Source organism: Adiantum capillus-veneris, chromosome 16 (genome assembly GCF_014529385.1).
Source record: "Adiantum capillus-veneris isolate H3 chromosome 16, ASM1452938v2, whole genome shotgun sequence".
Classification (NCBI taxonomy): Eukaryota; Viridiplantae; Streptophyta; class Polypodiopsida; order Polypodiales; family Pteridaceae; genus Adiantum; species Adiantum capillus-veneris.
In genome coordinates, this window is record NC_140946.1 from 116,308,677 (window position 1) to 116,452,855 (window position 144,179).

The 144,179-nt window shown below is 42.2% G+C and overlaps 1 protein-coding gene across 1 annotated transcript; it reads right to left on the bottom strand.

Moving 5' to 3' along the window:
* Positions 1 to 119,654: 119,654 nt before the first annotated feature.
* On the bottom strand, positions 119,655 to 122,217 carry LOC147439708 (28 kDa ribonucleoprotein, chloroplastic-like). The gene is made up of 4 exons (XM_086485514.1): positions 121,679 to 122,217; positions 120,490 to 120,591; positions 120,099 to 120,389; positions 119,655 to 120,023 (listed from the first exon to the last, which is right to left on the bottom strand). The coding sequence occupies exons 1-4, from the start codon at positions 122,102 to 122,104 to the stop codon at positions 119,952 to 119,954; spliced, it is 891 nt and encodes a 296-aa protein (XP_086341640.1). The 5' UTR covers positions 122,105 to 122,217; the 3' UTR covers positions 119,655 to 119,951.
* Between the last annotated feature and the right edge of the window lie 21,962 nt (positions 122,218 to 144,179).

Sequence of the window (144,179 nt, forward strand, 5' to 3'; positions counted from 1 at the left end):
TGCTTCGCCCACAGACACTTCATAGTCGTCCGGGAGGACTCAGACTAGGAGGGGGGGAGGTATACAGGTATACAGGAGCTACAAAGCAGCTACAAGCGACAAACACAAAGAAAAACAAAAATTATATTACAAGGGCAGTGTCTTACATGATTTTGCAATTTTTATGTTTGATTGCGGATATTGATAATATTTATGCCCTTATATACCTTGTTTTGCAACAAGAAGAGATCAAATGATGAATTTGGGTCTCTATACGTGTAAATATCACTAAATAAGAGTGTTTTTGGAGCTAAAAAGTGGAAAAAAGTGTAATCCAAGTCCAGAAATCACAAATAAGTGTATATTCATATACACAGGGTTACCAGCTATTTATCATGTATGTTTGGAATTTTTTGGCTTCAATTTGCTATTTTTCTTTATTTTTTATGATTTTCTTAATAAAAGTAAAAGAAAAATAAAAAAAAGCAGGTGAAATGAGATCGGAAAAAAGAAAAGAATAGACGGTGATGGTCCTAATGACAAGGGCAACCCATGGTAAAAATTGGGTACAATTCTGAAAAAGTTGCGGAAAGCCCGAAATGACAGAATTTTGGCAAAGTGGACAGATTTCTCAGAAACAGGTCAAATGGAGTCCAAATTGAGAAATTTCAAATCCTAAAGTGCATTTCACGACGAGATAGGAGCACATGTCAAATTTGGTAACAAGTGATCCGGGAAGTCCGAAGTTAAGTATTTTTCACTTCACTTTCAAGCTCATTCCCACTATTACCTTCTTGGAGAGAGCAAAGAGCACACAGGAGCATCCGACCTTCTACAGCCTTCTACGACTGCTACGAGAGCTCAGAGGACACCAGACATGAGAGGTAGACTCGTTGCCATAAGCTTTTGATGCTTATCATTAACTTTTGTCGCGAAAACTGACCAAAACCAAGAAACAAGAGCAGACGGGGAATGGGAAAGAACGCTAGGTAGGGGCACAACCGCCTAACCAAACCTTGCAAGAACTTAGAGGTGGGTTACCCTAGCATAGAAGATGGTTTTCTAACACTCAAAGCTCGAGAAAGAACGACTTGAAAAACCCTAGGTCAACAGAGCCTGCAAGAGGCAAACAGGAAAAAGTTGTCGAAACGACACAAAACTTCTCAGGAAGCTTAACAACATCGAGGGCAATGCAACCATGGAGTATCTCCGGGTTTGGATCACCAAAAGTAGGTCGGAACAACCGATTCGGCTGCGGACACACAAAGCGTCATTTTGGCATAACGGCTAAAATTGACGACCAAATGACATGAAACTTCACAAGCAGCTTCAAATATACATGGATGACTTATGTTTGCAAGCAAAACCCAAAAGAAAGCTGATTCACTTACCGATGGTGAAAAAGACGCTTTCGGGCAACCAAATGGAGAAAGATGGAGAACGGGGAGCCAAAGTCAAGTTCAACCAAATAGGTGGCTTCACAACATATCCAATGAGCTGGAAATGCAACTCTCGAGAAGAAAAGTTGAAGAAATTCAACTCCAAGCAAAAAGACGACTTCGGAGACTGAAATGCCTATAAGGGGGCTTTTTAGCTAAACTGATGACTTTTTAAGTTGAAAACTAGTTAGCAGGGCTTAGGGCACTAGCACAAAGCATTCTTTGCACAAAAAGACCAACATTTCAAGAAAAGACATCATACGCGTATGATGTCTCACAGCATGATTTTCACATCCATTTCAACATTTGAGTGCATAGCCTCATTCCACATGTTAATCACATCCTATGAACCAAGTATCATGAGAATTGGAGTTAGAAAACCCAAGGAAACCAAAAAGACGCAAAGTAGGCCATAAAATTGATTTTTGGTCCTAATTTTGTCAAAATAACTCCAAACTCATTGAAACTTTGTAGGATTGTTGATTAACACATCTATAAGCTATCTAGAACCAAAAAGCACCATTTTGACACAAAAGACATCATACGCGTATGATGTCTATTTGCACTTACATAGCCAAAACTGCTCATTTGTCATCATACATCCATTATATATATCTAATACATGCTACATATGAAGTTTGGAACCATTTGGTCAAGTGGATCACCCCATTAGCCCAATTGAGGGAAAATCCTTCATCCAAAGCCTATTTTAGCCCAAATTCAACATACTCAAGTCCAAACCAAGATTTGAGTAGGGACAGTCCTTCACTAGTACATGGGGAGTCCACAGAACCAATCCCATGAAAAATTGATGAAAAAGACATCATACGCGTATGATGTCTCCAGAGCCATTTTTAGCCCAAAATCTATCCAAACTTCATAAATCCACTGAATAAGCCTATCTAAAGCCAAATCCAAGCTTATAGAGAAATTTGGTCCAAAAATACACTAAAAGACATCATACGCGTATGATGTCTCACTATGTGATTTTGGCACCTCAGGGCTTCAACCACCAAACAGAAGTGATCTACATGCCATTTAAAGGTGAACCACCAAGTTTTATCCAATTTGGATCATAAAATCCAATTCCCTTTCAAAATTTTTCCAAGAGCCTGAACTGAACTAAACTGGCCAAAACTTGACCAAATGGGATCCAAACTCAAATCCAAGCATATGATACTCATGTATACACTATCAGCTACAAGCACAACCAATATGAAGTCATTTTGACACAAAAGACATCATACGCGTATGATGTCTCCAAATGATTTTGAGCCCAGTTTGCATATTTTTTCACCTACCCTGCATCCTTAGGCCCTGAATAGCTCATGTTTCAATTTTCAAGTCATTTGAATAGTTAAAAGCTTCATTTCGGCTTTCAGTACTAAAAAGACGCTAACTTCTGAAATTGGAGTTACAGGATCCATGGATTCCGCCAAGTCATCGGCAACAAAGAGAAAAAGACCGACAATCAAAGATGCTCTTGCAGAAGCAGAACCCTTTGACATTCCAGCAGAAACCCTCAAGCCAACCAAAACTTGGGTGGAGGAAGCAGTACTGGAACAAGAGGGAATAAAGATCTACCAGGGGACTTTCAGAGATCCTCAAGGGCAAGCGGTGGATATACCGATGATCCCACAAGAATTGGTGGATTATAGCAGGTCAGAGAACATCAGCAGGTACCTAGAAAGGGCAGACTTGCACAGATTCTTCACCTCGAGACCATCAGGTGTAGATACAAGAAGAGTGTATGAGTTGGCAACCTCCATTCAGAAGGATGGGAAAGCCACATTGACAGAATAGATGGAGAGAAAGTAGAGGTACAGATCACTCCACAGCTCATTGCAGATGCATTGAAGCTGCACAACAAAGGGAGCTCTGTCAGGGAAAGAAGGGAGGCTATAGAGGTTTATGGGTCCAAGAAACAGAATGCAACCTATGGAGATATGGCAAACCAAAGAGCGGCAACCTTTGCCGACTGTACAACCAGTTTCTCCATATTTGCAGTAAAAGACCGCAAAAGTATACGACACCACCCCATGCCATTGCAACTACCATCACATGGGCATTGAAGAGCAATATGCCAAAAGAGGTGAATTACGCTCAACACATCCACGAGCAAGTAATTGCCATGCACAACGAGAAGCCAAAGTATATAGGAGGAGCTGAAGTTCTGACAAGAATAGCTTATGAAGCTATTGGAGCCAGAAGATCAATGGCCAAAGGTTCCCTCCCAGAATGAGTGGCTTAGAGAAGCCGATGAGGAGGAAGAACAGCCTGAAGTATCCAAGAGGGCGGTCCACAAGAGCACGCAGCAAACTAGAAATAGTTTCAGAACCTGCAGAGGATGTGGATGAGCCAGAAAACATGAAGTTTTGACCCAAGAAAAGCTTATGAAGCTATTGGAGCCAGAGATCAATGGCCAAAGGTTCCCTCCCAGAATGAGTGGCTTAGAGAAGCCGATGAGGAGGAAGAACAGCCTGAAGTATCCAAGAGGGCGTCCACAAGAGCACGCAGAGCAAACTAGAAATAGTTTCAGACCTGCAGAGGATGTGGATGAGCCGCTTATGAAGAAAGCAAAGAAGAAGGTTGCTCCCAAGAAACCAAAAGCAGAAAGCGGCAAGAAAGAATGGAAAAGACTGGTGGATGGAGCAGTTTAGAGCGAAAAGAGCTCTAAAGGGGGACTTTGAAGAAAAGTGGGGTTCCAGACCCCACTAAAGTCGGAACTAGCTCAGCCAGGCCACATGTTGATCAATATGATCAATATTATTAGAGATTATGAGGAGTCAGAGGTTATACTGGAGCAGCAACCTGTCGAGCCATACACTGAAGAGGAAGTACAGCTTTTAAAAGCTGCAGCTGAAAAAGGACGACAAGGGGAAGGAGAAAGTAGAAGAGTCTACTGAAACCTCAAAAGAAATACGAGCAAGCAAACAAAGGGAAAGCAAAGATGACTGAGGACATCAGCCCTCCTTTACTATGTACCAAGCCCGAAGAAGACGGAAAATCATTTGTGGAGAGACCACAATAGAGATGACACGCTAGTAATGGAAAAAGGGAAAAGCCGGGGGCTGGGACCAAGGAAAAGGAGATAGATACCAATTCAGAATAAGAAAAAAGACGATTATGAGGACTGGGTACAATAGGGTACACTGAAGAAGAGGCCCTTGAGGCAGTTAATATGGGATCACCCTACAAAAAAAACAAGATGATCGGAGGGGACAGAGGAAAAAATAAAGAGTAAAAAAGAGAGTGAAGAGAAAGGTCGAGCAGAACGTACTAAGAAGAGCCTAAGCCAAGTGGAGTGGTGGCAGAAAAAGCTTTAGAGTAGAAGCAAGGGAGCGGATGGAAGACGACTTGGAGGCAGCTAAAGATGAGCTCATTGAGCTAAGGGAAAGAGTCGAGCTCCAAGAAAGAACAATCACTAGACTCAGAACTACCCCTAGAGCTAGCAGAGCAGGAACTGAACAAGAGGGAGCTCTTGTACCAGCTCTGGAAGACCAGGTCCGAAGCTTACAAAGAGAGCTAAGATTAGAGCAAGTGCAAAGGTTGCACATTGCGGAGGGATCATTGGCAGCAGAGGAGAGGCTCACTTTAGAAAATCAAACACTAAGAACAGAGAATGAGACCCTCCGCAAACAGCTCCAAGATCTACAAGAGCAACAAAGAAGAGAGACAGAGACACCCCAAGAAGAATCAGGTGGAGCCGCCATAGAGCTACCAGAAACTGCAGAGGCAACCACAATTGAAGATCCAGTCCCAGTTCACGAGGTGGCCTTGACTTCAGGAATCTCTGAAGAAGAAGAACAAAGGCTCCATGACCAAATAGAAAAGTCAGCAGAGGAGAGTGCCAAGGCGGAAATGGAATGGGAGAGGAGACTCCTCATCTCCATTAGACTTCAGGGATTAGACACAAAAGTGCTCCATGAAGAGTGGATGCAACCCAGCCTGCCTTTCCCTTCGATGAAGTTTGAAGTGATAAAAACGAAAAAGAGAATAGAGGAGGAGCAGTATGTCGCTCTTTACGAAGGCAACATCACAAAGGAGGAACAGTCAAAGAAGATAGTAGATTCACAACCTAGATGGAGGAAAGGTTGGCTGAACAAATACCCAGCCTACCTCATCTACTTGGTGGAGGCACCAAAGGAGATTCGGGAGAATGCAACCTTCTGCCCGGTGCCAAGAGTCAGAAGCTGGAAAGAGCATGGCAGGATTGCAGAAAAGAAGCCAAATTGGCTTAATTACCCCAGGATGCCAGGACCAAAGGCAGGAGAGAGAATAGGTAAAGCCTACATGGTGAAAACCCTAACGGGCACCATCAAGCTCTTTACTGGCTCTCCTGACCTTTCGTGTCAGATGCTCAAGAAAATTTGCAGGACTCTCTTAGCTTGCATTGAAGTGTTCGCGCCAGATAAAGCCACGACCTCGAGTCTACTATCGATGGCCGACACAGTGACTGATATGATGTATGATCTTTCATTGCAGCCTTCTCCAAAAGTGTTGCACCTCCTATACCAAAGGATTATGTTTTTGCCTAGCTTCCACATGCAAACATTTGAAGAAGCTTTCTACACCGGCTTTTTCACCCACGAAAGAAAAATATTCGGCCCAACCTTGACCATCGGCAACCTACGATACGAATCACATTTGCAGATGCTCAAGACGACAGGACTTTATTGACCAAGCATAAAAGTCATGTCAGGGACGACATGAACGCGGAGGGGAGGAGTGTTGAGCCAGCAGAGGATCACACCCACAATTTTGCTCACACTCATCATTTTGTAACCATTGATTGTAATAAATGTCTTTCCGACATTGATTTTGATTGGAGCCATTCATTAAGTAACGGGACTCAATTGAGTTTCCAGCTTGTAATCCCGAAGTAATTTCACTTGCTGATGTAATTAGTTAGAGATGTTCTCACCTCCAAGGCTGAGGTATATAAGCCAAAGTTTTGTAACCTAAGGGAGATTCAGTTATTAATCAAAGGTGAGTTTTTGAGCGCCGTGACTGTGTCTGAGAGAGAGAGTCTTATCTACTTGCTACGCGAGCTACGAAGCCGCCATTGGAGAAGCGACGCCGCCATTGTGTTCTCAACGGCAAGAGCTACGCACAGATACCAAGAGTGCGCGCTATCGGCTTCTATGTGTGGTAAGTTTCTACGAGCTTCGATGTGAGTTTTCTTCCAACTCGTGTGTCAGAATAGAGCGTACAGCATATCTATAGAACCACAACGAGTAGAGCTACACATTAGTACCATCGGGGTCAAGTTTCGATCACCTGTATTTTTTGGCATGTCTTCATACGCGTTTACCGCACGGAGTGATTATAGGTTGATTTTGCAGTTCAATTCTTTAGGGTGTTGTTCTTACCTAGTGTATAGACTTCCCCTTGAGTTTGAGATCGATCCAATGATTCTAGATCCTGTTTCGTATAGCATTCGTTCGTAGTAAGGATTTCAGTCACTTGCGTATTTTAGAACTTAGATTTGATTTCCTTAGTAGTGATTGTCATTAGAAGGTTGAGTAGGTGATTTGACACCCACCTAGTTGTTTCCATGCGCCTGTGGGTCAAGCTCCATCCTCGTCTGACAAATTCTGTTGTTGGTTGAGTTCTCGCTATTTAGCTTCCGCTAGCGGCGTAACCGCCTTGACAGAGGCATTCATGCTTCTAGCCCTACCTCTGATTCTTTAGTCGCAGAGTTGGAGGGTTCCCCCTCTTTTGGAATATCTAGCATGAACTTTGGATCAAACCTAAGGAAATACCTTTTTAGCCTCCATCCATTGATTGTAGTCTTGTGAATTCTCCCATCTGCTTCCATCAGCTTATAGCTGCCGTTGTCATAGCGTCTTTTGACAATGAATGGTCCTTCCCATCGGGGTTGAAATTTCTTGTCCTTCGTGGTGTCAAATCTGTTGTCGTATCTCAATACTAACATGCCTTTTTCCAGGCCCTTTTCCTTAAGCCCTTGATTGAAGGTGAGGCGGCATCGCTCTGCCTGCAGCGATTGATTGCATCTTCCCTATCTAGTTGGAGTCTTTCCAGATCCAGGATGTGGTTATGGAGATTTACAAGTGGGCACTGTAATTGGCTAGCCATGACTCGTAAGCTGGCTATCTGTACCTCAATGGGCAGAATTGCCTCTTTTTCGTAAACTAGATGGAACGGGGTGAAACCTAATGATGTTCGGAATGTCGTTCGGTAGGCCCATAGAGCGGCCATGAGATGTTTATCCCAGTCACCTGTGTGGTTATTCACCTGTTTTGTGATGATTTTGCAGATCATTCCGTTTACCTTTTCTACTAGGCCATTACACTGTGGATAGTATGGTGTGGAATGTCAACGTGTAATGCCTAATTTTTTCATCAGTTCTCCCACTAGATCGCCTCTGAAACCTAGTCCCCTATCTTATATTATCTCAAGAGGAGTGCCAAAACAGCAAAAGATGTACTCAAATATGAACTTTGCTACCTCTTGGGTTGTAATGCGGGTGGTGGCTGCTGCTTCCGCCCATCGGGTCATGTAGTCTACACCAACTAGAATGTATAGTTTACCTCATTGGGCCCTTGGTAGAGGACCGATTGCATCTATTCCCCATTTCTCAAATGGACCGTATGCGACGATAGGAGTCTATGGTTCATAGATTAGTATGCGATCACTGGTCACTTGACAGGCCTTGCATGTTTTACACCAATGATGCACATCCCTGTTCAGACTAGGCCAAGAGTATCCTGCCTGTAGAATCTTCCTACTGGTGATATCTAAAGCAAAATGACCGCCGCAGACACCATCATGGCAACTTGAAATTACCTATGTGATCTCATTGGAGGTTGGTACTCGCCTGAGAATCTGATCCTTGCCCTTACAATACAAGTGGTCGTTTACAAGGCGGTATCTTGTAGCCTTCCTTACCAGCCACTGTTTCTGGCCCCTAGTGTACCCTTCCAGACATTCTCTTGTACGTAGAAAGCTGATGATATCAGGCAGAGCATCACTACCTTGGAAGAGGGGTAGTTTCAGTTCGCCCCTATGGGAAGGTCTTGTATTATTTCCTTGGCTGGAGCATCTGCCTCCTGATTTTCTGTCCTGGGGACATGAAATAATTGCACTGCTTCAAACTTTCTCAAAAGATCCTTAACTTGGCGTAGTTGACCAAGTAAAACCTGATTTTTACAAACCCAAGTGCCATTTATCTGCTTTATCAAAAGCAAAGCATCGCCAAACACATTTAGGCGTTGAATCCCTTGAAAAATACATTGTTCTAACCCAAGAATTAAAGCTGCATAATCTGCTTTGTTGTTGGAGTGGGAGTGTAACAACTGCCCGATGGAGAATACCCTTTCATGTTGCTTGTTGAAAATGATGATGACAGCTGCAGACTGGTCCACTGTTCTCTTGTATGCTCCGTCAAAGAAAAGAGAGTGAGCTCTTTCTAGTTTAGGACTCTCTACCATTGGTCTCTCTTCTTTTGCTTCCGTGTTGACCTTCAGCTTCTTCTCATAGTGGCGATGAGTAAGAATACCCGCTAAACTAGCCATGGTGGAGTTTTCTACTTGCATGGTGTAGTCAAACTCTTGTAACCTAACTAGCCATTTAGAGATCCTAGATGAGACATCCATGTGTCGCATCACATACGGAAAAACCTCCTCCTATGTCAGAATTACAAAAGGTCTAGGCAGTAGTAGATAGGAGCAGAACTTTGTGGTAGCAAACGTTAGTGCGAGCACCATGTGTTCTACTGTGGTGAATCCCTTTTCTGATGGGGTCATGACACTACTAGAGAAGTAGATAGGACGCATGAAAGAAGTTTGGGGGTCCTTTTGCATTAGTACGGCTCCAAGTGTATCACTTCCTGCACTGGGGTTCACATAAAATGGCTCGTCCCATCTGGGGTTTGAAATGGTGGGAAGTGTGGCTAGGATTTTCTTCACCTCAGTAAATTGTTGCTCATTTTCTTCACTCCATGAGAAGACATCCCTCTGGGTGACTTGTTGTAGAGGGAGAACCACTTGAGATAGCAAGTGAATGAACCTGCTTAAGTATCTTACCTTCTGAAGGAAAGAAACCAACTGCTTAGTTGTGGGGGGTGATGACAAAGATACCAAAGCTTGGATCTTGCTAGGGTCAGCCTCAATCCCTTTTGTTGAAATTACATGGCCAAGGAGAGTGACTTTGCTTTCACCAATGTGACACTTATCCACGTTGAGCTGGCCACCCAAGGTTTGCAGCCTGGTCAGGCCATCATAGACTTTGCTCAAATGGAGGGAGCGTGAACTATAGATGCAAAAATCATCTATGAAGACCCGTGTTGACGTTCCAAAGTATGGTTGGAAGACAAAAGTCACATGACGCTGGAATGTGGCCGGAGAATTGGTGAGGCCAAAAGGCATCACTCTGTAAGCAAAGCATCCCCACGGTGTTATGAAAGTTGTCTTTTTCTGGTCTTCTTTCGCAATGCTAATCTAAAAGTATCCTGAGTAGCCATCACATACTGTATAGCGCTCATGACCCGCCACTTCATTGAGAATTTCATCTTGGAATGGGAGGGGAAAGTGATCCCTCTTTGTGGCTGCATTGAGAGGTTTATTAGTCCACACAGACTCTCCACTTGCCATTCTTCTTTGGTGTGACTACTACTGGAGAGACCCATTCTGAGCCTTCGACGGGGTAGATAAAACCTGCATGTAGCAAATTCCTCACTTCTTTGAGTAGTACCTCTTGTTGGATTACCCCAAGTCTTCTGAGCTTCTACACTACGGGTTTACTTCCTTCTTTGAGTTTTATGCGGTGTTGTACTACTATGATTCCTGTGATCTTATCATAACCATCAATGAATAATGTAGTGAAGTTATCTAGCATGGAGACATATTCCTTCCTCTCTTCATCGGTTGACTCATTGGAGAGCATCCGATGTAACTTACTTGTATCCTCAAAGGATTGCGTACCTGATGGTCCTTCTTGGTTTATCGGTGGTGCTTCAGATTGTGTCAATCTTTTTGGGTCTTTAAGGATGACCCCCATCACTTCGATGCTACTCTCACTTTCTTTAGTTGTTGTTGTCTCTTCTCCTGAGGTGGACAAATAGTCACTGGTGGACTCATCTTCTGAAGCCTCCAAGATCATGTTGTGTTGCTTCCTAGTCCTCATGTCGTACAATATGGACTTCCCTTTAGCGTCCTTCATCTGAATCATTACGGTACTCCAGTCTTGCTTAACCTCCATAGCCATGAGCCAGGGTCTCCCAAGAATGATAGGGTAGCCCTCCCCTTTGTGTGGCATGACAAAGATGTCTACCTCCACTTCTGTATTGAATTCCTTTACTTTGACCAAATTCACAATGCCTACGCATTTCACTCTTACGTTATTTTCCATTTTGGCTCGGTAGGGTGCCATCCTACTCACCTCTAGGCCTAGATGGTGCATCATTTTTTCACTCATGACACATATTTGCACGCCACCATCTATGTACACATTTGAGATTCATTGCCCCTTGATGTGGGCATACATAGTTGGTAGGATGTCGTCGAGATCCCTCCCAGAGATAGCCCCAGCTATTCTTGGTCTTGATTTCCTTGTACTTACCATCTTCATCCATTGCCTCCTCATCCTTGGTGTAAGGTGAAGTAATTGGGGCCAAGTTATCTTCGGGCCCTGCATCAACACATCCTGAACTAAGTCGTATGGTTTATCATACTCAACTAGTGAAAAATCCACGATGTCTATCTTCCGTCGTGGCTTAGATGCCTGCTTGCTAGACTCTCCTTTTCCTTTCATTTTCTCCTCTTTTTGAGAGGCTTCTTCGTGCCTGGCACACTTCACCCCATGGCATCCACCTCTTCTACTTTTTCTTTCCCTTTGTTCTTCTCTCGAATTGGTTCTTCTACCTTTGCCTTCCCTTAGCAAATAACACTTACTGCTTGGTTTACAGCAGGTGGTGGGGGTAGCGGTGGAATAAGAGGTTGTGGTGGTGGTTGTTGTACAGGTGGTCGAAGGATTTAGACCGGTGGAATCAGCCATGGTTGCCTGAGTGGTGGTGGTCTTGCCCTTGGCAGAGAGATTTGATTCTGTCTCCCTCCTCTATTGAAATTCTTCCTTCTTGGATGTGGACAGTAGTACATGCCATGGCCGTCTTCCCCGCAATTATAGTAGTGGTACTCTTGGTTTTGCCTTCGTTGTCCTCTTCCTTGTTTTGGATTTCTGACAGGTGCATGCCCTTGCTACACCAAATGCACGGATAAACTCTCGAGTTGGGTAGTGATTGTTACCATATACATGTGGTAGTGATGTGTGTGAACACACTAGGACCGTCGGGGCATTTTTTCCCTCTTTAGGAGGTTTTTTCCCCCGTGCATTGTATATACGCCCATCACTCTAGGGCTATCAATCTTTCCATTGCACACTAAGTAACACACTCTCTATTGTGTGCCTTGAGCTTCCTTCGTCTTCTCCAAGCTGTGTGTGTTTCTCTACAACCCTAATTCCAACAATTGGTATCAGAGCAGGTCACGTCCTCCCGAGCTTAGTCGCCAGCTGCTCCAGCACACGCCTGCTCACTTTCTCCGATTTCAGTGAGCTTTGGCAAGCGTTCACAGGTCGACAAAGATTTTGGGCGAACTCGTAGAGCTCGGTCTGCTCAAAATTTTGATTTGGGCTCATTTCGGCCTCCCTTTCCACTACAGGCAGTACTGCACAGGCTATTTCGTCATTTTGTGCAGAATTTCTGTCAGTGCCGTTTTCTGCATAACAGGTGCCTTATAGTCTTCTACGGTTTGTTCTATATAGCACAGGTTGTTCCCGCTCCATTTGTCCTATTTTCGGGCAGTTTTCACATCAGGTGCAGCATTTACCATGGATGACAACAACAACACAGATGTGTTCAAGATGTTTGCTGCTGAGGACAGGTTGGATGGGGACAACTACCCTATGTGGGCTTATATGATGCAACATGTTCTTGTGTCAAAGGGTGTCTGGAACATTGTGCAGGGCATTGATGTACGTCCTGGTTCTGAGGATGTAGGCGATGTTGAGGATGTTGCAGGTCTTGCTGCAAGGATTGCAGCTGTTAGAGTTGTTTTGCCTACGGCAGAACAAGCTCGTTGGGATGTTAAGGATGCGCAGGCTCATGCATTGATTGCGTTGTCTGTGAAGCGCACCATTGTTCCTCACATCCGTTCAGCAAAATCTGCAAAACAGGCTTGGGATATTCTAGCAGGTCTTTATGCAAGCCGCAATGAGGCTAAAATTGCTTTGCTGCGTAAAGAGCTGGAGTCGAAGATTATGCATGAGGAAGATGATATGGACACTTTCCTTGCTAGTGTCAAGGATATCAATGAGCAACTTATTTCTGCAGGTGAAGTTATTTCAGACAGTTCCCTTGTGCAGACTGTTCTTGATGCCTTACCAGATTCCTACCAGACTTTTGCTAGTACTTGGAGACTGATGACCCAAGGAAATCCTGAAGTTGTCAAGTTTGATGCATTATGCACATTGCTGTTGCAAGAGTCACTGTCCAGAAAAAACAGGACTAGACAGCGTGCAGTTGAACATGCTTTTATTGCTTCTCAAAGAAAGGGTGGTAACAGCAATGCAGCCACTTCTTATGGTTCTGCTGCAAGTGGCAAAAATTATGTTCCTAATGCTTCTGCTGGCAGTACTTCGTCTGGCAATTCTGGTGATAAGGGCAAAAAGAAGATGCGTTGCCATTATTGTAAAGCAATGATCACTTGATCAAGTCGTGTCCTAAGTTGAAGGCCAAAGAGGCTAAGAAGAAAGAGGGTGGTTCCACTACAAATGCAGCCATTGTTGAGTCTTCTGTGAAAGGAGACTGTGATGCTGATGTTGATGCAGAATGGGCTTTTAGCGCAGAGTGCACTTACAATCCTGTTGTCCATGATGCATGCTTGTCAGTTGCTGCAGATTCACATGTGTGGTATTTCGACAGTGGTGCTACAAAGCAAAGCACATTACCTCACATCGTGAATTGTTTACCTCTCTCGAGTCTGTCCCTCATGGGAATTCAGTCACTTGTGCCAACAACGCCTCTTATCCAGTTCAGGGAGTTGGAAAGATTGTGCTCACTGCTGCTAATGGCAGTTCCTTCACACTTGTTGATGCACTTTATGTACCTGGGATCAAGAAGAATCTCTTGTCTGTATCCGCACTTGCTAGACTTGGACTTGTAGTCAAATTTGTGGATGACAGATGTACAGTTCATGATCTCAGTTTTGGTGATGAAATTGTTGCATCTGGCCTTTTGTGCCGTGGGCTGTATAAGCTCACTTTGTATGACAAGTGTGGACAAAATTTTGCAAATGCTGTTGCAGATTCAAGGGCTATTTCAGATGCAAAACTTTGGCATGCACGTTTTGGTCATCTGAATTTTGCCAGTTTGCTGCGTTTGCAGAAATCTGATATGGTTGCTTCTTTGCCGCCTCTTGAAGCACCTGTCAAACATGTTTGTGAAGGCTGTATTTTGGGTAAGATGCAGCGTTCTAAGTTTCCAAAGGATGGTTCAGTTCGGGCCACATGCAGGTTGCAGCTTGTGCATAGTGATGTTTGTGGGCCCATGCAAACTCCGTCCTTGGGCAATTACCTGTACTTCGTGACTTTCATTGATGATTACTCCAGGCATGCATGGGTATTTCCGCTTAAAGCGAAGTCCGAAGTTTTTATGTGCTTCAAACAATTTCTGGCTATGGCTGAAAATGTCTCGAAATGTACTATGGGCACCCTCCGTTCCGATCGAGGGGGGGAGTATATGTCTCATGAATTTAATGCATTTCTGGCTAGTCGTGGGATAAAACACCAATGTACAGTGCCTTATACACCTCAGCAAAATGGTGTTGCTGAGAGGAAAAACAGGTCACTGACGGAAATGGCACGATGTATGGTCAAAAGTCAAGCTTTGCCGCATTCTTTTTGGCTTGAGGCCATCATGTGTGCCACTTATGTACTTAACAGGTGTCCTACGAAAGCTTTGCAGTCTATTACTCCATATGAAGCATGGCATGATAGAAAGCCTTCTATTGAGCACATGCGTGTTTTTGGCTGTTTGGCATATGCTTTGGTGCCACAAGTGCAGCGCAGAAAATTGGATGATAAGGCTGTCAAATGTATTTTTGTTGGTTATAGTGCTGAAAGCAAAGGTTACAGGTTGTATCATCCGCAAACAAAACGTATTCTGGTTTCTCGGGATGTAGTGTTTGTGGAAGATTCTGTTCAGCCCTTGCTGTCATGTACTAGAGACAGTAATGTAAGCTCACAGGACATTTATGACACTTTGTTGCCTCTTTTCAGTGGTGGAAATACGAATGTAAGTTCCAATGAGGCAAATGTACAGCCTATGGGGGTTTCTGAAAATGTTTTAGATCAGCCTATTACTGATGCAGATGTACATGATGTACTTGATGAGGAAAGGGCTGAAAATGAGCAGGCTAGAGGTATGCCAAAATGGCTGGTGCACACTTTGCGTGACAGTAAATTGGATGCACCTTTGTCTAGTCGTACTCGTTCAGGCTCTCGCCATGCATCTTATGCATCAGATTGTTATGCTTTGGCTGTGTCTAGTTTACATGATGTTGAGGAGCCTCTGTCTTTTGATGAAGCACAGAATTCAGAAAATTGGATGGCTACCATGCAATCAGAATATGATGCACTTATACAAAATGACACATGGACTTTATGTGATTTGCCTCCTGGCAAAAAGGACATTGGTACGAAGTGGGTTTACAAGTTGAAATACAAGCCGGATGGTGAGATCGATCGCCATAAGGCTCGACTTGTTGCAAAGGGTTATGCACAGCACAAAGGCATAGATTATGAAGAGACTTTTCTCCCACTTGTCCTATGACTACTGTGCGTTTTCTATGTGCATTGGCAGCTCATTTTGGTTGGGATGTACATCAATCAGATATTGTTACTGCTTTCTTGAATGGTGACATATTTGAGGAAGTTTATGAAACGCAGCCTCGCGGTTTTGTCATAAAAGGACAAGGGGACAAAGTGTGCAAATGTAAGAAGGCTTTGTATGGGTTGCAGAAATCTCCTCGTGCTCGGTATGAGAAAGCTGACACTCATTTGGTCAAACAATGCTTTCGTAACAGTCCAACAGAAAGCACATTGTATGTAAAGTGTGAGGGTGATGTACTTCTCATTGTAGTTCTTTATGTAGATGATTTGCTGATCACTAGACCAAATGAGAGACATATTGCTGAATTTAAAGCTGATTTGAATGCTACTTTCAAGATGAAAGATTTGTGGTTGTTGCATCATTACTTGGGTATACAATTTAAGCAGTGTGATGGTGGTATTGCCTTGTGTCAGAAAAGTTACATAGAGACATTGCTATGTAAGTTTGGACTTGAGGATTGCAAACCTATTGCCACTCCCATGGAAACAGGTTTGAAGTTGAGTCTACATGATGCTGGCGATCCTGCTGATGTCACTCTTTACCAAACTGTTGTTGGCTGCCTCATTTATGTATGCAACACGAGGCCGGATATTCAGTTTGCAGTCTCACAGGTCAGCAGATTTATGCATAGCCCAGGGTCTAAGCATTGGCAGGCTGTCAAGAGGATTTTCCGCTACCTTAGTGGCACTTTACATCTTGGCTTGTTTTATCCCAAGGGGGGATCATTGCCGCCAGACTTACATGCTTTTTCGGACTCAGATTGGGCTGGTTGTTTTGACAGCGAGTGTCCACAAGTGGTTTTTGTTTCATGCTTGGCAGTTCATGTATATCATGGTTGAGCAAGAAGCAACCTACTGTGGCCACTTCGAGTTGTGAGGCTGAGTACAGGGCAGTCTTCACAGCTACGGTTGAGTGTGTATGGCTCAGACGCCTTATGGCTGATTTGGGTGTTGGACAGGACACTGCCAACACTATCTACACTGACAGTCAGAGCGCATTGGCAGTTGCGAGGAACCCAGTTTTTCATGCTCGCACAAAGCACATTGAGGTGCATTACCACTATGTCAGGGAGAGGCTCTCAGCAGGAGAGATCGGCTTGGCTTATGTGCCAACACAGGACAACCTTGCAGATCTTTTCACAAAGGCATTGTCTCGTGAGAAGCTTGAAGCTTTCCGCAAAGCTTTGGGCTTACTCCCCTTTGTGGACTAATCATGTCCTCAGGGCACGGCACTTCCCTTTACTCATGTGCCAGCTCTCGTTCACCGCATCACTCCAGGGGGGATTTGTTACCATATACATGTGGTAGTGATGTGTGTGAACACACTAGGACCGCCGGGGCATTTTTTCCCTCTTTAGGAGGTTTTTTCCCCCGTGCATTGTATATACGCCCATCACTCTAGGGCTATCAATCTTTCCATTGCACACTAAGTAACACACTCTCTATTGTGTGCCTTGAGCTTCCTTTGTCTTCTCCAAGCTGTGTGTGTTTCTCTGCAACCCTAATTCGAACAGTGATGAGACTCAGCAGGTCTTGCTGCTCTTCTCATGCCTCTTGTGGTTGGGCTCTATGAACGGCTGTTGCAGTCACTGGGGTTAGTCGGACTGAGCTTGACTCCTTTGACTCGTTGACTCTTGCTTGCATGCACAACTTCTTGTCTTTAAGGTGGGCTACTTCTACTGCCAACTCATATGTTGCAAGAAACCTTCCCTTCACCTTCTCCTTAAGCGGGGGCCACAGGCCAGCAATGAAACGGTCCTTCTTTAGGAAATTAGGCGCTCCTTCACCTTCCTCCAGTGAGGCAACCCATCTCTCCCACAAATCCACAAACTTGGACTTGTAGGTGGCATACTCTAGCAGACATCCCTGCTTCAATTCCGTCAATAGGCTACCATAGCTTCTCCGAGGTTGTGCCTCCACCAAACCTCTTCACAAAGGCAGAACGTAATACATCCCATGCATTTTTGGTAGCTTGGGGCAAAGCATTGTACCAAGACTTGGCCTTTACTTTCATCACTAGAGGAAAAATTCGTAGCCGTGAGGCATCGTCATCCTTGTTGGAAACCACACAAGCGATGTCGAAATCATCCAGAAAGTCGGTGGTGACGTCTTCTCCCTTCTTTCCACTGAACGTGGGGAAACAAACACTTGCCATGATAGTGACTCGGGAAATTACAAACTTTTTTTTTTTTAATGACAGTAGCGGCTCATAGTGGCTTTTTACAGGGTTGGGTGGATAGATTAAAACAAGATAAAGATGGAAACATTGAAGGAGTGGTGGTAATCCAATATGGGAGAATGATAGTGTTTGGGGAGCTAAGGATTTCTCCTAGGACCGCAGCACCAAACAAATACACAATCTTCTGTTGGTAGAAGATTTTCCTATCTACATAAATATTCACATGCATATGCCGCAAAAATCTAAACGGGAACATTTTTGGCCTGTTTTCCATCATGCACAGAGGGTGGAGCACTTACTTATACTCTTACCGTGCCGATGTTGATGAGTAGGCACATCTACAAGAGGTCATCGCCTTTCATAGGCTCCACTTTTTCTTCATTGCTCAGCACGTACGAGGTGATGGCAACGCATATGACTACTCCTAGCCTTTTGGCTAGCAGCAACTACAGATAATTATCGTAGTCGGTGCGTTGCATGAACTCCACTCCATTCAGTTGTAACTCGTCTCTAGCCCACTGGGTTTCACCCGTGGTGGAGAGATTCTTCAGGATGAGTTGTACGGGGAGAGGAGGAAGACCCTCTACCCGTCTTCCAAAACAGTGAGAGCAGTAGCCAAACCACTCTTCCTTAGAGCATGGGAACCCTCTTACCACTTCTGCTTTAGGATTGTCAAAATGGACTGGCAGTACTTGCATGCGTCGTGCAAATCGATAGGCGACCTTTTGCCACTTAGCCTCGGATGACCTTCTCTTTGGCAAATTGGGTACGACCCGGCTTTCCGAACTTGAAGCACTCCTTGGCCCAATGCTTCTTCCTTTGGGGTCATGTGTTTTCAGACTGGCTTAGCCTTTCCTTACCTTTGGCTCGAGCAGCCCCTTTAGGCCATTTTGGAGTAGAGGTTATACCTTTGATTGCAGTTTCCTTAGAAAAGAGAGGCCTTACCATTTTCTTTCCTCCTTTGATATGGATGACCTCCTCGCGGTGAATGTCGATGTAGACAATTTCAGCCCCTTCGCTGCCTTCGTTGCTGGCACTCATAGACAGTGTGTTTTGGTTGACAGCGGTGATGGCACTTCATAGACCTCCCACCTGATGCTCTCAATTTGTGGTTAGAACAAGCAACATGAGATGGGGATCTTACCTCTTGAATACTGACGACACTACAAACTGGTAGTAGTACTTCAATGAAGGCGGCTAGTGTCTCTTTAGTCTCCTCCTCTTCCATCCTCCAATTAGAGAACTCCTTCAGCCATTTGTCCATGATTGATGAGGTGCGTTGCTTTCAGCATTGTAAACTGAAGTTCTGGAGTTTGATCCTCCGTGGGGGCACCAAATGATGAGCGCAAAGCGCGACACGGACCCCGACGGCCTCTAAAATTCCGGGAGTCGATGCACTCCGCAAGCCGATCACGGTGAAGTGAACAGGGGGCACCACCTACCTTTGAGCGGCTAGGACGCAGACAACGGTGATTTGAAATATCACGGACTCTACACACACACACACACACACACAGAGAATAGACAGGTGATGAGAATCCTCAGGGGTGTGAGGGAGAATTATTCTCTTGCAATATTTACAGCAACCTTATTTCCAGTGAGGTGGAAATTCATGGTGATAGAGAGATAGAGGGAGAGATAGTGAGCCTACTTGGTGCGTTCTCTAGAGATGACTCACTGACACGACAACTTGCTAACATGAGTGTGTGTGCATCGACCGTTGGAGTCGAGATATAGACATATCTCCTTTTACATAGTACATATTTCCAAAGAAAGTTGCTACACTAAGTCCCTCTCTTGTGATGCAAGTGTTGCCAATTCCTCCCACCAAAATACTACCAAGTGCTGACCTCTGATGAACTTGCCCCCCCCCCCCCCCCCCCCCCATAGTGACCTCTCGGTGCCTTTTTATAGGTGTTGGCTGCTTTAGATGAGGGTAATCTGGTTTGATTAGGGTAATCTAATCAGGGGAGACAAAGCAAGGCGGTGGTCTCTGGGTGGTTGACCCTTGCTTTGTCTTGGGAAATATTATAAGGAAAACCTCTAGGTGGGCCTTTGTGACCATCACCTAGAGAGATGAGAATTTACAAATTTGGGATTTTTTACAAGGTTTGGTTTGAAACTGGAAAAAAAATGACGACAACCTACGGGTTTTACTGAAGAGGGCATCGTGGATGTGATGCCGATGAATGGCAGCCTATCTAGTGCGTCGGTGTAGCGCATTTGTCACTTTCGTGGTCGACCGGGGCATGCCTTCCGCACCTTTGCTTGTTTCGGTCTCGATGGCGCGCAACTTTGGCCGTCTCTTTTCGTTTTGATGACGTAGAGTTTTTTTTATCTTCTTTGATGGGTGCGTATGGCGTGTGTGCTATATATGTGAGAGTGCTCGTGGGTGCGTATATGTATGGGTGTATGTATGTGGGGTTACGTGAGTGTGTATTAGCGTGCGTGGGAATGAGGGAGTATATGGTTATTATATGTATATATATTTTTTTACTTTTTTTTTCTTCTTTTTTCTGTTGGTTGCCTGCTCTAGGGAAGGCGGTGTGTGAGTGAGGGGGGGGGGGGGGGGGGGGGGGGAGGGGGGGGGGGAGGGGGGAAATGGGAATGGTGTGTGTGTGTGTGTGTGTGTTGTGTGTGTGTGTGTGTGTGTGGTGTGTGTGTGTGTGTGTGTGTGTGTGTGTGTGTGTGTGTGTTGTGTGTGTGTGTGTGTGTGTGTGTGTGTGTGTGTGTGTGCACGCGCGCATACAGCAAGGGTGTGTGTGTGATAGAGAGAGAGAGTGTACGATTCGGTGCCATGCTGCACCTTCAGGCTGACTCAGAGAGAGAGAGAGAGAGAGAGGAGAGAGAGAGAAGAGAGAGAGAGAGAGAGAGACAGATAGCGCTACTTGCGTGCGCCGAGGAGAGATGGAAGGGGGGGAGTGTGTGTGTGTGTGTGTGTGTGTGTGTGTGTGTGTGTGTGTGGTGTGTGTGTGTGTGTGTGTGTGTGGTGTGTGTGTGTGTGTGTGTGTGTGTGTGTGTGTTGTGGTGAGTGAGAAAGAGAGAGAGAGAGAGAGAGAGTGGTATACGGTTTCACTGTGCTTGCCTGGGCTACTCGACACAGGGCAAGAGAGCGTGAGAGGGCGGGGATGAGGGAGCGGTTGCAGTGGAGGTGAGGGTGGATAAGGGAGCAAGAGAGTGCGGGCCCTGGTGCCATACTTATTTCTTCGGGCTGGGGTAGAGAGAGTGGGAGAGAGTCTGAGGGAGCGGTAGCCCATGGCCGACACAGAGCAAGAAGGGGGGGGGGGGGGGAATGGGAGGAGTCAACGGAATGGGAAAAAGGGGGAGTATAGTGGTTGTAGAGAGAGAGAGAAGAGAGAGAGAGAGAGAGAGAGAGAATGTTATTGTGGCCGGTTCCCACTGTGGGGAAGAGAGTGAGAGAGAGAGTGTGTGAGTGTTAGGGGGGGGGGATTTGGATAAGAGGTTATGTGGAGGGAATGCATTGAGAGAGAGAGAGAGAGAGAGAGAGAGAGAGAGAGAGAGAGAGAGAGAGAGAGAGAGAGAGAGATTCTCTTCTATGCCCGCGAGGCCGCTCACTCAAAGGGAGAGAGAGTGAGAGCTAATTAAGGGAGGGGAAGATAGGCGGGAGGATAGGGCGGTGGTACGCCAGTGGGAAGAAAACAGGGGGGGTTGGGAGGAGAGTGAAGCTGAGGGGGTGTGGATGAGAGGGAAGAGGGAGGGGTATAGTATGGCGGCCCGCTGGACGAGCGAGAGAGAGAGAGAGAGAGAGAGAGAGGAGAGAGAGAGAGAGAGAGGAGAGAGGAGAGAGAGAGAGAGAGAGAGAGAGGAGAGAGAGAAGAGAGAGAGAGAGAGAGAGGAGAGAGAGAGAGAGAGAGAGAGCTTGTGAGCTTGTGAATAATGAAAGAGCGAGAGAGAAAATTGCTACACTAAGTCCCTCTCTTGTGATGCAAGTGTTGCCAATTCCTCCCACCAAAATACTACCAAGTGCTGACCTCTGATGAACTTGCCCCCCCCCCCCCCCCATAGTGACCTCTCGGTGCCTTTTTATAGGTGTTGGCTGCTTTAGATGAGGGTAATCTGGTTTGATTAGGGTAATCTAATCAGGGGAGACAAAGCAAGGCGGTGGTCTCTGGGTGGTTGACCCTTGCTTTGTCTTGGGAAATATTATAAGGAAAACCTCTAGGTGGGCCTTTGTGACCATCACCTAGAGAGATGAGAATTTACAAATTTGGGATTTTTTACAAGGTTTGGTTTGAAACTGGAAAAAAAATGACGACAACCTACGGGTTTTACTGAAGAGGGCATCGTGGATGTGATGCCGATGAATGGCGGCCTATCTGGTGCGTCGGTGTAGCGCATTCGTCACTTTCGTGGTCAACCGGGGCATGCCTTCCGCACCTTTGCTTGTTTCGGTGTCGACGGCGCGCGACTTTGGCCGTCTTATTTTCTTTTTGTTTTGATGACGTAGATTTTTTTTTATCTTCTTTGATGGGTGCGTATGGCATGTGTGCTATATATGTGAGAGCGCTCGTGGGTGTGTATATGTATGGGTGTATGTATGTATGGGTGTGTATATGTATGGGTGTATGTATGTGGGGTTACGTGAGTGTGTATTAGCGTGCGTGGGAACGAGGGAGTATATGGTTATTATATGTATATATATATATATATTATATTCTTCTTTTTTTTGTTGGTTTCCTGTTGTAGGGAAGGCGGTGTGTGAGTGAGGGGGGGGGGGGGGGAATGGTGTGTGTGTGTGTGTGTGTGTGTGTGTGTGTGTGTGTGTGTGTGTGTGTGTGTGTGTGTGTGTGTGTGTGTGTGTGTGTGTGTGTGTGTGTGTGTGTGTGTGTGTGTGTGTGTGTGTGTGTGTGTGTGTGTGTGTGCACGCGCGCATACAGAAAGGGGGTGTCTGTGATAGAGAGAGAGTGTACGATTCAGTGCCATGCTGCACCTTCGGGCTGACTCAGAGAGAGAGAGAGAGAGAGAGGAGAGGATGAGAGAGAGAGAGAGAGGAGAGAGAGAGGATGAGAGAGAGAGAGAGAGAGGAAGGAGAGAGAGGAGAGAGAGAGAGAGAGACAGCGCTGCTTGCGTGCGCCGAGGAGAGATGGAAGGGGGGGAGTGTGTGTGTGTGTGTGTGTGTCTGTGTGTGGGTGTGGTGAGTGAGTGAGAGAGAGAGAGAGAGAGAGAGAGAGAGAGAGAGAGAGAGTGGTATACGGTTTCACTATGCTTGCCTGGGCTGCTCGACACAGGGCAAGAGAGCGTGAGAGGGCGGCATGAGGGACCGTTTGTCGGGTGGGGGTGAGGGTGGATAAGGGACCAAGAGAGGGCGGGCCCTGGTGCCATGCTTACGCCTTTGGGCTGGGGTAGAGAGAGCGAGAGAGAGTCTGAGGGAGTTGTAGCCCGTGGCCGACAGAGAGAAAGAAGGGGGGGGGGGGGGAAGGGAGGAGTCAACGGAATGGGAAAAAGGGGAGAGAGAGTGTGAGATTCTCTTCTATGCCCACGGGGCCGCTCACTCAAAGCGAGAGAGAGTGAGAGCTAATTAAGGGAGGGGAAGATAGGCGGGAGGATAGGGTGGTGGTCCGCCGGTGGGAAGAAAACAGGGGGGGTTGGGAGGAGAGTGAAGTTGAGGGGGTGTGGAGGAGAGGGAAGAGGGAGGGGTATAGTATGGCAGCCTGCTGGGTTGGGATATGGACGAGCAAAGAGAGAGAGAGAGAGAGAGAGAGAGAGAGCTTGTGAGCTTGTGAATAATGAAAGAGCGAGAGAGAATATTACAAAACTGACGGCCCACCAAGGGATAGTGGAAATGTTTTTTTTTATGCGCCCATTGGTCCGGGTGGTTCAGCGGCAGGGTAAGTGAGAGAGTGTGGGTTGGCGGAGCCGAGCAGTAGGAGAGAGAGAGAGAGAGAGAGAGAGAGAGAGAGAGAGAGAGAGAGAGAGAGAAAGAGAGAGAGAGAGAGGGCCCTGTGTTAATGGGGAGATGTGGCCAAATTGGTGGCGCCCCGCCAGTGGTTAAGCCTAGGCGTGATGAATGTTAAATAAACTTTCTCTTTTTTTTTCTTTTGGTAATATGCTCTCCCCTTCTTGGGGTTTGGTTCTCGTGGTCGCGGTTTCGAAAACCAGCCATCATTGGTACTAGTCTCAGATTGTCAGCACTTGTACTGGTTCTAGTAGTACTGGTGTTGGTGCTGCTTTACTACTATACTAGTCTATCGATTTAATAGTAAGCTGGTTCCCAGACATATTGTCATGCCGCAAATACCAGAAAAAATATAAAACCAAGAGTTATATACTCGAAGAAAGGAAATAGGTAATTCTACAAGATTCTTGCTGATGACAGTCGTTGTACTGGTATAGATACATGTTTGATATCCTGGTACGGGTACTAGTACTAGTCTTCAGATTTTCAATGCTAGTACTGGTACTGGTAGTTTTTGTATTGAAACTGCTCTACTGCCATGGTGGCATAGTAGTAATGGTACTAGTTTCATACTATCAATCCTAGTATTGGTGCTGGTAGTACTAGTAGTGATACTTCTATATTGCTTATACTAATATATCCGTTAACTGGTATATTGGTCAACTAACAAGTAAAGGTCTTCAACTCTCGTAGTGTTAACACCATCAAGTATTTTCCTTCCCTATGTGTTAATGACATTACTTCGTCATATCTAACTTAAACAGAGGCCAAAGTTAACAATTTCCAGTGTTTGCAAGAGGAAACCTTAAAAAATCAAGCCTCTGGTTGGTGCTAAATTATGCCAGGTTGAAGCTACACCCAAATGAGTAGGTCCACAATACCAAATGGTTTTAATCACCAAGTGTTATGAAGAACATCATCCTTATGACTAAGCTTTATAAGGTCGCCAAACAACCTTCTTCACAAGCTGCAATTCCCTCATTAATGTTGAAACTACCCAAGCCAAGGATAGGACTGAACATGTATAACGACAGGAAATCCTTCATTTAAGAAAGGGACATACAACCAATGCCGTTGATACAGCTTTGAAACTCAATGTTTTAACGAATAATTGAAAGCTTTCTTACAAGAGCACACACCATCCAAGCCACAGCATAAGTGACATTACAAACTGAGTATGAGGAATAGCATCATAATCTCAATCTAATCAAACTTTACCATTCAGACGTCAGTACATACTGGGAAAAAATTTTACAAAACCATGAGTTTCCATACATGTCCTCTATGTGCATGAGAAACCAATCCAAGAAAAACACCATCATACTGCCGGTCACGAATCCATTTTAATGCCAATATTCACCTAAGATTGAGACGGAGCGGCCAACTCCACAATGGCCAGCTTCTCCTTGCCTTTAGCCATAGATTATTACTTAATAGTACCAACCAGTAGGCCAGGTCATAGAAAGTGCTACTGTGTAGATAAATACATCAAGAACACATGCACACACTACCAATGCTAAGTGAGCTAAAAAAGCTCACCTTTTATAGGGTTTAGGAGCAGGTAACATCTTCTTCATGGTAGTAAAGCGGGCCCATCCACAGTAGGTTATTGGAGCAGTAGTGCGCCGCTAGGTACAGAGGCAAATGTAGGGAGGGAGAAAAAAGTGGTGTTATGGAGCAAGTGGCAGCCAACCATCAACACAGAACAATAGGCCCCTACACTAGATGTGGAGTTTAACCACGCCACAATTACACAGGATGATGGAGAGAGCGCGAGAGGAGGGAGCCACATGGTTTTGCAAAAAATGCCACAGAATGAAGAGCCATGAAACCCGCATACCCTCATGACCTCAATTAACTACAAGGTTAAGTATCGGTACAGTCCCACCTTAGTCAATACAAGCCCCCATCCCTGCAGGGCAAAATGCCCCTATCCCTGCAAGGCAAATTGTCCCCTTTATTTTACAAGGTAAAGATATATAAGGTCCTCAAAAAATTCTTTACCTGAGCTAGTAGTACACTCTAGGAATCTGCGGCTAGTAGTCCTAGAAAAATAAAATTACAATCAAGCTAGAACTAGCCATAAGTGAGTGTGTGTGTGTGTGTGTGTGTGTGTGTGTGTGTGTGTGTGTGTGTGTGTGTGTGTGTGTGTGTGTGTGTGTGTGTGTGTGTGTGTGTGTGTGTGTGTGTGTGTGTGTGTGCGCGCGTGCGCATGCGTGTGCGTGTGCATGTGCGTGTGTAGCTGTTTTTAATTTAAATAATAAGACAAAAATGAACTTTAAATTCAAAAGTCAGCTAGCTTTAGAGAAAGGGCAAAGATTAGTACAAAAACAACTCAGTCTTAGAATTATCTTTGTACATGGTATATAAGAATGAGGCCTCATTCTAGTATACAATGATAGTAACTCATTAAAGAAGTACTTCCCAAGTAGTATGAACAAGTGTAATCATGGACAAACATTTTTTTCAAGCTAAAAATTTACAAGAAAGTATAGAGTCTTCACCTGCATCCATTCAATCAAGACAACATGTATGTTAGTTTTGAATGCGTTTTATAGGTGTCAATGGACTATATCAGTTGTAATCCATGTTCAACTTACAACTTTTTAACCTTAAACAAATGTTCAAAGTGTAAATGTTCTTTAATTTTGTACAAATTTCAGTAGAACTTGTAAAGAAACCATAAACCCAATGAATTATGGTATCTATTAATTGTATGGTTTTTATATATCCCATTTTTTAATATTCCTTAAATAGTATTTACCTATGTATCATTTTGATCAAAAGGCCACCACCCCTTCTGATCAAGTGACTTAGTACCACTTTTAGTTCAAAGTTTATTTTCCTTTAAGATTTACATAGGTTTTCTTTTATTTAGCCAGAAAACTATCCTAAAACTAATCATGTAAATGTGGTATATCTCTTTTTTACTTCCATCTTTAGAACCATAAGTCAAAACATATTAGCTTTAGTTAAATCCCTCAAAAACACCTCTTTCTATGCTTTTAAACAATTAGTCAGTTGCTTGGCTTAGACAAAAAAGCACTCAGCCAAACACATCAACTCCTCTATATAGATTTTGAGTTAAAAATTCAAAAATTTTCTCCAATTAGTGTAGGTAAGCCATGCCTTAACCCATGATATCCATACTTGTATTTGTCACAGCATTTCCATTCTAGATTTCAATGTAGTTCATAATATATATCACATTTTACCAACAATGTGACACCATGACTATGCTAGTAGCTCTTTTTTTTTTTAACAAAAAACCATCATTAGAATGCAATCTCAAGCTCGTTGGGCTCAGCCCCTTAACCAGTTATCATATCATTCTCAGTAAATGCATAGCTACACCTTATATGTACATTGCCTTATATTGGCATTAGCGGCCTAACCCTGCAACAAAAAATTCTAGTCATTTTGAGTCAATACACGGGAAACCAAGCACAAAACCACAGCCATATGTATAATGCCAAGCTTGTATGTGATGTAGACATCTAATGCCAGTCACCCCAAACCAAAAGAGATGGAAGAAATTTCAAAAAATGCTAGTTCATGCCTCGCACTCACTCAAACTAGCTCAAGCTTTTCTATGCCCCAAAGTGATGGTGTATAGAAAGCTTACTCTCTCTTTACAACCAAGATAGAACTGGCGTGTGCTACGCTCAATCTAGTGTGCAATGGTATAGTGATGTCTTTTACAAGAAGGAATGGGTTCTATTTATAGGTTTTAGAAGCTTTGATTAGGATTAAGCCTAATCAATTTTATTAGGAAAGATCAAGGATTATGAATTTTTATGAATTTTAAATGAGAATGGGGTCTCTCTTATCTCTTGACTCACATGGATGTGGGCTCAAGTAACAGAATTATTGATGTGGTGAAAGGAGAGAAACTTCCATGGGAGTGAGTGAATTTGGTTTACTTGTGCGGTTGCCTACTCCATATGTTGATAGTGTGGGTGCATTTTTACAAGAGAAGTTAGTTGTTAGTGGTAATAATCACTAGAATTGTTAGTGATACATTTACAATGGGTAGGATGAGTTGATTTGATGAAGGAAGAGGGGTGAATTAAAAGAGAATCATTGAGATGGTGAAGCTTTGAAGAAGCTTAAACTCACCCTTGTGTAGATTGTGGAAAAAATGACCGCTGGTCTTCTTCTTCTTCTTCGCTTCTTTACACCGCCGCCACGGTTGACCACCACGATGAAAAGAGGATTTGTTGATGAAAAATCCTCACTTTGCAGAAGTTATCATGGTTAATATGCTGAATTTTAGATATTTTTAGGAGAGGTAAATGAAATTGTAACATAGAAGCAATAGAGAGAGACATGGAGAGGGTGTATGTATGTAGAGGTTCATAAAAGAACTATAGGGATGAGAGAGAAGGGTAATGGTGAAGAGGGTGGGAGAAGCCATGGAAATTGCATGTTTGAGTGAGGGAAGGAGAGGGAGGGATGTGTAAGAGTGAGTAGGTGTGTGGAAGGGTGAGAGAAGACTAAGGGCTACTTGTGAGAAAAGTGGGCAGATTGGGGTCCACTCAAAAAATCATAGCTCACCGCTAGTAGCTCCAAAAATCATGAAAACATTTGAGGTGATTATTCAGAGCGTGGGCTACATTTTCTCTTTTGACCACCGCTCCAAATTCGGAGTGGAGATAGGTACCAAAATTCTCACCAAAACGCCTGTTTTTATGCCTGCAAAAGTCTTTTAGTGGCCCCCTCCTTTGTTGAATTTGTACAATACATCCAAGAGTGAGCCCCTCCTTTGTCATATTATAATACAAAGCATCCAAGTTGCCCTTGACCCATGCATGGAGGAGGATTATTGGTGAATAAAGAAATATATACATGGTGGGACTAGTGTATGGACTATTCATGGACTTTAGCTCAATGAGCACATGGTGTTAGAATAATGAGTAAAAATAATACTAAAAATATGGAGGAGTTATGGATATGGAAAGATATTGGAATCATATGATATGGTCACTCCTTGAATTATTTTGGGTGAAAGAGGAAAAGGTATGCAAGTAAATAATATAATAAACGTAACCAATGAGTAGAAATCAATTTTTTGTTTTCACGAGGGTGAGGGTGAAAATGTGGGAGTGATTTGTATAAAGGAAAAATATGAGGTTAGAGTATGTACATATTGGAAAAAAATATACTTATGGTGTAAGAGGATGAAAGAAGGTGTACATAGGTTTATAATAAACACACACCTAAGTAGAAATATTTAATAAAATACCAAAATAATAATAAAAAATCCCTATATTTAGGCCATATATACAATGAAATATTTACACACAAAGAGGCCATAATATACTTTTTTTTTTTTTTTTTTTTTTTGGCTCAACTAGCCCAATGACTAGCTAGCTGAGGGTTTTTAAGAATATATGGGAAAAGCCCCCTAACTCACACACGCCTATGTACAGTGAAATGGTAGGGATAGCCATAGCGTTTGGGTGAATTTGGTAGGGTGGAGTAACTTACTATGGCAATTATGGAGAGCCGAAAAACGGCTATCACTACTAATATGTTTGCTAAGACAAACTATTTATATCATATGAAAACCATAGTGCCTGGTAAAAAAACCAATAAAAGATACAGAGTGCGGACCTTAGATGCGCCTTCTTTGTTCACAATCTCCATGGTTAGGCAGTAGGAAAGCTTCCAAAACAAACTCTCAGTCTCTCTTTATACGAACACAATCGCCACGCAGAAAAGAATAAGTGAGGGACTCAGGGCCAATCCTCACCTTTATATAGGTTTGATGTTGATGCAGACCAGCAGTCGCCTCCTTTCCCAAGGTGTAAGGCTTTAATCATTATTTAGTATGTGGGTACACTGGGCAACTATGTGTGATCTATATTGTATGCGACAGGCGTGATCAGCATAGTAAGGCCACTAGTGGCATCCATCTAGGCTCCATAGTGAGACTAAGTGGGAGAGAGGAGGTGAAGAGCATCATGCATCATGTGTGTGCATAGAGCTACAAGTGTGGTATACACCATAAGTGACAAGCATGAACACCTTCATCGACTCAAGATTATTTACTACAATACTCAGTGTTGTCCGCTAGTGCATTATGGGTAGTATTTTTACTTTCAATGCACCATTGAAAGGCATTTGTCCAAGTTTATGCTTTAAGGGGCCATTCCCATAAATTCAAAAGCCCCCCCCCCCCCGGTTGAAAACCATCTTTTGCTATATATTTTTTTCCATGTTTGTTGTTAAAGAATTCCTACACTTGTCAAAAAAAGTCAGGGGTTTTCTTTAATGTAATAGAAGTAAATACTAGCTGTAAGATTACTTAAAAGTGTGTGTGTGTGTGTGTGTGTGTGTGTGTGTGTGTGTGTGTGTGTGTGTGTGTGTGTGTGTGTGTGTGTGTGTGTGTGTGTGTGTGTGTGTGTGTGTGTGTTGTGTGTGTGTGTGTGTGTGATAGAGAGAGAGAGGGAGGGAGGGAGGGAGAGAGAGAGAGGGAGGGGAGGGAGAGAGGGAATGCTCCAATATAGCCAGCTAGAGCAACATACACATCCCCCTAGAGCCAATGAGACATGATATCACACAAAGAGGAGGCTCCCACATAGCCAATGAGATTGAAAGATATATGTGTGTGTTTACATACATACATATATAGCCTCCTCTCTCTGTGATATCATGTCTCATTGGCTCTAGGGGGGATGTGTATGTTTCTCTAGCTGGCTATATGAGACATTCCCTCTTTCACTTTCTATATATATATATATATATCTATATATATATATATATATTTATATATTATGTATGTATGTATGTATGTGTGTGTACCTATGTATGTAAACACACACATATATCTTTCGATTTCGTTGGCTATGTGGGACCCCTCCTCTTTGTGTGATATCATGTCTCATTGGCTCTAGGGGGGATGTGTATGTTGCTCTAGCTGGCTATATGGGAGCATTCCCTCTCTCCCTCTCTCTCTCTCTCTCTCTCTCTCTCTCTCTCTCTCTCTCTCTCTCTCTCTTATTTATTTATTTATATAAGAGAGAGAGAGGCCATTATTGTCCTTAAAGGTTATCATATGACCTATGGGACCAAATCAAACATGTCAAATGATTTATGCTAAGTTGATTAATGACTCTTAATACTTGAGGATTATGGAGATGAGGGTGGCAATTGAGTACCCATGAAGGATTTGGGACGATAGAAATGTGAGGAAAGCAACTTGGAATGTCATAAAAGCCAAGCACTCAAGTAGGGTATGTAAGCTTATTGAACATGCAAGGGGTATAGTGTGCAACAATGGAGATTACTTCCCAAATGCCCCAATACTGGAGCTAAGTTGGATCACTGCTTAGGTGAAAATTGCTTATGAGAAGATGGGCTCAAGCATTTGAAGGTGAGTTCAATAGATCATCTTTTTAGGAACTGGATCGTGCTAGCTAGGGTGGATGAAAGAGAAACATAGTGTCAATGCGTGAGTGTGTGTGTGTAAGCAAGGTTATCACTCAAGTGAATTAGGTTCCAAGATAGAATTAGCTTGGACTCATAAACACAATCTTGAGTATTGACTTAGCTTAGCACAAGCTCACCATAGACAAGCATGTAGTGCAAAATGGAGTTGTTGTTTATTCATTCATGAAATGAGCTTTAAGTAGCTCTACAACCTTGCTCCACAGCATGTTGGATAAATCCACTCTCCTCTCCTTGACTCACACTTTAGGACAAAGCTAACACTTTACAATCCTGCCCTTGAGGTTTGGACTATGACAAGATACTGAAGCTGCGTGATCCACATAGGATGATAAGTTGCTATCCACACAGGATGGTAATATCCACACAGGCTAAAAAAATCCACATAGGATGTGATATCCACACATGATGATAAAATCCACACAAGAAAAATCCACAAAGGATGGTGATATCCACACAGGATGATAAAATCCACATAGGAAAAAGTCCTCCCCTACAAGTAGAGAGTCTGCATCTTCAAAATGGGTCTTCATAAAGACAATGTTGCTCTCATCTTCATCCTTTTGGTCTTCTACTCTGTGAGTTGATCCTCTGTCAGGTCTCTGGCCTTCATTGCTTCTACTATTGCTTTCAACTGCTTCATGGTCTAACTTCGTATCCTCCCCTCGAATGAGTGCTTCTGTCCCCCTTTTTGTTGTGCAATCAAGATTTATTCCATGCGTCATAATGACATGCAACAATATGCTAAAATATCCTATGAAAAGGTTTATGCAAAAATTAATGCTCTCTTCCATCTTGGTCATACTCCGAGAGCCCAAGCATGTCGTGTTTCTCATACACTTTGTCACAAAATCTTCACACATAGAGAGATTTTAGCAATTTGGAGACTCTCCAATGCCAATTTCTATCCCATTACAAAAGCACATAATGTCATCCATGTAGACAAATACAATTACATACATTGCAAGAAATTGTTGTACTTGGCTGAAAGATCAATGTGTACTTTGAAATTTCCCTTCAATGTGAAGCTCCTCTTCACTATCGGTGAAGCCCCTCTTCACAAAAGTCACCTTTGGTTGATTTATTGGATGTCAGCGCATGGATGCTAGTGCAATGGGTGCAATTGGGGGTCTTTCCAGTTGAAGAGACTCTCTTCAAGGCAGTGTCTACCCAATCTTTGATGCAAGAAGTGAAAAATGGCAATTACAATGGACTAATTGCTTGTAGTCTTTGAGATGCTTGGTAGCCTCTGGTCGGGTTCTTTGATGCCTTTGAGGCTTTGAAAGCTTTCGGGTGCCTTGCTACAGTTTTGTGGGAGCAAGCCCTTAAAGGGGTCTCCGAGGCTTGAGGTAGCAAGCTTGTGAGACTGTTCCCTTGAGGGAGTTGGGAGTTGGCCGCGGGATGGTGAGCTCTTGAGGCTCTTGAGGCAGTGCAGGAAGGGGGGCCCAAGAAGGGCGGACCCAAAAATGATGTTAAAAAGAGTTTGGCGCTTTCGTTGAATCCCGTGACCGGACGGTGAGGGCAGGTACTTGCGGCCGATCGGGCAGGCGCGGGTGCATGCAGGAACGAACGGAGCAGGAACGGGCGCGGGCAGTCGGCCGAGGTCCGTTCGGACCCCCAACAGCTGAGCGTTGGGCTTAGGTCCACCAGTAGGCCTTCATGCACGTGCTCACGCCAAGGTCAACTTGCTTTTAGCCTTATTAGGCAGTGGTCCCACCGACCCTATCTCAAAAATCCCAACAATGGGTAAATGCATTAAATGCTCCTTCCTCCCCAGACACACAAATTGCCTCTGTGGCTCTGTTCTGTATGAAATTCAGAGAATCAGAGTGAAAAAGTTAAGCTTAGAGCATGAAGAAGAACAATCGGAATGCAACAGTCTTGGGCTCAATGGAAAGCTCTCGAGACAGGCTACGCACACACACCAATCGTAAATGCCAATTTTACTAAAACAAGGAGCAAATTTTGGATGTAAAATGCAAGTTCCTAACGGAAATTTAATGAACTTTGACGCTAATGAAGCTTCCAATAAGCCAGTGAGTAGTGGCTCAAGAGTCTTTAGCTCAAGAACATGCTCATGCTAGCCAATGAAATACTAATTAGGCATGCATTATGCAATAAAAGAGCAAACCTAATGGATCTATCTAATGATGATCAATGAATGCTAATTGTACAAACATGCCAATGCATAATAGCAATCCTAGCTAGAATACCCAAGATCTGATACCAATTTTTAGGAATTGGATCGTGCTAGCTAAGGTGGATGAAAGAGAAACATAGTGTCAATGCGTGAGTGTGTGTGTAAACAAGGTTATCACTCAACTGAATTAGGTTCCAAGATAGAATTAGATTGGACTCATAAACACAATCTTGAGTATTGACTTATCTTAGTACAAGCTCACCATAGACAAGCATGTAGTGCAAAATGGAGTTGTTGTTTATTCATTAAATGAGCTTTAAGTAGCTCTACAGCCTTGCTCCACAGCATGTGGGATAAATCCACTCTCCTCTCCTTGACTCACACTTTAGGACAAAGCTCACACTTAACACATCTCTCAAGATTAACATGCTTTAGCAATTGCTGGTAATGTGGTAATTTGGATTTTTATAAGTTATCATAAGTTCACTATTTAATTTGAGGTTTGAACTCTTTAGCTATCACCATCGTATAATGATGGCTATCATGATTCAATGTCACTCTTTCAAATCATCATTCATCATGAAAGCATTAATAAGGATATGGAAAATATGATGAAGGGTGGGATATCACTTTTAATTATGATTTCTTGGGGCATGCTTTAGATACATGGATCTCCTACTTCATTTTAGTGTGTTGGGGCGACAGATGACGATGGACCTACTACAATTTTTTTCTTGCAAGCACATTTAGCCTTAATTTTTTTAAATTTCATTAGGTTGGGTTCCACTCACCACTTTACAACACTATCTCTCATTATGCACGGTCTACAAATTTTTACTTCCCTCTCTCTCTCTCTCTCTCTCTCTCTCTCTCTCTCTCTCTCTCTCTCTCTCTCTCTCTCTCTCTCTCTCTCTCTCTCTCTCTCTCTCACACACACACACACACACACACACACGTACTTAGAGAGAGGGAAAGAGACTAGAGATTCAATGAGATTATTGGTGGATAGTTAAAATTCATTGATGCTTGCTTTCCCTCATTATCAATCTCATGTTCATGTAGCTATGTTAGTAGACCAACCTCCATATAATTTTTTAAACGTGGTTAACCCTGTGTTTTTTGGATCCTCAAACATAGAATTTTGAAAGGGTTTGAATGACGTCATAATGGATCTTGGAAAAAGTGAGTGGGCTAGTATAACAATGGGGAGAGCTATGAGTATTATGATATATTATGTTGGTATGACTACACAAATCTTAGTAGTAATGACTTGGGGCTGCATTGTGTGTAAGTTCAAGCTATAATTACAAAAAAATATGAAAATACTCTTTTATTTTTGTTAATTCAAAGTGATTAGGAGAGAAAATGTATCTTTTCTTTTTCAAACAATGATAGGTAGAAAAATAAGGCCAGAGAACCTACACGTGGCATTAACAGATCCCCCTACAATGCACACACACGTGGTGCATCAAATAAGTCCACTGCCTAGCCCAGCAAGTAGATGAGAAAAGATTTAGGTAAGCAGGCATCTTGTTAGCCCTATTGCTAACATCATAGTCTATATGTAGCCAAGATCTAAGTTTCTACCTTTTTTTTAGCAATCGGGACGTCTCTAGCCTTAAGACTTTGTAATTCATTGATTTTCATATTATAATGTGATCAATTATGTGATTATGAGCCAGACAAAGCGGGGCTAAATGCTTCCAGATTGTATCAGTGAAATTGGCCTTACCTCAATAGGTTTTTCACTTTGAACAACTGGCATCACCTTTGGTTGAACCATAGCACTCCCCGCTATCGCCGCAATAGGCATATAATCTGTAGAGTTTAGCAAGCCCAACTCTAGCTTTTGCTTCACTTTTTAGCTCTTCATCTTGGCTATATTTTCATAATAATCAATATCTAATTCTCCTAAATGATTTTCTCATATTAAACTGATCATTTAATGTGGGGAAGTGCCAGGGGAGAAAAAGCTAGAATATTGGTTAAGCTAGCAGACCAGCCACTGTAGGGATCCAAAGGAGGGAAAATAGGGATCCAAAAGGGGGGCCATCTACAAAAGAGCCATGTGCAACAATGGGCTAAAAAGACCCTAAGGTTCAGCCCATTAAGACTTCCAAAATCCTAAGGTTCCAAAATTCAAAGGTTGTGTCCAAAGGTCAACCATAGGGGAACTGGATGCTTTGTGTGTGTCCAAAAAAGTCTTTGCACATCCCTACATAGGAGGGGGCGAGCCTTTCTTGTAGGGGATGAGAGAGAAAGACACACACACACACACACACACACACACACACAAGCTCCCTTTACACAAAAGGAATGAGGGACAGGTGTCAGTTCCCTAGCCAAAATGCCCACAAGGTGTACCCAATTCCTATTGGATGGCCTTGGAGGTGGACCAATGAGAATTAGGCTAGAGTAAATCTAGTTTAATTAATTTAAAAACGCTTAATAAAAGAACCAATGAGAATTAATTCCTCTAGAAGACTATTGGACAGTCTCCCAGGTGGTCCAATGAGCATTCAGCAGCCCAATGGCTTGCCTGATTCCTATTGGCCAGGAGGCAAAGGGGTCCAATGAGAGTTTAGATGAATTATTAAATTACCTTAAGCTCTCACAAAAGGGTAAAGGGGGACACATGTCATAAGGCTATCACTTATGCTTCTTAATTGTCATTGGCTAGCTCTAGGGAGGTCCAATGGGAGGACAGCAAGAGCAAATAGCAAGGGGGCTCGCCCAAGAGAGAGAGGGGGCTGATTTTTGCAAGGCATTATCACACACACACTCTCACACAATCTATGTGAGAAGCAAGAAAAAGACTATCTCTTTCCAAGCTTTAATGGAGAGCTCATCACCTACTCCAAGCTTGTGAGATAGAAGCCTACATCGACACACTCTTGGCATGTGGATGCAAATCCAACCAAGAGCCAAGCTTCAATGCATGCTCATCTACTCTACAAGCTAATTACTAAGCTAAGCTATGCTAATATGAGTGATTATGTGAGGAGATGTACATCTTTCTCATAAGATACTCCTTCTTCCTCTCAATCTACTCTCATACCCTGCTAGCTCTCACCATCTTCGAAGGTGTGGGAGGTCTTGGGTCTGAGACCGAGGATAATTAATAGGGGAAAATGGGAACACACTCAAAACACAAAAACTATGCCTCTCTATAGCCCAAGATACTCACTGCACCCCAATCCACTAGAGTTCACCTTCAAAACTCACACAATCGGTATACATATCACCGTATGCATGCATACCAATGCAGCCACTCTTCGCACAATTGATTGACAGCACACCACACCAAATTTTCCACTTTATAGCCTTCACACAACACACACCGCTCTCTTTTTCTCTCTCACACACCCACACACTCCCGAGGAGGCACACACATCTTGAACACCGAAACCAAATTCTTGGAAGAGAGCAAAGACAAGAAAAGGGGAAAGGGGAAAGAAACGGCACCAAAATTTTCTTTGGTATGCTTCAATTATGGAAAAAACATCATCTACAAGCAACCTCAAAATTTGCTAGTACAACTTGGCTTGGCATGAAACCTTCGAGCAAAAAAAAAAGGGGCAATCACTGACTACACCTCCGTGCGGCTCCCCTTGCTAAGAGCCCCAAGAAAAAACCTGTTGGTGCCTTCGTTGGCTCCCAGTTGATCCAAAAACTCCTCCTGATCTTGGTTGAGATATCCTTCTTTGAGCTTCCAATTTCCCTCCTACAAGCTCCTTGTTGAGCTCCTTCTTGGCCAAAAACCCGACTGCAAGACTCCCCTCTGAGCTCGCAAATAAAAACCCCCTTATTGGCAAAAATGTTGGCCCTTATAGGGCGTGTGCACCCTCCTTCTATTCTTGGTCAAACAAAGTTGTTCTTGGCTTTTTCCTTCCACATGAAGTCCATCTATACTTTTCCCTTTTCTTGATCCCCACACCACCGCATGAGTCCTCTCTTATTCAGGGCACCGACGGTGCTGTTGGTGCTCCCACCACAGCCTTCAAAAATATTTTGCCATGACCTGTGTATGACCAAGTACCTACAAAATTTGTCATGTCAGTGGACACTCAATGTGCACTGGTGACACCACCATTTTCCACCACCACCATCGGTGTTGTCTGCAACCATGAACCTCACCAAACATCCACAGAGCATTGCCTTGCATGTGCGACACCATAGCCACCCACGCATGAGCTCCACGAGCTCACCTTCTCCTTGTGATGCCCGGAGTGGATGCACCCTCTAGAATATATACCCCAAACTCACCAGCATCGGCTCTACATATGGTTTCACTAACCCTACCATGTGGTGGCCCAAGGATGATCCTCCCCCAAAGGCCCTCCATACTCTCCGACCAAAATTATTAGAAAACTCTTGTTTCCCTTCATTTTTCAATTGCTTACCATTTACTCCTTGAGACTCCTACTACCAAGCCGCAAATTCCAACCAAAAGACTTGGTTCTTGGCTTTTCTCCGCATAAGTACCACCCCGCTTCGATCTCAAAGCGGGCCCTCGAACTGAGGCAATCAAAACAGCCAAAAAACATCTCCTGGCGGGCAACTGCTATCAATCTCAATTATCCTGTATCTTCTCAATCCGGACTTCATTTAACACACTGTCACTCTCTGTCGCCTTCACTTGCCACATAGAATTCATACAAATCATGGGAAGGCTCCAAAAATCTCATATGGCACATCCACCGAGGTGACCAAATTGGCTCATACCTAGTCCCCGGTAAAACTTCAACTAACCATAGCTTGGTATCCAGGGCTCCAAATGACGATCTAAAAAGACCGACATTGCACCTTATCTTGGGTCTATAGGTCTATTTGATGAGTCGTCTTGACCTGCTCACTTAGCACTCCAAGCTCTACATTCTCAAGCAAAAAACCTTCCCTTCAAACATCCTTCACTTGCCATCCAATATGGCCCTTTTTCTGAAGCCCTTTTGGTCTAAGAAACCACATAAATCATACATCACAACTACTACTTTCCTGCCTAGGCTCTCCCCACCACCTGCTCTAGCCTTCTGTCATGCATCTTTTAGCATACACACCATTTCTTGTGCCCTCTACTAGGGTTGACACTCTTTGGCTTCACCAACATCTACAAAGGAAGAAATTGACTTTGTAATGAGTCTAGAAAACAAAATATTCTTGGACCTTCCATTAGTTACATACCCATTAACTAGTAAGTGGCCTTCTAGAATGGAAGTATCATGTGGATCACAATATTGCTTGATGTGTTTGAGGTTTTTGTAGATAGTGAATGCAGCCATATCTAGATTGTGCATTTTAGTTTGGACAAGATAGAGGATGACAAACAATGCTTTTCTAAGCATTGTGAAGCCACACATTGTGGAGAAATGCCTTTGTTTGTTCCATGATGGGTTGGTTGTTGACTCTGCAATGAACACTTCTATTCTAATTTTTCCATCCAATACTCCTGTGTATGGGCTTTTTGACGCTAATGTGCCAGATTGGAACAAGATGGAAGTATGCCAATTTGAACAACGCGTATGATGACAATATTCGAGAAGCAACAAAGAGTTCTCCACCAAACTATGCACCGTTTTGAAAATGCAAGCCCATCGACTTAGAGAGATGCAGGAGCGAGACAAGAGGCATGGAGATGAGGTGTATTGTGCCCTAAAGGCAGCAAACATTGTGGAGTTAGATCCACTAGCCCATGACTTAGAGTAGATATTTCAAGCTATGCCTTGCATTATACAGACAGTGATTTTTTTTGTAAACCTGCTTTTAACGAGCTTTTAACCTGCTTTTGAATAGAGATATGCTTATTCTCAAATGGTTTGATCTTGTAATTAATTGGAATTTTCATGTTCATTTAACCGTTTTTGTGAATTATGAGAGAGAGAGATATAGACTTGATGTGTTACAAAGCGAGAGAGAGAGAGAGAGAGAGAGAGAGAGAGAGAGAGAGAGAGAGAGAGAGAGAGAGAGAGAGAGAGAGAGAGAGAGAGAGAGAGAGAGAGAGAGAGAGAGACGAAGAGAGAGGAGAGAAATTGAAAAAGAGGAGTTACATGGAGTAGGTGAAGAGAGGTTGTCACTCATTTGGTAGAGCGAGCTTTTGGAGGGAGCTTAAAAATCCACTTGATGGAGAGAGCTTTTTCAATAGTTTTGCCAATCATACCATTCTCTATAAAAAGCTCCTCCAATCCCCAACTCATAGGACACTAGTGAATTACCCCACTCCTCGCATTGTGTATGAAACCTCATAGACAAATATTGATGCCATCACAGATAGATGTGCCGCCACCATGATGTCTGGGTGAAACACCATTGTGAATGCCATGGGGTAGCTAATAGAGGCCCAACAAAAGACTCTCGGCTTGATAGTTACTGCCCTACACAATGAACTTCAATAGACCAAAAATGAGTTGTAGAAGGCAAGGCAGGAGATGATGGAGCAACTCAGAACTACTCAGAGAAATGGCTAAGATCCTCTTTGAATCCAAAACTAAATGTAATCATACACTTCCTCAAGGTCGGATACATACACCATCCTATTGTCACAAGTTTGCTAGAGCCATGCTCACTAGAGAACCTTATATGACCCTTATATTAAAACTTGGAATGTGCTAACTCCATATGAAGTCCAAATGAAGACGGTTTGGAAGGACCAGTTAGAAAAAGAAGCATTATACCATCTCATTCAATGTGATAAATTGGTCTGAGTATTTAGGAGGGTCCTACTGTGCCGCCTAGGGTACTCTACAGACCTCCAAGAAAGTAGGCTCTCGATAAAAGGAAAAGGGTCAGATAGACAGAGAACCCTTAACTGATCTAAGGCCTTAAATTTTGGAGATATTCCATAATTAGAGAAAAGGGGGAAGGAATGTGAATGGTAGGAACATCCTCCAAACAAAGATTTTGAATGGCTGCTAGGCTAGTTGGATAGATAACTACCAAGGTTAGTTACTATAGTAATTGTCATAGTACACAACCAGTTCAAGACCCAGTCCAAGGGCTATAAATAAGGCCCACTACTCAGTTCTTGGGGACTCTATACACTTCACTATCATTTCTTTGTATCCTAGCATTCTTTACGCTCTTCTATTTCTAATTAAGCCCAGATTAGACGTGGCTCTCATCGTTGTACTTGTTTATATTGATCTGAATACATTTCAGTTCCAGTCTCCGTTTTTAGTGTTTAATCCAATTTCTAGTTTTTTCTATGACTTAGTTCTTGTTTTACATTTCCGTTCCAGTCTTGTTTGATCTGAAGTTATTTTTGGGGTATAAAGCCCAATGTGGTCGCCCAGGTAAGTAGGCGGGCCGCCAGGTATGTACACATATTCTTTTGTAAAAACCTAATAAGAACTCACTATGCTCTACACATTACAGTAGAGCGAGTTCACCATATCATCGTGCTCTTCTTCTCGCACTCTCTCTCGCATCGCACTTTCGCTCGTACTCCTTCAACTGGTATCAGAGCTCAGATCGAGGCTTGGGGCAGCACTTGCAGGTAGCCAAAGTCACCTGCTCAGATTGGAGTGAGATTCGATAGGCGAAGACACAGCCCCAAATCCTGTGGGTATGCCCGAAGGGCTTGGTGTTCTCAGAATTTCATTCTGAGGTCATCTCGGCCACCGTTCGGCTTCGACAAAGTTCTGTGCAGGCCATTTTCGACTACGTGGTCTTGGCGGGTGCAGATCCGACTCTGCAAATTTGGGGTTTTCGGCCTGTGACTGCAGGTGCTGAGGATATCGACACTCCCAGAGTGTTGATTTGTGGCTGTCTACACATCGAAGGACGGCTCACAGTTCTTGGGGGCGTGTCACATACGACACGGGCGCATCTACACACAGACTGTAGGCGACATCCACTAGTTCATCAAGTAGCTTGTGTTTGCTGCTTGATATTCCAGATTTCATCCTGACATTGCAAGTACTTCCACATGGGATGTATTGTCAGAGATGATGTATGTCTGTTGAGGGTTTGCTGGTTGTGAGTCACGCAGCGAACAACCGCCGCAGCGGTTACAGCATATAGTGGGAAATTTGTGGATGTATGACTTTGTGGGAAGTCTATGTATTGTCAGATTTACTGCAGCCTTTGTTGAGGGTCAAGTGAGGTTTTATTGAGCTGGGGGATTCTCGAATGTTGAGATCCTTTCGGTGATACAGGTCTTGGAGCGATCCCTCGAGCACCCTTAGATAGGCAGTTAGGATGTATTGACTGTGAGTTAGACAGTTGGGATTGCATCTTTGCTTTACTGCCGTTGAGGCATTGTCGCAGTCTATGCTTATAGGACAGTGACAAGACAATGAGAGACAGTACAGGTGCAGGACAGGTTTACTCGCAGCTTACAGTGTCAGAGAGACAGTGTTTTTTGAGCTATTTTTGGTCTGTTTTTTGAGTACACCAGAGCCATTTTACAAAGGAGACTCTGCCGAAATTTATGCAGAATCTGAAGCTTTCTTGGTTCATTTGACAGGTTGATATTGGTTCAGAGGTCAGTTTACAAGGAAACTCTGCCGAATTTTTCCCAGGAAAGTAAACCACTGTGAAGCGTAGCTATGGTTGGATCACAGGACACTGCTCTTTACAATATCAAGAAGCTGGATGGAACCAATTTCCCATTGTGGAAGAAGCAGATTTGGCACGTGTTGGTACAAAAGAAGCAGATAAAACCTATAAAGCTCAAGGGGATAAAACCAGAAGATATGGACGAAGATGAATGGAGCGAAATGGATGAATTAGCACTTTCTACCATTATGCTGACTTTGGTAGGCGTTTACTTCAATGTCGCAAACGAGATGTCGGCTTATCAAGCATGGTTAAAGCTGAGTGATCTTTATGAGAAGTAGAGTGTAGCTTCACAGGTATAGTGGCTTAAGAAGCTTGTTGACTTGAAGATGAAAGAAGGGACACCTATGTCCAATCATCTGAATGAATTCAACACAATCTATAGTCAGTTGTCAGCTCAAGGGGTCAAGTTTGATGAACCTGTTAGAACTATGTTCCTATTGATCACATTGCCGGAAAGTTGGGACACTTTTCGCACAGCTTTGAGTAATTCTGCACCTCAAGATGGTTTGAACATAGAAGGTGTAGAAGGAAGTCTGCTTACTGAAGAAACCAATAGAAAGACAATGGACAAAGGCAAAGGAACAACCTTAGTTGTCAGGGGAAGGACCAAAGAAAAGTACAAAGGTGGAAAGAGGAATCAGTCTTGTAGCAAGTCCCGCAGTGCTAAAGGCAAGAGTGACATAGAATGCTACCATTGTGGCAAGAAGGGTCACATGAAAAGAGACTGCAGAGAATGGAAAGCAGAAAAAGGCAAAGAGAAAGCTGAAGACCATGGTGAGAAGAACAAGTCCTCAGTGAAGATTCAAGAAATAAATGTAACAAACACTGTTGCAGAGGATGACAGTCTAGTGTCAGGAGACATCTACTTCTTGAAGAATACAATGGACTCAGCTCTTCTTACAGCATCTGATGGAAATGCACCGAGTGACTGGATTATAGACTCGGGGGCATCACTTCATGTGTCTCCAAACAAGGAGTGGTTTACCTCTTATGTGACCACTAAAGATCATGTTCGGCTAGGCAATGGGCAGACATGTGAGATCTTAGGTGTTGGAGATGTTCAATTGAAGTTTCAGAATGGCTCTTCTTTCACGCTGAAGAATGTGAGACATTTTCCCGCAATTACAAAGAGCTTGATCAGCACAGGTTTACTTGATGATGTTGGCTACGTCACCACTTTTGGACAGAACATGTGGAAGATATCCAAGGGTTCTATGACAGTAGCACATGGAGTAAAGTCTGGGGGACTTTACATTATTTATGTATCAAATGTCTCTAAAAATGTAATCAATGTAATCGAGCAGCAGAACGTTTCTTTGTGGCATAGCCGGTTAGGACATATGTCCAAGAAGGGAATGGAAATCTTGTCTCGTTCTGGTTATTTGCCTGGATTTTCATTTAATGATTTTGAATTCTGTGAACATTGTCTGTATGGTAAGCAAACACAGTAGCCACATAAGCATAGAAGCAATAGAAGAGATACACAGTTGGCACTTGTTCATAGTGATTTGTGTGGACCTATGCCTAACCTATCTCTAGGGGGAGCTTCTTACTTTATGACATTTATAGATGATTACTCGAGGAAAGTATGGATTTACTTTCTCAAGCACAAGGATGAAGCGTTTAGTGTTTTCAAAACGTTTGTGACACTTGTGGAGAATCAGAGTGGCAAGAAGCTTAAATGCTTACGCACTGACAATGGTGGAGAGTATGTTTCAAAGGCCTTTCAGGACATTTGCGAGTCAAAAGGTATAAAACGTGAACTTACTACTCCTTACAATCCTCCTCAAAATGGTGTTGCTGAGAGGATGAATAGGACCATACAAGAGAAGGTCAGAAGTATGTTGTCTAATGCACAGTTGCCAAATGGGTTTTGGGCTGAAGCTGTATCAACAGTTGTTCATCTTGTAAATAGATCTCCTAGAAAGGTTTTGTAGAAGGATTTAGTGCCAGAGATGGTATGGTCAGGCAAAATGCCCTCATACAAGCATCTCGGAGTCTTTGGTTGTGAGGCATATACTCACGTTCCAAAGGAATTTAGGAACAAACTTGAGCCAAAGAATAGAAAGTGCATCTTTCTAGGCTATGGTAATTCTAGTGAGATGGGGTACAGACTTTGGGATCCCGAATCCAGAAAGGTTGTCCGCAGCAATGATGTTCACTTTAATGAATCCAAATATCATTCTAAACCAGAGAGGGTTGAGGAGATTAGAAGAGTTGTCTTCCAAGAAGATGGACCTGCACGTGCAAGACAAAATGTCAGAGCTCAAGAGGAGCAAGGACAGAATAGAGTGGAACCACAGGTTGTGGCTGTGAGCCTGAGCCACCTATTGTGCGTAGATCTGGACGTGTCACGCGACCTAGTGATAGGTTTGTTCCATCTATGAATTATGTCATTTTGACTGATTGCAATGAGCCTTCATGTTACAAGGAAGCAGTGCAAATGAAGGACTCCGGGAATTGGCGATTGGCCATGCAGTCAGAGATGACAGCTCTGCATAAAAACTAGACATGGAAGCTAGTTAAATTACCACGGGGCAAAAAGGCTCTACCCTGTAAATGGGTTTACAGGTATAAGATCACCGCTCATGATAGTCATCCAAAGTACAAAGCAAGGCTTGTTGCCAAGGGCTTTAAGCAAGAACAAGGCATTGACTTTGATGAAGTCTTCTCTCCGGTGGACAAGATGACTACATTGAGATGCTTTCTTGCATTGGTTTCCATATTAGATTTGGTGTTGCACCAAATGGATGTCAAGACAGCGTTCTTGCATGGTGATTTAGATGTGGAAATTTACATGCAGCAGCCAGAAGGGTTTGTTGAGAAAGGCAAGGAAGATTGGGTATGCCAGTTGTTAAAGAGTCTTTATGGCTTAAAACAATCACCGAGGGCATGGTACCATAAATTCCACAAGTTTATGCTTTCTCAAGGCTACAAACGTAGTGAGTTCGATCACTGTCTATATACAAAGAAGGCTAAGGATGGTAGTTGGCTGATCCTTATTTTGTATGTGGATGACTTGTTGATTGCTGGCAAGCACTTGGAAGAAATTTCAGCTTTGAAGTCAAAGATGGCAAAATCGTTTGACATGAAAGACATGGGTGAGGCAAGTCATATGCTTCGTATGCGCATTGAGAGAGACAGATCAAAGAAGTTGATTTGGTTATCTCAAACAGAGTATATTGACAAGGTTTTGCAACATTTCAATATGGAGAAGGGAAAGGCACTGAGTGTTCCATTGCCACCATATGTGAAACTTAGCAAACAAGATTGTCTTGTGTCTGAGGAAGAACAGGCTGAAATGGATAAGATTCCATATGCGTCTGCAGTGGGTAGTTTGATGTATGCAATGATTGCTACTCGCCCAGACATTGCATTTGCAGTGGGAGTAGTAAGTCGATACATGTCAAACCCAGGCAAGAAACATTGGGAGGCAGTGAAAGGAATATTGAGATACCTGAAAGCTACAAAGAGTATGCGTATATGCTATGGGAGTCAGGAGCTAAGTGTAAAGGGTTTTACAGACTCAGATTATGCAGGTGACTTAGACAACCGAAGGTCTACGTCAGGGTATGTCTTTACATTGGCTGGTGGAGCAGTATCATGGCGTTCTAGATTACAAGATTGTGTTACTCAGTCTACTACAGAGGCTGAATATGTTGCAGCATCAGAGGCATGCAAAGAATCAATTTGGCTTAATTGACTAGTAACAGATTTGGGAATCAAAGAAGAGATGCATGTGTTATATTGTGATAGTCAAAGTGCTATACAATTGGCTCGCAATCCAGTTTATCACTCAAAGACAAAGCATGTGGATGTGAAGTATCATTTCATCAGGGAAATGCTCGAGGATAAGCAACTTCAGCTTGTCAAAGTTCACACCACAAAAAATCCTGCTGATCTACTTACAAAAGGACTTCCCTCAGAGAGCTTTGCGCATTTTCGCAAGCAGTTAGGTGTAGGGTAGTACATCACTTCTCTACATCTCTTGTATATTAGCTTGTATAGTAGCTTCTCTCACACTTAAAGTACCACATTGGACTTTAAGTGGGAGGTTGTTGGGGTATAAAGCCCAATGTGGTCGCCCAGGTAAGTGGGCCGGCCGCTAGGTATGTACACATATTCTTTTGTAAAAACCTAATAAGAACTCACTATGCTCTACACATTACAGTAGAGCGAGTTCACCATATCGTCGTGCTCTTCTTCTCGCACTCTCTCTCTCGCGTCAAACTTCCGCTCGTACTCCTTCAGTTATAACTAAGTGTTCAGCTCATAGCTTTGAGTAGATAGGGATTGAGTGTGTTTTCTCAAAGACTGAAAACCTCTCATAGCCTCCATGCACTAATTGAGTCAACTTTGTCCCATGGTATGACATTTATGTTTGTGGTTCTCACTATCACTACACTAAGATAGTGGGGCTTGAAAATTGGGGAGCCCCACATTTTGGCGCCATTGCTGGGGATGAGGTGACCTAAACTAGGGAAAAACCTGAATGCTCCATAGCATTGTCCAAAACTTCCTCTGGGTTCACCTAGAGTACAAAAACAAACTTTTAAAAAAAGCATGGTCGAGATGTGCCTACTTCGGCTGTGTAGAGGTGTCTTGGACATAGTCATACTCTCCATGGACCTTTAGGCTTAGATTACATTGTTTTTGAGTGGTTGATAGCTTGGACTATGCCAGAGTCTTGGGATTGATGCTCCAACAAACATTCTCTAGTTTACTCTATCTCCCAAGTGATTGTAAGTGTAATTCCTAATGATATTGATTTCCCCACAATCTGAACCTAAAACCGATTGTAATGAGAAGCCAAGGACGTAATTATTGATGAGAAGAATGGCAATTTTTGCTTTTGTACCGTTAAAACCTGGAGGCAGGGTATAAACCGCAATCTTGTAATGTTTTTTGGGACTTTGATTATTATTAAGAAGAACAGATAAGGTTCCTCTTTGTACATTTTGTGTTCTCTCTTTCACTGTGTTTTGAATTTCTCACACCGCAGTGGAAAATTGTCGCATCCGATTTCCAAGGGCACCACTCTGTTTGTCATGGCAAGCTCTACTTGTGGGTACCTACATTGCAAGCGTCGCGCCGAAACCAAGCAACTTCATCTACGACCTTCTAGGTGAAATTTCTCTCTATCCGAGTGTCGTATTGAGATTTTGTATGTTGCCTGTGAATCTTGACACTTAGGAGAACCCATTAGGCATATCCAAACTTTGAAAAGCTAGTCTACATCAGGCTGACAAAAGAAAATTGCAATTTTTGCATGATTTTTTTGCAGGCTTGATGATCCAATTTTGTTCAACATAGTCCCTGCATATTGCCTAGGAATTTTGGAGTCATTAAGAGATGATTTGTTTGGCGATTTGTATGTACTTTGGTGAGAGATCCTGTAGAGAGAATCAGAGATTTCAGTGTATTGAGTACACATCGACTATCATAGTGGAATGTGTTGTGTTCAGACAAGAGCTTGGCAGACTCTTCGAGAATGATATTTCACACACTATTTTCTCTCTTTCACATCTATGAAAGAGATGTGAAAGAGACTGAACCAAAATGAAATGTCAATCCTAGTTGCGAGATGAAATTTTTGTGCTTGATAGCTGTGGAAAATAGTGTGTGAATGCATAGCCATCACCAAAATTCTCAAAAAACTTTAAACCAACATTTGTGAGAGAAAATTGCAATTTCCTCCTGCAAGTGAGACCAGAGGACAAGAATGTGCATGACACTTCAACCCTATCTTTGACTAATGTGTTTAAGCTACTGTGTGAAGTTTGGTCAAATTGAACATCAAAAAGTGAGTCTGGAGTCAAAACTTGATCTTTCTTGCCAGAAAAGTGCTAAAATAAGTCTTGAGACCAATTCAATTGCCCAATTGTAGTGAAAATTTCCAAAGACACTCTTGAAGAAGAGTAGAACACTTGGGACTTGACAAAACTTGAAAAAATGGCCAAAAGCAGGAGTCAAATGCAAAAATCACAACTTTTGCACCAAATTCTACTAGAAAATATTTTTTTGGATGATTTTGATACCAAGGGCTCATCTCAAGTTGTACAATGCATCCATCAAGTAAGAATTGAAAAAAGTGCAGTAACCCATTTTGATATGTAAAAATCATAATTTTTGCACGTGATCCTAGGCATACTTGGATTGAGGAGACCAAACCTGCACCAAAGGAATTCCCCAAAGTAAATTGCACCCTTTCATAGATAAATCTAGAATTATTCTCTTGAGCATGATAATAAGCTAAAATCCACTCTGAAAGCAAGCCATAAACAGATCAAAGGACTCTTGAATCCATCAAAACAGTCTAAATCTTGCATTTCTTGCCAAAGCCAATTGTTTTCATTGGGTACAAAGTCTTTGAGACAGTTGGAAGAGAAAAGCACCTCAGAAGACTATAGGCAAGAAAAAATCGTGATTTTCGTTCACAAAGTAATAGAATCAAAGATTTTGAGTCAATTTTGGTTCCACCCTATGGAGTAAGACCTGTAGAGCGTTACTAGGTCTAAAGATCATTGAAATTGTGCATGAGACCCTGTAAGTGGCCAAAATTTGTGCGTACATCAATTGATGGTTTGACTTAGCAAATTCCATGTTCAAGTTTTTAATGAGCCTTGTATAGGAAGGGAGATTGTTTCAAAGGACGATTTGGAATACCGAAGGAACCTTTGAGATCCTAAACACATCCAAGTAACAGGTAAGGTTGAGAATTATTCAATTGTTCATGTTTTTGAGATTAGGAGCTTGGTATCGGTCAAGTGTTAGAGTACCCAGAGACCAAGTGAGTAGGGGATCCACATAACAGAGTGCTAATCAAGTAAACATAGAGCCCTTAGCAACTGTGTAGGAGGAAGTCATCTTAGACACTTCATCTGAGTCAACCTTCATTGCGCTTATGATAGAGAAAGCACCTAAAATGAGTTACCATAGTGGGGGATATGGAGAGGGAACATCATGGAGACCTGAACTTCCCCTCACTAAACAGTTGACTTACTACTCACTAATAGAAAGGGAGTCAGGATCTATGTAGACCACCTTCATAAGTTTTAAGTTCAAGAGGATTTGGGACTATTGACTACAAAGACTGATGTATCAATGAGAGGGGTTTCCTTCCTTAGGAGGACAAACAATCTAGACCATGTTGATGCTATGGGGATGACTGGGACTAAAGATAAAGTTTACAAGGGAGTTGAGAGGCCTCCATTGGAGTATGACCCAAGAGCCAGATTTGTGTCTATGAAAGAGCTAGAAAAAATGCCATTAGATGATCCTTGAGTGGGGTTATACAAGTTAGTGACCAAAGAAAGGGATAACTATTACGTGAGGGAGTATGTGAGCCACATGAATCTCACTGACATTGAGCACATGTAAATGTATGTCTACCAGCTTGAAACAGGGAAACAAATTTTTTTGGTAGACAGCAAGGGACATGAGTATAGATATGCGTATATGGCAGACATGGAAAAGATTTCCTATTGGGGAGAACCATTTTCTATCATATATTTGAATCAAACTTCCCATAACAATCTAATTGAGAAAGAGGTGAGTTGCATGGACCGAGTCATTGAAATTCCCCCCCCCCCCCCCCATGGGGAGAGTGTTCATTTTATAGGAACAATGATTCTAGATCGATGGATGAGATGAGGTCACTTGTCAGAAATAGAGCATGTCAGAGGTGGTCATACAACCAATAGGGTCTTCCAAACCACACCACACCAAAAGGCTAAGACCAAATAATCATACTAGGGAGGAACATAGAGCCACACCTAGAATGACAACCTCCTCTTATGAGGAAGCTTTTGCGGATCCAAGACCCATGCACCCATCCCAAGTTGCAAAATTCTTGAGTTTGAAGTACAATGGATCAAGGATCCCCATGCTTAGCCACCATCTTTCAAATAGGTGTTGAGAGCAAAATACGCCACAAATTTTCACATTCAATTTGAAGAATTTGGATTGACCTTGAAAGGCACCGCCCTCACTTCATATGTATATCCAGAACAGTATCTGAAGGAAATCTTTCTAGTGCCAGTACAAATGTTTCATGAGGAAGAAAATCAAGGACATTATCACCATAGTGATCCTTACTTATCAATGGCCATGGAAACCTATGACAAGGAAACTATCATCTCGTCTTCTATAGTCATAGAGACAATGAAGAGTAGTCTAAATCAAGGTGAGGTATTTATCCTCAGTCAAGGGAATTTGATGTTCATAGCTAACCAAGGTGAAGCCCGATCAGAGGAATATCCTTAGAGACAGTATGCAGAGCAGCCTAACAACAGACCTCTGGACCTTGTTTTAAATGTGACGGTGATCATTGGGTTGAAATTGTCCAAGGGATCAACCAAATGCTATAGCCAGTACTCCTCATGGTAAGAAGAGTGAAGGGGATAATGTGGATGATGCAAAATTGAACACTTATATCCAAATTGTCCTCAAAACCCACAAAAAAAAAGGAAAGGTGACAAAGAACATTGTGGAAGTGTTTCCATCCTTGAGTGGATCGGATTCAGAAAGGAAAATACCATTAAAGGTAATGATGAGAGTGCAGGCAAAATGGAAATAGACATATAAGAAGGAGGGTAAGAATTCTCTCTAAGTCATTAGTGCAAAGTCAATTAGAAAAACCACGCGAGATAGAGTGAGAGCCCAATATCATAAGAAGCTAAAGGTTGTTGCAGTTGAGTTATCCCAAGCTCAAGAAAAAACATAGCAATAAGAAAAACCTGAGCCTAGTGTCATACTAGAGGATACACATGAAATGAAATTGAACCCAAAAGAAAGCAAACCAAATTGAATGAGTTTGGGAGGTTCTGTGCTAGTTAGTTTGAGCCATTAGAAGCAATTCTAAAGGCATATGAAGAAAGATTGGACAATATGTAGGCTCTAGAACATAATTGGATGATGTATACTGATGCAAAATGGGAGAAGCTACGATTGGAGGTGTGCAAAAAGCTGATTGAAATGGCTCAAACTCTTTTGGAGCCCTCACCAGCAACGCCCGCCCAAAAGAGGGTTGTTCTCCAACCATCGGTTGAGTTGAAAGAGCTTGGCAATACAAGAAAAAATAAATTTTGGTCAAAAAGAAATACAAAAGGGAAACAATTGATGAACGAGTCGAGGAAACAGATCTAGAATACCATCCAAAAGAGGAACAAGCAGACATAGACTGGAAGGGTTTCACAATTACAATAGGAGAGAACACTACGGATCACTCTATCTATCAAACGCCGCATAACATTATAGAGGTCAGAGAAAGTTGGCCAAAAGAATTGTGGAAGATGGTTAGGGAAGTGCGAGACAAAAATCATAATGAAAGGACAGTGCCCATTGTAGAATTTGACCTTGACAAGGGCATGATAGATGTTGATATCCAGTCTATGTACGGGGATCAAGGCATAGAGAAATTAAAAGACAGTTGACAGGACACGTTTAAGAAATTACCTTCTTACTTGAGTTCTTACGAAGACAAAATGGATGTGAGAGTCCTATCATCATAGTGAGGGACCTTACAACCAATTTTAAATTCACGAGGACTGCAAAAGCTTCTGTCGACACCAGTGAAATGCACTTTAACGGTGGCAGAACTTCTCAAAGTAATACCACACATGTGGATGGATGTTGAGAAATTTCTTAAGAAAATGGGTATCAAAAGACTAGTAGAGACTTCAGACCTTGAAATAGAAAAGTGGAATCAACCCAAAACAAACGCAACACTAGTTCCCATAAATAAGGTAGGGGACTACTACAAGGGAGAAGAAGGAAATACCATGCTGCCCATTGAGCATCAAGGAATAGAAATCATTGACATCTTGGATAGTGGGTAGGGGTAGCCATAGCAACAAATTTGATTTGGGAAAAATGGGCAAAAAGCAAGATCATTTGACAATCTTGTGCCTTGTGATGGCCTTGTGGTAGCTTACTCTAGGTCCCAAATAGGAGCTCTCTCTCTCTCTCTCTCTCTCTCTCTCTCTCTCTCTCTCTCTCTCTCTCTCTCTCTCTCTCTCTCTCTCTCTCTCTCTCTCTCTCTAGCTCAGCAAGTGAAAATGAGGCTTGATTTGCTTATTTTGCCTATAAGTGCTTGACTTACCCAGAGACCCAAGTGCATACTTACCTTTTTTTGCTTGATTCCCCATGGCATATCACCTTTGGCTCAAACGGCTCATTGTTTGGAGTTTTGGTCACTGATTGCCCTTGATTTTGCAAATTTGATCCGTCGTAAGTTGGCCAAAAATTTAACTTGTCCCAAGTCTTTCCAAATTTGACATGCTTGAAGCTCTTGTTTTGTTAATCTAGCATTTTCTTTCAACATTTTATTTTGGCTCTCGGTTAATTTTATTAATTTTTATCCTTATTATGCTAAAAATTAAAGAAAATAACTAGAAAATTTTATTATTTAAAAAAAATAGCCAAAATTATTCTACAGACTCATATATACATATTCTCACTCTAGACATCATGGTTGTCAAAAATCCATCAATATGGCTCATTATTATGCCTAGTAGGCAAAAAAACACACTTTATACACTATACACATGTATTCTCATCATCTTGTAGCTCATGATCTTGCAACTGGCGGCTACTATACTTATTACTCCCCCCTTCCCATATTGAGTCATCTCGGACGAAGGTTTGTGCCATGTGCATGGGCACAAACACTGTGTCTACGCAAGGCCGTGTAATGTGGACCTATTATGCCAATGGAAGAGAGGGAAGGGGGGTAAGAATGCAAGATGTGGGTATCAAATGGAGTTTTTAGTGGCTTTTGTTGGCGAAGCTCCATCTATACTATGTGGTCCGAACAAAAGGATTTGAAGATGGCGCGCTCTTTCTTTAATTGGTGGTTTGTTGAGTACCACTGTCTTGATTTCCATGGTTTGTAACTTCTTTGGTATCCACTTGTATTTGATTTGCAGAGATTGTTGTGCTAATTGTCTAGTTGGTTGCTTTGGACTTCATTGCCAAGTTGTTTTGGTAGATTGGCATTGGTTGGACTATTTGCACTTTGGTATCCATTGATACTTGCGTTGGCTTGCTTTAGGTTTTGGTGGTTGTTTGGGTTGGGCCATTTCCAAGTATAGCTTTGTTGAGGTTGTCGATATTTGCTAGTAGATTTTGTCATTTTGTTTTGGTTGACATTGGTAGGTTGATTGGTTGGCCTAGGTATCCATATTTCCTTAGGATTGGTTTCCATGATGCATTTTTGCACCCAACCTATCATGTGGTTTTTTTGTTGGATTGTTGTGCATGCTCAAGCTTCATTACTACCTACAGTTTCATCACAATGGGTTGTAATTCCCATATGTGATCACTTTGTGCCAAAGGAGTGACAAGCAAGGTGTCGTTAAGTTTAAACCTTAAAATATCCTCTTGCCAATCCAGAATTTCTTTGTGCGAATGTCGTGAATCATGAATGGGCCATTTATTTGGTTTTTTACTTTTTGGAGTGTTGCTTTAAGGTTTAGACTAATACATAGTCATCCTTTTTTAACTCGTTGTTGATTACATGTTGACCATGGAACTCTTTCATAGTCATCCTTTTTTAACTCGTTGTTGATTACATGTTGACCATGGAACTCTTTCATGTATCATTTTTGTGAATAGATTCCTGCAACAGCTTGTAAGCGTGTTTTGTCTACTTCTCAAGCTCATCTACTCTCTCAGATAGCTCGTGACATGTCCACTTTAAGTCCTTGGATACTCAAAGTGTGGGAAACAAGAATTCCATGGGTAGTATGGCATTAAGTACAAACACCGTGTGTTTGTATCAAAAGGTGTTGTGCCCATTGCTATTTTGTAGTAGTCAACTCTATATGCCCAAAGAGTTGAATGTAGCTTTTGGTCCCAATCTACCCTTGATTTACTCATGATCTTGGTGAGCACTGTGCATAGAATTTTGTTTGTGCTCTCTTCTTGTCCATTTAATTGAGGGTGATAAGGTGAATTTTTTCTATGAAATACCATGAACTCGTCCACCAAGAATTCAATCACTTTGTTTAGAAAGTGAGGCCCTCTATGGCAAACTATTTTGATCGATAGCCCATATCTTGTAAAGACTCTCATATAAGAAGTGTGCTCTCATTTTTGCATCATTTCTTTATGTAGCTTTGGCTTCAACCCATTTGGTCAGATAATTTGTGGCCATTATAATATATTGATCATGTGTATAATATGAGGGAGGTGCTATCAGTCCTACAAAGTCTATGCCCCACTTGCTAAAAGCCCTTGCCCCCATCATTGGTCGTAAAGGCATTTTGTCTCTCCACATGGTACTTTTCTCTATTGACATTTTTACATCTCTTCACATATGCTTTAGCATCCATGAACAAGGTTGGCCACCAAATTCCTGCAACAACAAGAATTGATTTCATGGTTTTGTCAGTAGAAAAATGTTTGCTTGCTTGTCCAACATGAGCTTTCTTAAGAATTGCAATTCCTTTCTTCTCTTATAAAGGTGATACTCAATTAACATGCAGCCCTCCACTTTGGTCTGAATGACTTTCATTCTCTCTTTACTTAGCCCTTCTCGTAGGATTCCTTTGGTTAGGTAATTCACAATGTATGAGTTCCACTTAGGTGCAACCGTTACTTTGAATAATGTTGAATGTTCTAGAGGTGCCTGAGTTGCACATGAACTAATGTAGTCACTAACACTTCTTTGCATTATAGGTGAGTATACACCCAATCTCTAATATGTTTGTGTTTTCCCTTTTTGAATTCTCATGTTCTACACATGAGATCGGTTTGCTCTATACACAACCACAATTTGCCATTTTTTTCTTGCTTGTATAGCCTTCCAGCTATTAGCACTAGTGTTTTGGTTTGCTCAATGATTGATGGCTACCTTTTGATATTTAGTGATGAAATGGTGAGAAAAGCTATGATATGTCCACTTCACATTGGCACCATTTCAATATTGAATAGATAGAAATCTAAGAGGTCATCATCAACTCCCTTTGGTGCTTCTCCATGAGACACCAAGACATATGGTCAACCCTCTGGTGTGCGATTCCTTTCTTGACTACTACAATACAATCAATCTCAAGTAATATCATAAGCCATTGAACAATACATCTTGTATTCCAAGATTTGTTTACCAAGTATAGGCAGTGCTTGATGATCCACAAAGTGTTACCATATACATGTGGTAGTGATGTGTGTGAACACACTAGGACCGCCGGGGCATTTTTTCCCTCTTTAGGAGGTTTCTTCCCCCGAGCATTGTATATACGCCCATCACTCTAGGGCTATCAATCTTTCCATTGCACACTAAGTAACACACTCTCTATTGTGTGCCTTGAGCTTCCTTTGTCTTCTCCAAGATGTGTGTGTTTCTCCACAACCCTAATTCCAACAATTGGTATCAGAGCAGGTTGCGTCCTCCCGGGCTCAGTCTCGCCAGTAGCTCCAGTACATGCCTGGTCACTTTCTCTGATTTCAGTGAGCTTTGGCAAGCATTTACACGTCGATAAATATTTCGGGAGAGCTCGTAGAGCATAGTCTACTTAGATTTTTGATTCGGGCTGATTCAGCCTCCATTTCCACTACAGGCAGGTCTGCACAAGAAATTTTGTCATTTTGTGCAAAATTTCTATCAGTGTCAATTTTTGCATAACAGGTGCCTTACAGTCTTCTACGGTTTGTGCTATATAGCACATGTTGTTCCCGCTTCATTTCTCCTATTTTCGGGAAGTTTTCACATCAAGTGCAGCATTTACCATGGCTGACAACAAGAGCACAGATGTGTTCAAGATGTTTGCTGTTGAGGACAAGTTGGATGGGGACAATTACCCTATGTGGGCTTACACGATGCAACACGTTCTTGTGTCAAAGGGCGTCTAGAGTATTGTGCAGGGCATTGATGTACGCCTGGTTCTGAGGATGTAGGCGATGTTGAGGATGTTGCAGGTCTTGCTGCAAGGATTGCTGCTATTAGAGTTGTTTTGCCTACGGTAGAACAAGCTCCTTGGGATGTAAAGGATGCACAAGCTCATGCATTAATTGCATTGTCTGTGAAATGCACCATTGTTTCTCACATCCGTTCAACAAAATCTGCAAAATAGGCTTGGGATATATTGGCTGGTCTTTATGCAAGTCGCAATGAGGCTAAAACTGCTTTGCTACGTAAAGAGATGGAGTCAAATATTATGCATGAGGAAGATGATACGGACACTTTCCTTGCTAGTGTCAAGGATATCAATGAGCAACTTATTTTTGCAGGTGAAGTTATCTCAGACAGTTCCCTTGTGCAGACTGTTCTTGATGCCTTACCAGATTCTTAACAAACTTTTGCTAGTACTTGGAGACTTATGACCCAAGGAAATCCTGAAGTTGTCAAGATTGATGCATTATGCACATTGCTGTTGCAAGAGTCACTTTCCAATTGAAAAACAGGACTAGGCAGCGTGCAATTGAATAGGATTTTATTGCTTCTCAAAGAAAGGGTGGTAACAGTAATGCAGCCACTTCTTATGGTTCTGCTGCGAGTGGCAAAACTTATATTCCCAATGCCTGCTCACAGCAATTCGTCTGGAAATTCTGGTGATAAGGATTAAAAAAAAATGCGTTTCCATTATTGTAAAGCTAATGATCACTTGATCAAGTCATGTCCTAAGTTGAAGGCCAAAGAGGCTAAGAAGAAAGAGGGTGGTTCCATTGCAAATACTGGTCCCACTACAAATGCAGCCATTGTTGAGTCTTCTGTAAAAGGAGAATGTAATGCTGATGTTGATGTAGAATGGGCTTTTAGCATAGAGTGCACTTACAATCCTGTTGTCCATGATGCATGCTTGTCATTTGCTGCAGATTCACATGTGTGGTATTTCGATAGTGGTGCTACAAAGCACATTACCTCACATCATGAATTGTTCACCTCTCTTGAGTCTGTCCCTCATGGGAATTCAGTCACTTGTGCCAACAATGCCTCTTATCCGGTTCATGGAGTTGAAAAGATTGTGCTTACTGCTGCTAATGGCAGTTCTTTCACACTTATTGACGCACTTTATGTACCTGGGATCAAGAAGAATCTTTTGTCTGTATCCGCACTTGCTAGACTTGGGCTTTTCTCAAATTTGTGGATGACATATGTACAGTTCATGATCTTAGTTTTGGTGATGAAATTGTTGCATCTGGCCTTTTGTGCCATGGGCTGTATAAGCTCACTTTGTATGACAAGTGTGGACAAAATTTTGCAAATGCAGTTGCAGATTCAAGGGCTATTTCAGATGCAAAACTTTGGCATGCACATTTTGATCATCTGAATTTTGCCGATTTGCTGCGTTTGTAGAAATCTGATATGGTTGCTTCTTTGCCGCATCTTGAAGCAATTGTCAAACATGTTTGTGAAGGTTGTATTCTGGGTAAATGCAGTGTTCTAAGTTTCCAAAGGATGGTTCAGTTCGGGCCACATGCAGGTTGCAGCTTGTGCATAGTGATGATTGTGGGCCCATGCAAACTCCGTCCTTGGGCAATTACCTATACTTCATGACTTTCGTTGATGATTACTCCAGGCATGCATGGGTATTTCTACTTAAAGCAAAGTCCGAAGTTTTTATGTGCTTCAAACAATTTTTGGCAATGGCTGAAAATGTCTCGAAATGTACTATGGGCACCCTCCGTTTCGATTGAGGGGGGGGAGTATATGTCTCATGAATTCAATGCATTTCTCGCTAGTCGTGGGATAAAACACCAATGTACAGTGCCTTATACACCTCAGCAAAATGGTGTTGCTGAAAGGAAAAACATGTCACTTATGGAAATGGCATGATGTATGGTCAAAATTCAAGCTTTGCCGCATTCTTTTTGGCTTGAGGCCATCATGTGTGCCATTTATGTACTCAACAGGTGTCCTACAAAAGCTTTGCAGTCTATTACTCCATATGAAGCATGGCATGATAGAAAGCCTTCTATTGAGCACATGCGTGTTTTTGGTTGTTTGGCATATGCTTTGGTGCCACAAACACAGCGCAAAAAATTGGATGATAAGGCTGTCAAATGTATTTTTGTTGGTTATAGTGCCGAAAGCAAAGGTTACATGTTGTATCATCCGCAAACAAAACGTATTCTGGTTTCATGGGATGTAGTGTTTGTGGAAGATTCTGTTCAACCTTTGTTGTCATGTACTAGAGACAGTAATGTAAGCTCACAGGACATTTATGACACTTTGTTGCCTCTTTTCAGTGGTGGAAATACAAATGTAAGTTCGAATGAGGCAAATGTACAGCCTATGGGGGTTTCTGAAAATGTTATAGATCACTCTATTACTGATGCAGATGTACATGATGTACTTGATGAGGAAAGGGCTGAAAATGACAATGCTAGAGGTATGCTAAAATGGCTGGTGCACACTTTGCGTGACATTAAATTGGATTCACCTTCGTCTAGTTGTACTCGTTTAGGCTCTCGCCATGCATCTTTTGCATCAGATTGTTATGCTTTGGCTGTGTCTAGCTTACATGATGTTGAGGAGCCTCTGTCTTTTGATGAAGCATAGAATTCAAAAAATTGGATGGCTACCATGCAATCAGAATATGATGCACTTATAGACAATGACACATGGACTTTATGTGATTTGCCTCCTGGCAAAAAGGCCATTGGTACGAAGTGGGTTTACAAGTTGAAACGCAAGCCGGATGGTGAGATCGATGGCCATAAGGCTCGACTTGTTGCAAAGGGTTATGCACAGCAAAAAGGCATAGATTATAAAGAGACTTTTGCTCCCACTTTTCGTATGACTACTGTGCGTTTTCTATGTGCATTGGCAGCTTATTTTGCTTGGGATGTACATCAATCAGACATTGTTACTGCTTTCTTGAATGGTGACATATTTGAGAAAGTTTATGTAACGCAGGCTCGCGGTTTTGTCATAAAAGGACAAGCGGACAAAGTGTGCAGATGTAAGAAGGCTTTGTATGGGTTGAAGCAATCTCCTCGTGCTTAGTATGAGAAAGCTGACACTCATTTGGTCAAACAAGGCTTTTGTAACAGTCCAACTGAAATCACATTGTATGTAAAGCGTGAGGGTGATGTACTTCTCTTTGTGGTTCTTTACGTAGATGATTTGCTGATCACTAGACCAAATGAGAGACATATTGTTGAATTTAAGGCTGATTTGAATTCTACTTTCAAGATGAAAGATTTGGGGTTGTTGCATCATTACTTGGGTATACAGTTTAAGCAGTGTGATGGTGGTATTGCCTTTTGTCAGAAAATTTACATAGAGACATTGCTATGTAAGTTTGGACTTGAGGATTGCAAACTTATTGCCACTCCTGTGGAAACAGGTTTGAAGTTTAGTTTACATGATGCTGGCGATCCTGTTGATGTCACTCTTTATCAAACTGTTGTTGGGTGCCTCATTATGTATGCAACACAAGGCCAGATATTCATTTTGCACTCTCAAAGGTCAGTAGATTTATGCATAGCCCAGGGTCTAAGCATTGGCAGGCTGTCAAGAGGATTTTCCACTACCTTAGTGGAACTTTGCATCTTGGCTTGTTTTATCCCAAGGGGGGATCATTGCCGCCAGACTTACATGCTTTTTCGGACTCAGATTGGGCTGGTTGTTTTGACACGCGAGTTTCCACAAGTGGTTTTTGTTTCATGCTTGTGTATATCATGGTAAAGCAAGAAGCAACCTATTGTGGCCACTTCGAGTTGTGAGGCTGAGTACAGGGCAGTCTTCACAGCTACGGTTGAGTGTGTATGGCTCAGACGCCTTATGGCAAGACACTGCCAACACTATCTACACTAACAGTCATAGCGCATTGGTAGTTGCGAGGAACCTTGTTTTTCATGCTCGCACAAAGCACATTGAGGTGCACTACCACTATGTTAGGGAGAGGCTCTCAACAGGAGAGATCAGCTTGGCTTATGTGCCAACACAGGACAACCTTGTGTAAAGTGTGACCTTTGTCCTAAGGTGTGAGTCAAGGAGAGGAGAGTGGATTTATCCCACATACTATGGAGCAAGGCTGTAGAGCTACTTAAAGCTCATTTCATGAATGAATCAACAACTTCATTTTGCACTACATGCTTGTCCATGGTGAGCTTGTGCTAAGCTAAGTCAATACTCAAGATTTTTTTTATGAGTCCAAGCTAATTCTATCTTGGAACCTAATTCACTTGAGTGATAACCTTGCTTACACACACTCCCACACTTGCACCATGTTTCTCTTTCATCCACCATAGCTAGCACGATCCAATTCCTAACATTTGGTATCAGAGCCATGGTGTGCTAGCTAGGATTTTCATTATGCATTAGTGTGTGTTAATCATTAGCATCTCTATTAAATCAATTAGCATTTCATTGTCACGGCCCCCATTAACATTTTTCATAGCTAGTTTCATCTCACTAATTAGGCCCTAATCTAGTTATGTTTGGGCATGTCCTTGGCACACCCAAGAGGCCACTACCCTCCATGGCTAGATAGGCTTGATTAGGGAGAAGATTAGCATCCAATTTTTGCATTTCTAAGTCATTTTTGTGTCAATTTTCTAGTGGTTTGCACCTCCAATTGATCTCTCCACCTTTGCAATCACCTAACAACATTGACCTCATCTCGAAGTGCTCGACGCAAGCTCTCCATAGAGCCTTCAAGCTCTGCAATCCGAGCTCAAAAGCATCTCAAACTCCATCCTCAAAATTGCCTATATTTAGGTGTGTGTGTGTGTGTGGAAAGCCTGTTGAGCTTTGCTTAAGAATATAATTTTCGGAGGCACTTCACAAGGAAGCACATTGGCTTGTTGGCTAGCCCAAAATAGCTTGTCCAATATTAGCTTGAGGTTTCGGGGTCAAATTCCATTGCCTATAGTGGGGGAAGAGTGGGTGGATCCGAAACGGATTCAAATTGACTTTTTTGCAGCACTAACGGGTCTGCAAGGGGGAGTTCCCATAGATGTTGTGCGCCTTTCTCTTTTTTCTGCCCGTTGCCCAGTGCTCCTGCCCGTCTGCCTGCGCGCCTGCCCGCGCCACCCGGAAAGCTGCCCACTGGCCCTAGCATCGAATCTCGCCTGCATGACTGCCCGAGCCTCAAGAGCTCCTATGTTCCCACGGGCCTCAAGTTTTCGAGAATCTTTTTAAGCTCTTGCTCCCATGGAGTAATCAATCCCAAGAGGTCCAAAGCTTTCAATCTCAAGGCCTTGCTCCCACCAAACTGCAGCAAGACACTTAAGCGCAAGGGCATCAAGCCTCAAAGTTTTGCAAAGCTTCTACACTGGCATTCAAAGGCGGCTTCTTCGAGCATACAAAGCTTTTAAAAGGGGAGCTCCAAAGGTATCCAAAGCCAACTTCAAAGGCTCATTCCAGTCGTACCTCCTTGTGAAGAGGGGCTTCACCGACGCGACGGTGAAGAGGAGCTTCACAAAAAGGGGGATCTCTCTCTCTCTCTCTCTCTCTCTCTCTCTCTCTCTCTCTCACACACACACACACACACACACACACACACACACACACACACACAATGAACCCTTTAAATTATTGTAACCAAGCACAAAATTTTGCAAATAAATTTTTCTATCATCAATTGTGCACCGTGTAAAGAGGCAGACACTGGCTAGGAGAATCTCCTAAGCTAAGACCCCTCTATTGGCACAGATGGCGGACAAGGGAATAGAGAAATTCAATGGGGAGGGATTTCACACTTGGCAAACAAAGTTAAGAGGCTACCTTATGAAAAAATGTTTGTGGTCTGTCATTAGCACTGCATTAGAGCAACAAGCCGAACCCGATGGAATGCACACTAGGGCATCTACACTCATAGAAGTGCACAGAAAGATGAACAAGCATTGGGAATCATCATCAACTCCTTGCATGACAACTACGTGCATTTCATAGATGAATGTAAGTATGCATATGATGCCTGGCATGTCCTAGAAAGTAATTTTGGATCTAGAGCCAAAAGAAGCAAAGTTAGTCTTAAAAGATAGCTTTACAAAGTTATTATGATTGAAGGGGAGGACATTGCTAGCCTAGTGAACAGGCTTAAAAGCATTGTCACGCAGCTCACTTACATCCAGGTCGAAGTACCAGAAGATGAAAAAGTGTCCATACTATTAAGTGCACTTCCACCTTCTTATGACAACTTAGTCACAATTCTTGAAGAAAAAGAACCAGCACCACCATTCCAAGATTTCATCAACTCAGTCCAAGCAGAAGAAAGAAAGCAAAGAGGTTCACTCACCCCATCAGGAGGACTTTCTATCGCAACATCTTCAAGGGGAAGGCATTCGCCATCAACATCAACAAATGAAAGAAAGTGTTATGAATGTGGAAGAATGGGACACGTAGTGAAAGATTGCTACACAAACAAACCTTGCAACAAATGTGGTAGGAAGGGACACCCTCCTTCTCGGTGCTACTCAAATGGAGGCAGTAGCAGTGGAGAAAGAAGCAGCAATAGAAGCAAGAGTAGAAGCAATGAAGGCAAGAGACTTGACAGAGGATCAGCTCACATAGTAGAAGACAAAAAGGACAAAGACGAGAGCAGCGTTGTCTTTTATGAAGACCCATTTTAAAGATGTAGACTCTCTACTTATAGGGGAGGACTTTTTCCTGTGTGGATACCAGCTTATCATCCTGTGTGGACATCACCATCCTTTGTGGATTTTTCTTGTGTGGATTTTACCATCCTGTGTGGATATCACCATCCTTTGTGGACTTTATTTTCTGGTGTGGATATCACCATCCTATGTGGATTTGTTAGCCTGTGTGGATCATTCATCTTGAGTATCTTGTCTTAGACCAAACCTCAAGGGGAGGATTGTAAAGTGTGAGCTTTGTCCTAAGGTGTGAGTCAAGGAGAGGAGAGTGGATTTATCCCACATACTGTGGAGCAAGGCTAAAGAGCTACTTAAAGCTCATTTCATGAATGAATAAACAACAACTTCAATTTGCACTACATGCTTGTCCATGGTGAGCTTGTGCTAAGCTAAGTCAATACTCAAGATTGTTTTTATGAGTCCAAGCTAATTCTATCTTGGAACCTAATTCACTTGAGTGATAACCTTGCTTACACACACTCACACACTTGCACCATGTTTCTCTTTCATCCAACATAGCTAGCACGATCCAATTCCTAACACCTTGCAGATCTTTTCACAAAGGCATTGTCTTGTGAGAAGCTTGAAGCTTTCTACAAAGCTTTGGGCTTACTCCCCTTTGTGGACTGATCATCTCCTCAGGGCATGGTACTTCCCTTTACTCTCGTTCACCGCATCACTCCAGTGGGGATTTGTTACCATATACATGTGGTAGTGATGTGTGTGAACACACTAGGACCACCATAGCATTTTTTCCCTCTTTAGGAGGTTTTTTCCCCCGAGCATTGTATATACTCCCATCACTCTAGGGCTATCAATCTTTCCATTGCACACTAAGTAACACACTTTCTATTGTGTGCCTTGAGCTTCCTTCATCTTCTCCAAGCTGTGTGTGTTTCTCCGCAACCCTAATTCCAACACAAAGAACACAAACTTGTTTTTGAGAAGGTGGTGTTTGAACTTTTTCATAGTATAGACCATTACTAGCCCTTCTCTCTCCATGATTGGATAATTCTTTTTAGAACTATTAAGCTACTTGCTAGAGTAGCAGATGGAAAATGCATTTGTTTGCATAGTGATGCATTGATGTGGACATGGAAGATCTTTGTCCAATCAAGAGCTTTCAGAATTGGAGAAAAAATCAATCTTTCCTTCAATAAGTAGAATTGTTTGTCACATTCATTGGTCCACTTAAATTTTGTGATAAGAGCATAGAGAGGTTTGGCAATGATTGCATACATATTGATGAATCTTCTATAGTAATCGCAATGGCCCATGATGGCTTGGCAGAGAAACAATCACTTGAATCTTTTCAAGATCAACAAAAATGTCGTTCTTGGACACAATGTATGCTAGAATTTTTCATTGTCTTACCATAACAACACATTTCTCTATATTAAACAGATGTGATAGATTTGCACTTCTCAATGATCTTCTTCAAATGCTATATTGCAGTAGGAGTGAATCACACCACCTATAAAGTGTATGCAACACTACCTAGATTAACATAATCTCAATTGAGGACACATATGACACGATAGGCACGCGGAGGCAAAATCTATAGCTTGTCAAGCTGAGACCATCCCCCACATACAACACTCTGGAAAGCCAACTAAACCAAAACTAGGAATCTCACTGCTCTCAACTACACCACCCAACCCACATGCACACAAGTGGAAGGAAACTCACCAAACCATACCAAAATCGTACGAAACTTAAGTAACACCATCCCCTCACTAGGATACACCTGCCCCAAAGCCTCTACACACAAAACCCTCACTCCAAATCCATATGTGGAAAACGCGTATGAAGATAGAGCAGAATTTTGAAAGTGCCCAAAACTCAAATCTATGAGAACATATGCATAGCTTATGTCACTACAATTCTAAGATTACTTGCACGCAAAAAAAACCATTGTTTGGTACACTTACGGCCACAAAAAGCTCATAGATGTGTTAGCATGTGTGTCATTTTGTGTAGAATGCTTCGTGTTGTTGCATAGCTCTCTCTGAGCCTATCGCAATGGTGCAGTCAAATATCCAATGTGATGAGCGAGCAGGAAGTAGCATCAAGATGAAGCTTGTGCTCTCTTCTTTCTCTCTCACACACAATCGACGATAGCTCAAAACTTTGATTAAGATAAAATTCCTCCTTACAAAATGACCTACGAATACTAAGGCTACAATAGGTTAAACCAAAACTAGAGTTCAAAGGATCAAATGGCTTTGTAGTTACAATCTGGAACTGTCATTGCACCGCGGCTTTTGCAATTAGAATAGCTACTCATTACAAATGATGTTTTTAACGATAATCCATATCATTTCATAACTCTCAAAAAGTAAGTTTTTGGTACAAAAATTGAGATATGTCGTATTGTTAACTTGTGGGTCAACACTGCCCCCCTCCAAATTCATGTCATCCTTAACATGACCTGATTGTCAATGTGAGTGCTGTCTTTGTTGTCGTTTTTGCTTTTGTTTTCTCCACCACTGCTTGTACATTCTCTTTTGATGGCGAGTGCTTGTCGGCCTTACTGTAACTTCAGGAATGACTTAATGCTTTGAGTCTTCAATTTTCTACCTCTTGTGTCTCATGTTCTTCATTGGGGACTTCTTTGTTCCTGCATCAAGGTGATCAAAGTTGCATTTGCCACTGTTAGTTTCCTTGTGCTGTATAAATCATTATATTGCTTCTACTTTATACATGACTTAATTAAAGTCTGACAAACCCCAGTTAATTCTCCAAGTTAGTAACCTGCTTCAAAAGGGCCTTATCCGACATCATTTGCGATAGATGACCATCTATGAGCTATCATTCTCCATTTGTCCCCAAAACTCATATACATGATGTACAGGGTATGTAGATGGCTATCATGGCTTCAGATTTGAAAAATTCCATCTCTGGCTAGGGGTTTGACTTCTATCCTTTTGTCAATTTTTCTTCACCCTTAGCTTGTATTCAATTTGGTTTTGGAGTGATATTTAGGATTCTAGGGTCAAAAGGAAGTCCTTTGGCTAGTCAAACTTTCTATCTGGTCTCAACCTATGCCTGCAGTCTTCATACACGTATGATGTCTCTTGATTCAGAATTTCTCCAAACTTTAATTGTAGACTCTCTTTGATGTACTCTAACCAATCCAAGTCTCAGTTTGTGATTCTAACACTTTTAGTCAGGTCTATCACTCCTTTTTCTGTTTGGTTGCTTACAACTTCCCTAGAAGGTTAGATAAGCCAAAAGTGATCCAAATTGAATGAAACTTGGTCTCTAGGCCTATTTTGTGATGGAAAATACTTTTGTAAGCCAGGGCTCGAGAAAAGATAGGTTCACTTTATCCAAAGACTGTTCAAAATGAAATATGACCGGCTCAAATCTGGACAAGAATGTTCTTAGGCCGGTTCACATTATAAAATTTTTAGTTATAATATGAGATTTGTAGTGTTATTATCCCTCTCAAATTTAGAGTTAGCGTGATTATATAACACTTTCTTTAGTCAAAACTAAAGCAAACAACCATCATACAAGTGTTAGTACGATTACCTACTCAAGTCCTTGTGTCCCCGACAACGGTGCCAACGTTGCGGGAGTGAATCACACCACCTATAAAGTGTATGCAGCACTACCTAGATCAACATAATGTCAATCAAGGACATAGATGACATGATAGGTGCACGGAGGCAATCTCTATGGCTTGTCAAGTTGAGACCATCCCACACATACAACACTCTAGAAGGCCAAGTAAACCAGAATCAAGAATCTCACTGCTCTCAACTACACCACCCAACTCACATACACACAAACAAAAGGAAACTCACCAAACCATAACAAAATCATACAAAACTTAAGGAATAGCATCCCCTCACTAGGATACACATGTCCCAAAGCCTCTACACTCAAAACCCTCACTCCAAACCCAACTGTGGAAAACGTGTATGAAGACAAAGCAAAATTTTGAAAGTGCTCAAAACTAAAATCTATGAGTACCTATGCATAGATTATGCCACCACGATTCTAATGACTACTTGCACGTAGAAAATAGACATCGTTTGATGAATTTAGAACCACAGATAGCTCATAGATGTGTTAGTGTGTGTGCTCCGTTTTGCATGGAATGCTTGGTGTTGTTGTGTAGCTCTCTCTTTCTCTCTCACACACAGTTGGCGGAAGCTCAAAACTTTGATTAAGATAAAATTCCTCCTTACAAAATGACCTAAGTACCTTATATACTAAGCCTACCATAGGTTAAACCAAAACTAGAGTTCAAAGGGTCAAATGGCTTTGTATTTACAATCTCAAAGTGTCATTGCACCTCGGATTTTGCAACTAGAATAGCTACTCATTACAAATGATGTTTTTAACCATAATCCATATCATTTCATAACTCTCAAAAGATAAGGCTTTGGTACAAAAATTGAGTTATGTTGTACTATTGACCCATGGGTCAACACTCCCCCCCCTGGATTCATATCATCCCTTACATGACCTGAGTGTCAATGTCAATGCGATCTTTGATGTCGTTTTTTCTTTTGTTTGCTCCACTGCTTATACATTCTCTTTTGATGTCGAGTGCTTGTTGGCCTTATTATAACTTCAGGAATGACTTAATGCTTTTAGTCTTTCATTGTCTACCTTGTGTCTGTTGTTCTTCATTGGGGACTATACTTTGATCCTACATCAAGGTGATCAGAGTCACATTTTCCACTGTTAGCTTTCTTGTGATGTATAAATCATTATATTGCTTCTACTTGATACATGACTTAATTAAAGCCTGACAAACTCCAATTAATTCTCCAAGTTAGTAACTTGCTTCAAAAGGGCCTTATCCAACATCATTTGCGATAGATGAACATCTATGATCTATCATTGTGCATTTGTCCCCAAAAGTCATATACATTATGTACAAGGTATGTAGATGGCTATCATGGCTTCAGATTTGAAAAATTGAATCTCTGGTTGGGGGTTAAACTTTTATCCTTTTTGGTCTTTTTGGAAAAAGTTTTGTTATATGTATAGAGACATTGTCTGTGAGGCTTTGCATCACTCTTAAGGGGTATGGTATGTTGACAGATGCTCAAATATACTCCCTTAAGGTCCTTGTATGACCATGCAAACACATCTCTATATTGTTTGAGAGTAGCTATCAATAGCTACTCTTCGTCCTCTCAGTGAGGTCAATGGCAATATATTCCATGTTTTGTTCCTCTTTAGGTTCAGCTAAGTCAATGCACTTGGCTTTCTCAATTTCATCATAAGACATCTCTGGTTCTTTAAGTTCTTGCAGCGATTGTTGAACCACAATCTTTTGATCTTGATAGCTACTCTTCCTCCTCTCAATGAGGTCAATGGCAATATATTCCATGTTTTGTTCCTCTTTAGGTTCAGCTAAGTCAATGCACTTGGCTTTCTCAATTTCATCATAAGACATCTCTGGTTCTTTAAGTTCTTGTAGTGATTGTTGAACCACAATCTTTTGATCTTGGATCGTGTACCTTTTTTAGTGAGAGGGTGCATCAAATTTGTCAGTTTTTGAGTCCGCTTCACTCTCCATTTTAGTCGTCCAAACTTCTTCCAAAGTTTGTTTCAACATTTGATACTCTCATTTTCCCTTAGTTTTGGTCATCCTTGATGATGTTTTGGTTGTGTCTTTGGTTTTTATCTTGCTTTGCTTCTTGGATTGGTCAGTGTTGAAGCAGGTTCTGCATATCCTTGTGTCACTTTGTCTTTGACACAATCAGTTACTCCTACAAGCATCAAATATTGCATTTTTCTCTTCAAAAGAGGCATAGGTTATTGTTACATGTGCTTTTGTTGCCTCACTTGTTTTGTGCAATATGTTTCTTATCTTCTAGATTTTTGCTTAGGAAAATCATAAAAGATCACATCTCTTTTGTTTGGTTTTGTTTCATTTTCAAAGCTACTTGATAGATCATCCTCAACCTCTATCTCAAGAACATCGTCTCATGAATCTTCAAATTCTCTGTCACTTTTGTCACTCATATCTCTCATGGAAATCTTGTCAACTATGCGTTTGTACTCAATTGTTTCCTAAGCATCTAGATCCTTGGTCTCTAACCATGATTCTAAGATAGCACTCACGATATGAAAAGTGCTATGTCAAAGCCATCTTCATCATATAATTTTTTTGGGGTTGCTTTGTTCACGCATACATCTAGAGTATTCAGTATGTGGTCCCAATTAAAAGGTTCAAATAACTCTTTTGGAGATGGCTCTGATATATAGTCTTTGTCCTCCACTAGTCTCTCTAAAACACAATCTTCTCTAAGCAGGCTCTAACATTCGGATGCTCCACACATCCAAAGATATGATTTGACTTGTAACCATGTAGGTATTTCCTTTCATTGATTGTTTTTTAGTCAGGATTTTCTACAAGAGTTTGACTAACATCTCTATAGCTATGGTCCTTCATGATAATCCAGTCGTGTGGTAATCTGCTTGTGTCACAAGTAGATATGGTCATAACCCCAATCTTGCACCATCTTAAGTTAATGCATGGATGGTCTCCCCAAAATGACATCGAAGTTTTTTCTTTTGACAAAATCCACTATGGAAAAAGTATCCTTGTGCTCTATTCCACCTGAGGATACTATGATTTGTTCCAACATACCCACGGGTCTCTCTATGTACCTATCTATAAGTTGTAGTTTCATGGCTTATTTTTCTAAAAGTCAATATCTTGCATTTTTCCCATATCTCTCCAATAGCAATGGCCACTTCAATAGCAATGGCCACTCCAGCTCATACCTTGCATTTTTCCCACATCTCTTCAATAGCAATGGCCACTCCAACCCCGCTATCAAGTATAGCAATGGTTTTCACTCCTTTGTGCTCTAGTGGCAAGGTGGTGTTTGCATCCTCCCCTTCATAATAATCACACATATTATTCACAGGTATTGGTTTAGCCTTTGGTTTCTCAGGTGTTGGTTTACCCATGTGTTCACCTAGTTGATGTCTTGATGAGGAATTTTTAGCCCCATCTTCTCTAGGTTTTTGCCCTCTTCATCCCATATATGCAGTTTAATTTGTAGCAAATCTGAGAGAGTAACTGTGTATTGTAAGCAGTAGAAATTAGTTCATGAAGTCTTTTGGTGCCCATCATCTTTGGAATTAGCTTCCATTGAAAAGGTTCAACCTTGACCTCTGATTTCATTTTATACTCTCCTATGAAAGACGATAAAGTCTTCAACATTTTAGGTTTGCTCTTTGTACAGAGATTGTATATCTCAAGAATAGAACTCATGACTCACTCATGATCCATATTTGTTGGAGGCCCACCGCGATCGAACAAAGTAGCATAGTGAGAACTCAAACAAACATAAATATGTCAATCCAAGGACGTAATTGGCCCGACTAGTGCATGGAAACAGGGAATGCAATGTCCTAACAACGATGCACTGAGGAGAGGGGTGTCACAAGCGTGTAAGATGAGGAAATAGCCAAAATGCCTAAGTCTCCCATGCGGTCTAACTAACACTCAAATGGTCGTAACAATGTCAAATGAAGACCAAACAACATGAAACTTAAGATATAAGGCCTCTAGACTATAGGCAACATGAAACTACCATCTAGTCCCATTGTTCCTATGGTCGTGTGGGTGAGTGACTATGATTGTCCCCACACCCAACCTCAACCAAAAATGATAAATGAGGGTCCATTTGTCTTCCCCTAAGGCCTACTTACCTCTTTTCATGGTTAGTTTCATCAAAAACATCATTAACAAACCATAATGAGTGATTAAACACATGAAACAACCTACATCCAAGAATGGTCATTGTGTTGCGTGCACACACACTCAAACACAGCATGACAATTATCAATACAATGCTAAGAGTGTAAAGAAACAACCCAAGAAGTTTCATTAGCTACCCTTACCAATACAATGCGTAGTGAGCATGCAAGTGTAGGTTGTCCTTCACCACTAGCTCTCAAGTGGGTTACAATGATTGTGTCCTCCAAAAATGAGGCTTTTCCACATACATATAGGGCTAGAGATGGGATGAGGATAAAAACTATATGAGATTTTACAAAAATCATTAGCTGGTAGTGAATCCAATGACATTATTTACTCATTCATATCCTTGGATTTACCAAAAAGTATATTTTACAAAAAGATAGCTTGGGAATTTACATTGTCCGTCGGGCACCAAAAAGCGATGTTAGGAAAAAAATGATATACAGGGTGAGGATAAAATAACTTGACTGCTTCCTGCCAAAGTGTACATCTGCAAACTCGTAGTAGCTGTTGTTGGACCTCAATACTCCCCACTTCCAACTTCTTGTCATGCTTGACAAGACCTTTGCTGAGTGAGGCAATGACATTGTCTCTTATTTTTTTGACGTGTATTGGTTGAACCCCAATGTTTGTTGCTCCCACTGGTCTTTTTTTGACTAAAAATATACTCATGTGTACGGCATGTCGCATTCGTGTATCATGTAGGAAACGAAGCTGGCACTTAAGTCCTTGCAGATTGGCATGAAGATTGTGTTGTCCATCTCAAAGTAGCAGGTGTAGAAGCATTCTTCTTCGAATGTCTTCCAAAAATGAAGTCCACTTGAACTGTGTGTATTTTCTATTTTTGAATGTGTTGATGTAGGTAGATAGAATATAAAAAATCTTTAGCATCATTTTGCATGCTATGTTCGTGTTAGCGGGTCGCCTTGACGGTCTACAGCATAGCTTTTTGTACTAACATAATGTCAATATGCAAGGAAGTGACTCGGGATGGGGCACGGAGACTTAATGAGTATCAATATCACCAAAGTGAACTCAGAGAGATATTGATACTACGACAAAAGCAAATCAACCACTTCCTAGTCAAAAAATCAGCCTATATCCGATCACACTGCTCTAGGTCATCGTGCCTTTTCGGCATCCAAACAAATACGGAATGCAACAAAACTTAAGGAGAGGTATTACAACGCCTAAAGGTACAATCCTACCAAGTTCTGCAGTCATCTGGAAAGGTACATAAATCACGATCCATCACCAAAAATGTGCAAAAAACAAAAACAAAACTACACGGAAGGGTCCTCCTTAAGCATAGAAACACTTATCCAAGGTCTAAACATCAAAAAACAACCACTTAAGACCTCAAATCAATGCATTTATCTCACAAACAAGACGTCATGAACCATAGCAAAATCGAGAATGATTACACTTAGATTGTAGAGCAAGAGACAAGGAACACAATGTGCTATTTGGAATTGAATTTTGATTACCAAACAAGGAGAAAAAAGAATTACAAGTTGTAGCAGCAAGAAGCTCTCATAGTTGACGTCCAATACTTCTTCAAGCTAATGATGATGTGTTTTTTCAAAACTAAGGGTTTTGACTTAAGAGCTAAGGGGACTTTCCCACAGTCATTTGGCGATTTACAAGGTGTGTAGACTCAGCGGCTAAGAGGGCATGACAAAACATATTACAATTGGGAATCCTCATTAGCAGATGTTAGCAGCAAGCTAACACGAACACCATTTTTCAGAGTTCTCCTTGTAAAACAATTATTATTTTGATAAATCGGGAATATTTTAACTCCTATTTTCTTGGTAAACTTTGTAATTAATGAGCCGGGGCTACAAGCTTCCAGATTGTATCAGTCAGTCAATTCCCAGCTTTGGTAGAACTCCAGATTATTACTTTTGATCACTCAAAAACCTTGGCTAAGGTATAAAAGCCAATTTTTGTAAGTTTTTTATAAGTTTTTGGATAAGAAATACACAATGTGAGCTAACGGCGCTCACTTATCTCCTTCTCATGCTTCCTACTCCCTCCCCGGTTGTCACATTGCGATTGCATTTGTTGCATTACAACCGCAAGTAAGAGCTCTATGTATTGACGTAAGCCATTCACAGTATTTCGTAGCTTTTGGCATCGCCGACCCGCGGTCTAATTTCATCATAACTAGGAATTTACACTTTTCAGGTCTACGGCTATGAAATCCACCTCGGATCTTACTTACCCTACTCCTAGTTTCTCATGCAATGGGGTTGTGGAAAGTGTCCACAAACACTCGTTTTATTGCGTTTTTTATGTTTTTCAGAGTCTTGATCTTAAGACTTGTCTCGTCTACCAATCATTCTCCAAATCCTAATCTAAATCTACAATCCTACAATCCTAAAGGTATTTGGCAAGTACAATTACTTCCAAGCTACCTCTACACAGCAAAAGATGACAATCTTAAGCTATGCGGTTTCTAAAAGAGAGTTTTGAACTCTAGGCGAACCTAGAGGAAGTTAAAGGACAATTACACAAGACGCTCATGTTTTTTCCCTAGTTTAGGTCTCTTCGATTCTCGCCAGCGGCGCCAAATGTGGGACGTATGTCTAACCTCACCATCCTATCTTATTGTTGGACACTTTCGATTTAAAAGTGTTTGTGGACACTTTCCACAACCCCAGTGCATGAGAAACTAGGAGTAGGGTAAGTAAGATCCGAGGTGGATTTCATAGCATTTCTCTCTCTGAAAGAATCAAGTGTGAGTTGTTATGTAAAGTTGAAGAATTTCAGGTCTACGGCTAGAAATAGCACGAAAAGACTCGAAACCACTCAATCCAACTGGGGAGTAAGCCTGAGAGTTGTCCGAACCAGTGGGTAAGCTCAAGGACACTTTGAGGTAAAAATTTCAAGAAGTTGACCAAAACTCAAATTATTTACGTTTTCTTGACATTTTAGGCCAAATTAAGTTTTGACTTGATTTATAGGCTTTAAAAACATCATAAAAGGACTGTCTTTGAGAAAATTGCAAAAGAGTGCTCATTTCAAGCCTCAAGTTAATAATCGTGATTATTAACTTTTTGTTCTAAATCAGCCAAAACTCATACCATTGACTCGTTGCATGTGTACAAACAACGTTTGTAAAGGCCCAAGAGATTTGGATCACTAAACTGGCAAAAAACTGAGTAAAAACTAAAGTTTGTACTGACTTTTTGAGCCTTGAGTGTGAACTGAGAAAAAATTTATCCAAACTTGATGAAACTTGATTCATAGGCTCATATTGATCTGATGAACATGTGTATATGCTCAATTGACCAAAAACTTGTAAAATTTTGGCAAAAGTAAATAATCGCGATTATTTATATATGCCCTGTTTTTTAACTTTTTTGACCAAGTTGGCATACCACTAGCTTTAACATGTTGTAATAAGCCCACAAACCAAATTTGGTAAGATTCGAATCATTGGATTGAAAATTGTGGCTAAAATTGCAAAGTTAGTCTGCGGACAGATAATTGATGACCATTTAACCAAAAATTGTCCAAACTTGATGAAAATTGGCTAGTGACCTTAACATAAGGTGCTTAATAGATCTGTGTTAAAGTTGGGACAAAAATTTTCAAAAACTTGTCAGGAGTAAATAATCGTGATTATTTACATATGCATTAAAACTTGGTGATTTTGCAAATTTGAGTATACCACAAGGTCAAGCACATCAAGTAGACCCCACAAATCAATTTTGGTGAAATTTTGACCACAAAAGTGAGACTTAAGCCAGATTCTCGAAATCAGAGTCTGCGGAAACGGAACAGTGGGTAAACTTGATCAAATTTTGTCCAGACTTGTTGAAACTTGCCCAAGGGCTTTAACAAGTTGTATACTTGCCAAACCAATCTAAAAAGTGCAAAAAAGTGACAAAAGTAAATCATTGTAATTATTTACTTCTGCTATCCAGAGACTTCAATTTTGACTTTTGGGCTTATACAGTGTTAGGCCAGCATAATATAAGGCCATAGGGCAATTTTGGGTTCAATCGGATCAAAATTGGTACAGATACACTCAGTTTAGAGGTTGCAGATTAGACCTTTGATTTTGCTAAGCTGAACCTGAAAGTCATAATTTTGACTTCCATAGCACGAATTGAAGTGCTATACAAAGACCAATCACGAGGGTTCTCAAGAGCTCTACTGTCCTCATAGAAAAATAGCTAATTTGATTAATTTTGTACAGGAATAAGGTTGCAGACGAGGAATCAGTGGCTTGACAGAAAGTTGCAATTGAATCGACTGAAAATTGACGACAATTCAATCCAAGGTGAGTACTCTATCCAGGGCTTCATAAGTCTATATGAACCTTAGATCCGATCGTGTAATAGGAAATCAAGGCCTATTTGGAGAAAACACCAGTAGAGTATCCACTGAAGAAAGCGTAAATCAAGGCAACTCCTTGCACACAATTCCTGAAGAAGTCTCAGACACTTTTTCAGATTCAACATCCGAAATGTCTTCTTACTCGACTCACTCTGAAACCGGAACGACAATGCGCTACAAGCATATACTCTCTTTTTACAAGACTAACGTCATGAAGCCTAGGTTTACTTGGATCCTAACGAAGAGTATGCTATTCTCATTGATGACCATGATATTGAGTTCGAAGAAGAGGTTAGGGAAAACAAACAAGGAAAAATGTACATGGATCGAAACGGAACTCAATATGTACAAGTCGAAAACCCTGACGTGGTAGACAAATGGGGATTAGAAGTAAACACTATAATCCCAGATATGTCAGCAAAAGAAGGACCACCAACCTTGGAATTCGAGGGATACGATCAAGTAGACTTGAAGCCTTTGAAACGGCTTAGTACGATAATCCTAGGATCGGAGTCTATTGTTGGGAAGATAGGAACATAAAAGATCTTTTGTGGACTTCCCATGCTAGACCACGATAATTAACGGCCATGAAGATCATCTATATCTTCAAAATCAAAGATAAGGGATCTGTGGATCTACCAACTTACTTGTTTAGGGATTGTTATAACAATAATTTTGTTATGATGACTCCTGAGGAGGTAGAACAAACCAAATACCAGAAGTATTCCATTGGATATTGGGACAAGGACCAGAAACCACTTCAAGAGAAGAACATCGTGAGAGATCATTTGAGATTAATGTGAAGAAATCGGAAACCACCTCATCACGTAGAAAAACGGGTGACACTAAGGCCGGTCCAGGGCTACATGAGTCACTATTTTCGACAGACTGGTTTGAAGGACTCGGAACGGGACCAACTCCCAGAAGACCTGGAGTTGAACCGAATAGACGTGTCAGACCAGCTAACTTTCAAAAATGGATCAAAAAATACAGTGGATCAGGGGATCCACATGACCACTTAGCAAGCTTTAAGCAAGTTCTAAGAGCAGAGCGTATATTCGATTTCCATACTCAATTCGAGGGGTTTGGAATGACATTAGAAGGAAAAGCTTTGACATGGTTCCAAACATTCCACCAAGATCGATCATGGACTTGAACACAATAGCTCAAGGATTTATAGCTGCTTGTTCTAAAACAGGGATTAAACATAATACGGTAGCTCAAATCTACAGCTTTAAACAGAAACATGGTGAATCTGTTAGGGATTGTGCAACTCGAATGAAACAATACATTGCCAGATGCCCAGAGATGGAGATACCTGCAGAAGAGCGACTTGTCTCATTGTTTCCGGAGGGATTGCTAAACAAAGAACTTCATGCTATACTCTATAGTAAAAAGCATACAACCCTAGAGGCATGTGTGTCTGATGCTATTGACCTAGGAGACAACTGTGAGATCTTCAATGAAGAGGATGTCCCTAAGGACAACCAAAGCGAGAAGACTGCATCCACAAAACCAGCACAAGTGGGAACGGCTACTGTGGCACCACTCTCAGCCATAGAAGATATGCTAAAAAGGATGAATGACATGATGAACAATATGCAAAAAGCACCTATGAGAGGACCAGGACAAGGGATAACCCCACAGGGACAACCAATTAGGCCACAAAAATGGTGTGCAATCGAGGGTAAATGGACCAACCACGAGACCCAGGAGTGCTACTTCAGACCAAAGTATGATGGGAATGTTCAGTACGTGTCCATGAGGCCCCAGGGACAACCCATGTACAGATATCAGCCTAATATGGCTCAAGTCCAAAGACCACCAATGGGTATGGAGAGACCTCAACCTGTGTTGGGGCAACAGCCTCCTTATCCAGGACATAATGCGGTGCCTGTAAAGTACATGCACTCAGACGGAGTCATAGATGAACAAGCATTAGTGCCTGTTACACCCTATGCAGAGCCTAGTCCATCTATAGTAATGGTAGAGGGAGATTAGTATAGTCCACACCCACCACCAATGGAGGAAACCATGACTTATGCTCCACCAGAGCTCGCACCATGTATTATGTAGCTAATCAAGGTGTCAGACCTTCCATGGGAAGACCCATGATGAAGCCGAGAACAGGAAACTGTCATAATTGTGGTGCTAATGACCATTGGAAGAACAAATATCCAAAGCTTGACAAAAACCTCAAACCAATCAAAGCCTATTGCATACAATGTTGCAAAAAGGGAGGACACTTTTCGGAAGATTGTCCTAAGAATCCTTTGAACAAGGGAAAAATTGTAGTCAACGTAGTCCAAGTGATGCCTAGTAGCTCATCAGAGAGCAAACCGGTTGTTCCAATCAAGGTAATCACTAGAGCTCAAGCAAAGAAAAAGAAACACAATTCCTCTGATGATTCAGAGAACACGAAAGTTTCTTCTCAAAGAACCAAAAGGAGAAGAATCAAAAGATATGAGAGGAGAAAACAAAAACAACGGGTTGAAAATGAAGAGAAAGCAAAAATGTTAACCCAGGACAAGTTGAAAGAAACTGGCAGTGAATTCAAGGAAACAACCGTGAAATCTGGAGGATCCATTCTGGTTGATAAAATTTTTGAGCCTATCAATGCCGCCTTGGAAGCCTACCAAGCAGGACTTAAAGCAGGCCAAAACATGGAAAACAAATGGAAAAACTATCCATCTCCAGACATGGAAGCAGCTAAGCTGGAAGCTTATCAAAATTTGGTAAGAATCACGCAGGAAATGCTGGATAAACAGAAACCCAAGCTTGAAAGTATTACAAAACCGGAAGAGCTTCTGGTAGAAGAAACAAAGCCAAATCCGATGTGGTGGCAGAACCCCACCTTGAAACAAATGAACCAGAGCTTATAGTGCCGGACAGCGAATATGCCTTAGACGGAATTCCATTCGTAGAGGAAGACTGGCCAAGACACTTATGGGAAAAGGTAAGAGAGATTAATGATGGGAGCCTAACTTTAAAGTCAGCTCCTATAGAGGAAGTCTGGTTGGATAACCTACCACCTGATATGAACATGGATTTACAATCCTTATACGGGGATTGCGGATCGGAGACTTCAGGGATATCTAAACCAATGACATTAAAAACATTACCTTCTTACTTGGGAGATAACGAAGATGAATCTATCATTTGCAAGACCACACAAGTAAAAAGAGCCAAACAAACCCTAGAAGTAGACAACATTCATTCAATCATGTCTACACCTATCCAATGCACTCTTACTCTGGGAGAACTGTTGAAACTCAGGCCATACTTATGGAATGATTTACAAAAAACCCTAGAGAAGGTGGGTATAACAGGGTTAATCTCTAAGAATCTAAGAAACTCAAAAAATGAAACGGACAACAAAGAGATTCGATCAGCTCCTATGAACAAGGTCGGAGAATATTATGAAGGGAAAGAAGGAAACACTACCCTCCCAGTGAAATATAATGACATTGAAACCATGGAAATACTGGATAGTGGAGCGGGCATAGCCATAGCCACTAAAGCAGTATGGGAACCCTGGGGACAGCCATCCATTAGACAAACGTGAATGAAATTACAGTTGGCTGACGGACACATTGAAAGACCACTAGGGCTACTAGAAAAAGTGATAGTCAACTCCTGTGGAATTGAATATCAACACACTTTTTCCATAGTAGACTTTGGGAAAAAACTCAACTATGAAATCATATTGAGAAGACCTTTCATGCGACAGGTACAACTTATCCAAGGTTGGGGAAACGACTATCTGTACTTGAAGCAAGTGGGATCTATAACAAGAGTCAATCTAAAAGATCACGCCTATAGAGACGTCTTGAAAACACCCATCCAAGAGTTTGATTCAGTCTCTTCGGCTGAAACTAAACTTCCATCTTGTCTAAACAAAGACACTCCTATTTGGATGTGCGGAGCTTCAAAAAATGGAAGCTTAAGACGAGAGGAATGTATCCTAGAAAGGGACTGTATAGATGAAGCCTACATACGTTAACCCTTTCCAGAACATTTATTCGATCCATTCGAGTGGACTCAAATTGTAGCGACAATGGATGTATGTGTGAACACGTCTATGCCTACTCAATTTTGCAATGAGGATGGCTACGACATAATTCCCATCCAAATGATGTCAGTCCTTAACATTGAAAACAAGGATGAGGAAACAAAGGACTTGATGAAATCTCAACAAGTATTTTTTGACCTCTATTACGACGCAACTGATGAGTTAGATGAACACTCAGCTACCTCAGAAGATTCGGGATCAGAAAAAGAGCATACGAGGGCCCAATTACTCTTAAAGGGAGGGGAGGAAAAGTTTTTTTACTTTCCAAACCAAAAATCAAGAAGACAAAAATGGTATAGAAGAAAGAGAGACGCTAAAATTGTGAAAGCACGACCTATGCCATCAGTCTCCAGTAAAACAAAATTCATGATGCAAATAGATGCCAATGATTGTGTCAAGGATAAAATAACTCGCAGATATCCTTCAAACAGAAACTCAATAATGCCTTAGACATTGAGAAAAATAAGGAAGGGTACTCACGAAGAACATCAGGATAAAAAACCACTCACAACCAGAGTCGAGCGGAAAAGAGAATATCAAGAGTTGAAGAAAGCTCTAAGGGAGATATACACCACGGAAATGGAAACCACGGAAGAGGATGGTAAGGATGTAATGCATGTTCCATCCCACTACAAAAAGTATACTCTCCAAGATTGGAAAATCATAATTGAACAACCTATTAGGGAACTAAGGAAACAAGGTGAGTCTTACGAAGGACCTGAAAACGCTAAAAGGGTAGACTTGGTTGAAGCAGGAGAAGAGCCTCGACCGGCTTACATTGCAAATGACCTAACATAAAAAGAAGAAACGGTTTTGCTGAACTTGTTAAAGGAATATCGAGATATCTTTGCTTGGTCTTACAAGGATCTCAAGGGTGTTGATCCAGAAATCTGTCAACATACTATACCCATGAGAGATGATGTGAAACCAAGTAGACAGAGACCATACACTTATAACGAAACATTTGCCAGGAAGATCAAAGAAGAGATTGAAAAACTGAAGGAATCCGAATTCATTTACGAAATTGAACAAACTGATTGGGTGTCTCCAATTGTGGTGGTACCTAAGAAGAATGGGAAATAATGAGTGTGCGTTAATCTCAAAAAAGTGAATGCAGCTACCATTAGAGACAACTTTCCTCTTTCAATAACTGAGCATGTTTTAGAAAGAGTGGCAGGAAAAGAAGCTTACAGCTTCTTAGATGGGTTTTTGGGATACGATCAACTTTTGGTTGACCCCAAAGATCAGCATAAAACTGCTTTTGCATAAGAATGGAGTATATTTGCCTATCGGGTTATGCCGTTTGGGTTAACTAATGCTCCAGCCAAATTTCAGAGATTGATGAGCCATGCTTTCAAAGAGTATCTTCGGAAATTCTTGGAAGTATACATGGATGATTTATGCGTACATTCGTCAATCCAAGCTGATCATTTTGAACACCTCAAAAAGGTATTCGAGAAATGTAGACTTTACAGGATTTGCTTAAACCCTAAAAAGTGCACATTCATGGGAAGACAAGGAAAAATCCTTGGACATATAGTGTCTAAAAATGACATAGCTACTGATATTGAAAAGATTCATGTCATTGTTGAATTGCCTAGACCAACAAAAGTCAAAGGGGTACAAGCCTTCATGGGACATTGTGGATATTACCGACGGTTCATCTACATGTATGTTATTGATGAAGCCCAAGAGGAAGCTAGACTTCGAGTACTCAAGCGTAAAGCTGCTCTTAAGAATCAACAGATACCGATTCCCATCAACACTTTGGAAATAGATAATCGACAATGGAAATTACCTAAAGACACAGTTTCAACAAATGACGACTAGTTAGATGGAATGGAGCTATACATCAAACTACATCTCAACAATCATAGCACCAATGCTTTGGTAGACACATGAGCTAGAGTGAATGCAGTCAGTTATTCCACATACAAGAAGGCAACAAGTCAAGCATTGACCGCAGGAATAATGACAATCAAAGGATGCAACAAGAATCCAACTCCAACATCGGGAGTAGTCAACTTGAACGTGGTAGTACATGGATGCTTATGTCCGCATCAGTTTGTATACTTGCCAGATGAACACATGAACGAGACGATGATTCTTGGCATTCCTTGGATGCGTACTTACAAAGCAGTACCAAATTGGGATACGAATCAGCTAAAGCTATCACTTAAAGGAGGGCAACTCATTGTTCCTATTGCACCAAGCAAAGAGGAATGGAAAAGATGCAATCAGAAGACCAATCCACGAAGCAAATCTTCTCCATCCCCTTGACAAACAAATTCTACACGTAGTATGCAAGGAGTCAGGAAAATTTGGGTACCAAAAGCACAACTTGTGGATAAACCAAATTAGATATGGGTGCCTAAAACTTCACCAAAGAAACATAAGACGGTTCCACAGATTCGAGCACAGAATCGAGCATCTATGAACAAGGAACCTAACATGAAAAAGGTTTGGGAGAAAAAGGAGCACTTATCTTCTCCACACAACGCGAAACCAATCAAATAGTGGCGAGTCAAGTCTCAACAGACTCTGAAACACCATGCACCAAGCAGACCGAGCTACCAATGGCGAGAAAAATATCGACAACCGTCCAACGTGCTACCAACAACTCAAGCAATCAGCGTGCTTAAACACCCTGCTGGTACTATCAAACAAAGAGCACAAAGGCTACAAGATTTGCTCTTTGGAAGACATCAGCAACAAACTTCGACATCGAAAATCCTTGAGTTATTTACTCAAGACCCAGCTCTTGCACAGCATATTGAGTTGAATTGCATTGATCTTCATATCATGGTAGAGACCATCACGGTTATGCATAGACACAATTGTTCAACCCATGCACGCAGTGGTCCCGGAGGACGTCATCTAGGAGGGGTGGAAGGGCACTAAGTACTAAGTGATTAAGAGCAATGTTTGAAGAGGGAGGAAAAGTTCCATGTTAATGTGTGATCTTTTTGCAAAATTACCTAATAATGCCCTTATAATTCATCAACAAGGGAAAATTCACTGATAATATCTTCGCGATGAGTGTAAATAGTATATATACTATCAGAAAATCATCAAAAATAGTCCTTTTTTGGGTATTTTTCATCATTTTTGTTGAAAAGGAGGCTTAAAAATGGAGAAATCCAACAAAAAACAATAAAGATGTGTTTTTCAAGGGATTTTCTTAATTATTGGATTTTCACTTTGCTTTTTAGAGCATTTTTCTATTTTCTTTCATTTTTTCAATTAAAAAGATCAAAATTAATAATAAATAGCAGGGAAGCTCGGTTGGAAAAATGGAAGACACAATGGTGATCAGGAAGACAAGGCGGACAAGCACAAAAAATTTCAATGAAATCAGAAAATGGAAGCGGGAAGCCCAAATTAGGCGGCCAAGCCTACTTTTGCAAAATTCTTGCAGAATGAGCTACAGGAATCCGATTTTGGAAATTTTTGAGCATAACATAGATTTCACGGCTTAATAGCACTAACATGGGAATCCTGGGAAATTGGTTCGGGAAGTCCAGGTATAGATATCCAACCTAGGCTAAAACCACCTCATTTCCACTTGGAGCCTTTGCAGAGAGAGCATTTCGACTTCTTTCGCGCGTCATTTCCGGAGCCGTTGACCTTTATCAGAGCCGTCTCACACAAGACATGAGGGGTAAGTTCCTTACTAATCAATGATCCATTTTGTACGGCCGGTAGCTAGTCTAAATCCCTGGAAAAAACCCTAGAAACCGAGCAGTGCACGAAGACCTACGACCTAAAACTGACCATAACGGCCTGCCAGCTTGACCAAATCGGATGGGATTTGAACCTGAAGGAGTACGAGCGGAAGTGCGAAGCGAGAGAGAGTGCGAGAAGAAGAGCACGACGATATGGTGAACTCGCTCTACTGTAATGTGTAGAGCATAGTGAGTTCTTATTAGGTTTTTACAAAAGAATATGTGTACATACCTGGCGGCCCGCCCACTTACCTGGGCGACCACATTGGGCTTTATACCCCAACAACCTCCCACTTAAAGTCAAATGTGGTACTTTAAGTGTGAGAGAAGCTACTATACAAGCTAATATACAAGAGATGTAGAGAAGTGATGTACTACCCTACACCTATCTGCTTGCGAAAATGCGTAAAGCTCTCTGAGGGAAGTCCTTTTGTAAGTAGATCAGCAGGATTTTCTGTGGTGTAAACTTTGACAAGCTAAAGTTGCTTATCCTCGAGCATTTCCCTGATGAAATGATACTTCACATCCACATGCTTTGTCTTTGAGTGATAAAATGGATTGCGAGCCAATTGTATAGCACTTTGACTATCACAATATAACATAGGCATCTCTTCTTTGATTCCCAAATCTGTTACTAGTCGATTAAGCCAAATTGATTCTTTGCATGCCTCTGATGCTGCAACATATTCAGCCTCTGTAGTAGACTGAGTAACACCATCTTGTAATCTAGAACGCCATGATACTGCTCCACCAGCCAATGTAAAGACATACCCTGACGTAGACCTTCGGTTGTCTAAGTCACCTGTATAATCTGAGTCTGTAAAACCCTTTACACTTAGCTCCTGACTCCCATAGCATATACGCATACTCTTTGTAGCTTTCAGGTATCTCAATATTCCTTTCACTGCCTCCCAATGTTTCTTGCCTAGGTTTGACATGTATCAACTTACTACTCCCACTGCAAATGCAATGTCTGGGCGAGTAGCAATCATTGCATACATCAAACTACCCACTGCAGACGCATATGGAATCTTATCCATTTCAGCCTGTTCTTCCTCAGACACAGGACAATCTTGTTTGCTAAGTTTCACATATGGTGGCAATGGAACACTCAATGCCTTTCCCTTCTCCATATTGAAACGTTGCAAAACCTTGTCAATATACTCTGTTTGAGATAACCAAATCAACTTCTTTGATCTGTCTCTCTCAATGCGCATACCAAGTATATGACTTGCCTCACCCATGTCTTTCATGTCAAACGATTTTGCCATCTTTGACTTCAAAGCTGAAATTTCTTCCAAGTGCTTGCCAGCAATCAACATGTCATCCACATACAAAATAAGGATCAACCAACTGCCATCCTTAGCCTTCTTTGTATATAGACAGTGATCGAACTCACTACGTTTGTAGCCTTGAGAAAGCATAAACTTGTGGAATTTATGGTACCATGCCCTCGGTGATTGTTTTAAGCCATAAAGACTCTTTAACAACTAGCATACCCAATCTTCCTTGCCTTTCTCAACAAACCCTTCTGGCTGCTGCATGTAAATTTCCACATCTAAATCACCATGCAAGAACGCTGTCTTGACATCCATTTGGTGCAACACCAAATCTAATATGGCAACCAATGCAAGAAAGCATCTCAATGTAGTCATCTTGACCACCGGAGAGAAGACTTCATCAAAGTCAATGCCTTGTTCTTGCTTAAAGCCATTGGCAACAAGCCTTGCTTTGTACTTTGGCTGACTATCATGAGCGGTGATCTTATACCTGTAAACCCATTTACAAGGTAGAGCCTTTTTGCCCTGTGGTAATTTAACTAGCTTCCATGTCTTGTTTTTATGCAGAGCTGTCATCTCTGACTGCATGGCCAATTGCCAATTCCCGGAGTCCTTCATTTGCATTGCTTCCTTGTAACATGAAGGCTCATTGCAATCAGTCAACATGACATAGTTCATAGATGGAACAAACCTATCAGGAGGTCGCATGACACGTCCAGATCTATGCACAATAGGTGGCTCAGGCTCAGCCACAACCTGTGGTTCCACTCTATCCTGTCCTTGCTCCTCTTGAGCCCTGACATTTTGTCTTGCACGTGCAGGTCCATCTTCTTGGAAGACAACTCTTCTAATCTCCTCAACCCTCTCTGGTTTAGAATGATATTTGGATTCATTAAAGTGAACATCATTGCTGCGGACAACCTTTCTGGATTCGGGATCCCAAAGTCTGTACCCCATCTCACCAAAATTACCATAGCCTAGAAAGATGCACTTTCTACTCTTTGGCTCAAGTTTGTTCCTAAATTGCTTTGGAACGTGAGTATATGCCTCACAGCCAAAGACTCTGAGATGCTTGTATGAGGGCATTTTGCCTGACCATACCATCTCTGGCACTGAATCCTTCTGCAAAACCTTGCTAGGAGATCTATTTACAAGATGAACAGCTGTTGATACAGCTTCAGCCCAAAACCCATTTGGCAGTTGTGCATTAGACAACATACTTCTGACCTTCTCTTGTATGGTCCTATTCATCCTCTCAGCAACACCATTTTGAGGAGGATTGTAAGGAGCAGTAAGTTCACGTTTTATACCTTTTGACTCACGAAAGTCCTGAAAGGCCTTTGAAACATACTCTCCACCATTGTCAGTGCGTAAGCATTTAAGCTTCTTGCCACTCTGATTCTCCACAAGTGTCACAAACGTTTTGAAAACACTAAACGCTTCATCCTTATGCTTGAGAAAGTAAACCCATACTTTCCTCGAGTAATCATCTATAAATGTCATAAAGTAAGAAGCTCCCCCTAGAGATAGGTTAGGCATAGGTCCACACAAATCACTATGAACAAGTGCCAACTGTGTATCACTTCTACTGCTTCTATGCTTATGTGGCTGCTGTGTTTGCTTACCATACAGACAATGTTCACAGAATTCAAAATCATTAAATGAAAAGCCAGGCAAATAACCAGAACGAGACAAGATTTCCATTCCCTTCTTGGACATATGTCCTAACCGGCTATGCCACAAAGAAACGTTCGGCTGCTCGGTTACATTGATTACATTTTTAGAGACATTTGATACATAAATCATGTAAAGTCCTCCAGACTTTACTCCATGTGCTATTGTCATAGAACCCTTGGATATCTTCCACATGTTCTGTCCAAAAGTGGTGACGTAGCCAGCATCATCAAGTAAACCTGTGCTAATCAAGCTCTTTGTAATTGCGAGAACATGTCTCACATTCTTCAGCGTGAAAGAAGAGCCATTCTGAAACTTCAATTGAACATCTCCAACACCTAAGATCTCACATGTCTGCCCATTGCCTAGCCGAACATGATCTTTAGTGGTCACATAAGAGGTAAACCACTCCTTGTTTGGAGACACATGAAGTGATGCCCCTGAGTCTATAATCCAGTCACTCGGTGCATTTCCATCAGATGCTGTAAGAAGAGCTGAGTCCATTGTATTCTTCAAGAAGTAGATGTCTCCTGACACTAGACTGTCATCCTGTGCAACAGTGTTTGTCACATTTATTTCTTGAATCTTCACTGAGGACTTGTTCTTCTCACCATGGTCTTCAGCTTTCTCTTTGCCTTTTTCTGCTTTCCATTCTCTGCAGTCTCTTTTCATGTGACCCTTCTTGCCACAATGGTAGCATTCTATGTCACTCTTGCCTTTAGCACTGCGGGACTTGCTACGAGGCTGATTCCTCTTTCCACCTTTGTACTTTTCTTTGGTCCTTCCCCTGACAACTAAGGTTGTTCCTTTGCCTTTGTCCATTGTCTTTCTATTGGTTTCTTCAGTAAGCAGACTTCCTTCTACACCTGCTATGTTCAAACCATCTGGAGGTGCAGAATTACTCAAAGCTGTGCGAAAAGTGTCCCAACTTTCCGGCAATGTGATCAACAGGAACATAGCTCTAACAGGTTCATCAAACTTGACACCTTGAGCTGACAACTGACTGTAGATTGTGTTGAATTCATTCAGATGATTGGACATAGGTGTCCCTTCTTTCATCTTCAAGTCAACAAGCTTCTTAAGCCAGTATACCTGTGAAGCTGCACTCTGCTTCTCATAAAGATCACTCAGCTTTAACCATGCTTGATAAGCCGAAATCTCGTATGCTACATTGAAGTAAACGCTTTCTGCCAAAGTCAGCATAATGGTAGAAAGTGCCAATTCATCCATTTCGCTCCATTCATCTTCGTCCATATCTTCTGGTTTTATCCCCTTGAGCTTTATAGGTTTTATCTGCTTCTTTTGTACCAACACGTGCCAAATCTACTTCTTCCACATCGGAAAATTGGTTCCATCCAGCTTCTTGATATTGTAGCGAGCAGTGTCCTGTGATCCAGCCATAGCTACGCTTCACAGTGGTTTACTTTCCTGGGAAAAATTCGGCAGAGTTTCCCTTGTAAACTGACCTCTGAACCAATATCAACCTGTCAAATGAACCAAAAAAGCTTCAGATTCTGCATAAATTTCGGCAGAGTCTCCTTTGTAAAATGGCTCTGGTGTACTCAAAAACAGACCAAAAATCAGCTCAAAAACACTGTGTCTCTGACACTGTAAGCTGCGGGTAAACCTGTCCTGCACCTGTACTGTCTCTCACTGTCCTGTCACTGTCTTGTAAGCATAGACTTTGACAATGCCTCAACGGCAGTAAAGCAAAGATGCAATCCCAACTGTCTAACTCACAGTCAATACATCCTAGCTGCCTATCTAAGGGTGCTCGAGGGATCGCTCCAAGACCTGTATCACCGAAAGGATCTCAACATTCGAGAATCCCCCAGCTCAATAAAACCTCACTTGACCCTCAAGAAAGGCTGCAGTAAATCTGACAATACATAGACTTCCCACAAAGTCATACATCCACAAATTTCCCACTGTATGCTGTAACCGCTGCGGCGGTTGTTTTCCGCGTGACTCACAGCCAGCAAACCCTCAACAGACATACATCATCTCTGACAATACATCCCATGTGGAAGTACCTGCAATGTCAGGATGAAATCTGGAATATCAAGCAGCAAACACAAGCTACCTGATGAACCAGTGGATGTCGCCTACAGTCTGTGTGTAGATGCGCCCGTGTCGTATGTGACACGCCTCCAAGAACTGCGAGCCGTCCTTCGATGTGTAGACAGCCACAAATCAACACTCTGGGAGTGTCGATATCCTCAGCATCTGCAGTCATAGGCCGAAAACCCCAAATTTGCAGAGTCGGATTTGCACCCGTCGAGACCACGTAGTCGAAAATGGCCTGCGCAGACCTGTGTCGAAGCCGAACGGTGGCCGAGATGACCTTAGAATGAAATTCTGAGATCACCAAGCGCTTCGGGTGCTCCCACAGGATTTGGGGCCGTGTTTTCGCCTGTCGAATCTCACTCCAATCTGAGCAGGTGACTCTGGCTACCTGCAAGTGCTGCCCCGAGCCTCGATCTGAGTTCTGATACCAGTTGAACGAGTACGAGCGGAAGTGCGACGCGAGAGAGAGTGCGAGAAGAAGAGTACGATGATATGGTGAAATCGCTCTACTTGTGTAGATCATAGTGAGTTCTTATTAGGTTTTTACAAAAGAATATGTGTACATACCTGGCGGCCCGCCCACTTACCTGGGCGACCACATTGGGCTTTATACCCCAACAGAACCATAGCATGCCCTAACATAATAGAACCATTCCATACCATCAGATGATCATTCAGCTGGGGTCAAGGGGGTCCCCAGTAGAGAATTAGGGTTTTTTGGGAAAGGCCAGAATTCCGACCTGACTCCACAGATGGCTTTCTAATGAGGTTCATATACGATGTATATGATTGGTTTGGAGAAATCCATCAAGTAAAGCCAAAAGCGGAAAACAGCTCGAAGGTTACAAAGCGTCAAATTCGACATACGAGGCCAAACTGACTCCAAATGAGCCAAAATTGGACAGGTAGCTTCACGACGAGGTTACAAACAAGTTCAAAGCCTCAAAGTTGACCGACCAACCCAACAGACAGAGTAATCACAAAAAATGATGTTTTCAGAGTCGGCAGAGCACAAAGTGATGCCGACATGACCAAACTTGACCAACTTCAATTTAGGACTTGTATTCGGTGTATGAAACATGTTTAGGTCAAAATTTGTGAGATTTGCAAAGTTTTTGTCACTGTAGTAAATAATCACGATTATTTACTTTTGCAACATTTTTTCTTGAAAATTGTCAATTCACCTCACCTATCATGCATACACACCTATTACATGCCAAAAATCAAGTATGAGCTAAAATGACCACCCTTTACTTGCAAAACTGCCAAAAAACGCAAGAAAGTCTGTGTAAGCCAAAATTTGGGTTATGAACAACTTTTCTTGATCCAAATCACCTCATAATTCATGCCCACGCTCTATACCATGCCTAGAACCAATGCAGGCCAAAAAATGTCAATTTTGGAAGAAAAGTTAATAATCGCAATTATTTACTTTTTGGTCAAAATTGGGGAATTTGGATATTTTGTCCTCATCGTCCAAAGAGCATGTTGAGATAAGCCCACTAGCCAATTTTGACTCAATTTGGATTTCAAAATCTCAAATTTTCTTTATATCTACTGTTTCAGTGACCTAAACCCAAAATCTGGTACCATTTCCACCCTGTGCATCCAAATGAGCCCATATTTCCCTTAGAGCATGTAATTAGCATAAACTTCAAGCCTATGAAGCCAAGTTTGCAAAAAAGTTGAAAATTTTCCCAGCTATAAATAATCGCGATTATTTACTTTGGTTGCAAATTTTTGTTTTGACCATACAGGTTTGTTCCTTGCATGATTTTATGCATCTTTGCTTGTTCAAAAATTGATTTGAAGCAATTTGGACCAGATTATTAGCATGTTAGTCTAAAAGGACATCCTAGAGAAAAATCCGACAAATCTGCTAACTTTGCACTCTATTCACTAAACAAGAGCAATGCAAGCCGCGGAGAAGGCCAAGAACAAGTTTAACCAAAAGGAGAAATTGCAAGAACTACCCCCGTATCAACTGGACCCCGAATCAGTAAAGGCGGCAAAAGCATCTTACCTTTCTAAAGAGCAGTTGGAAGAACACCACACCACGGTCTTCACTGGCAGGTTTAAGAGTAAAGAAGGGCATCAGGTAGAGTTGCAGCTCTTGCCTAAAGAGGTCTATGATGTAGCTGCAAATCCAGAAACCAAAGAGACTAACCGCAGGTTGGGGCTCCGACATTTTTTGCGGAGTGGACTTCAGAAAGCTTACGAGCTTCTATCCACAATCAAAGAAGACGAAACTGCCCAAATATCAGACAACCAAGGAAACAAGGTAGAGGTTTTAATTACAAAAGATATTGCGACAGAGGCACTCAGACTGCCACTGAAGGGATGACCATGCGGGCAAGAGACAGGAAGACAGCGGGCACATTTACCAAGGAAACAGTCGCGGCTACATTCGTTGATCTCATCCACAAACAGGTGGAAGAGCCAGCCCGTCTGTACCATCAACACTTCCATTTCCTGGCAAAAAGGCCACCAAGGTACACGACACCAAATCATGTCGTGGCCACCACTTTTACACAAATTTTGAAGTCAACAACAAGGCAACCTATGAACCACGCGCAGTATGTTTTGGCAACATTGAAGTCCGCCAAGAAGGAAGGGAAAATAACATACTTGGGTGCGCCATAAGTATTAACAAGAATAGCCTATCATGCCATCGCATGACTGACAATCTACCGCCTGCCCCGGATCAGAATACATGGATCTTGGCAGCACAGCCCTCTCCAAGAGCTACAAGATCTGGTAAAAGATCATTTAAATCAGGTGATGAATCAGATGACAGCTCATCAGAGCAGCATAGCAGTGAAAGCTCTGACAACGAAGAAAAAAGAGCTAGGAGGGAAGAGATGAAGCGAAAAGTTGTGGCTGCCCACCAAGAGGAGCCAGCTCAGAAACAAGCAAGATTTGAAAGAGAAAAACAGGCGTATCAGCGCACTAGGCAAGCACAGGGAAAAGACCCAGAAAAGTGGGTACCCACCGGCTTGAAAGGACTTCAAACGAAGCATCATTCAAGAAAAGAGGCCGAGGATCCCAAAGATTATTTAGAAAGGATGTACCAAGAGGCAAAAGCTTAAAGTTGAAAGAGGCCGAAGAAGCGACAAAGAAAGCTGAGGAAGCGGCTACTCAAGAGCAAAGCCAGGCATCTCCCCAACCCACCTCACCGCCATCGGAACAACAGGACCAGTCCATGCCTACTCCACCATCATCACCGCCAGGCCAAGAGACCAATGAAGAAACCAAGACTGACAAGGAAAAAGATTCTAAATTCACCCACCAAACGGAAGCTACACAACAAGCTGACCACGCCGAACAACATGAGGAAAAGGCAGCTGAACCAGAACCAGAGCAGACAGCCGAGGAAACTCACTAGTCGGCGGATGAAACTGATAAAGAGGAAGATACAAAAAAAGAGAAAACCACAACACATGAGGAAGATACCGAGACTGAGAAGACAGAAAAGCCTACAACCGAAGAAATTGTAAGGGTTGAGACCACATAGGTTGTTTCCACTTAGCCAGAAACTGTAGAGGTATCAAAGCCTCAAGATGGCCAAAGAGAAGAACAACCATCCACTTCTATAGAACCACCAGCACTTACAACACAACAAGAAGCAACATAGGAGGCTGTTGGCACATCACAACTCGCAAGACAGGAGGAGTGGCAGTCCAATGACGATGTGATTATACAAGTAAACAAGTATGCAAGGCAGATGCAACTCACGATGGAGAAACTCTGCTCAGCAGCCTTCGACCATAGTACAAAAGCCAAAGAACTAGAAATGGTCATCGATGCTCTTCAAGGAGAGCTCGACGACAGGAGAGGGAGACAGGAGGGAGGAGGAAGAGAGAACAAAGTTTTTTTTATGGGAGGATTTTTTTTTTTTGAAAAATTGGACTTTCTAACTATCATTGATCTCCAAAGGCAAGTACAAGAGCTAAAGACTGAAGCAAAATGGCATCAGATAGCCAGGGACAAACAACAGAAGGAAATGGAGGAGTTGGGTGACCTCCTTACTAAATTAGCTGATGCATGCAAAGTGAAAGATGAGTAGCTGATAGAAGTGACAAACGAACTTCTTACCACCTCTTTGTCAGCCCAGAAAATTCAAGTACATTCAGATATCGCTAACGCTTCTCTCCAATATTCTGAACAAAGAATCAATGATCGGGCCACTTTCTTGCGACAAATAAGAGAAAATCCAGCCGTGGCCTCGATCAAGGGAACAGATGAAGTGTATAAAGCACTTGAAAAGAAAAACAGAGATTTAGAACTGGAGTTGAAGCTAGAGCAGTCACAACACAGAGACCTGGCACTGATGCGGGTCCAAAGAGAGGAGGAACTCCTTAAGGAAATTGCAGAATTGAAAAGAATGAATCAACTCCTCAAAGATGGAAATCCAGATATACAGGAAGAGGCAGTTACTTTAGAGCCGCCCCAAATGGACATCCCCTCGGTCTCATTTTCTCACTTTGAGATGCAGTCTACAGCAGAGCTGAGTGGTGATGAAGACTTTCAAGTCCAAATCACAAATGAAGATACAGTCTAGCTATCAAAGGCTGAAGAGGACGCACTGAAAGAGAAGATCACCTTAGAGAAAGATGAGAAATGGAAGGCCGCAATGGATTGGGAGTTGAGAGTTTTACACTCTGTCAACGTCACTCAACTCACTCCCAATCAAATCAATGCTCAATGGCACCAACAATCCCTGCCATACACTCTCATCAAGGTAGAACTCTTATAGGTAAAGGAAAGATTATACAAGGATATGCAAGAAGATGGCACAGATAAAGACCACCCGAAGTGGAGGTTAAGCTGGCTGAACAAGAATCCAAGATACCTGATTCTATTCACAAGAGCACCTGCGGCCCTACAGAAAGATCCGACATTCTGTCTTGTACCTCGCGTAAGGACATGGCAAGCACATGAAGCACTATAGAAGAAAAGGCCAACATGGCTTAATTTTCCCAGGTTGCCAGCTCCAGAGAAAGACCAAGCATCAGAAGAATATATGGTGAAAACCCTAACGGGCGCCATGACATTCTTCAAGAATCTGACAGATCTATCCTACGTAATTCTATATAAGATCTGCAGGATGCTACTCACTTGCATACAGGTTTTCAATGATCATGAGCATACAAGAGCCCCCTGGCTCTCATTCTTGGAAGGGAACAAAGGCCTTTGCTATGATCTAAGTGGGCTACCCTCATAGGAAATTCTCTATGGATTTTATGCCAGATGCATGTTCCTGCCCTCGCATAATATGCTCGCTTTTGAGGAGGCATTCTACATTGGCTTCTTCACCTGGTGAGCGAAGATATTTGAGCCGGTGATAAGCAACCATGTCAATATTTGTAGGATACTCAACAGTGGAGCTGAAAAACAGATTCGCCATGCAATTTTTGCAAGTGCCAGACAAAGAACGCAAAATCAGATACCAAAAAGCATTGGAAGCACTGAAAGACCACCTCGCCCGCCATCAACCCGAAGACTACTTCAGCCCATAAAGCTGTGTCAAGGGACGACACAGGCGAGGGGAGGAATGTTAGTAGCAAGCTAACATGGACACCATTTTTTGGAGTTCTCCTTGTAAAACAATTATTATTTTGATAAATCGGGAACATTGTAACTCCTATTTTCTTGGTAAACTTTGTAATTAATGAGCCGGGGCTACAAGCTTCCAGATTGTATTAGCCAGTCAATTCCCAGCTTTGGTAGAACTACAGATTATTACTTTTGACCACTCAAAAACCTTAGCTAAGGTATAAAAGCCAATTTTTGTAAGTTTTTTATAAGTTTTTGGATAAGAAATACACAGCGTGAGCTAAAGGCGCTCACTTCTCTCCTTCTCGTGCTTCCTACTCTCTCCCCGGTTGTCACATTGTGATTGTGTTTGTTGCATTGCAACCGCAGGTAAGAGCTCTACGCATTGACATAAGCCATTCACAGTATTTTGTAGCTTTTGGCATCGCCGACCTTTTAAATTTACATTTTGTAACTAGGAATTTACACTTTTAAATCAAAAACTAAGCATAGGCGGGGTATTGGGGCATCATTGCTAAGCATTTAGATGCATTCTCGGTTGAAAACGACTAGGTCAAAAATCCACTGCTGTTAATAATCGCGATTTTGGAACTTGACCTAAAGTGGGTTTTGAGGCCATAGGCATGTGTGCTTAGGTCTTATAAACTTGTCCTAGAAGTTCTGTTACGTTTGGATGTCATTTGATGCTGTAACGGATGTGATTTGCTTGCCGATGAGCGATTGGCTTTTGGTGATTTCAGTCACTTGAGTGTAGCTTGAGTTAATTGCAAGTTGTTAGTTGTTTTCCAAGAGATTGACAACCTCTTGTAGCCTCTATGCACTAGCCGAGTCAGCTTCATCCCATGGTTTGACAAATTAATCGTGGTTCTCGCTAATACTGCAATAAGATAGGATGGTGAGGTTAGACATGCGTCCCACAGCAGAATTACACCAATTATTTTTGAAAAATTGAGCGAGTACAACAAGGTTACATCCGCCTTTTACGTGTCAGTTCACTGTGTCCACCAAACATTTCCCCCTTCCTATTCATTGCACGTCCTCATGCAATTTGTCTTTGACTATCTTCTAGTAGTTCATTAGTCTCTTTCCTAGCGTCCCAGTGAGGTGCCTGAACTTTTGTTCCCTTGCCTCGATCTCCACTTTTGTCACCAGCTCTTTGAAGGGATTATTGCTGAGAGTGCTTTGATAGACTATGTGTGGGCTGGCAGATCTTTGGTCATGGGATTAAATATGGAGGAGTCTACCTCAAAGAATCTTGTCATGAGTGCCTCCTTGAAGGTCTGCATGTAGTGGGAGGGCAGGAACATGACTCGCATATAATCCCATGATGAAATTTTTGCTTGGGATTTCTGTCTATATATTCCAGCAGAGCCCTCTTGTGCGTTCCACAAAAACCTGTCAGGGATGCTCCACTGCCTCTATATCATTGAATGTCGTTATGTAGGTGGTTAGCATCTTGGCAAATTTCACGAGTATTTGGCATGCAAGATTTGGTATCTCCTTCATCATGTTGATGACCCCCTTGAACGTCTGAACCATATACTTTTTTGATGGGGATTGGCTTTGTTATGACAGGGTAATTCAACACTGTCGGTCTAATGCTTTGCCATGAGTAAAAGCTTTCCCAGGATCGCCATATATTGATGCGACAGTAAGTTGGGTCGATCTTGGCATGCTGCGGAGCATTCCTATAGTATGTTTCATCTGTTGGTCGCTGCTCAAACCATTTCTTTTGCCAGAGGGGTTGAGTGTCAATGATAGTCTAAATTTGTAGCGCAGTGATGACAGAAACATCCTTGTAATCCCCTCTTTTGTTGGCTCAAGGGCAGGTAGCATTTTTTGTTTCCATAATAGGGCCTCCTACCTTATCAATGGTAGGGCGATAATCTCATGCCCGAGGTTCTTCACCACTTCATCTGGAGTGATCATGAGCAGGGCTGCTAACTCCAACACTTTGAGCTTATATTGCAGATACTCCTTGTGTGAAGGGTCTTTGACTTCTGAGATCCAGCGTTAAATTTCTTCTTTTTCCATATCCAGAATGGATGTCGTGGTTGGATCTTCAGATTCTTGCGTTGCTTTTCCTATGCTTGTACCTAGCATATCCGTTTGGTGAGCTTCAAAAGTGAAAAATGCTCAAGTCCTCCTATTTGCTCAAACTCCATCGAGGCTGTCTATTCAAGCTTTGCTTGTGTTGCCCTTAAAGCATCCAAATCTCCCTGTGCCTCTGCCAGTTGCTTTCTCAAATTTTCAATCTCTTCATCTTTTGCTTTCTGCAATGCTCTATGCCCTGCTGTCATGATTTGTTTTTCATATTTCTCTTGAGCAAGGGCCTCCTTTAGATCTAGGACTTCTTTGTTCAGCGAGGTTGATCTTGTTGTCATGCTTGAGGAGCTCGACGTCTCCTGCAAGGCTAAAATCTGGGTCAGAGTCTTGTTGATCATCACGTAGGACTCTTGCAACTTTTAACTCTTCTCTCTTTCCCTGACCAGCTCTTCCTCTAGTCATTGTTGCTCAACCTGAAGAGTAGTGTTGGCCTCATTAAATTGTTGGACCTCTTTGTAGTAATAGGCAGCGTTCTCTTGTTCCCTTTGTAGCTCTGATTGGAGTTGCAGCTGGACTTTTTTTGAAAACTCACTCCCATGTTCCTCGTCTAAAGATTGGTATTTGGAAGGAGTATCTCTTTTCTTTTACCGTGCTTCCTTGCTGTTCATTGCATCCGACTTCGTCTTCTCACTATCAGTGTCAGTTCTTGTTGATCTCTACCTTGTTTGGTTGACCTCTGGTTTTGGCCTTGTGGATTTTCCTGCTACCTGCTTTACTGCTCTTTTGGATTTGTGGATCACATCCAGTTGTGCTTCTGTTTGTGGTAGATCATCAATCATTCCCAGTGCTTGGTAGGTGATTTGTGTTAGCACTGGTCCAGTGTTCATGTAGGTCTTGCTCTTTTGGCTACCCTTAAGATTTGCTTCCACTATGTTTTCAAGGAGGTAGTTGCCAAAGTCATAGCTGACCACTCTTCTTTTTGCTAACCCCATTGCCATTACTACTGCCATGTGCAATAGTGGTTCAGTGTATCTCGATGGCTTTTGTACTTTGAATTGTTGCGATATGAGGTGCAACGGCAATTCTGTCCCCGAGTAGATCAAATCTTGATATGTCAATTTGTGTCCTCTTTGCTTCAGAGAGGCTTTGTCATTATCTATTGCTTTTGTTTTTTGCAAGAGATTGTGTGTTCCTTGATGCAGATGGAGAGCTTCATTGATTATTTCTGCAGTGGTTTATGTTTGACTATTGCTCCATCTTTGTCCATAAGGGTGGCTTCACCATTGTACTAAATTGACCTTATGAGTGCATGAGCTCTTTTGAAATCTGTTCCCCATGGCGGTAGTCATAGAAAGTTGTCCAATTGTAGACACCTGGTCCCAGCTTGCACTTCCGACTTCTGGTGTAGTGCCCACAATTCTCTTGGAAAAATGGTTGTCTTTACTATCTCTCCATTTGCTGCTTGAAATCTTCCGATGAATATATTGGCAGGTATTGCTTCAAGCACCTATTCTATTATATGGGCTTTCTCATTTGAGGATATATTTGTGATCTCATATGAAGCTTCTCCCTACTCTCTTTGTGCTTTTCTTTGAGGCATCCTGAGGTTAGTTTCAGATTGAAAACAGGATTTAGCAATTAATCAAAACTGTCGAAAAGTTGAAGAAAACACAAACTTTGACCATAAAATGAAAAATGAGCATAACTTTGTCAAAACTACCCCAAATTTGACCAAATTTCACCAGTGCATCTAGGATTACTATAGGCACAAGGGCATAAGGTAATAGATAAATTCTGGTAGAAAGGTACATGGATCACGATCCATGTTGGGAAACATATTGAAGATCTAATGATACCAGCTAGTAGGGCTCATCAAGATGGTGCCTTGGTCCAAAAATTTTGGGATTTGGATCATTGGTTTGATACTTAGGTCAATTTTTGGAAATCATCCTCAGACTTAGAGAAATTTGGCATTTTGATGTGGATTTTGGAATCCAAATGACTTGAAACTTCATGGCTAGGCTTCCCACCAACTTTCATTAGTTTCTGGATCCATCTGAAGGGGCAAATTGATCCAGGCAATCTACACAACTTTGTAGGTACTCTTTTGCTTTGCTTTGACCATAACTAGACCTTTAATGTTACATCTCCTCGATGCTTGTGTTTCACCCTCTTTTGAACTCCCTTTTGTTTCAGTTGGCTTTGGAATAAAACCCCGAGTTGTTTCACTTGCTGCTCTGGCTAGTGGGGTAGCTTCATATTCTTTTCCTAACCCTACTCCATAATGTTTTTGCTGGAAACTAACCATTTTTCCTTTGATTATTTCCAAATGACCATTTGCAGACTGAAGGTAACAAACCATCAGGGTTTGATGATCGAAAAAAACCCATTTTGTGACTATTTTTGCATGGTCAGTTATACTTTTGCATCCCCCAGCTAGTGAACAACTCCTACCCTGATTTTGTCATCAAGGTACATGGATCGCGATCCATGTTCCACCACCTTTTTCAATTGTTTTTGCACCCAATGATTATGCTTGTTACCAGGGGTCTGCTTGTTGAAAAGGTTTTGGGTTTGGATAAGTTTTGAACTCCGCCATTGGCCTTGACAACTTGCAGATTTTGTGAATTTGATATGCTCTGATCTATTGTTTTGGTAATGTTTTGTGCAGTTTGGAGCATACACAAATGTTCTTGTAGGGTTATTGATCATACATGTTGAATTTGGTGGAGTAAGAGCTACGGAGGTAGTCGCAGCAGGCAAAACAAAGCGGAAAACCCTATGCTTCTACGGCTCTCTCTCTCTCTCTCTCTCTCTCTCTCTCTCTCTCTCTCTCTCTGTGTGTGTGTGTGTGTGTGTGTGTGTGTGTGTGTGTGTGTGTGTGTGTGTGTGTGTGTGTGTGTGTGTGTGTGTGTGTGTGTGTGTGTGTGTGTGTGTGTGTTAGTGACTGCAAATGAGTTTATGTTGCCCCATTTGGCTATATGTTCCCAATCTACTCGGAATGCCCCATTCATACTTACCTCCATTGATCATATCTTATTTTTCAGGGATTTCAAAATGACGTGATCACACTATAATTTCAGGTTAATAACAATAGAAATGCAAAATAACAAATATTATGTTAATTGACATTCATCTTTTTTGACCTGCAAGGAGACTTGGAGACCGGCTAAAGGCCCGCCGGGCTAAGTAGTTAACCCACCGGGCCCGCCGGGTAAAGCCACTTCCCCGCTGGGCCCGTCGTGGCTATATAAAGACAACGCCGGTGCTTGTCGTTTTCACAAGAGAGGTACATTGAAAAGTCTTCTTCACTGGCACATGGTTGCAATTGCAACTAGGTGTGTCATTGCAAAAGCGTAGGATGACTATGTTTTATGTTGCTCCCAGTCATTCATGCTTCGGCACATGGTTGCAATTGCGACTAGGTGTGTTGCTGCTAGATTGACGGTAGCTTCTGTTTGAAAGAAGTCACCGTGCGTGGATGCACTGGCACATGGTTGCAATTGCGGCTAGGTGTGTCATTGCAAAAGCGTAGGGTGACTATTTTTTATGTTGCTCCCAGTCATTCATGCTTCGGCACATGGTTGCAATTGCGACTAGGTGTGTTGCTGCTAGAATGACAGGAGCAGCTGTTTGAAAGAACTCACCGTGCGTGGATGCACTGGCACATGGTTGCAATTGCGGCTAGGTGTGTCATTGCAAAAGCGTAGGGTGACTATGTTTTATGTTGCTCCCATTCATTCATGCTTCGGCACATGGTTGCAATTGCGACTAGGTGTGTTGCTGCTAGAATGACAGGAGCATCTGTTTGTAATTTGTTGTACGGTGAGGCATACTGCACTTTTTCTATACTGCACTTTTTCTTTCACGTAGAAAAGATCCAAATGGAGTGGCACATAGTTATATTTCACAATGTGTTGTTTGCAATAATACCATTGCAGGCAAAATGGATCCTTCTGCTACTTCAGTGATAGAGTTCAAAAAGAAAATTAGACAATTGTTGATTACAATCGTCAGTGCACTAGATCCCGACGATATAGCGCAGATTGTTGCAGATGATTCTAGATTGCAATCATTATACAGTGAGATTGCCCGCAAAATTTTGTTGTTATATCCAGACAAAACAACCGAATCAATAATCTCATTACTGAGCAGTTGGGTGGGCAATTTGCCCAAGGTGGCCTCTGATTTGAAAGAGGAATGCCCTCAAGAAGTAGACAAGGGTAAGCTAGAGCATTGGAACGCGAGATGGAGAGCTGAAAAGGAGAGTTCAAGGCGAGCATCCCACATAGACACATAGTTTGGCCTAAGCAAGAAAATGCGAATGGCTATCACGAGAGTTATGGGGAGCAGCCAAGTTGGAGAACCGTTTATTGAGGAGGCTGCCATTGAGGGAACATCGGGTGCTACTGCTTCTTCCAGTCACCTGGAGAGCAGTATATACAATTCTGAATGTAGTATTACTTTGGGCATTCCAAATAAGTCCATTAAGAAGATCAAGAAACTTGGGTCAGGGGCTTATGGCACAGGGTGGCAAGTTCAAATCAAAGGGATCAGTTTCCTTCCTGCAATGAATACTTATTGTGCCAAGGAGTTCAAAGGACAGGCCAAGCATCAGTGGAAAAGCTTTGCATCAGAAAGTGGAGTAGATCTCAACCATAGAGGGATTGTGAGGAGTATTGCCCACTCTGTAACGTTGCCATGGTTTCTGATATTCCCCTACTTCAATGGAGGAACTTTAGGTGATCTTATGGAGACAGTGCCCCTTCCACATGGCTCTTTCACGACGCTTGTAGCGCATCAAGAGGGGAAAGGAAAGATCCCTGAAGACTTTAAATGGGAGCAGCCCTCTGAAGATAAGAAAACATGTATCAAGAGCCTGTGCAATCATGCTCCCTCGTTGATCCATGCCTTGGTGAAGGCATTGCGATTCGCACATGACGAGGGAGTGATGCACAATGATCTCCATCCATGGAACATCATGTTGGACTTTACCAAGGATCTCACTCCCCGTATTGGAATAATTGATTGGGGATTGGCTCTGCGTGTTGGCTTAGAGACACAAAAGACCAACAATACCAATGAAAATTGGCAAAAGCTTCATCCTTGGCGAGCTCCTGAGTTACTAGATGGCAAGAATTTATGCCCATGGACCAAGGCCATAGATGTGTACGCCATAGGATGGGTGATATGGCAATTTTGTAAGTTTTGTGGAGAGTTCTCTGACTACTACAGCACAGATTGGTTCAAACATAAGGTTTCAGTGGAGGTACAAGCCATATCTAGGATTGTTGTGGAAGGTTGGGTGAGGAAGAAATCCACAGACAGAAAGACCTTGGCAGTTTTGGATGAAGAATTAGAAAGATTTGAAGCCCAGCTAGAACGATGCTTACGCCCTCCCTCTGAAATGAGTGTAGCCTTTTTTTTATGGATATATGATGTACTTTATTAAGCAGGGTTTTCTGAGACTTGTGACTTATAAAAGCACTTTTAAAAATTGGGTTTTATGCGCAATGGATGATGTATGAGTAATAAAAACACTTTGTTATATCTCAATAGACAACAAATTTTCTATGAGTTTTGTTTTTTCTCTTAAGTTTCAAGCAATAAGCCACGTGGAGTCACTGATTGTCATTCATTGATTTAAAAAATGGTGGTTACTCTTATATCAATTGATTGTCGTAAGATGGTGGTTATTCTAATATCAATTGATTGACGTAAAATGGTGGTTAAAATTATAGCAATTGATTGTCGTAAAATGGTGGTTACTCTTATAACAATTGATTATCATTAAGTTTGTATGTCGTAACTGAATTATAGTGTTTAATCAGGATATGCATAATGATAATCAAAGGGCTAAGCGCGCTTTTGAGCGTCTCAGATCCATGTGTCAAGGCGGTGGAGTGAACGACACCGCTCGAATTGCTGCTCGTTGCTCCCAATGGTCCAACCCAGTGGGTACACAATGGAAAGAGGTGAACACTAGGATTGACCAAGAAATGGTGAAATCCATATGGCCAGGCGTTGCATATGACAACATCAAGAAAGGCCGACTCAAGCTATCACAATGCATTAATGCAGACATACGAGACAATGGAGAGAACATATATCTCGATGTTATGGGTCATCCTATGCATCATATGGATTGTCCATTGTGGTTTGCCAAGATGTTATACATGCATTATGTCTTGGGTGAAGTAGTGGACTTTAGCTCAAGGACACCTCACATGACGGTTGGTGGACATTCGCAGTACTGCAATCACCATCACACGGCAAGAGATGTCATTGGCACTAGAAGGTGCATCAATCGAAGTGCATCAAGTTAAGGAGGAGCTTCAAACTCAACTCAGGCAAGCATCACAAGCTACACAAGGCTCTCATGCAGAAGAAACCCTAAATAGAGACTTGCAAAGGGAGGTGAAGGTGATATCTCGCCACGTAAAAGAGTTAGAGGCGACTATAAAAAAACAAAATGTTGCCACATTGATTGAGCACCCAACATCTATTGAGGCCCCTCCAGCTTCTGGTGAGCACGGTGGTCCTTGCCCCATATGTAGATCATTCTTTCATGAGTGGTGTGGTCACTTCAGCTTGCCATGCGGACATATGTATCATATATCATGCTTGATGCAAAGCATGATGAATAACTTTCATTGTGCTATATGTGAGTTTGAGATATCCAAAAAGCTATATGCAATGTTCAAAATGTCCGAAGACTATAATAAGCTTAAATGTCAGCGTGAACAGGAGAATGAAGATATTCTCACAAATATTTCATTATCACTTGGATAGTTTTTGTAACATTTGATAACATTGACTCGTTGTCTTGCAAGAATTTATTAGTGAATTGTGAATTGTCTTCTCTTCAGCTTCAATTATGATATGTGATAATGCAACGATTTGTTAGGGCTTTGTATATTATGAAGCTTTAATAGTGATTTGTGGCCTTGTAAAGGTTTTTAAGGGCTTCGTTTATTATTAAGCAAATGTCTAAACCTTAAACTAAATATAAAAAAAGCTTATAAGATAAACAATTTCTGAACTTAAGCAGAAGTCACTCAATGGATTCGATAATCTATTAATTAAACCACCGTCGCTTGCTGCGACGGGTCAAAGTTGGTTCAATTTCCAAATTCTCTTCAATCTCTTCTAAAGTACATGTAGTTTCTACTTCATGAGATTCCCCTTGTAGCTCACTGTCTTCGTCCACCTCATCATTGGTTACATCATAAGTCCAACGTGGCATCTCATCTTTGTAGTTCTCAGCTTGCACTCTTGCCAATAGCCGATGGTTGCAGTACATATACACCAATTTTTCAGCTCTTGAATTTAGAAGGCGGTTTCTGATGGTGGAATGTACATATTTATATGTACTCCAGTTTCTCTCAGAACTTGAATTGGATGCACATTGGGCTAGGATTCTAACAGCTAGGCGTTTAAGGGTGGGTGCACTACCACCATTCATCATCCACCACTTCCATGCTGGTTGCTCCGTGGCAAGTTTCTGCACAAATTCTTTACCAAACTTACCCTCTTTGAGTTTAAACTTCGTAAGATCAGTAACAGCTGATGCATGCTCATCAGGATCATCATAAAACCTGCCTATCACATCATAAAAGTATTCCAGCACCTCCTCATCAAGTTTGTCTATTTCCATTGCCCAATACTCTGGATCCAATAAGAAAGCTACGCTGTGTAGTGGACTATGTGCTCCAACCCATCGACCATGCACATACTTTCTCAAAATTTCTCTCCTCTTTTGAGTGAATGGTGTCTTCCAAGGCTTCACAATTGGCTCCTGGGGCTCCTCTAGATTTGCAAGGCTTTCTTGAACAGTCCACCAAGCCATCCACACCTTACCTATGTTAGGCAAGGCAGAATCCAGTTGGCGTAATGCGAGCATAATGGGCATCATGACATTGTGCACATCCACCACATCATCCCAGAAGTGGCGATCAGCTAGTAGATCTCTGATCACCCCTATTTTGATTTTTATCTTCTCCCTTTGACCAGCCTCCCATTCTGAAAAAGTGGCACAAACAAATGTCTCCATCACAGCATTCTTATTTTTTATTAGTGATTCTACCGTATAGTAGTTGGTGCAAAATCTAGTTTCGCACGGCAATTTTAACATAATATACATCCTCTAACGGTACATGTCAAGAACCCTCTGACGTTTCAAAACAAACTTGACTATTAAGCGAGCATTGTCTACTATCCATTTGAACCACTCTGTGTCCTCCCTCTTGTACCAATCTTGCAATACCAAGTTCAAGCTGTGTGTACTGCAACCAGCACTATATAGGTGAGAGAAGCGACTTTCAAGTATTCTACCTGCAGCCCTGCAATTTTTGGCATTGTCCATGATTACTTGGACAACATTTTCTTTTCCAAGTTCCTCAACTGCGTCGCCAATGATGTCAGCTATAAAACTGCCAGACTTTATTTGACTAGAGCTATCCACATCTTTGATAAAACATTCACCACGAGGACATACAAGCATGATGTTGATCAATGGCCGCCTTTGAACGTTGGACCAACCATCACTAACTATGGTGTATCCAGATTGTTCTGTTGCATTTAATATTACCCTTTGAATATCCTGTTGTGTGCTTGTGTAACATTTATCCAACAGTTGGTTTCTCATATGGTGATATGTTGGAGGGGTAAATCCAGCACCATACTCCCCAATGCGTTTCCAAGCTGACTTCCATGCATCATGGGTGACAATGGCCAATGATCCCCCAGTGAAATAGACGGCTTTAGCTAGTGCAAGTTGTGCTTCTTCTAAGGCAAGTGTTTTGAAGCTCGTCTGTAAGCTAACCTGTCTACTTTTTGACGATCCTACCTAAAAATCCGGAGATCCATGGTTTGGAGGAGTACTTCCATCGATATGAGAAGTTGGTTCCCTACTTTGAGTGCTTCCATTGGTGGGCGTTACACCCAATGATCCCTCATACTGGTTTGATCTTATCGATACAGGGGGGTGATGGTCGAAAGTAGAGAGTTTTGATCTTTTGCTCGTGGAAATTAGCTTACCAATTAAAGCTTTTAAGCGCATAGCTGCTTCTTCTGCACCTAAGCCCTTGCACTTTCCTCCTTGAATTCTGGTATTGCCACCTAGCAAATGATCCCTTATTCTTGGTGCTCCTCCAGATTTCTCTTCGCCACAAAAGTTACATTTCCAATCTTGATACTTATTTAAATTTGTGGCAAAATTCCACTCGGGTCCTGGACTTTTTCCACCTGCCTTTCGCTTGCCCTGCGAAGTGGTGCCCTGCGAAGCAGGTGCTGGCATCGAGGTAGGAGGTCTCCTCAAGGAAGCCAGGCTTGGGACACCAACACCACCGTTGACATTCCCGGTGGAAGACATACTTATTGGATGCGTGCAATACCAATAAACATAGCTCACTATGCTATCTCTTCTTTCAAGTATTATTCAAACCAAACATTAGTGTTATAATCAATATCACACACAAGCGTAGTAGTGAAGCCTGAAGGGAATAACCTCAATCTACTCAAACATGAGCAAGCAAATACAACGTTGAATCAAATATGTGATCAATCCATCCCAAAAGTAGAGATATCGACCCAAAGATTCACCTTCCTACCCCTTTCATGAATCAGTCCATTCCAAAAAAGAACTAATGACCCATAATTGGAGCTCTAATCGAAATAGCAAGCAAATACAGCGGTGAATCAAACATGTGATCAGTCCATCCCAAAAGTAGAGATATCGACCCAAAGATTCACCTTCCTACCTCCTTTCATGAATCAGTCCAGTCCAAAAAAGAACTAATGACCCATGATTGGAGCTCTAATCGGAATAGCAAGCAAATACAATGGTGAATCAAACATGTGATCAGTCCATCCCAAAAGTAGAGATATCGACCCAAAGATTCACCTTTCTATCTCTTTTCAAGAATCAGTTCAGTCCAAAAAAGAACTAATGACCCATGATAGAAGTTCTAATCAATATAGCAATCAATTTAGCAAATATAACGGTGAACCAAACATGAGATTAGTCCATCCCAAATGTAGAGATACCGACCCAAAGATTCACCTTTCTACCTCCTTTCAAGAATCAGTTCAGTCCAAAAAAGAACTAATGATCCATGATCAGAGTTTCATTAAGTTTTAATTTTTTTTAAAGACTATTCATTCTTTTACCTTTAGTTTTTCTTCTAAATTTTAAAGGATGACCAAATTTAGAGGAAGAGGTGATGTGATGTGATGTCTACTACAGGGTTATATAGAGCCGCCAAATATGGAGGGGGTACATGACAGGGCCGGCGGGATTCTTGCTTTGCCCGCCGGGCCCGCCGGGATTCATAATATGCCCGCCGGGCCTGCCGGGGCTTGTGGTTGCCCCACCGGTTCTACGTTTTCTACCGGTTTTCGTAAGTCATGACATTAGATATGTTATTAACATGAAAAAAATAGTGATAATAACAACAATAATTAACATTTAACAAAATGCGTCATCGCATAATTAAAATCCCTGTTATTTTTCATATCACCTGCAGTTCAAACCGTTCTTCATTTTGATATTCGGTCAACAAATGGCCTTTAATCTACTGTAAGTTTGCTCAAAATCCGTCGTGTGCCAAACCTTCCCATATTTTCCATGTTCAAAGCCCTTGCTTTGAAGTTTTGGTGTTTGCTTTCAAAAGTCAATTTTAACTTTCCTAGCTCAACTTATTAATTTTTTGTTATTATTTGGTATTTTTAGCTTTTAGTAAAGGAAAATTACTTATAATTATTATTAGTTGGCCAAAATTTTGCCAAAATGAGTGTAATCGCTCATACATACATATTCTTAACCCGGCATTTAGATGGTGTCAATATGGCTCATGGTTATGCCTGCTAAGAGTTAAAAAGCTTTGAAAAATTGTTAAAGAAAAAGAAAAAGAAAAGAAGATAATATATACAAAATGATGAGTATCTTGCTGTGTTTTTCCCCCTTCCTAGAGTGAGTCGACCTAGACGAACATGTGTCAAAGTGCATGGGTACAAAGTATGTGTCTATGCATAACCGTATATTGTGGCTCTATGATGCGAATTGAGGATATGCATGGGGTAACAAAGTGATGTGCAAGATATGGGTTCTTAACAATAAGTTCGATGGCTTTCGATGGTGAGTTGTGACACGGCATTGTCTGGTGATTGAGGGCTCTATTTTAGTTGCCACTAAAATTGCTTTGATGTGGACTTCAGGGTAGAGTCATCCAGTGAGCGAGGCGGTTTTGGTTTCCATACCCACTGGACTTCTTTTGGTTGTCGATGTTGAGATTGGATTGGCCTAGGTTGTTTGACAAAAGCCTTGGGTGGTTTATCGAGAGTGGGTTTCTGTCAATGCATCATGGGTGGACTTGCATTGCCATGTCGTTTGGGTATCCATATTGTCTTCGGATTGGTTTGCACAGTAGACTTTTTTACCCAGATTTTCATGACCACTATTTGAGAACATCACTGGATTGGAGCAGGTGTTGATTGGAGAGGTTCCCATACATAGTCTGTTTGTACAAATGGTGTGGCAAAAAAAAAATCAAATTGCCTTAACTGCAAGGTATTATCATATCAATTTGGTGTGGCTTGATAAGTGTGCATCCATGGCACTCCCAGAACAACTGCTTCATTGAGATCCTTATCCTCGACTACATGAAACTAGTGAGGATAAATTGTACCATCAACAATTATTGGCAAATTGATAGGTCCTAGGCTGTTCATTGTGCCTTTTTTTGCCACATTGAACCCCATAGTATTTGGCGTTAGAGGTTCCTTTGTTAATTTCATGAAAGTGGAGTAATTGACAACACTTGCTCTTGCCCCCGTGTCCACTAATGCCCGCTCAGTGGTGCCATCTGCAAGTTGCAACATAATGCATAGATCCATGGCCCCTAACCATGTAGACTCCGTTTGTATAGATGCTATTGGAGTGGAATTGGTACAATTGCTCTGTTGGTTATTTCTCTAAAAGTTTACCCGCTCCTTTTGCTTTAATATTCTCATTTTGGCTTCTTGTTGTGCCTGTTCCCGAATGTCATGGGCTCGACTTCTGCACTGAGCTACCGCATGTATTGTTTGGAGTTCTTCTGATGTCAGCAAAAGAAGATATTTCTTTAATCTGCAGCCACTCATCCAATTAGGCATCTCCTCTCCTGCCAATGTTGCAAGCTTGATGGCACCACTTTGTGATATATCATGTATTACAAAAGGCCCATCCCTCGCTTTTTGAGTTTTTTGGAGTGTTGTTTGAGGGTATACACCAAACCATAATCCCATTTTTGGAACTCCTTGCTAATCACATGCTGATTATGGAAATCTTTCATTTGTCTTTTTTGAGCATATTTCCCGACTACCGCTCTCACTCTAGTTTCATCTAATTTCTCCATGGTGTCTAGTCTCTCTGATAGCTTGTGTCCCTTCCATCCTAATTGTGTTGCGACCCGTAGTGTTTTAATTAAGAATTCCATGGGTAGAATTGCATTAATCCCAACCACAAGGTTAAAAGGAGTGGTTTTGATGGAAGTTTTAAAAGCTACTTTGTAAGCCCATAATGCAGTGTGTAGCTTTCGATCTCAATTATTTCTTGAGTCATTGAATATTTTGGTGAGCACTGTGCATAAGATTTTATTAGTGCTCTTGGCTTGTCCGTTAGCTTGTGGGTGATAGGGTTCTGATTTGCGATGGATCACCATGAATTTGTCATGTAAGCTTTCAATGAAGTTGTTCAGAAAGTGTGTTCTACTATCACTCACGATTTCAATGGGTAGACCATATCTGGTAAATATATGTTTGAAAAGGAACTAAGCCATAGTCCATGCATTGTTTTTTTGTGTTGCCTTTGCTTCTGTCCATTTAGTTATGTAATCTATTGCTACTATGATGTATTGTGCGTGCGATCTATATGCAGGAGGTATGATGGGTCCAATAAAGTCAATGCCCCATTTGGAAAAAGGGCGTGCATCATTGGCCTTAATAGCATTTCATCTCTCTGTATGGGGTGGTTTTGTTTGTTGGCATTCATCACATTGTTTGACATAGGCCTTTGCATCCCTAAATAGGGTTGGACACCATATGCCTGAGTGAAGTACTAGCTTTGTCGTTTTATCAGTAGAGAAATGTCCCCCTAGCTGGCCCGATTGTGCTTGTTCTAGGATAAAGAAATATTCACTTTTTGTAGCACACAACCATAGTTGTTCGTCCTTTCCTCGCCTATGCAACTGGTTTGCAATTAGCAGATAATGTTTTGCTTCTTCTACTACAGTTCTCATTCTTACGTTACTGCATCCCTCTGGGAAGGCCTTGTTTTTTAAGTACTCAGTTATGTGAGTACTCCATTTGGGTGCTTGTACTACTCAAAACAGGGTGGCATGTTCCACTGGTGGTTGCTTTGTACAGATATCACATGATTTTTACATACATATGGATGTTGTTTTCCATGTTTTGCCAGGACTAGTCTCTTTAGTCTTTGGTATAGTCTTTGGTACGTTTGTGTTTCTCCATTGTGAAACCCCATATGTTGTATATGAGCCTATATGAGGTAGTATTCGTATTCATTCGGCTATACACATAGTCGCAAAATCCCATCCTTTCCATGCTTGTACAGTCGTCCTACTAAAAGCTAGAGATTTCTTGTTTGATGTATTATTAATGGTTGTCTTTCCACCTGTAATGATCTAATTGTGAGTAGAACGATGACCTCTTTACTCCACCTAGGAACCATTTCAATGTTAAACAAGTAAGAATTTGGAAGATCATCATCAATACCTTTAGGTGCTTCCCCATGGAACAGTCTCGAAAGATGATATGCTTGTGTGTGTGTGTGTGTGTGTGTGTGTGTGTGTGTGTGTGTGTGTGTGTGTGTGTGTGTGTGTGTGTGTGTGTGTGTGTGTGTGTGTGTGTGTGTGTGTGTGTGTGTGTAGCAGTTCTAAATATATACATATACACAAAAGAACAGAAATTGTTCACAAACAAGAAATTTCTAGGTAAATACAATGGAATTGTACAATAATTCATTTCCTGTTGAAAATAAATTTTGTACAAGGTAGTGAAGAGAACAAAGTAAAACAAGGGAAAAAGTAATCCCCAATTTAGAAGTGATGTTGCTTTAAGGTAAAAGAAAGTCCACATGTCATCAACCACGTCGAACAATATGTTTTAATCAAAGAAGGTAGGCCTCACCTGCACCCATAGTAAACAAGAAAACGCTTGGTTAGCAATTGTTACTGTGTACAGGTGATGCATGGGCATCCTAGTTGTTATCCATGTCCCAATGAAAAAAACAATTGTTGTAATTGATATATAGAAAAAGAAATCCTTTTGTAAAGTTCTTACTGTACAAAAGTTTTAGGTATTTAAAAGCTGAGATTTCCCATATAAAAAGCTCCCATCAAAGTATTTCCCAAATTTTAAATACAAACCAAAGCCTATTTTATGAATTTTGAGCAAGTTCAATCATATTTACTGCCATCATCAAAAATACCTTTGTCTCTTAGTTTATGTCATGTCCGACATACTTTTAGCAAAGCTTGAACTACATTTTATTCCATGTTACCATATACTACTCAATCCTTCCATCTCTTTTTATTAAGAAAAAGTGACAGTTTAAGTCTATTTTGTAAGGAAAAAGAATATATATATATATGTATTGATAGTGTATGCCTCCAAGCTACTATTCTGAAAAACAACAGCCAGGCAAGTCTAAGTAATTAAGAAAAAGCATTACCTAGAACCAGCACAGAAGCAGACAGAGAAAAGTTGAAGTAAGGCTAAAAAGCTAGGACCAGCTAAAGCAAAGTAGACGAAATCTCCTACACTAGAGAGAACCTATTAAACCATCAACCCTTAAAACTTTTCCTTGTAGTCATGTCAAGCGGGTAGGCAAACACCTTCCTACATACTAAAATGAGATAAAGAAAGAGCAAATACTGGCAAGCTTAGTTTATTGTATAGCTGAGGGTCTAAACTAAAACTAGGCAAGCAGTAACCAGTCAACAAACTGAGCAGGTGGCGAGCCACAAAAAACTGTCAGCAATCTTACAGGTAGGTGATGTAAGAAGGTAAAAGAGATCAAGTAAAAAAGTAAAAAATACTACATCAATAGGGTATGTGATGCTATTCAATATTTACAAATCTTTTCCAGATAAGGCAGCTCCCCAAACACCAGTACTCAATATGACAATGAGCTTACAATTATCTCAGGAAATTTAGTGAAACAGACCCCAGAACTGAGCCATATTCAATCTAAAGTCTGTCCAATTAGCCAAAGTACCTAAAACCAAGAATTTTACTAATTACCCAAGCATTTTTAAAGTCATATAAAACCAGCCAGGCACAATCAAGAAGGTCTTGAAGTTTTTTTTAACCTTCCGAAACTTTTCAAAAACTTGTAGTACCTCAGTATCCAGCACATAATCAATATTGAGCAATTATTTCACAAAAATCAGCAACAGCAACCCACATAGAATCACAACCTCCAATCCATCATAAAGCCATCCAATGAGTAGTAGTTAAAACCATAAAGCATGCTATCTAACTTAAGTTTATCCCACTACTCATAAACTTAACTAAATCCGCTCAGCCCCATTTTAAAAGCAAGCCGAGTGACAACAATTTTCAGAAATAAAGCGCCTGTAAACTTGGAGGAGAAGACAACTCCACAACCGCATTCTCTTTAATTTTCGGCATGTTACAGTCCCCACAGTTAACAGTCACATAAAAATTTCTAAGTGAGTTTAGAACTCACCTGATCACATTCCGTGTGGAATTTATAGATGACACAGTCCAGTTGTAGGTGATAAGACCCGACAGTAGCCAGCTATCATCGCACTCCAGGGAATTTCTTACAGCCCTGGTCATCAGGAATTGTAATAGCGCAAGATCCGTGAGTCGTAGGCGCAAAAGCCGCGAGTTAGTGTAAACACCTTTCTTAAACAGAAGGTAGCGTGTGATAGAGCATACGAAAGGACAGGGTTACACTATGCAGGCAGTAGCAAGAACACGCCATACAGGTGATACAAAAGGTTAGGGTTAATAGGCAGCAAGGACTCACTATTTTAATAATTACAAAAATGAGGCTAAAAATGAATCCCATTATCATTTACTGCTAGTGAAGAAAATAAGAGAAATAGTAAGTGATTGGCAGTAGTAGCTAGTTAAGACTTTTTTTTTAAACTAAAGCCAAAGCCCGCCCCAAAAGATTTCTTATGCGATAAAGGACTCCGACATTATAAGGAGGGACAAGTTGATGATCTAAAATTAGAAATGATGAGAATTCAAATTTTTGGAGATAGCCGAAGTAATGGGTTGTGAGCCGTGCTTTACGGCGTCGCATTTGATGCCCCGAGCGGTGCACTATGCTCCGGGGAAGTTGGTCCTAAGAAGGGTCAACCTCGAAATTTTATGTGGGGAGAGAAGGGACTTGGGGAGGAATGTGCCATGTGCCAATGGGATTATCCCACATGAGAAGAGAAAAAGGGAAAGCGGGGGGGTATAAGGGGAGGATGGGGTGCCCATTAGGAGTGTAACACTTGAGAGGAGCTTGGGGAGAAGCTTAGCTATGGAGGGCTCATGGACTCTTGAGGGAGATGGGGTGCCATTTTGTGTTCCCATTCAGCTGGAGAGGCGCTTGGCCACCTATTTTGGTCCACTGGACACTTGCCCCCACCTCCTCCCTCGACCAAAAAGTCATCAGTTGGCCATTTCATGCCCAAATTGAGCCCAAAAAAGGACCAATTAAATGGAGCCTTGCAAGAAAACCTAGTCCGCCGAGGAGAGAGAAGAAATCTCTTGGGATAAAAGATAAGAAAAACCCCCATTAATATAGCTGCAACACCTGCACACATTCCAGAGACCTTGTTTTTTAGCAAGAGGGAGTACACCTCTAGTTTCGAGTGGCCATAACTCTCTCATTTCTCATCTGTTTTTTGCCTATGGATACTCTACGGACATCTCCATGAGACAAGCTACATCATAATGTCCTTGGTTTCTCCTAATTCCAAGTGGGTTTCATGCTTGAAGGGATTTCTATAAATTTCTACAGGTGCTTGTTGCATATGATTTTGACAATGCAATAGTTCTTCCTTCTAACGGTGTGACTCGTGCAAGGCTATAGAGGCCCTTTTTTTCCTTGTTGTTTGCATGCTAACAGCGAGAGAGGCCACCCATGAGTCACCTCCATCTTCACCATCTCAAGATAGACATCGGCAGGAGCTCTTGGATATGGCTAGAGTGGTCGTGGAAAACGCTCCAGGTGAGCTAAAACCCCGGGGGATTCACCATGGAAAACTTACCGCACCACGTAAGTGCAGGGGAGGGGGTTTTTTTTACAAGTTCCATAAGCGTATAAGTTAGGGGTAGGCCCCCAATAATTTATCTCCCAAGTTGAAAAATAAGAGAGGGGGGTATCATATTTAGGGGGGGGGGGGGGACCCTGACCCAGGTTGATTACTTGTAATGATTGGTCACCAATGTGCACTAGAACCTGAATGAATTTAGGGAAAGTTTTTTATCAGGTCACACAATAAATTTTGCATCAAGACGATCATAGATAAGGATTGATTTGGAGCAGGTTAAGGGTTGATTTACACCAGCTTTGGATGGGTCAGAATTGGAGATAGCCAGAGTGCAAGCTAATCGGGCACATAGTTTGAAAGTCAAACTAAGACACATTGAGGGTACATATAATTATCAATAGAAGTGGTTCCTTAGTACATTGCCAGTCACTATGCTACACACTCTTTGACTAGTTTTACTCCATTAGATCATGTGAGACCTAGATTTTATATGTAAGATAGGGGTATGATAGTTTTCTTCATTGATTGCTGTATAAGCGTAGAAAGGGGGGTCATATTCCCTAATATGAGTCGTATATAGGGGTTTTATCAAAGTTGTCCGCTCGCAAGTGGCGTCCTATTTTGTATATAGAGTGAATCTCTCGGGGGTAAAACTCCTATTGTCATGATCTTTTCTTTATCTTTGCATGAAAAATGAAATTGATCTTATGTTGACCATTTAGAAATGCATGTAGCACCATGCCACCTTGCAGTGCATGCTAGTCTCAAGAGGTAGGCAAAATCTATTCTTGAGGTGTTATTCAATGATAGGTAAGTTGTGTGATTTTGCGTATCAAGTCATGGTCATGTTCATCTCTCCATTCAATACGCAAATTCTTCATCTCTCTATCACAACAAGATGGTTGGACCCAAGGAGTAGCTTGGATGGCGCGCGTTTGGTATATATGGACTTTCCCACACACACTAGGCCACATCTCTCCATTCAATACGCAAATTCTTGGTCTCTCTATCACAAACAAGAGCGTGTGCACATCTCTCCATTCAATACGCAAATTCTTGGTCTCTCTATCACAGACAAGATGGTTGGACCCAAGGAGTAGCTTGGAGCATGCCTTAGGAGGAGTTTCCCACGGGCTTAACACACTAACTGGACCTGGGCTCGAATACCCAGCAATCCCCCCCTCAAGCCCAAGCCACTAACTATGGACTTGATGTAGACCATGGTAGAGTTCAATCCCCTGAAACTACTAGTAGAAGCGCCCCCCCAACAACAACATAGGTGTATGTATGCACTTCCCTCAAGCAACTATCAGAGTGAGACAACCAGAACTCAGAACCAAACATAAATGGGTGGTCTTACCACTAATGTGTGGTAGTGTCTAGTATAACCCGCACAAAATTTTGGACATGGCTGTAACAGACAACTGATAAACAAAAAGAAGGCTTTGACTGAACATATGTGATTGTGTTGACAATAGACAAAAAAACATCTATGACACTTAACAAAAAAAAAAAGAACTCTGTGTTGATGTACAGAGTGCTTAAAGCGAACCGTCAAAAGAGTCATCATTGGCTTTCTTTCTTGATGAGCTTTGATCTTGAGAGTCTTGTCTCTTTAAATCTAGATGGAGATGTTCTATGTATAGATACCTCAAGAAAAACACTTTGCTCTACCTCCACTTAAGCTTTAATAGATTTGGCAACACCTATTCTCCAGAATGGTACTCCGATGCTTTTGTTCATTTGCAACTTGGTTTTCATGCATACCAATATTTTCCATGCCAGACGGAATTTTGAGAAGCTTGAAGTCGTTGAGCTGTAGTGTTTTGAGACACTTCCAAAGTCACATTCGCCGCCTACGTCTAGGGGATGCACAAACTTTAAAACAAGAGTTGGTGAAGTTGGTTAATATGTTGTTGCCACCATGTGCAGGGTTTGGGAGTTGCACTAAAGGACCACCCCTTTGCCGACTACAAGTGCTCGATACCACCACCACCACCGTTGCCAAGGACATTTTGAAAAGTCGACAAAAAGAGCATATAATGCTGCCTACAACCTTTGCTTGCCTTGTTGTCGGATGGGGTTTTTAAAAATTGTGAAGCAATACCGTTGTTTCTACGTGGATGACTGTCGTTGGCCTTCGGTAGCGTTTTGGGATGCTTATGTGCAAGGCTCCTTGTAGCCTTCAACTCTGTATATCATTCTAATATATGCAGTCCCTGCAGTGTTAAGTCCTCACCCTCGCTCGCTAACTTCCATACAACGTTTCAAAACGCTAATGCAGGTAGCCCTAGAACTTGCCGTCGCTCGTCATCGCAAAAAAAATGGCGTTTTGATAGCCTGCAAGCTCTGTCCTCCTTGTAGATGCAGTGTTTTAGAACGCTTCTCTGCCAGCGCCTCCTTGGTTTGGCCCGCTTGGGCTTTGGTGCCACTTGAAAGGGACAAGCTATGGAGGGTGCCAACGAAGGAGAATCATCATGGCTGTTTGGGGATGGCGTGCATAGTAGAAAGCAAATGAGAGCGAGATGGAGAGAGAGAGAGAGAGAGAGAGAGAGAGAGAGAGAGAGTAAGAGAGAGAGATTTGACACGGTTGAAGATAACGCTTTTACTGTGTGTATTACTCAAAGCCTTTACATCTATATATAAAGTGAAAAGTTTCCATGCAAACTTCTAAATGAAGTGGAGTTCATTTGCATGCCTTAAGAGGAGTTTCCCATGACACACTAACTAGACCCGGGCTTGAATACCCAACAAATAGTGCACATTTCCTACAATAGAAAGCCACCAAAAAACAGCTCTAAGAACTAAAAAAAGTATGTCTCATGCCAATTGCCTCTTTGTAAAGCACCCTCCTCAACACTCCATCTCGACCATATGTCATGAGATCCTCACCCAATCAATGTGAACCCGCGAGCCTTGAACAATCCTCCGCCTCTGTAGCTTCGACAAACATTCATGTGGCTTTTTGTACTACCAAATTCTCATTTTCAAGGCCAAATGCTATTTCTATAATCACTAAAAGCACTAAAGGGTTTGAATTTGAAATAATCAAGTGATTATTGGTGGGTTTTTGCATAGTGCACATTGTTCATTGTGCCTCTAAGGGTTTTTGCATAGTGCACATTGTACATTGTTCACTTTGCCACCATGGGTGTACAACTACAAGGCAAAATATTCCAATCAAGAGTTAAGAAGAGCTTATGAGGCACCACCGTAACAGCTTGCAGGTTGTAGACCTATGGACTAGAGGTGGGGCATCATATGGCTCATGTCACACTCCTGCCATGGCTACTTAGATGCCAACAGTGAGAATTCAAGTTGGGTATATATTGCTATGTGTCACTACCTTGATGGGCTACATGGTGGTTACACGGCGAGTGCATACCATGTGTGCATGGGCCCACACACACTGCTCTGCGTGCAACTGTCGAGACAACGTTGATTGGATGTCATGTTGTGTGTACTTGAGGCTTGCTGCCATGTGCTCATGTGTGAGTTAAAGCACCATTGAGCTCTATCCAAGGCTTTTAAACTTTTGAAGAGAGCCTTGGATCTCCTCTCCATCCAAAAGTTCACAATAAACCTATCAAGCTTGTCAAGATTGAACTTATCTCTTGTAGTTAATGTGGCTAAGGCCCATGACTTTTCATCAACTCAAAACCATGGTCAGAGATAAGAAAGATTTGTTTTGACTAGACAAACCCATGCAACCAAGGGGACAAGAAATGACACACCTAGTTTTCTTAGGCTGTAGTTGTGGCCACCACCTTCTTTCTATTGGTCCATGCACAATCAAGGCTTAAGCTTAAGGGTCCTTTTGGGGTTCATATTTCTCCTAATGATTCTTGGCCATATTTCTTATCAAGTGTGAATGGGTAACTCTTTGGAAGACCAGTATTTATAGTTTTTTGCAGCAAAGAAGATTTTTTTTAGCAGTAAGAAGCCAAAATATATAAGATTGTGGTATGACAAGACCCAATGTACAACACTATGGTTTTGTGACCATTGTCTTTGCAGATTCAATTGTTTTTGGGCATGACAAGACCTAGTATACAACACTCTAGTATGTATTTTCATATCATCCAACAACACAAAAACCAAACCAAATTGAAAGCATGACATTGGCACGTGTTTTCACATTCAACCACATAAAATCCTTAACAGAAGTGAAACCAACAATATGGGTCATTTCAACCAAACAAGGAAATGTAATATATAAAATATTTGGTACAAAATGCCAATTGTCGACAATGATGGGTACAAAATGCCAATTGTAGCAAGAATGGGCACAAACTGCCAATAGTGTTAACTATAGTGTAAGGCTCTAATTATGTGTATGCTTTAACTTGAAAATAGATACATAATCCCTTATGGCACATCCTAGCACAGAAATTTCTATTTATTCCTTCCTCATGCTTACAAGCCATAAGAGCAACAGGAAAAAGTAAGACTATGATATTCATAAGCAAAAAAAGAGAAAAAATCATTACATACCTTCCTATCATTTATTTAAAAAGCAAAAGCTATAGAAAATATATCTCTTCATTCTATACATCCTACCTCACTTGCTGCAATGTGCACATAGATTTTATCTTCAAAGTGGCCAGGTGTTCATTGTTCATCTCCAAAATGACCAAGGGTTCACTTGCTGCAATGTGCGCATAGATTTTATCTTCAAAGTGGCCAATTGCCCATGGTTCACTGTCCTTGATGGGATCCTCAATATAATCATCCATATTTCAATCCAAAGAGACCAATTGACCACCCACATGATGTCACCAAGTGTTCAAAAATGAAGATGAAATTTTGGGCATGGATTAGACATTTACAAATAATGTAGCCGGTTTTCATTTTGCAAATGACTCAATTCATTGTTTTCTCACCCCAATGTTCATCCACAAATTCTAGAACATCTTTTGTGTTTACACACATAATTAACATCATCATTCTGAACACTCACATCTACCTTTGCCAAAAAAAAAAATCACAAATACAATGCTTGGCACAAAAATTGATACACTATTTTGCCTGCTTGCAATGTTAGCCTTTAAACATTATTGGATTTCATAAAAGATCTTGAACCTATAGGTTTCACTTGTGCTCAAACTTGGGAATGGCACTCTCCACTCTTACAAACAGGTAGTGTAAGCTTGAAGACATTTCCCCATTCCTTCATGGATATTGGTGGAACATAAAAGTGATCATGAAAAAATATCCCCTTCTTTACAAGAGACCCATGAGTCCTACGCCATGCCAAACATCCAAAACGTCAAGGACACACTCCATCGGTTGCCTTACCTCTATGCTTGAGTGATATAGATCTGTTGAGACCATAGTAGTAGCACACAAAAAAAAAGAACCAAGAACAAGCGAAGATAAGTTGAAAACAATCTAGCGCAAAGAAATTAATCACTTATATTTGCTCTATGCAGAGGAAGATTGGAGCTCGCAAGATGGAGGTGAAGCTCCTTTTGCACATAGACATGTACTCTACTACATGATTATATTGTTGCCCTTGGTGATCGATACTAAGATCCACTTATTGTGTTCATCTAGTGTACCATAGGTGGTGATTCAACGGATATACTAGGCCGTTTGGATTGAGTGGATTCCATTGCTTGAAGAAGATCACACATAAGAAATAGAAGAAGACGCTAGTAGGAAGAGGAAGGAGAAGGAGGTGGACAGAGGTAGGAATAGGAGGGAAAAGACAATTGTGGAAAGATTCAAAATCCTCTTTTTGGGTGATAGATATTCTCTTTAAGAGGTAAAAGCATCACGTAAGTGGAACTCACCTAAGATTGACTCTCTAAACAAGAATCGTTTTGGAAATTCAAAAGCAATTTTTAAAATGGAAGTTCCGTGATGGAAGCCCTTGGAAGCCCTCCTCTCATTGACGTAGAGGCGTAGAGCTCTCTCGCTCTCTGCCTACCAAAAGGCAAAAAAGTAACCACAATCTTGTCGTTTTGAAGCAGTGAACACTTCATTCTCCATATATGAGCTCAACATATCACCACCCAAAACCTTACAACAAACGTTCAAGCATATTTGAGAATATATTAAGATCTACAAACAAGCTCATTATCAATTGTCTTACCCAAGAGAAAATTAAGCTTCAACCTTCCTCTATAGTAGATTTTAGCCCAATCCCTTCCAATGGAGAGGTCTCCATTAGGGATTTTAATGCCCGAGATCTTGCTTCTTTTAAAGGCTTACATAAAGACAACAAGGTATTACCAGTTTACTCACTAAAGCACTACGAGTCTACTCAATAGTCGACTATATTTCAGCCCTTTGAAGTTCAAGCCTAGGATAAGAGAGCACTAGGCATCACCACATTCATCATATAAAACATCCATGATTTTTGCTATTCAAGCATTGGCAATACTTTATTCTAGAGGATGCTCTTCATTGGGTTGCCACGAGAAATATTTCTGGTTCTAATCATGTTCATTGTGGAGAGAGATCCTAGGTTGGCATACACGATGTGTGGTTGTTAGCTTAACGGATATATACTCGACATTCAATAGCTGAATGTTTCACGTGAAATCATGACCCATGATGCATGGTCATTCTCGTCTTATTAGGCACTCCACCTATCACTACATAAGCAGCCTCACAACAACAAACAAGCACCATGTCCACCTTCCCAGTGAGGATTGCAGGAAAAGACCCCGCACAGCCACAACTCAACCCCATTTGAGGTCCTGGAAGGTCACATATTCAATCTAGTGTAATCAATTTTGGTGTGAACTGAACAGCAATGGAATGGATGCAAGATTGCTCAGACTCAGTGCACTTCGAACCCACCCTTCATAAGGTTTACCCATTAGATGAGCTCACACAACGCCACTTGGGCAGAACCTAGGCCATTCCCCTCTGCCAAGATCGCCCAAGTAGCAGGAACTAGGTCATTGCCCTCGACCAAGACTGCACAGCCAATAACATGCTTTTGAGGGCTCACCCACATGGCCAGGGTTTGCCCAATGAAATGCGTTAACACTGCTCTCAATCCTCAACTATGCCAATTTTGGCAGAGCTGGACAATTGCTACTTCCACCTCCACCCGCTGGGCCATTCATGCTGCAGTCAGCACTTAGAGACAGTCCAATTTTGCTGACAAGTGGCAGTGGTAAAACTCCTTCCAAGCAAATACACACTAAGAGGCCTATCTTTCATCTTCCCCTGGGGCAGTGAGTTTGCGAGGGGAAGAAGCATGAGAATCATCCAGTACAAGCCTGCATCCTTGCTTATCATAACCCTTAAATACTCTACCAACTCTTTCATAAATGAAGGGATTTAGATGTATTCAAGGGCAGCAACAAGGCAGCACAAGTCTCAAAGTCAGGCCAATCAGTGAATTAGTTTTTCAGAGATGTTCTTCACCTCCATTACCCCAGACCTAACCACCTCGTATCATGCACTAACCACCTCATATCACTCAGTTTGACGCACTGCTAGCCCCTTGCGCAACCTGGTTATTGAGAATAAATTGAGAATAACCCAGCTAATAGACTACATAGTCTTTAAATAGAGTAGCCACCCATACGCATGTAAACGAGACACAGCATTAGGGACAAATGCTGATCCAAGCTCAAACCATCAAAATTTAGCGCATTACCATTAATTTATATTTCAAATGCTCCCTCAAGAACACTACTTGCTGAAGACAACCACATCGGAACACATTTTTCACACCATAATAAAACGCCAGTCATTTACAAGGTCTTATCTCTATATTAAAATTCAAACTTACAATTTTTTCCAGCAGACCTATTGTTACAGGAACAATATATGGGGAACATGGGGAAAAAAACATTTGACTCTAGGCTACAATAATTAAAAGCCGACTTGTGAACCAGGCAAACCTCCAATTGCAGTCACTCCACATTCACCTCTCTATCTTGCCATAAGTTTTCATGCTTTCAGCAGATAAAGGAAGCCCCGACCCTCAAAATCAGAGCCTCTGGTTAGAGGAGATGGTCTCAAGTTCAAACCCCAACGGGCAAATTTTCTAGAAGAAATCGGATCTAGAGGAAGGTCTTTCGCCAGCCATGTTCACGCGCAGATTCCTCCCTTCAATAGCCTGTCAACATGCACATAAGCAATCAGCAAAAGAAGCCAGAACCCTTCACACATTAAATGAGACAAGTAAGCATACCGCTCCATCCATTTTGTTCAAAGCTTGATTGACTTCAGCCTCAGTAGACATGGTAACAAAACCAAAGCCACGAGACCGCCCAGTTTCCCGATCATTGACAACTCTGGCCTCCAGCACTTTTCCGTGCTCGCTGAACAGATCATGTAGCATACCATCATCAACTCCCCAGGCCAAGTTTCCAACGAACAACTTGTTGGAATTGTTTTGGTCCATTCTTGGAGCACGAGGGGTAGGAGCATCTCCTCTGTTACGGTTGGGAAAATTCACTCGCAATGTCCTTCCAGCATAATCCTGCAGATCTCAGGCAGCCATATGCTGGACTTCATCAGATCAACACATACATTAAAGAGGGATCCCCACACAGACTAAAGCTACATATAGAAAGACTTACAGCCCCGTCTAGCTTCTCAATGGCAGTATTACAGTCCTCTACAGAGCTCATAGTGACAAACCCAAAACCACGACTCCTGCCAGACTCTTTGTCATAAATAACCTGCATCGATTTAAAAACAATAGCGTCAGAATTATTTACAGCCAAAACTTACCGTTAGAAAAAAAAAGCATCATCCACAATGCAGTCGAACCATCCATCCACACTTAAATTTAACATGTACAAATTTCATCTGTCTACAGTTTAGTAGAGAACAAAATCCTCCCGTCTAAATACCCTCTACATAAACAACTAATATGAGCTAGAAGCCCTCTGCATAGCATCTATATTAACAAATAACATGAACCATAGGACCAAACAAAATCTACATAAAAACATACAAATGGAAGAGTAAAATAGTAACAATTGAGCACAAATGCAGAAAACATGATTTTTCATAGCCATACACATGCCAATATGGGTGCAAATAAGTCATATATATATTCCCCTGAAGCTACCCAAGATTGCTTCATACTATTTACGCATAAAGATACCACTCATTCAGATGCCTATCTGACTCTCAAGAGTTCAAAATTCCAGGGAAAAACATTAAACAACAAACAAAACAAGAATTAAATGCACAGCGCTAAACAAAAGGGTCTCTGGAGACCCTCAGGCAAAGAAATAAGAAAGCAACCAAAAAATTCTCATCTTTTAACAATTAAACACCTTCATTCAAGACCTACTCGCCTTCTTCCCTACCATGTTTTACTACAAGCAAACATAGAACATCATCAACCATCAAGAACTGCGTGACATTTAGGCCTAAGGTTCTTAATCCAATGCAACTAAGACACAACAGCTTAATTTCTTCTCTCCGAGCAGGCTTTGCATACAATACACAAGTGCTTCTGTGCAGAATTTGTAAAATCACATGTTCTTTCTATGCACATGCAGCACTTATGGAAGAAACTATCGAATAAATTACCACTCATTGCAGGCTTAAGGCAAAGGACCACTCGATTCAAAGGAAAAGGATAAGAGCTCTAAAAATTATCTAAAACAGGCAGACTCGGCATAACGCTCCTCACACAATAAACAAATTTCACTTTAAGTTCAAAGGGTTAGCAGGAATAAGACTCACTACAATCGTACGAGTTCAAAAACAAATGTGCCATGAGACGAGGGTAAGGATAAGACGCAGCCACACCTCAACCATGTCTACGCTGCCCACTTTCTGAAAAACGCCAGCAAGTTCTTCGCTGTTGCAGCTCCATGGCAGGTTCCCAACATACAGCTTGGCCACAGACTCACCAAAGGGCGGGCCGTTGTCCCGAAAAGAAGGTCCGTTATCAAGAGAGTCACCTTCTTCGCGCTCATCTTCGTCTGAGGAGGCATCGAGGGCTTGAACTTCTTCCACAGAAAGCTCTGCATGAGCTTGCCCAACCACACCATATCCATGTCTGTGTAGACCTTTGCGAGGGACAGACAGCGAGAGCATGCGAAGCTCGAACGGTCGCAAGGTCCGCAAGGAGCGGGGAGCCTGCAACAGGGTTAAACGCCCCTCTGGCCTAGTGGTGGAGGCAGCTGCTGCTGCAAGCGAACCATTAACTGAAGAGAAGCAGGCGGACACCATAGCTGCTCTACTGCAGAAACCCTAAACCTACTTGCGAAGGCAGTAGGTGCTATGTGGGTGAGAGGGGAGAGGCAACAGATGAGGGCCGAAGATATTAAGCCCCGGAAATGAAAGAAACTGACCCTGTGGATACTTTCTCGCCCTTGTAGAAGTGGATAGATACTCCACTCCCCATCTCCCCCGTCCGTTCCTTCGGCCTAGATCTTGACACGTGTCACATTAGGGTAGCTTCTAACCTTTCGGGGACCTTCCTCGATATCTTGGAATGTTCTTTAGGCTAGATTAGATTATGGGCTTCGTGTTACCTTGATTGTCTAAGAGCGATTTCAAAAATGGAGCAATATAAGGCATGCCACTTGAAGAGTTATCATTGGTGTATAGAAGTAGCATTAAAAACCCTTTGCTATCAATAACGAATTCGAGAGAGAGAGAGAGAGAGAGATAGACAAAGAGGGGGGACAACCAGAGGGAGGCTTCTATATACCCTTCTCCTTCGTGAGGTCCCACAGTTCTCGTGGTCTGGCTCTTGTTGGCGCAGACATGGTTGATGCCAATGGAATTCGCACGATCCATTGCCATGCATATTGCTCGGAGAGGGGGTTGAAGCCATTTGATTTTGAGAACTTCATTGCTCATTCTCTTTTCAATATAACGACATAAACCAGGAGCTGAAGAGTGACCTGTGAGAAGGCTGTTATAATCCATTAGCCTTACAGCATCTCCCTCTCAAAAGGATCTCTCTCTCTCTCTCTCTCTCTCTCTCTCTCTCTCTCTCTCTCTAGAGATAGAGAGAGAGAGAGAGACACAAAACCGCTTCAAAAAAAAATCGCTCTCATCTGGTTCGAAAGTTGGAGAGAAGTTTAGTGAGAAGGATGTTTTTATGATTGTCACTAGATGTATTTTAAGGTCTCAAAGAAAGGGAATGTTGTAGCTCATAGGCACATGAAAGTACAATACAATACACTGTGTGTGTGTGTGTGTGTGTGTGCGCGTGCGCACGCGCGTGTGTGTGTGTATGAGAGAGAGAGAGAGAGGGTGCAATTGTTTACTCTCAGCACAAACATTTCTCCAGATGCAGTAGCATGGAATGCACTTGTTGCATGGTACTCCAAAAATTATAAGTTGGGTGATCAAGGACTTCTTCCGCTTGAGAAAATACAAAGAGAGGGAACTTCTCCAAATACAATCACACTTTCTTGCAGCTTGAAAGTTTAATGCAGTAGCTTACAAGCCATTGACAAAGGTCAAGAATTGCATTCTAAGGTATTGAAGAAGGGTTATGAGAACAAAATAGTTGTCGGCAATACTTTAGTAGATATGGATTCCAATTTCTTATAGAAGCATTGTTAGTCTTTGACAATCTGTTTAATCCAGATAGTATCTCATGGAACACTATCTTTGCTGCTTATGCAACATGAGCTTGGAGATGAAGGAATCGTTTTACAATCAGATGATATCAAAAGGTGGCATACCCAATTTTATTATATTCATACACGGGTTCAAGGCTTGTGGCTCTGAGGGAGTCATCAACGGAGCCTTTCAATTACGTAATGGCATGATCCTTTTTAGCTTGGAAAGCAATATTCAGGGTACATCTAGCACCAGCTCGACGAGGAAGCATGAGGTTGTTTTAGAAGTATATTGCAACAAGGGGTGTCTACAAATGCTCTTATGTGCGTTTATGTCTTGAAGGCATGAAGCAACCTGGATTACTCCAATCATTGTCAATCCCTAATTCACCATGGGAGAGTATATCCATGGATTTTATCTTTGGATTACCTAAGTCTATCCATGGAAATACGTGAATCTGGACAATAGTCGAGAGGTTTAGCAAGCAAGCACCTTTATTCCTATCAAAAAGACTATTAAGGAACACCAAATGGCAACTCTCTTCATATCTCAGATTTTCAAACACCATGGATTTCCAACATCCATCGTGTCAGATAGAGATCCTAGAATGACCAGTAATTTCTGGAAAGGTCTCTTTGAAATTCTAGGTACAAGATTGAATTTCTCTTCGGCCCGTCACCCACAAACAGATGGCCAAAGTGAGATAACCAATCTTATAATTCTCGATCTACTAAAGACTTATGTTACAGAAGTAAATCAACGCTCACAAAAATGAGAAAAGTACTTACCCCTTGTACAGTATGCGTACAATAATACTTTCCACACTTCTACGGGAAAAGTACCTTTTGAAATCATAGAGGGAAGACCTAAAAGTCCCTTGCTACTTAAAAGTACATGGGAAGATCTTCGTTGTCGCCCAATGAGTAGAGTTGTGACCTATAAGAATCGTTCCAAAGATTAAGGAGGCTATATCTATATCTCAACAAAGGCCAAAATATGTTGCTGACAAGCACAGAAGGGCCTTAACGTTTAAAGAAAATGATTAGGTCTTACTTAAGTTTCCCAAGGCTCGATTGAGGCACACAACGGGCAAAAATCCTACAGGCCATCAAAAGTATTATGCTAAACTAGCAAAACAATAATATACGGTCCGTTTCAAATCTTGAAGCCAATCAATGAGATTTCTTATCAACTTAAGTTGCCCAACCATTGGCTCATACGCAATGCTTTTCATGTGAGCCTACTTAAGCCGGTTTAGGGTGAGCCACTAAGTGAACCAATTATTAAAGACCCTCCCAAAATCAAAGAGCAAGAAGAGGTGCTACAAACCAAAGCTATCCTTAGACATGAAGACAAGTCACTATAACATGTTAAGATTATCCGTCGGTATCTTATTAAGTTCAAAAATTATTTTTTTGAAGATGCTAGATGGATGCAAGGAATACAGGTTAAGGATAGTATCAACTATGAACCTTGTCAATGCTTACAATGCTACATTAGAGTAAGCAAAATGTACATGTTTCTTTTAAATGATCAATGTTTTTGTCTTATAAGACCAATTATCTTTTTATTGTGCACAAATTTAAGTAGTATGCATGCTTAGAATCATGTTTGTGATGACGACGTCTCTCAAACACCAAGTAGAATCTGTCACTCTACTTGGGAGGATGAAATGGACTAAAGAGCAGACATGCTTGCGGTAGCTACGTCTCCCAGGCACCAAATGGATATTTCATAGGGTAAAAAGGGATCTTTTACCCACTAAGAAACATCGACTAATGACTAAGGCTTTATCTCTTCTATCTCATAGTCGAGGGCGACTATCATTTCAAGAGAGAAATAATGTCATAAAATCTAATATCTAACCAACCCAAATGATTTTCTCTTATTAAATTGATCATTTAATGTGGGATAATAAACGGGAACAAGGGTTAGAATATAGTCATCTGCTTACAAATCTATCTCAACACGGGGCCAATGGTAAAGGGGTCCAAATGAGAGATGGTCTGTCAAAGAGCAAGGCTAGCTAATGGAGCTTAAAGACCTTAGGGTTAACTTCATTAAAGACCTCGAAAGGTTAGTGTTAAAAGTCCTTTGATCTTAGGCAAGCTATGGATGTGCTTGAGGTGGGAACCTGGCCCAAGCTTGAGGTGCTTGTCGTGCTTGGGGACTAAGGTGCTTGAGGTGCTTGTCGTGCTTGTTGCTTACTAAGGTGCTTGAGGTACTTGTTATGCTTGCTGACTAAGGTGCTTGAGGTGCTTAATGACTAAGGTGCTAAGGTGCTCCATGACTAAGGTGCTTGAGGGGTTAAGGTGTTCAAAAAGTCAAAGCACATCCCTACTCATGAGGGAGCGAGCCCTCTTTGTAGGAGCTAGAGAGAGAACACACACACCCTCACACAAGGCAATCTTGGTACAATAGGACACTTGTCAAACTCCTCTTCATGTTGCCCGCATTGTGCCTAAAGCCTATTGGTTGGCCTCCCAAGGGGTCCAATGATAAGTTAGTTAATTTTAATTGATTGTTTATGCATTATCAAGTCCTCTCTCTCAAAGGGGAAAGGGGGACACTTGTCCCAAAGGCTACCCTTGTTGCTTGATATGCACTAAGCATGTGATTGGCCAAGCTTGAGGAGGTCCAATCAAGTGCAAGCTAGTGCTAGAAGGGGGGGTCGACCAAAGCAAGGAGGGGGCTAGCTTGGGGGGTATACTCTCCCACACCCACACCCACTCTCTCTCTCTCTCTCTCTCTCTCTCTCTCTCTCTCTCTCTCTCTCTCTCTCTCTCTCTCTCTCTCTCTCTCTCTCTCTCTCTCTCTCTCTCTCTCTCTCTCTCTCTCTCAGTCCACTGCGGGCGTCATCCATAAGGGGACTGAGGAGTGTGCAGAAACACGCAGGCAAGCAGAGGGCTCGCGCCACAGAGGGCTCACGCCACACTCACTGTATACAGCGCCCTGCGGGGCCTCCTCAAGCTGCGAGCTACCCGACAATGGGGGCCGCGTGCTGTTCTCAACAGGTACAGGTGCAGGTTCGGGGCATTCTACAGCAAGGTAGCGCCCTGGTTATCACGGGTGGCTCCATCGAGAGTGCCTACAGTAAGGCAGTCCCGCAAAGGCTGCGTGGATTCCATTCTCCTACAGGTGCTAAAACGGGAGCAGACCTCGCTAGGGCTGCATCTACTATTTCGGCAGGTACATCCCCTGCACTCTGCGGGGAGTGCTTTTGTGCGCAGGCAGTTTCAAGCCAGAGGGCTGCGTTGGTTGTGTCGGACAGCTTGGATAGGTTCAGATTTGTGGTGTATGCAGGACAGCATTTGGACAGGTTTGGGTTCAGGACATTGGGCGCAAGGCCCCTCCATTATTTTGGCTTTAAGGCTGACGCCCGCAGTGGGCTATGGTTGTACCTTTACCCGTCGTGGAATGCTTGATACAAATGTATGCTTGATGCGGGAGACAATGTATGCATAGTGTGGATGCATATGTGCGCTTAGTGGCCCCTCCATTATTTTGGCTTTAAGGCTGACGCCCGCAGTGGGCTGTGGTTGTACCTTTACCCGTCGTGGAATGCTTGATACAAATGTATGCTTGATGCGGGAGACAATGTATGCATAGTGTGGATGCATATGTGCACTTAGTGGCTCTTTTCTAGACGACGATTAAGCATGAGGAAGCTGAGTGATAAAGCCGACCCCCTAGAGGATGCCATTCAAAAGTGCGAAGAGGAAATGACGGAGACTAGTACCAAGATGAACCGCAATCTATTGGGCACAATAAAAATGCTCGAAAGACGTGTCCTGATCCAAGAAAGCAAGATAAACGCACCAGAAGACCGAGTGATGACTCAGGATGAAGAGATTGCGTCACTCAAGAAAGATCTCACCGAAGCACGATCAAGCAACACATTGGAAGAGGGCGAATTGCAACCCTCAGTAATCGAAGAAATCAACACGATCAAGGAGCAAGTACGGGCCATCAAAGAGGGAGAAGAGCAACACAAAGAGATGACGACTTCTGGGGTGGATGTTCTTACAAAACCTCAGCAGAAGGCGGATGAAGCCGAGAAATGGATCAAGGTGGCCAAGAAAGGAAAAGGCAAGGAGATAGCGTACATGTCCACACCCACTATCATTAATCAGACACTAGAGGAGGAGCAAAGAAGACGTGTGCGAGCTTTACATGTGAGAATTTGCGGTCTTAAAGACAAAGGCAATGTGGACGAAGAGGTAAAAGAACTCATGGCCTTGATGGGGGTTCATGAGCCGACACACACAAGAGCCTGGAGAGTGGGCAACATAAAGAAAAATGGAAGCATTGGGGAAACCTCAAAAGAAAGGGCACTCATCCTCCATTTTCCCTCCATGGAAGCGAAGAAGTCCTTCTTGAAGAAAAGGCCAACTCTTAAAGAGACGGGCATTTTTCTCGGGGATGCTTGGGCCTCTCGCAGATCTCTCATATGCAGGAAGTAATGCTAGAGATTAGAGCTGCAAGGGGAAAAGGAAAGATTGCCTTTTACAGAGATGGAAGAGTAGTAATACTGGAGCGACACTCCACATGATGGTGAGAGACTTATGGGACCACACTTAAAGTGGCGGCCTGGAACTGTAATGGATCCATGCGTCTTGATGTGGGTGCTTTTGAGGATAGCTTTACTGGAAGAGATATCATCTTTTACTCTGAGACACACTAGGTCCCTGGGCAATCCATGCCTCACATCAATGGATACAGATGGGAGACAACTTACAGACAGGAGACACGCTCAGAGCACAGAGGACGGGGCTCGGGGGGAGTGGCAGTGTTATTTTGAGAGGATTTGCAGCCATTGATACATATAGCCTGCAGGGATGAGCAGGCTAGGTACATGTGGGTGAGATTGAAAGTAGAGATAGGCAGGTATCTCTACATTGCTATTTGCTACTTTCCCCCGAGCATCACCTAGAGGACAGTCCCCCTTTTCTATTTTGGATGATGACATATGGGAGTTCTCTAGAGATGGTGACATTATCATTCTAGGGGACTTCAATGCTGGGACTGACCATCACCAGACAATGTTTTTGATACTTCAGAGGAGATGCTGAGAGAGCTAGATGTTGTAGAGACGGGCCTGTCCAGACTATCGCACGATGCGGAATATATTGAGTATGGGTGACACCTGATAGACATGGGCACCGCACATGGACTGGCCATCTTGAATGGCCTACAGAGGTTTCCTGCTTCGGGAGGCTTCACATGCTTCCCACACAGACATGGAGCCAGCACAGTGGACTATGTCATGACACAACCGAGACTCATCTCTAGTATCTAGGACCTCACAGTTGGTGGACCCAGACCTGTTGGTGTGGCAGTGGATCATGCTCTTGTATCGCTGACCATTTCTTTTCAGTTTAGTGTAGCACACAAGCTACGGGCAGCAGCCCCTAGTCGCTACACCTTCATGTTGGAGACAGACTCTGTATACATAGATGGGATCTACAAACACCTATGCACAGAGGAGCTAGGGCGACCTCTGGAGGAGCTTACTACTATACTGACACAGACGCTACATGATGCAGTAGCAGAGGCATAGCCACATACCCAGCTTGAGCAGAGACTCCGTTTGGGGAGCATGCCCCAGAACAATTGGTATGATGAGGAATGTCGGGAAACTAGAGCCAGACTTCAAAGGGAGGTGCTTTTGGGGGACATCACTCATAGGCAGTCACAGATTGACTTCCGACGCCTAGTGCGGCAGAAGAAGAGGGAATTTTTGGCTCGCCTAGAGCAGGATGATGGATCTATACCAGCTATTCTTGATTCAGGACTCACGTGAGGCGTGGAGGATATTTCATGAGCACTCCCCCCCCCCTGCCATCACTTCTACAGAGGCTTGGGGCCAGTATGCATCATCTTTGTACACAGTTCCTGAGCAGCCCCCCCTTCTCGACCCCCCCGATCCATGCCCACACACATGTTTTTTTTTTCACCCGCTGAGATGGTGAGGAAGGCCATTGACAGGATGAGGACTGGGAGAGCATATGATCATGATGGCTTAGTGGCTGAGCATTTCATGCATGCCAGAGATTTACTAGCAAAGCTTCTGGTAGTTATGTTTAACCGTGCCATGTGTAAGGGCTTGCCTGATACCTGGAGCCTATCTACTATTGTACCTATCTTCAAGTCGGGAGACCCTATGGAGCCTGGGAACTATCGCACTATCATGATTGGACACACATTGGCACGGTTGTATGCATCTATTCTTGAGCAGCAGCTGAGTAGATGTGCAGAGAGAGAGGGGATGCGCGCAGCCCGGAAGGCAGGTTTCAGGAGGGTTTTTTCTACTCTTGACCATATCTTGACATTCAGAGCCATCATTGAGGAGGGCAGATCGTGTGGGAGATGGATCTATTGCAGCTTTGTGGGTTTCCGTAAAGCATTTGACACACGGCCCAGAGTTAGATTGATGCGCAGATTACAACAGATGGGAGTACCCACAGAGCTCATTTGGGGGGTCATGGCATTATACAGGTCAGTAGTGGGGCATGTATGCACCCAAGAGGGTCTATCCACAGCGGTTTACTCCACTATTGGGGTGACGCAGGGCTACCCGCTCTCTCCTACTCTATTTGGTATGTATGTAGATGAGGTTTCTGACTACATTGAGAGAGATGGTGATAGAGGTGCACAACTGGCAGGGACATGGATTCCACTATTGTTATATGCTGATGATATTGTTTTGATCTCTGACTCTCCAGAGGGGATACAACGTCACCTGGATGCTTTGCATAGGTTTGCCCAAGAAAGTGGTTTGTCTATCAACCTTGGTAAAACCAAGGTCATGGTATTTAATACCACCCCACAGTGGATCACGAGGTCAGCACCCGCCTTCACATATGGCCAGGAGAAGGTGGAGTGTACAGATGCTTACACTTACCTTGGAGTGGTTTTTAGTGGGCTAGCATTTTCATTGAGGAGGGCAGCAGAGACTAGATTGACCAGAGCCCATGCAACATTGGGTAAATTGGAAAGGATGTGTTCACAAGTTCAGTTTTAGGAGCCTCGAACGAAGCTCTGGCTCTTTGACACTTTGGTGGCTTCTGTATTGCTCTATGGAGCTGAGATTTGGGGACCTTCACTGGACCATCACGGGAGGACAGGCCAGAGTGATTGATGGATGGGGGGACATGGAGAAGCCTTTGGTCTCTATGATCTCGCGGCTCATTAGGGCCAAGGCTTCAATACCATGTGCTATTTTACGAGCAGAGCTAGCTACCCCCCCACTGGTGGTTGATGCGCTCACCAGATCTGTCCCCTTCATACACTGCATGTGGGAACTTCCCAGAGACAGATATGCACGCCTTGCACTTGAGTCCTCTCGACAGTTAGCCATGCAGGGGGATAGAGCGTGTTGGTATGGGGAGATGACGTCATAGTTTCAGGCGCATGGGTTCAGCATAGACAGATTGCCTCCTTTCCAGTACTCACTGGATGTGCCCTCTCTGACTCTTACATAGTCCGAGATCACCAGGCTCATTCGCCAGGACTTGACTCAGGTAGACATAAAGAGGACATGGATACAGCCAGTATAGGAGCTAGGCACGAAGATGGCTTCCTACAGAGAGCATCTCCTCCAGCTTACGGAGGATGGTTTTGTTGAGGCTCAGATACATGGACACTCACCTGTTGAAGTGCGCGGGCAAGAGCGTGTGTGAGTGTGTGTGCAACGATGGGGAAGAGAGGAGAAGAGGAGACCTTGTGTTTGCAGGGGTTGAAACTCACTCTCTACATGTGAGCCCCCTTATTCTATTATGTACATAATGAATAAGTATAGTGGGCGGGCACCTGGCCTAACCGGCCACATGGGGCTTTACCCCAACAACCTCCCACGTAAAGGCCAATGTGGCCGTGAGAGAGAAAACAAAACCATACAAAACCTGTACAAGGCCATCACAAGTATGACCTCAGCCAACGCCCACTGGCTCACTGAATCTGTGTGCATCCAGCTCTAATCGTAGAGGAAGTATAGAGCGATCGACACCATACTCCTCACCAAAGCCGCACACATCCTGCAGGTATCTCACCATACATTGCAAAGTACCCCTATGCTCAAGGCCAACGTCAGTCACTGCACGACTAATTGCACCCACTGCAAATGCAATCTCGGGTCTCGAGATGAGTATCTCGTACATGAGACTCCCGAATGCTGATGCAATCCTGGCAATATCTGCCAATTTGACCATCTCAGTCAAATCTGGCTCAGAACTCCACTTATGGAAATCACCTTGACACCCGAACTCCGATCCTTGGAATCCATCCTCGTGTCCATCGCATGTCACATGCGCACCAAGAGCATCTGTCTGTCTTGAACCCTGTGTGGTAAGAGCAATGTCTAGCTCTAACTCACATACATCAGCCTCTGGCCTAAGCATATCCATGAATGACTGAATCACGGCTGAATCCGCAGCACTCAAGTCATCCATATATGTCATCGTATCCACAAATGACATGCCCTACTGCACAACTGGCTCAACATGCTCACAAACTGGAGCATCATGCAACCTATCCGCAAAGGAGACATGCCTCATCTCTCTGCATGGCTGCGTACTCACGAAAACTGTCCCGTCTCGCACATGACGTACTCGCATCACATGAATTGTGCCAACACTAGCACCTCTAGCTATGACTAGTTGTCCACGATGCAATCAAAAACTGTGCTCATCCAGCACTACCTAGCATTCGCTGTCTCGTAAGTGACTCACAGAGATCAAGCTCTGCGTCAAACCTGGCACATGGCGTACATCTCGCAACACATATGATGCACCACTCAGCAACGATAGTCTGACATCTCTTGCACCAACTATGTCATGCACTAAACCATCAGCTAGACACACACGTCCAAGCATACCAATAGCATATGTGCTGTAACATTTAATGGCCTAAAAACTTGTGTGTAGCGGAAATTAGCATGAACATAGTGGACATTTCATTAGAATAGATTCCTAATGAGAATTACAAGAGTGCTTGGGTGGAGAGAGCAACAAAAAGCATAACACCCAGTTAGATAGCATGAACAATACTTTCAAAAGAGAGAGAAATTAAGCTATTGACAACAGTTGAGGACCGGATTTACATGGAGCCGGTCCCCCCTCCAAAAGGCTTTGTATTATGGTTTCTCCCATCAAGAGAGACGTTGTACAATACAATTCTTTGTGTTCCTTCAAGACTAGCTAGTGCAATGAAGATGAAAGCTTCATGTACTAAGCAAATTCTCATTGGTCCACCTCCAAGGCCATCCAATAGGAATTGGGTACACCTTGTGGGCATCTGGCCTAGGGAGCTGACATGTGTCCCTCATTCCCTTTGTGTAAAGGGAGCTTGTGTGTGTGTGTGTGTGTGTGTGTGTGTGTGTGTGTGTGTGTGTGTGTGTGTGTGTGTGTGTGTGTGTGTGTGTGGCTTTCTCTCTCATCCCCTACAAGCTAGGCTCGCCTCCTCCTTAGTAGGGATTTGTAAAGACTTTTTTGACACACACAAAGCATCCAATTCCCCCATGGTTGACCTTTGGACACAACCTTTGAATTTTGGAACCTTAGCATTTTGGAAGTCTTAATGGGCTAAACCTTAGGGTCTTTTTAGTCCATTGTTGCACATGGATCTTTTGCAGATGGCCCCCCCTTTGGATCCCTATTTTCCCTCCTTTGGATCCCTACTGTGGCTGGTCTGCTAGCTTAACCAATATTCTAGCTTTTTCTCCCCTGGCACTTCCCCATATTAAATGATTAGTTTAACATGAGAAAATCATTTAGGAGAATCGGATATTGATTATTTTGACATTACCTCTCTCTTGAAATCATAGTCGTCCTCGACTATGGTGTAGAGAAGATAAAGCATATTCATGAGTCCTTTTCTTAGCGGGTAGAGGATCCCTATGTTACCCTACGATATCATTCCACAATGGATGACTAGTCCATTTGGCGCTTGAGAGCCTGAGGCTGCCGCAAGCATGTCTGCACATTAGTCCTATCAATCTTCCATAGTAGAGTGACAAGCTCTACTTGGTGTTTAGGAGACGTCGTCTCCGCAAACTTGATCTAAGCATGCATACTACTTCATTTTTGTGCACAATAAAGAAAAAGAGAGTCTTATAAGACAAAAACTTTGTTCATTTTTAACATTTTGTACATTTGCTTACTCTTGGGAAGCATTGTAAACATTGACAAGGTTTAGGTTATCCTTTAATTGTATGCCTTGCATCCATCTAGCATCTTAAAAAGGATAATTCTTAAACTTAATAAGATATCGTCGGATAGTCTTACCGCCTCTTAGTACCTTGTCTTCATGTCGGAGAATGGACTCGGGCTGCAGCACCTCCTCTTGGTCCTTGATCTTCGGTGGGTCTTCAATAGTTGGTTCTTGAGGTGGCTCTCCTTTGTAAGGCTTTAATAGGCTCACATTGTAAGCATTGTGTATGAGCCAATGATTGGGCAACTTGAGTTTATAGGCCATCTCATTGATTGGCCTAAGAATCTGGAAGGGGCCATAGTACCTTTTTGCTAGTTTAGCATAGTACTTTTGGTGTCTTGTAGGATTCTTGCCCGTTGTGTGCCTTAATCGAGCCTTGGGAAACTTTAATAAGACCCAATCATTTTCTTTAAAGGCTTGGGATCTTCTGTGCTTGTCAACAGCAGCCTTTTGCGTTTGCTGTGAGATAGAGATAGCATCCTTAATCTTTTGAAAAGATTCTTGTAGGTCTCGGCTATACTCATCTGCAGCAAAGATCTTCCCTCAATTACCTTGAAAGGTGCTTTTCCCGTGGAAGTATGTACATTGTTATTATAAGCATACTCCACTAAGGGTAAGTACTTCTCCCATTGGGATCTTTGATCTACTTCCGTTACATAGGCTTTTAGTAGATCGAGAATTGTTAGGTTAGCTATTTCACTTTGGCCATCCGTTTGTAGATGATAGGCCGAAGAGAAGTTTAGCCTTGTCCCTAAATTCTCAAAGAGACCCTTCCAGATATTACTTGTCATTCTAGGATCTCTATCCGACACTATGGACATTGGCAAGCCATGGTACTTGAAAATTTGTGAAATGAAGAGGGTTGCCATTTGATGGGCTTTGATAGTCTTTTTGATAGGTATAAAATGAGCTTGTTTACTGAACCTGTCTACTATGATCCATATTCCCGTATTCCCATGGATAGACTTAGGCAATCCAAAGATAAAATCCATGGATATGCTCTCCCATGGTGAATTAGGGATTGGCAAGGGTTGAAGCAATCCAAGTTGCTTCCCTCTATCAAATTTTGTCTTTTGGAATTCCACACATTTAGAAACATACTCTTGTATGTTCACTTTCATGGTAGGCCAATAGAAATATGTTTATACTCCCTTTAAGGTAGACTTAATCCCTCTATGCCCCGAATAAGGTGGAGCATCAGATTCATATATTACTTTCTCACGTAGTGAGTTAGTAACGCATAGTCTATTGCCATAGAGAAGGTAACCATCTTGTAAAGTAAATGGTTCTTCTTTCTTCCCTAATGCAAGGGCTGAAATCACATCTCTAAAATCGGGATCAATAGCATACTCATCTATCATTGAAGATAGATCATTGTGAGTTGCTATGGAAACCGCATTCACTCTCGACCGTCTTGAGAGTGCATCAGCTACTTGATTATGCTTGCCAGCAATGTGAGCAATATGAAAATGAAATTACGAAAGGAAATTTTCCCACGTCATTTGTTTGTCGGAGGGCTTGGTCTGCGTCATGAAGTACTTAAGACTTTGGTGATCCGTTCGGAGAATGAAAGGAGTCCCCAATAAATAGTGCTTCCATGAGTCTAAGGCATGTAGAATTGCAAGGAGTTCCTTTTTATATATGCCTAGAGCTTGCTCAAGAGGGTCGAGCCTTCGACTTTCATAGCCTATGGCGTGCCCTTCTTGGAGCAAAACAGCTCCAAGGCAATCACCACAAGCATCACATTGGACCTCAAATGGTTTTGAGAGATCTGGTAGTGTAAGCACAGGTTGAGAGATAAGCTTTTCTTTAAGCTTTTCAAAAGCATTGTTCTCCTTAGCAGAACATGTATACCTAACGCTTTTCTTTGTTAGGTCATATAATGGTCCCACAATTTGTGAGAACTTTTCTATGAAGCGTCTATAATATGCACACATACCTATAAAGCTTCTTAGTTCATGAAGATTGTTTGGTTTAGGCCATCCTTTTATTACCTCTAACTTTGATGGATCCATTTGGATGCCATCTTGAGAGATAATGTGACCTAAATACTGAATCTCTTGCAAGAAAAATTCACTTTTCTTTTGATTAACCTAAAGTTTATTCTCTCTTAAAACTTGAAATATTACCTGGAGGTGTTGCTTGTGTTCGTCTAATGAATTAGAGTAGATGATATGTCATAATAATCAATATCTAATTCTCCTAAATGATTTTCTCATATTAAACTGATCATTTAATGTGGGGAAGGCCAGGGGAGAAAAAGCTAGAATATTGGTTAAGCTAGCAGACCGGCCACAGTACGGATCCAAAGGAGGGAAAATAGGGATCCAAAGGGGGGGCCATCTGCAAAAGAGCCATGTGCAACAATGGGCTAAAAAGACCCTAAGGTTCAACCCATTAAGACTTGCAAAATGCTAAGGTTCCAAAATTCAAAGGTTGTGTCCAAAGGTCAACCCTAGGGAAAATTGGATGCTTTGCGTGTGCCCTAAAAGTCTTTGCACATCCCTACATGGAAGGGGGCGAGCCCTAAAGATAGGGGATGAGAGAGAAAGCCACACACACACACACATGCTCCCTTTACACAAAGGGAATGAGGGACACATGTCAGCTCCCTAGGCCAGATGCCCACAAGGTGTGCCCAATTTCTATTGGATGACCCTTGAAGTGGACCAATGAGAATTAAGCTAGAGTAAATCTAGTTTAATTAAATTAAAAACATTTAATAAAAGAAACCAATGAGAATTAAATCTCCTAGAAGACTATTGGGTAGTCTCCCAAGGGGTCCAATGAGCATTCAGGAGCCCCATGGCTTGCCTGATTCCTATTGGCCAGGAGGCAAAGGGGTCCAATGAGAGTTTAGTTTAATTATTTAATTACCTAAAGCTCTCACAAAAGGGGAAAGGGGGACACATGTCAGAAGGCTATCACTTATGCTGCTTAATTGTAATTGGCTCGACTTGGGGAGGGCCAATGAGGCTTCAGCAAGAGCAATTAGCAAGAGGGCTCACCCAAGAGAGAGAGGGGGCTGATTTTTGCAAGGCATTATCACACACACACACTCACACAAGCTCATGTGTGAAGAAAGAGAAGACTATCTCTTCCCAAGCTTTAATGGAGAACTCATCACCTACTCCAAGCTTGTGAGATAGAAGCCTACATCAACACTCTCTTGGCATGTGGATGCAAATCCAACCAAGAGCCAAGCTTCAATGCATGCTCATCTCCTCTACCAAGCTAATTACTAAGCTAAGCTATGCTACATATGAGTGATTATGTGAGGAGATGTACATCTTTCTCGTAAGATACTCCTTCTTCCTCTCAATCTACTCTCATACCCTACTAGCTCTCGCCATCTTCGAAGGTGTGTGAGGTCTTGGGTCTGAGAACGGGGATAATTCAAGTTGTGTTTGTTAAGTGTTTTGCTTAGTGCATGAAGTTTCCATCTTCATTGCACTAGCTAGTCTTGAAGGAACACAAAGAATTGTATTGTACAATGTCTCTCTTGATGGGAGAAACCATAATACAAAGCCTTTTGGAGGGGGGACCGGCTCCATGAAAATCCGGTCCTCAATTGTTGTCAATAGCTTAATTTCTCTCTCTTTTGAAAGTATTGTCGATGCTATCTAACTAGGTGTTATGCTTTTTGTTGCTCTCTCCACCCAAGCACTCTTGTAATTCTCATTAGGAATCTATTCTAATGAAATGCCCACTATATTCATGCTAATTTCCGCTACACATTATTAGGCCATTAAATGTTACATGATAATATCATCAAAGACCACTCCAGTGAAGGTTCGATGAGGCATGAACAGCTTCTCCATCAAGCGGTTGAATGTGGCTGGTGCATTGCTCAAGCCAAAAGGCATGACAATGTATTCGTAAAGACCAAATGTGGTGCGAAATGCGGTCTTTACAATGTCTTGATCGACTATCCTTATTTGATGATAGCCACTTTTTAGGTCAATCTTACTGAAGTAGGTCGATCCTTGTAGCTTATCAAATAGGTCTTCTACCCGTGGAACGGGAAACCTATTCTTGATAGTGATCCTATTTAGTGCTCTATAGTTGACACACATACGATATGTGCCGTCTTTCTTTTGCACTAATAGCACAGGTGAGCAAAATGGAGATGATCTAGGCCTAACCATGCCCTTCTCAACTAACTCATGCACTTGCCGCATAATCTCCTCTTGTTGAGCTTGAGAAACTCTATAAGGAGGTTTGTTAGGCGGTGAACTTCCTGGAAGAAGTTCAATTGCATGGTCATCATTGCCTTGTTTAGGAGGCAGCTCACAAGGGATGTCGTCAATAAAGACATCTTGAAAGCCCTTGAGGAAATTGGATAATTCTAATTCCTTTTGATTGTGTATATTTTCTTTTGCTAAAACATTAGGCTCATTTTGAGAGTCTTTAACAAAAATCATGTACACGGAAATAGAGCTCTTTATTGACTTATTGAAAGCTTGCATATGTACAATGGGTATGGTGTTACCCATTTCCTTAGCATCTATGTACATATCTTTTTCCCTGAACCTAAAGGGGATTCTCCTTTCAAGGAATTTAAATTGGCAGCGATGCGATCAAACCATGGTGCCCCTAGGATTACATCCTCATGCTTGAGAGGAGAGATAAAGAAGTCCTCTTTGTCCACATAGCTTTGGACATGAAGCCTCAATTTCACGATTAAGGGAGTGACTGAAGCTTCTTGCTCCTTGAAAGCACTGTCTGCGGGTAGGACATCTCCCATCTCGTAGGCTTGTATGCCTAGCTTGGTGGCCAACTCTATAGATATAAAATTGTGAGTAGAACCAGGGTCAAAGAGAATAAAAGCATCATGTTCTCTTACCTTTCCCCAAGCATGGCATAGAGGAGATCCTTTGTGGTGAATTTGGTGAGTCTCCTCCTCTTGGATTTCAACCAAGGTAGCTCTAGGAGGATCTTGGCGGTTGTTCTTTTGGGGACAAGCGCGGTACGCATGCCCTTGTTCGCCGCACTTGAAACACCGGTTATCCTTGCGATAACGCTCAAGCTCTTCAGGAGAGAGTTTGTTTTTACCTTTGTAAACTCCCTTCTCTTTAGCTTTGTTGGAGTTGCCCCTACGAGACTTTTGGACATTGTCCTTCCCCTTAGGCTCGTTGGAACCCTTGTTTTCCATGGGCTTATTATTTCTTTTAGCCCCCGTTTGGAAATTGATTCGAGAGGCCACCATAGTATGGTGTATTACCGCCGATATGGTACGTGGCCTTTGCGATTTGACATACTCCGCCATTTCTTCGGTTAAGCCCGCACAAAATTGTTGCTTTTGCTCTCCAAAATCCAACTTTTTGAAGACAGTGGCTTTGAGTTGTAGGTCCCAAAACTTGTCTACATATTTGTGGATGGATTCATAGGGAGAGAGCTTCGCCATTCGGTGAGTACTTTGTCTTTGGCATCGGTGGCCAAAAACTGCTTCATAATGGAAGCTCTTAAAGCTTTCCATGTTCGTGGAGCTTCACCGTTGGCTCGTAGGCTAGACCACCATTGCCTGGCGGACTTTTGGAAGTGCATAGCTACATGGTGTAGCTTAGAGGACTCCATGAAGCCCTCATCTCCAAACGCCGCATCAAACTATTGGATAAAGGCCAAGACTTTGTCCGTAGCACCAAAGGTGCCATCATAGGTAAGGAAAGAGATGCTCTTCCCTCCCTCTTTGAATTTCTTCAGCTTGGACGACCTCTTCCATGTGGCATAGGATTTCCTATGGCCTCTTCTTTTTGATGGTTCAAAGGTTGCACCGTCACTTTCTTCAGAAGGTGAAGAATTTGAAGAAGGTGGAGAAGAGGGTGACCTCTTTCTCGCCTTTTTCTTGTCTTGATCTTCGTCGTCTTCACCATCACTTTCATAAGAGGAAGAGGATGAAGAAGATGGAGAATAGGGTGTCCTCGTTCTCGCCTTTTTCTTCTCTTGCTTTTTATCATCCCTCTTTGAATTATGGTGTGGAGAAGGGTGCGATGGTCTTCTCCGCTTTGGTGGTGATGGAGAGCGTTTAGCCTGCCGTCTTCGTGGAGCCATCTCCGCCGAGGTGGCGGGAGACTCACTTCTTTCTCATTCCTTCGGTGGAAGCTCTTGAGTTCTCCTTTGGGAAGGAAATGCATCATCAAGAAGTAAATTCTTGAGCCCTTCGTATGGATTCTCTTCTTCTTCCCAAATCGGAGAGAGACCTCTTTTAGAAGTCTCACAAGGAGGCTTCCTAGGTGTTCTCTCGTCATGGTGGTGAGCTTGGAGAATCCCATGAGCACGGAGCTGCCGTTGCACTTCACTTTGGAGAGATGGATTGCCCATGGCTTGTTGAAGCCTAGAAACAAGATAGTTAACAAGCATCGGAGCATCATTAGTAGCTTGCTCATTAGCAAAATCAAAGTTATCAACATTAATTTCACTCTCTTGACTATTGTCATCCATTCTAACAACTTTTAGGTGTAAACTTTTTAGGTGTACTTTGGCACTTCAAGCCCTAGTTGCTACTCCTCTTTACCCCTTTAGAAAAAGCACTCAAGCTACTGTACCCGTGGCTCGAATACCATTAATTGCAAGGAATAGAAGAGAGGGTCGTTCAACACCAAAACAGCACTGGCTCCTATCAAGCTTCTAATAGCTCAATAGTGGTTAAGCCATAGGCAAGCCCCATAGGACTCCACTATTAAGACCATAGCTCTCGACGGTGATGCCCCGTTAACTGCACGAAGGCAGGCGCACTGCAAGGCTGAAAAATCCCTATTCTACTTACTCACAGGCAATTAATTATACCAACCATTTATAGCTAGCTTGAGGACCTCCCTTCTTGAGCAAGAAAAGAGAAACCTTGTCCTCTGATCCCGATGTAACATTTAATGGCCTAAAAACTTGTGTGTAGTGGAAATTAGCATGAACATAGTGGCCATTTCATTAGAATAGATTCCTAATGAGAATTACAAGAGGGCTTGGGTGGAGAGAGCAACAAAAAGCATAACACCTAGTTAGATAGCATGAACGATACTTTCAAAAGAGAGCGAAATTAAGCTATTGACAACAGTTGAGGACCGGATTTACATGGAGCTGGTCCCCCCTCCAAAAGGCTTTGTATTATGGTTTCTCCCATCAAGAGAGACGTTGTACAATACAATTCTTTGTGTTCCTTCAAGACTAGCTAGTGCAATGAAGATGAAAGCTTCATGCACTAAGCAAAACACTTCGCAAACACAACATCAATTATCGCCGGTCTCAGACCCAAGACCTCACACACCTTCGAAGATGGTGAGAGCTAGCAGGGTATGAGAGTAGATTGAGAGGAAGAAGGAGTAGTCTTACGAGAAAGATGTACATCTCCTCACATAATCACTCATATTAGCATAGCTTAGCTTAGTAATTAGCTTGGTAGAGGAGATGAGCATGCATTGGAGCTTGGCTCTTGGTTGGATTTGCATCCACATGCCAATAATGTGGCGATGTAGGGTTCTATCTCACAAGCTTGGAGTAGGTGATGAGCTCTCCATTAAAGCTTGGGAAGAGATAGTCTTTTTCTTGCTTCTCACATAGATTGTGTGAGAGTGTGTGTGTGTGATAATGCCTTGCAAAAATCAGCCCCCTCTCTCTCTTGGGCGAGCCCTCTTGCTATTTGCTCTTGCTGTCCTCTCATTGAACCTCCCTAGGGCTAGCCAATGACAATTAAGCAACATAAGTGATAGCCTTCTAACATGTGTCCCGCTTTCCCCTTTTGTGAGAGCTTTAGGTAATTAAATAATTAAACTAAACTCTCATTGGACCCCTTTGCCTCTTGGCCAATAGGAATCAGGCAAGCCATGGGGCTCCTGAATGCTCATTGGACCCCTTGGGAGACTGTCCAATAGTCTTCTAGAGGACTTAATTCTCATTGGTTCTTTTATTAAGTGTTTTTAAATTAATTAAACTAGATTTACGCTAGCCTAATTCTCATTGGTCCACCTCCAGGGCCATCCAATAGGAATTGGGTACACCTTGTGGGCATCTGGCCTGGGGAGCTGACATGTGTCCCTCATTCCCTTTGTGTAAAGGGAGCTTGTGTGTGTGTGTGTGTGTGTGTGCCTTTCTCTCTCATCCCCTACAAGGTAGGCTTGCCCCCTCCTTAGTAGGGATTTGTAAAGACTTTTTTGACACACACAAAGCATCCAATTCCCCCATGGTTGACCTTTGGACACAACCTTTGAATTTTGGAACCTTAGCATTGTGGAAGTCTTAATGGGTTGAACCTTAGGGTCTTTTTAGCCCATTGTTGCACATGGCTCTTTTGCAGATGGCCCCCCCTTTGGATCCGTATTTTCCCTCCTTTGGATCCCTACTGTGGCCGGTCTGCTAGCTTAACCAATATTCTAGCTTTTTCTCCCTTGGCACTTCCCCATATTAAATGATCAGTTTAACATGAGAAAATCATTTAGGAGAATTAGATGTTGATTATTATGACATGTGCTAAACCACTCATGACTCGGCGTGACGTGAAACCTAGCACTCACATCTAGTATCCAATGCAAAGGTAATGTGTCGTCAAAAACCGACATAAGAAAGTCTAGAGTAAACATGGAAGCAAAGGCGACATATCCGTCATGTATAGCCACATACACTACATCTGCTACCACATCATCCAAAGTGATAGCATCCCTCTTGTGTTGTCTCTTGCGCTGTCTGATCCGCCGAAAACAACGCCTACGTACATGCCCTGTATGACCACAATGCCAACACACAACATCCCTATGTCTGCAAGATCGTCCTTTGACTGTAGGCATCTCTCTAGACTCATTTGTGCCAAAAGCATTGCACAATCTTGGCCATAACTCTCTAGTTGTACATGCACCAACCCAATGCGATAGATAGACTCACCAAGGTGTAACATGATCGTCGAATGTGCAAGCTCATCCAAGTCCTCCTACTCATCGTCAGTCATTGACTCTTGCCTAGCATCCATGCCCTGTAGTGGCAACACTTGGCCCAACTGAGTCAATGCATCATGCATACCTGCTTTCCAATGCTCAAAGTTTGAACCATCAAAATTTGTATGGAAAAGCACAAACCCTGACAATGATGTACATGCCAAATCCATGGTGATAACCTGTGACAAGACCAAGCACAAATCGATCAACTGACAATAGCCAAAGCCTGGCTAACTGATACACCAAGTACTGTCAAAATACAACATAAGCTGGCATAAGCTGTCTAAGAGAAGTATCAACAAATATGCCGATCAGTGTAACGAAACAAAGTGAGCAAAACCGCTCAAATGATCCCAAAAACCTGCTCTAATCCAAGAGCACTATGTGGTAATCGATGAAGCTATCAACAACAATCTCCCTCCTGAAGATATTACCACATGTATGTCAAATGACATAATCCGGTAAGCAAACACTCTCACAATGTGATGCCAAAACACTATGGCAAAGCAACCACCATTGAGTGCCAAATGCAATCAAAACATGATTGCAAACCATGCGCATAAACAAATAAACTCGCAAGACAAAATCGGCAGAGTTTCGACAGTATTTGGCTATCTAACCATAATAACCATACATGCCATAAACATGCTCAAAACCATGAGCAAATCATGCGCAAAATCCGCACTCAAGCATACATGAGCTGCCCCAAAGTCTCAACTCCTTAAACTTGGAAAACAATCATGTAATCCGAAACACAAAGTACATCAACTGCACGCCCACATATGCCATTGCAAGGCGAAGAATACCATCCACTGAAAAGCGCACATCATGTGCATCCACATGGCAATATAAACGAACATCAAGCATGTACCAAATGTGTATCAAAGAGCATCCAAATGAGCTGAAAATTCAGCTCACAATCATGCCAAAAATGCTTGCAAAAATCTCTGCAAATCTATGCACCACACTTTTTGAAATCTGCTCAATCGCATAAGTCAATGCACATAACCTGTGAAGCCACTCTCGAACCTGAGAGTCCACAAGAATGCATACATCCACGAACTGTTCTCAATGTGTGTGCATAAATGTGTTGAAAATATCAACCCACACTCTCTTCAATGAGAGAAAAACATCAATGCGCAAAACAAGAGAATGACAAAAGCTCAATCTGAGCTCTCTAAATGTAGCAAATCACCACAATATGCATACATAATCTTCAACTTTTTGAATACCCTGCAGTCTGTCAGCTCATATCTTCCAAACCGCTCAGAATTTGCAGAAACTTCCTTCTGCAAAGTAGTAGACCACGCGAAAACGGTTGGGCACTCACGGGAATGGACCTGAAATGTGCTGTTTTCACAGGTCAAAACAGATCTGTAAAAATCTGCACCTGTGTACCCTAGACGTGCAGGCAGCCCGAGTGACGTATCTCAAAATTGGTGAAGATTTTGAGAAAACTTTCTTTTGCAAAGTTGAAGAGGAAGAAAAACCGGTTAGGCATCGGGGGAATCGACTTGAATGAAAATGTTTTGGTAGGCCAAAACAGATCTGCAAAAATGTGTTGCAGTTTTTGCTGCTTCTCTGCCTGCTTCCCCACT

Coding starts and splice junctions, on each gene's coding strand:
- LOC147439708 (XM_086485514.1), bottom strand. CDS start 122,104: ATGGTGTCCGCCTGCTTCTCTTCAGTTAATGGTTCGCTTGCAGCAGCA. Junction 120,592..121,678: donor GCAGCGTAGACATGGTTGAG/GTGTGGCTGCGT, acceptor AAATCGATGCAG/GTTATTTATGACAAAGAGTC. Junction 120,024..120,098: donor TGAACAAAATGGATGGAGCG/GTATGCTTACTT, acceptor GCATGTTGACAG/GCTATTGAAGGGAGGAATCT.